The sequence below is a fragment of the Pleurodeles waltl genome, chromosome 2_2, assembly GCF_031143425.1.
Source record: "Pleurodeles waltl isolate 20211129_DDA chromosome 2_2, aPleWal1.hap1.20221129, whole genome shotgun sequence".
NCBI classification, from domain to species: Eukaryota; Metazoa; Chordata; class Amphibia; order Caudata; family Salamandridae; genus Pleurodeles; species Pleurodeles waltl.
This window is the reverse complement of record NC_090439.1, coordinates 1,187,283,926-1,187,428,104: the sequence shown is the minus strand read 5'-3', so window position 1 is coordinate 1,187,428,104 and position 144,179 is coordinate 1,187,283,926. Positions and strand designations below refer to the sequence as shown.

The window sequence follows — 144,179 nt, the reverse complement described above, 5'->3', positions numbered from 1 at the left end:
ATGAGTCCATCAGACCAAAACATAAAGTTTTTGCCTTTTTTACAGCTCACACAGTAGGATGTCAATGACAATATTAAACAATAGTGGGTATAATGAGTCACCATATTTAACCAGATTATATTGGTGTTTATTGTGTTTAATGTTTTTGCCCTTGAAGTACGTTGTTGATTCGCCACATAGGTCTTTTATTTGTTCTCAAATATGTGACAAATTTTTTTGCATTTCTAAAATCCATGTGGGGGCTCATGATAACTTGTATAGTACTGTGTTAGCACCATCATTTTGACCTGGTAACATAACCCTCTTACCAAGCCTTAAACTCACCTTTTGTTACATATCAGACACCCCTAATGGAGGCCCTAGGTATCCTCACATGGTTCAAAGTGCATTATAATTAAAAAGTTGGATCTACATGCTTAAGAATTAGATGTCCTGGTTGTAAAAAAACTCCTAAATTCATTTTTCACTACTGTAAGGCCTGCCTCTCCCATAGTGTTAGTACTGGAATAATTAATGTTGATGAGCACAATGATACATTCATATACACAAACAAAGTCCCATCACCATTATTAGATTCCCCTGTTATGAACTCTCAGTCAATCCCGACAACTAGATATGTGGTCAGACAGGCTCTGAGACCTAGGCTTCAGGTTACTGATGGGGTACCATAAAGCCGGCAGACAAACCAGCAAACAGGAAACATAGACCAAATCCCACAGATAGGAGCAGAGGCACTACAATGGTCTCAGGATAGTGGACCCAATAAAACACACATGGCCAGAGTGGTGTGTGCATTCGCAAAAACATCATAAAGTTAGATGCTGCATGTAGTTAGGAGCACTTAGGCAACCAGAACATGGCACTCACAGCACACACAGCAACCACGAGCCCCTCAGGCCAGACATCTGGACACATACTTGCTAGCTCACATTGTATCCACACAAGGTAGAGGCCCACCTGCATTTGTTATCTGGAACTTATTCGTGACTCCATGACAACTGTTCACATTTTCAACCAAGAAAGGGATGTTTTAGTTACTTGTTGGTACTCCAAGAAATCCATAAAACCTCACTGCAAACTGATGAACATTGACAGTGCTCGGAGCCTAGGTCTGTAGCTGCTCTCCTGGCCATAATGTTGATTAAACAAACTGTTCCTGTTTAGTTTTTTTAGGTAAAATTCAAATTGAGAGACAAACCTCTGATGCTGGACCTGTAACTGCTCTCCTGGGCCAAGAATGGGTAGTGGCGAACGCTAAAGGAGATAATAGCGAGAAATGAAGGGTAGTTCTTGGCACACCCATTCTGTACTTGCAGGCCACCTGGACTAGGGAGGGGAACCAATTTTACCAGTCTTGGCCTAAGGGAGGGTAATTTCAGCCAGAAGATATGGCTGTGGCAGAGGACTGCATCAGACACGCAAAGGGACATCCTGACTGGAATTTTCTCCATATGTATCAGTGCCTCATAAGGTGGGAGAGAAGGCAAGAAGGGATGAGAGAGAGAGCAAGAAGTGTTTTAGACAGAACCAGGACGTTACTGCAAAATCCATGAACTGGGAGCAGATGGTCCTGGTCAGAACAGCTGTGACAGCAATGGGGCAGAAGGAGTTGGCACCAATGATGGTACCACTGCAGAGGGTCACAAAGAATAAAGGATGTAGTAGCGGGTTTCAAGGAAGTAGTACAGGGGATTACCAAAGCCAGGACCGGGTCACAGTCCCCTTTTTGCTCCCAGACTCAGATAAGCTGCAAGGCCAACTTGGGCCAGTCCTGTGTCTGGTGGGTACACGCACACTCAGTCTCACATGTTCCCTGCTGTCCGTAACGCAACGGTCTAAGGAGGAGCCTAATGTGACAGTACTGGTAAATAATATATCATGCTGCTTCCTGACTGACCCAGGGGCAACAAAATCATGGTTAACAGAAGGGATCCAGCCCTTATCCAAAAACACCATGGACATGCAGGGGTTCTCAGGCATGGTCATGAAATGACCTGTCACAAAACCCCTGGAGTTAGACGTGGGAGGCAGCTGCATTAATAGATGGCTGCTATATCACCTCTCATCCCAACTAATCTACTAGGGAGGGACTTAGTGGCCAAACTAAACATGACAATTAATTTCTCAGAAGATGGGTGTAGGAAGGTAGCCTCTTTCTAGCCTTGTTACCCCCACTTTTGGCCTGTTTGAGAGTATATGTCAGGGTGTTTTTACTATCTCACTGGGATCCTGCTAGCCAGGGCCCACGGCTCATAGTGAAAACCCTATGTTGTCAGTATGTTTGTTATGTGGCACTGGGATCCTGCTAGCCAGGACCCCAGTGCTCATTAGTTTGTGGCCTATATGTGTTCCCTGTGTGGTGCCTAACTGTATCACTGAGGCTCTACTAACCAGAACTTCAGTGTTTATGCTCTCTCTGCTTTCTAAATTTGTCACTGCAGGCTAGTGACTAAATTTACCAAATCTCATTGGCACACTGGTACACCCATATAATCCCCTTGTATATGGTACTTAGGTCCCCAGGGTATTGGAGTTCCAGGAGATCCCTATGGGCTGCAGCATTTCTTTTGCCACCCATTGGGAGCTCAGACAATTCTTACACAGGCCTGCCACTGCAGCCTGAATGAAATAACGTCCACGTCCATGTTTTTTCACAGCCATTTTTTACTGCACATAAGTAACTTATAAGTCACCTATATGTCTAACCCTCACTTGGTGAAGGTTGGGTGCCAAGTTAGTTAGTGTGTGGGCACCCTGGCACTAGCCAAGGTGCCCTCACATCGTTCAGGGCAAATTCCCTGAACTTTGTGAGTGCGGGGACACCATTACATGCGTGCACTATACATAGGTCACTACCTATGTATAGCGTCACAATGGTAACTCCGAACATGGCCATGTAACATGTCTAAGATCATGGAATTGTCCCCTCAATACCATTCTGGTATTGGGGGGACAATTCCATGATCCCCCGGGTCTCTAGCACAGAACCCGGGTGCTGCCAAACTGCCTTTCCGGGGTTTCCACTGCAGCTGCCGCCAACCCCTCAGACAGGATTCTGCCCTCCTGGGGTCTGGGCAGCCCCAGCCCAGAAAGGCAGAACAAAGGATTTCCTCTGAGAAAGGGTGTTACACCCTCTCCCTTTGGAAATAGGTGTGAAGGGCTTGGGAGGAGCAGCCTCCCCCAGCCTCTGGAAATGCTTTGATGGGCACAGATGGTGCCCATCTCTGCACACGCCAGTCTACACCAGTTCAGGGATCCCCTAGCCCTGCTCTGGCGCGAAACTGGACAAATGAAAGGGGAGTGAATACTCCCCTGGACAGTACCTCCCAGGGGAGGTGCCCAGAGCTCCTCCAGTGTGTCCCAGACCTCTGCCATCTTGAGTTCAGAGGTGTTGGGGGCACACTGGACTGCTCTGAGTGGCCAGTGCCAGCAGGTGACGTCAGAGACCCCCTCTGATAGGCTCTTACCTCTCTTGGTAGCCAATCCTCCTTCCTTGGTAGCTAAACCTCCTTTTCTGGCTATTTAGGGTCTCTGCTTTGGGGAATTCTTCAGATAATGAATGCAAGAGCTCACCAGAGTTCCTCTGCATCTCCCTCTTCGACTTCTACCAAGGATCGACCGCTGACTGCTCCAGGACACCTGCAAAACTGCAACAAAGTAGCAAGACGACTACCAGCAACATTGTAGCGCCTCATCCTTCCGGCTTTCTCGACTGTTTCCTGGTGGTGCATGCTCTGGGGGTCACCTGCCTTCATCCTGCACTGGAAGCCAAGAAGAAATCTCCCGTGGGTTGACGGAATCTTCCCCCTGCTAACGAAGGCACCAAAAGACTGCATCACTGGTCCTCTGGGTCCCCTCTCATCCTGATGAGCGTGGTCTCTGGAACACAGGAACTCTATCCAAGTGACTCCCACAGTCCAGTGATCCTTCAGTCCATGTTTGGTGGGGGTAAGTCCTTGCCTCCCCACGCTACACTGCAAACCTGTGTACTGCGTGATTTGCAGCTGTTCTGGCTCCTGTGTACTCTTCCAGGATTTCCTTTGTGCACAGCCTAGCCTGGGTCCCCAGCACCCCGTCCTGCAGTGCTCAACCCTATGAGTTGGCCTCCGGCATCGTGGGACCCTCCTTTGTGACTCTGGGCCACCTCTGGTTCACAGATCTTCCAAGTGCCTGTTTGGGTACTTCTGCGGTTGCTGCCTGCTTCTGTGGGGGCTCTCTGAGTTGCCGAGCGCCCCTTCTGTCTCCTCCTCCAAGGGGCGACATTCTGGTCCTTCCTGGTCCCCAGTAGCATCCAAAAACCTGTACTGTGACCCTTGCAACTAGCAAGGCTTGTTTTTGGTATTTCTGCGTGGGAACACGTCTGCAACCTTTATTGCGAAGTGGGACATCTTCCGTCCAAAGGAGAAGTTCCTAGTCCTCTTCGTTGTTGCAGAACTCCAAGCTTCTTCCACCCGGAGGCAGCTTCCTTGCACCTTCATCTGGGGTTTTCTGGGCTCCTGCCCCCCCGGACACTATTGTGACTCTTGGACTTGGTCCCCTTGCCTTGCAGTTCCTCAGGTCCAGGAATCCACCTTCAGTGCCTTGCTGGTGTTTGTTGTTCTTGCAGAATCCCCCTATCACGACTATTGTGCTCTTTTGGGGTAGTAGGTGTAGTTTACTCCAACTTTTCAGGGTCTTGGGGTGGGGTATCTTGGACACCCTGACTGTTTTCTTACAGTCCCAGTGACCCTCTACAAGCTCCCATAGGCCTGTGGTCCATTCGTGATTCGCATTCCACTTTTGGAGTATATGGTTTGTGTTGCCCCTAGACCTATGTTCACTTATTGCCACTGATTGTAATTCTACACTGTTTGCATTACTTTTCTGACTCTTACTTACCTGTTTTGGGTTTGTGTACATATAACTTGTGTATATTACTTACCTTCTTACTGAGGGTACTCACTGAGATACTTGTGGCATATTGTCATAAAAATAAAGTACCTTTATTTTTAGTAACTCTGTGTATTGTGTTTTCTGATATTGTGCATATGATATGAGTGGTATAGTAGGAGCTTTGCATGTCTCCTAGTTCAGCCTAAGCTGCTTTGCCATAGCTAGATTCTATCAGCCTAAGCTGCTAGAAACACCTCTATTCTACTAATAAGGGATAACTGGACCTGGCACAGGGTGTAAGTACCACAGGGTACCCACTATAAGCCAGGCCAGCCTCCTACAAAGGGACAATGACCTGTTCAATCCCTGGTGTTTGCTGCATCCTCCTCCTGGGAATAGCCTGCATCTGCCACGGCAGGCCTCATTATGGAAACCGCTGACATCGTGAGTGTCCAGAGGAGCCTACCTCCCTTGCACGGTCACTGTTGCCTTGTCAGAAGAGACTGCAGAGGCACCAGAACCAAAAGGGGCTAGGCTGTAGCATCTGCGCTGCACACTTGCGGGCAGCTGCATTTAAGCATTTCGCAGACGCAGGACAGCAAATTCTCCCGGCTGTGTCCACTGTTTGTGTGTGCCCCCCTGCTTGGATACATACCTTAGAACAGCTGCTCAACCGTGGTCCTGCGAACTGTGTCCTCCACAGAGGCTCCGTCCAGGGGTCCGATCGCTGGGGCACGTATTATAGGAAATAGGCCCGCAAGTGTCCTGACGGTTAACAAGATTTCATAATATAACACATAACTTATAAGTCCCTAGCATATGGTACCTAGGTACCCAGGGCATTGGGGTTCCAGGATATCCATATGGGATACAGCATTTCTTTTGCCACCCATGGAGAGTTCAGACAAACCCTTACACAGGACTGCCATTGCAGCCTGCGTGAAATAACACACACTTTATTTCACAGCCAATTTCACAAGTAATTTATAAGTCACCTATATGTCTAACCTTTACTTGCTGAAGGTTAGATGCAAAGTTACTAAGTGTGAGGGCACCCTTGCACTAGCAAAGGTGCCTCCACATAGTTCAGGGCCATTTCCCCGGGCTTTGTGAGTGCGGGGACACCATTACACGTGTGCACTACATATAGGTCAATACATATATGTAGCTTCACAATGGTAACTCTGAATATGGCCATGTTACATGTCTAAGATCATGGACATGCCCCCCAATCCAAATCTGGTTTTGGGGAGCCAATTGCATGCATCCTGGGGGCTCCACCATGGACCCCCAGTACTGCCAAACCAGCTCTCTCAGGCTTGCACTGCAGCGACAGCTGCTGCCACCTCACATACAGGGTTCTGCCCTCCTGGGGTCTGGGCAGCCCTGTTCCAGGAATGCAGAACAAAGCATTTCCTCTGAGAGCAGGGAGTTACACCCTCTCCCTTTGGAAGTAGGTGTTACAGACTGGGGAGGGGAGGTCTCCCCAACCTCTGGAAATGCTTAGAAGGGCACAGATGGCGCCCTCCTTGCATACACCAGTCTACATCAGTTCACGGACCCCTTCTACTGTGCTTTGGCGGGAAACTGGACAAAGGAAAGGGGATTGACCACTCCCCTGTCCATCACCACCCCAGGGGTGGTGCCCAGAGCACCTCCAGTGTGTCCCAGACTTTGAGAGCATACATGATAAGGTAGCCAATCCCTCTCTCAGGGCTATTTAGGGTCTCTCCTGTGGGTTCTCTTCAGATTCTGCTTGCAAGTTTCCATCAGGAATCCTCTGCAACAACTTCAGACTCTTCTGACCTCAGATCAACCGCAGCCTGCTCCAAGAAACGCTGTAACTGCAACAAAGTGTCTACAAGAGACACTTTTTTTCAGCAAGCTCAGCTCCAAGTCTGCAACTGCAACAGTTGCATGGTGTGCACGATCTGGGGCCTCCCTGTCTTCATCCTACACCAGACGAACCAAAGAAGTCTCCTGTGGAGTGACGGAGTCACTCCTCTGCTCCAAGCAGGCACCTTCCAAGATGACGAGCAGTACCCTGGGACTCCTCTCACAATGACAAGCATGCTCCTAGGTACACAGAGGGTAGACATCATCAACAAAGACTGTCCTGAGGTCCTGCTGACGCAATTTGGAGGAGGTAAGACCTTGCCTTCTCCGAGAATGATGGTACCCCTGTGTACTGTGTCTTCTTCACCTCCTGAGGCCTCTGTGCACTTTATGCAAAATTATTTCATGCACAGCCTGGCCCAGGTCCCCAGCGTGAGACCTTTTTTTGTTGTGCTGCATCAACTGCATTTTGCACCTCCTTTGAATCTGGAACCTGCGGCTTCTGAGGATGCTGGCTGGCATTCTGAGGGATCTCTAAGGTGCTGAGAGGCCCCTCTTCCTCATCACACAGAGATGAGGCTCCCAGGTCCCTCCTGGGTCCATCCAGCACCATCTTGATGAAAAATGCATTTTTGGAGTAGCCAAGGCTTGTTGGCAACTTCCAACACTAAATCTCATCTGCAAAGATCTTCACGCCATGGGACATCTTTTGCATCATGCAGGAACCCACTGGCACCTTCCTAGGGTGCATTCTTGCAGTCTTTGATTAACCAGGGACTCTTCTTTTGCACCCTCTTCTGGGTTGGCAGGGGCTCCTGTCCTTCCTGGAACTTCTTTCAACTTCTGGACTTGGTCCCCTTCCTTTGCAGGTCTTCAGGTCCAATAATCCAGCCATTGTTTTTTGCAGACTTGGTTGGCTGCTGCAAAATCCCAAAAATGAAGTGTTTTGTGTCCTAAGAAACTTGCAGTACTTTACTGGGGTGGGGTAATTCACTTACCTTTACTGTATTCTTACTCTCCCAGTGATTCTGCACGCACTACACTTGTCTAGGGGGTAATGTGTGATTCACATTCCACTTGCTTAGTATATGGTTTGTGTTGCCCCTAGACCCGTTTTCTCCAATTGCATTCTAAAGCATTTCCTATTGTTTGCATTGTTCTTTGACTTTTTACTTGTCTAATTTTGGTGTTGAGTGTATATATTGTGTATAATTCTTATCTCCAGAAGGAGTATTGTCCCTAAGATATTTTTGGTACTGTGTCACCCAAATAAATATCTTTATTTTTGGTAACACTGAGTATTGTAACTATAAGCGGTATTGCATGAGCTTTGCATGTCTCCTACTTCAGCCTAGGCTGCTCTGCTGTAGCTACCTCTATCAGCCTAAGCTGCTAGAACACTACTACATTTCACCAATCAGGGATAACTGGACCTGGTATAAGGTGTACCCAAGGTACCCACTATAAACCAGGCCAGCCTCCTACACACCAGATTTAGATTTTCATATACATGGAATGTGTGCAAGTAGGAGCCTTGACTTGCAGAGGTGCCAGTGCTATGTAGTACATTGAAAGTGTGGGCGAGGACTTTGTGGGGAAAGCTTGTGGACCGGATGGCTTTCCATCTGAATTTTATAAAGCTTTCTTTAAAGCATTCATTGACAATTTTTTGTTTTTAATTAATGACCTACTTAGGGGCAAACAGATTCCCAATTCTTGGCACTCAGGGAATGTGGTCAGTTTTCCCAAAAAGATTAAGGACAGGGAAGATCCTAATGCATATCGTCCAATCTCTTTGCTAAATACAGATTAAAAAATTATTACAAAGCTTTTTGCTAATAGGCTCAACGGGGCCGTCAGTAAACTGGTGCATTCCGATCAAAGCGGGTTCATAGCTGGCAGGCAACTTGCAACTAATACACATTTTTTGGCTGAGGCTCTTGACTATTTCACCTCTAATAACATTTCTGCCATCATTCTTTTATTAAATGCGGAAAAAGCATTTGATTTGGTTGTATGGGATACACTCTTCGCAGTATTATCTAGCTATAAGGTGCCCTCTCAGGTCTCTGCACTAATCCAAAGGTTGTATTCAAACTCTGAAGCTAATATTATTATTAATTCTGCGTGTGTTGGTCAACTTCAAGTACAACGGGGGACTTGGCAGGGTTGTCCTTTATCTCCTATACTTTTTGCTCTCTTCATTGAGCCCTTAGCCAATAAAATTAGACAAAATAATCAGATTCAACCCCCTTTAAAGTCAATGGGGAAGATGAAACTCTATACTGACGATATCATTATGTTTTTAGATGAAGAAAGTACATTTGTGGATACAAGATTAATATGAGTAAGACCGATATTATTCTGTGTGGCACCTCTTCTATTAATCTGCTCCCCGAATTAAGACATTGGCCCTCATCCTGACCTTGGCGGGCGGCGGAGGCCGCCCGCCAAAGTCCCGCCGTCAGGTTACCGTTCCGCGGTCGAAAGACCGCAGCGGTAATTCTGACATTCCCGCTGGGCTGGCGGGCGGCCGCCTTCAGGCCGCCCGCCAGCCCAGCGGGAAAGAGGCTTCCACGATGAAGCCGGCTCGGAATCGAGCCGGCGGAGTGGAAGCTGTGCGACGGGTGCAGTTGCACCCGTCGCGTATTTCACTGTCTGCGCAGCAGACAGTGAAATACATTTAGGGGCCCTCTTACGGGGGCCCCTGCAGTGCCCATGCCAGTGGCATGGGCACTGCAGGGGCCCCCAGGGGCCCCGCGACCCCCCCTACCGGGCGGACCGCCGGGAACTGGATGGCGTTAGGGGGGGTCGGAATCCCCTCGCGGATTCCAAGGGACAGCGGAAAACCGGCGGGAGACCGCCGGTTTTCCTGCACTGACCGCGGCCAAAGCGCCGCGGTCAGAATGCCCTGCCAAAGCACCGCCGGTCTGTCTAAGACCGCCGGGGTTAGAATCACCCCCATTGTGTGAAAACTAGGCCAAAGAGATACCATGGGATTTATTTCTCAGCCAATATAGGAGACCTGTATGACCTTGTTTACGCCCCATTGCTATCGAAAACTCAGGCTTTGCTTGCCCGATGGGGGTCTCTCCCCCTTTCTATATTAGGTCGAATTGCATTGATCAAAATGCCAATTTTACCATTATTTAGCTTTCTCTTTTCGGCCATCCCGTGTGTTTTAACACAAAACTTTTTTTTTAAAACTGGAGTCCATGTTTCGCCCATTTATTTGGCAAAATCAGAAGGCTCGAGCTGCATTTAGCACATTATACGCGGATAAGAAAAGGGGGGGTTAGCTTTGCCCAACTTTAAAGAGTAAGTGAGGCCGTGAGTCGTTTCTTCTCCGGGCGGGTAGGCAATGCATTGTTTTTTTCTCAGCAAGAGAGTGATGCATCAATTTCCAGACGGGCACCGCAGGTCTGGGCAGGTTCACGTTGATTTTAGTGCCCAGCAACGATGCATGCGAAATCCAGCTGTGCGGTGATGGGGAACCGTGCTGCATGGGGTGTGCATCGATTTGCCAGCCATGATGCAGGTGGTGATGGAATATTTCCTGCACAGCTCCTGTGTGTGGATTTCTGCCTTGTTTCCACTAGCTCCATCACTCAAGGGGCCAGGGACTGGATAGGGCACCAAGTGGCAGGGTAGGAGTCTCAGCAGAGAGTCCAGGTGCTGGCAGAGGAAGTCTTTGATGGTCCTGAGACTTTAAAACAGGAGGCAAGCTCAGTTCAAGCCATTGGAAACACTTCATAAGCAGGAATATACCGCAAAGTACAGTCTTTCTCCTCTTTCAGACTGATACAGCAATTGCAAGCCAACACAGCATAGCACAGTCACAGGCAACGGGGCAGTACTACTCCTCCAGCTTTTCTCCTTGGCAGAGGTTGCTCTTGATTCCATAAGTAATTTAAAAATCGGGGGTTTTCAGTCCCCTGCTTATACCCCTTTCCGCCTTTGAAGTTGGCAAACTTCAAAGGAAAGTCTCTGTTGTTCACAAGATCGTGCCTTGCCCAGGCCAGGCTCCAGACACCCACCAGGGGGTTGGAGACTACATGGTGTGAGGGCAGGCACAGCCCTTTCAGGTGTAAGTGGCTACTCCTCCCCTTAGTCCAGATGACCCATCAAGCTATGCAGGCTACACCCCAGCTACCTTTGTGTCATGGTCTAGCGAAGAGGTGTCAACAGCCCAACTATCAAACTGACCCAGACAGGGAATCCACAAACAAGTTACAGAATGGTTTAAGCAAGAAAATGCCTACTTTCTAAAAGTGGCATTTTCAAACACACAATTTAAAAAGCAACTTCACTAAAAGATTTATTTTTAAATTGTCAGTTCAGAGACCCCAAACTCCATATGTCACCTCCTCCCAAAGGGAATCTGCGCTTTAAATATATTTGAAGGCAACCCCTTGTTAACCTATGAGAGAGATAGGCCTTGCAACAGTGAAACCAAATTTGGCAGTATTTCACTATCAGGACATGTAAACCAACTAATTACATGCCCCACCTTTACCATACACTGCATCCTGCCCATGGGGCTACCTATGGCCTACTTTAGGGGTGTCTTACACGTATGAAAAGTGAAGGTTTAGGCCTGGCAAGTGGGTCCCCTTACCAAGTCAAATTGGCAGCTTAAAACTTCACACACAGCGGACACTTCAGTGGCAGGTCTGAGCCATGTATACAGAGCTATTTATGTGGCTGGCACAACCAGTGCTGCAAGCCCCCACTGGTAGCATTTGATTTACAGGCTCTGGGCACCTGTGGTGCACTATACTAGGGACTTACTAGTAAATCAAATATGCCAATCATGAAAGCCAATTAGCACTGGATAGCAGTGGTAAAGTGCACAGAGTATCAAAAACAGAGTCCAACACACATTAACAACCTGGGAAACAGAGGCAAAAAGCTAGGGGAGACCACGCCAAGGATGCCAAGTCTAGCAGTTGGCTTTATCCAAAAAAGGCTTCTTCTTTTTTTTTTAAAAAGGTCCCAACTTTAGAAGCCTAAACATGTCAGAGGCATACAACGAGATACAACCAAAGCCAGGAGATGCAGACAACCAGGCATATAGGTATTACATTTTCTGCAAGCTGTACAAGACACATACTGGGAAAAATGAAAACACAAACAAGCTTATGCATCTGGTGGCCTAGTATGAAAAAGAAAATCCCAAAGAGGCAGTGGATGATGAAGTCTCTGGGGGTGAAAAGAATGCTGCAGGCAGTGGGGATGGGGGTAGCTACTCTACCCCCAGCACTGGTGCACCCACAAAAGAAGACCTGGCCTTAGCCATACTGACCAAAAGTCTGGCCCTTTGGGCTCAGCTTTTGGAGATTGAAACACAGAAAAAAGAGTTGGGCCTAGAACCCACCTCTGTTAGCAGCAAACAAATTCTGAGGGAGAAACCTTTTGATCTCAAACTCCCAAAGGGAGCTGTCTCTCACTTCTCTGAAGGGGATGGTATAGTCAAATGGTTTTCTGCCATTGAAAGAGCCTGCATTGGGTTGGAAATTAAAAAGAAACACTGGGACACACTGTTGTGGGAGTTATTCTCAGGAAAGTGCAGGGAGAGGTTCTTGACACTGAATGAGGCAGAATCTAAATCCTATGACATTACGAAGGGTACCCTGATTGAGGGCTTTGAACTTACAAGTGAAGAGTTCCTCATAAAGTTCATGGTGATTCCAAAATCCCAGCCCCAAACCTGGCTAGAGTTTGTGGACTATTCAGTAAAAATGGTGGGTGATTGGTTAGCTGGTGACAACGTACAAGATAATGATAGCTGTATAACCTATTCATGAAAGAGTATCTGCAGAGTAATTGTTACAATGAGAGGCTACATCAATACCTAGTAGACCAAGGTACACTTTCCCATCAAGAGTTGGGGATGAAGGCAGACCATTGGGTCAAAACAAAGGTGACCGAATCTACCACTGGTGGGGGAGACCAAAAGAAAAAGACCAAAAAGCCTTCCCCCCAAGGAAAAGATGGGAGCCAATACAAAAAAGTAAGTGCCTTCTCAAGGGCCCCAAAAACCTGCACAGGAAGGTAGGCCCGAGACTCCTCAAAGCCTAGGGGTGGGTACTTTGATCCCAACAAGGCTTGGTGCCATGGTTGCAAGAACAGAGGGCACCAAATTGGAGACTCTGCTTGTAAAAATAAAAAGAATGCCTCTAGCCAACCTGTAGTAAATGCAGTAAGGAATGAAACATTAGTCACTGAGGGAGGGGTAGGGAATTATCCTGTACTGCCTGGCCAAGTAATATTAAAAAATACGGAAAACACCCTTTGATTGCAATGACAACATCAGGAGCAGGCTCGATAAAGGTGCAACCATTACCCTCATCCTCCTTGACCTTTCCGCAGCCTTCGACACCGTCTGTCACCACACCCTTCGCACACGCCTCCACGAAGCCGGAATCCACCACAGAGCACTGGATTGGCTCACATCCTTCCTCTCTGGCAGAACCCAAAGAGTCCGCCTCCCCCGTTCCTGTCAAAAACCACCAAGAACATCTGCGGAGTCCCCCAGGGATCCTCACTCAGCCCCACCCACTTCAATATCTACATGGCACCGCTCGCCAACATCATCTGATCCCACGGCCTTTACATTGTCTCCTACGCAGACGACTCTCAGCTCATCCTCTCTCTCACGAAGGACCCTGCAACCGCCAAGACCAACCTCCACACCGGACTTCACGCCATCGCCAACTGGATGGAGACAAGCCGCCTCAAACTGAACTCAGAGAAGACCGAGATCATCATCTTCGGCTCCAACAGATCAGCGTGGGACGACTCCTGGTGGCCTGCCACTCTGAGATCTGCCCCAACGCCCCCCACCCAAGCACGCAACCTCGGCTTCATACTGGACTCATCGCTCTCTATGACTCAGCAAGTCAACGTCATCACATCCTCGTGCTTCAACACCATTCTCATGCTTCGCAAGACCTTCAGATGAACCCCATTGAAACCAGAAGAACGGTCACCCACGCCCTCGTTAGCAGCAGACTATGGCAACGCTCTCTATGCGGGAACAACGGCCAAGCTCCAGAGGAAACTTCAGCGCATCCAGAACGCCTCAGCACGACTCATCCTCAACCTCCCTAGCCACGAACACATCTCAACCCACCTAAGAGACCTCCACTGGCTCCACGTCAACAAAAGGATCATCTTCAAACTCCTGATCCGCGCTCACAAGGCTCTCCACGACGCTGGACCTGCCTACCTCAACGAGTGTCTCAACTTCCACGTCCCGACACGCCAGCTCCACTCCACCAACCTCGTGACCATCCCCCGCATCCACCGGACCACTACCGGTGGCAGATCCTTCTCCCACCTTGCCGCCAAAACCTGGAACTCCCTCCCCATCAACCTACTTCTGACCCAGGACCTCCTGACATTCAGGAAGCGCCTCAAGACCTGGCTCTTCGAGCAGTAGCACCCCCCCCAGCGCCTTGAAACCCTACCGGGTGAGTAGCACCCTTAACAAATTACTGATTGATTGATTGAGAAAATTGAAGCCCTGAGAGACATAAGTGCTAGTGTTACCATGGTAATCGAGACTTAGTCCACTCAAATCAGTTCCTGGTAGGGAAATATCATCCTGTCACCATTGCTGACAATGAGACAAAGTTCCATCCCATGGCTATGGTAACATTTGATTGGGAGGAGCAGTAGGGCAGAAAGAAGTTGTGTCCTCATCTATCTATCTATCTATCTATCCCAGTAGATTGCCTGCTTGGAAAAGACCTGAAGCATTCCCCCTGGGTTGAAGTAAGACTGAATACATATGCAGCTATGCTTGGGATCCCAGCATGGGCCTGTATCAAGACTTGTGAATAGGAAAACTTTTAAAGAGAAAATGGAAAGTTGGATCCTGAAATAGTGTACCAACCTCCCAAGAAGAAGGGCAGGAAGACTGGGAACCAGTTTTACAACAGATCACAAGTCAGAACCCCTCTCCCCAGGAAGAACACTTGCCATTCCCTGAGGGAACTGCACTTGCAGAACTTGGGCCTTACCACACAGAGCTCCTGTGCCCAGGGAGACCCTCTAGAGAGGATCTGTGTCAGCGGCAAAGAACCTGTCCTGCTCTTGAAGGCCTGAAGCATCAAGCTGCACAGGAAGAAAAGGGTAGTGTCAGTGGTACCCACAGGGTTTATTGGGAGGAAGGACTCCTGTTCACTGAGGCCAAAGACCTCAATCCTGGTGAAACTAAGAGGACAGTAGTACCTCAACAATTCAGAGAGTTTCTCCTCACTCTAGCACATGACATTCCCCTAGCTGGGCATTTGGGCCAAAATATAACTTGAAGAAGGCTGGTAAACCATTTTTACTGGCCTTGAATGTCCCAGAAAGTGAAGGACTTGTGTCAGTCCTGCACTACCTGCCAAGCCAGTGACAATGCAGATGGACACTTAAAGGTACCCTTAATGTCACTACATGTGGTTGGAGTTCCCTTTGAAGGAGTATGGGTTGATATGGACCCCTTGACCCCCAAACCGCATCAGGCCATAGTTACATTCTGGTGGTCGTGGACCATGCCACTAGATATCCTGAGGCTATACCCCTTAGGACCATCACTGCTCCTGCCCTCTTGGGTATTGTTACCAGAGTAGAGTTCCCTAAGGAGGTAGTATCAGACAGATGCTCTAACTTCATGTCTGTATACTTAAAACACATGTGGAAGAAAGGTGGTGTGACTCATCGGTTCACAACCCCATACCACCCACAAACAAATGGGTTGGGTGAAAGGTTTAACCAGCGTCTAAAAGGCATGATTGGAGGACTCCCTGATTCTCTGTATTTGAACTGTTCTTTGGGCATTCTGTTAGGGGACCATTAAGCCTTGTAAGGGAAGGCTGGGAGAGACCTCTCACAGAACCAAAACAAAACTTAGTGGGCTATATACCTGGCCTATGTTCTAGGATGGCAGAGTGCATGGAAAAAGCCAGCCAAACTCTTAAGGCTAGCCAGGAACTGCAAAAGCTCTGGTATGACCAAAAAGCTGATATGGTGGAGTTCCAATCAGGGCAGGAAATTTGGATGTTGGAATCTGTGGCTCCAAGGGCTCTCCATGACAAGTGGTGTGGGCCCAATTCCATTCTTGAAAAGAAAGGGGAGGTAACCTATTTGGTGGACTTAGGCAGTTGCAAAAATTCCAAAAGAATTATACATGGCAACCGCCTAAAACCCTATTATGACAGCGCTGATCTGACCATGCTCATGATTACAGATGAGGGACAGGAGGAAGAGGGTAAGCTTCTCCCTAATCTCCTCTCCAGCAATCCACAAGATGATTCTGTGAATAGAGTGGTCTTATCAGACACTGTTAGACCTAGCATCCTCGGTGTGGTCTCCACTAACTTTTTGACTCTACTTCCCAGGTTGTTGCAATGTGCTGGACCCTGGTTTTGCTCTTTTTGTTACTCTGGGTACTTTACCCCTGCAGATCAGTGCTAAAGTGCCAGTGCTACCTGTGTAAATTGCATGTGTAATTGGATTTTCCATGATTGCCATTTATGATGTATTACTATGTCCCTAGTAAAATGCTCTAGAGGGACCCAGGGCCTGTAAATCAAATGCTACTAGTGGGCCTGTAGCACTGATTGTGCCACCCAATTGAGTAGCCCTGTAAACATGGCTCAGACCTGCCACAGCACTGTCTGTGTGTGCAGTTTTAAACTGCCAATTTGACATGGCAAGTGTACCCACTTGCCGGGCCCAAACATTCCCTTGTTGTATATTTAAGGCACCTTGAAGGCAGGCGCTTGGTAGCCCCATGGACAGGGTACAGTGTATATTAAAAGTGTGAAGTGTACGGATATGTTTTACATGTCCTAACAGTGAAATACTGCCAAATTTGGTTTTCAATGTTGCAAGGCCTATCTCTCTTTTGGGTTAACATGGGGGTTGCCTTTAAATATCTTTCAAGTGTAGTTTCCCTTTAGGAGCTGATTGAGATGTGGAGTTTGTTGTCTCTGAACTCACAATTTAAAAATTTATATTTTTGTAAAGTTTTTTTTTTACACTGTCAGTCTGAACAAGTGGGCCGTTTCTTGTTTAAACCATTCTGTGATTCTGCCCGTTTGTGGATTCCTTGTCTGGGTCAGACTGACAGTTGGGCTGTTTGTGCATCTCCACTAGACATTGACAGAAAGGGTGCTGGGGTGTAACCTGCATATCCTGCTGGGCCATCTGGGCTAGGCTGGAGGGAGGAGTGGTCACTTACACCTAAAAGGGCTGTGTCTGCCCTCACACAAAGCAGTCTCCAACCCCCTTGTGTGCGTCTGGATCCAGGCCTAGGCAAGGCAGGATCCTGTAAACAAGAGAGACTTTTCTTTGAAGTTGGGCAACTTGAAAGGCAGAAAGGGGAATAAGTACTGGACCCAAAACCCCAGACTTTAGATTACTTCAAGGATTCTGCCAGGAGAACAGCTGAAGAGCTGAGGAGAAGTATTTCCCCTTCCTGTGACTGTGCTTTGTTGGGCTGTCCTGGAGTTTCTGTTTCTGCCTGTGAAAGGGGATAAAGACTGGACTTTGTTGTGCATTCCTGCTTGAGCATTACCTCAAAGGGCTTGGACTGAGCTTGCGTCCTGTTCTTGAAGCCTCAAGGGCAGCAAAAGCTTCACCAACCAGTCTCTGGGTTTGCATCCTGGGCCCCTGGAAGTGAATTTCTGGTGAAAATCCTGTGAAACGATGCTGGATGACTCTGTGGACTTCGCTAAGGATGCCGCTGCATGAAGCCTGCGACATCACCTACACCTGGATCAGTGGACCTCGCAAAGGTGCGACAACCCCACCATCAACATAGGCCCAACATCGCTGCAGCTGCTGACATCTGCACAAATATGCGAGCTGGAGTATTGTACCCCCAACGTTCTTAACACCCACTTGTGACCCTGTGACGTGTTCATGACTCTGTGAGTTCATCCCACAGCATCGTGACTTCACCGGACTTTGACTTTGCCGGAGGTTCCAAGGGACCGACTCCTTGCAACTGATGCTGCTTCACCCTCACCACTCCACAGCAGGACCCGACGCCCTTTGTGACACCTCCGCTCCTTCATCCCACAGCACTGGAACCGATGCAGCATTAGATCCAGCGACGCCTCGCTCCCCTATTCCGTGCACTGGCCTGTTTTCTACCCGCTTGCTAAGGTAGTGTACCTGGGGGTCTGTGTGAATCTGTAAACGGTGCCGGTGCCATCGCATTGTGGTAAACAACTCCGTCACAACAGCGCTTTAACTGATTGCAGCATTTGTGCCTCTTGGCACTATTTTTTTGTTTTTAATTGTTAAAGTCATATTTTTAATTGTGTATTGTGGACTTTTATCAAATTTGGTCTTGTGTCATTTAAATAAATATTTACTATTTTTATAAACCTGTGTGTTGTCTATTTGTGTAGCATTTCTCTGTATTACTTTTTGTGTTGGTACAAATACTTTACATATTGCCTCTGGGTTAAGCCTTTCTTCTCTTGCCAATCTACCAAGAGGTTGAGCAGGGGTTAACCAGGTGTGTTTCTCCTTTACCCTGACTAGAGTGAGGGTCCTTGCTTGGACAGGGTGCAACCTGACTGCCAACCAAAGACCCCATTTCCAACAGACACCCTGTCAGAGTAACAGCAGGCTCATTACAGGCAAGTCCTCAACGAGTATGCTGAACTATTTCCCCTGACCCCTGGGAAGACTGATTGGTGTATCCATAATGTGGACACTGATGGCAGCTTGTCTGTCAAAAGCATAATTTACAGACAGTCAGACCATGTCAGGGAGAGCATACAAGATGAAGTCAAAAAGGTGCTGGATCTGGACTAGACCAGTAGTTATAGTCCCCAAACCTCACTTCAAAGAAAATAAAAAGGAAATTAGGTTTTGTGTGGATTACAGGGGCATCCATTCTGTGACAAAAACATATGCACACACATTCCCAAGAGATGATGGGCTCATAGACAGACTAAGGAAATCCATGTGTCTGAGAACTTTTGATTTAACATCAGGACAATGGCAGATTAGCTTAAACACAGGAGCAAAAGAAAAGTCAACATTCTCCACTCCTAGTGGGCACTATCAGTTCACTGTTATGCCCTTTGGACTAAAGAATGTATCTGCCACCTTCCAAAGGTTCGTGAACCAAGTCCTTCTGTGTTGAAATCCTTTAGTTCAGCTTACTTAGATGGCATAGCTATCTACAGTTCCACCTGGCAGGATCACCTGATCCCCCGGGGAAGGTTCTTGAGGCTCTGCAAAAGGCAGGCTTCACTATCAAGGCCAGTAAGTGCCAGATAAGGCAGGGTAACGTTGTTTATTGGGACCACCTGGCTGGTGGATGCCAAGTTTAACCCCTCCAATCCAGGATTCAGAGCATTCTGGCATGTGAAGCTCCCACAACCCAGACTCATGTCAGAGCATTCCTTGGCTTGACAGAGTACTATAGGAGATTTTTGATGAACTATCGCACCATAGTGGCCCCCCTCACAGAACTGACCTTCAAGAAAATGCCCAAAATGTTTAACTGGACAATGAGTTGTCAAAGGGCCTTTGATACTCTGAAGAATGCTATGTGCTCTGCTTCAGTCCTACAAGCTCTCAACTACTCCAGACAGTTTATTTTCCAAACAGATGCCTCAGAGCTGGGGGAAGGTCAGAAAAATGATGAAGGGCATGGCCAGCCTGTTGCTTTTATAAACATGAGGCTACTCTCTAAGGAACAGAAATAGATGGTAATAGAGAGAGAAGCATTTGCTGTAATTTGGGTCCTGAAGAAGCTGAGGCCATACATGCTTGGCTCTCACTTCATAGTTCAGACTAACCACAGGCCTCTCAGAACCCTACTACAATTGAGCGGTGAAAATCCCAAACTGTTTAGTTGGTCTATGCCCCTACAGGGAATGGACTTTCAAGTGGAACAAAGACCTGGGACTGCCCATGCCAATGGAGAAAGCCTTTCCAGGTTCTTCCACATAGATGATGAAGACTCACTAGAGAAAGTGTAGTCTCATCCTCTTTCATTTGTGGGAGGGGGTTATGTGAGAAAAGGCCTCTTTTACCATGGTTACCCCCCACTTTTTGCCTGGTATTTGATGTGATCTCAAAGTTGTTAATGCACAGGGCCACTGGGCCAGATCTCTTTCCCAAAACTGTTGTGATCCATTGTCACAATAAACACAATTGGCAACACCTTTAGCTGCCACTATAAGTCCCTAGTAAATGGTTCTTAGGTACCCAGGGCATGGGGTACTAAAAGTAGGCCTCTGAGGGCAGCAGCATAGATTGTGCCCCCCCTCATGGGCCATGCATCTAGATGCACCCAGCACTACAATGCAGGCTGAGTGTCCTGGTGTCCTGGTGCAACCGTAGAATGCAAACTCAACATGGCACACAGCCTGTCAGCCCAGCCCTAGCCTGTCCATTACACACTGCATGCAATATAGGTAAATCACCCCTAATGCAGGGGACACAATACTGTATGTGTGGGCATAGATGCGTGAGCAATATGTCCCTACTGTGTCCTTGCCAAACCTGGGACATAGTAAGCGAACAGAGCAACCATTTTAAATGCATGTGCTAGACACTGGTCAGTATGAGTTTCACAGCTACATGATGGCTACTCTGAACTCTGGGCTGTGTGGTATCAAACAACTCAGAATGATAAATCCAATCTGCTACCAGTATTGGTTTTATTGCAAAATCTACCCAAGGGCCCCCTTAGAGGTGACCCCTGCAAAGCTAACTGACATTGACATGGCTGCTGGCCGGTCACAACCAGCCTGCCACCACCAAACATGATTCTGGAACCCTGGGGGGAGAGCTTCTGTTCTTTGGGACCTAGACCAAAGCCCTTCCTGGGTGGAGGTGTCACACCTCCCTCCTCAGGAATGTGCTCTGCCGGGCTAGTGAGTTTCTCTCAACACCATCTAAATACAGCATTTAGTGTGTACCCCTAGACCAGAGATTCAGATTCCAAGGACAGAAGAAGACCAGCAATAAAGAAGACCCAAGGCTTGAGAACTGAAGTCTTACTACATCAAGGAAACGGCACCAAACTCTTCCTGCTGCACCCAGGACTCAACAGAGGCCGCTGAGGGGTTGCTCTGACATCAGATGGACTCTAAAAATCCCTAGATGACCTCCTGTCTTCTAAAAACCACTGAAGATCTCCCTCTAGAGTGAAAGCATCATTCTGCTGCAACCAAGACCAATACAATCAGTGAAATCCAGGTCACTGACCAGTCTGCTGACCAAGGAACCAGATGCTGCAGCCAGAATAAATTTCACCCGATGGACAATGACGGCAATACCTGCAAGTGTGCCAGGGATGGTGGCACCACAACCTCCATTGTCTCAACCGTGCAATAGACCCACTCAACATTGGACACCAGGAAGGAAACTCTGGACTCCAAAAGAACCAGGAGAATTCCCAGTCAAGTAACTTCAGAAATCACCAGAATGACCCACCAGAGTGGCCCTGCTGACCTGCAAACAACCCTCAAATTGACCTACCTCCTGCTTCCAAGGGACCTTTGAGCATAGCTCTTGGCTCAACTATCTCCTTTGCACCCTGCCTCCTTGGGCCCTGCACCAGAGAACTAGCTGTGCTCTAAGGTCCCCCACCCCTTGTGACCTCTACACTCCAAAGGACTCACCAGACTTACCTCAAAGTCCACCTGTGCATTGCTTTTCCAAGTGGTCCCCTGCAGTGGTCCAAGAACTTCTCAAGCACTGTTCCAGCCAAAACTGCAAACTACCCGAACTCCTCCAGTTTACCCACAAGACTTCTCAACAGCCTTCACCTAAGAACAAAAAGAGACATTGGTAAACGCATTGCCTGATTGTATATGCAATTTTAAAGTTTTCTCCCATTTATTCCACTGGTGAGTAATTACACACAAAAGACTATTTTTGCTAAACTTTGAAATATCATAACTAAAAACGTACTTACCCGATTGCGATGATCTTGGTCTTAAAAATGTTATACACATTTGAAGTATTTTTGCAAATTGGTCTATAGTTATTCATTTGAGTGTGTGTCTTCCATTATTGATACTGTGAGTACAACAAATGCTTTGCACTTCACCAAGATTAGCCTAACTGCTCGACCAAGCTACCATAACATTTTTAGCATTAGGTGATCTAGTTGTAAACCAACTTGCGGTTGCCCGGACTCTCTGTACAGTTGGCGCAGCTTTGCACACTACAAAGAGAGCCAGCCTCTTACAACCACCAAGAACCACTTCATCGCCTGCATGTCTGACAATGCAAGCTAGCTGTAAGAGAACTGCCTCAAACTCAAAATGGATAAAAAATAGAACCTGAACTTCAGAAATAAGAACTCCTTCTGGAACTTTTCCTAGTGTCCAACAACCTGGGTCCTACACCCACCCCACAGAGCATGGCAAAAATCTCAGCATCATCCTTGACAACAAACTTGGGATGAACAAACAAGTCATGATCACATCCTGCTGTCACATCCTCAGCATGCTTCACAAAATCTTGGAATGGCTCCCCACACACACTAGATGCACAGTCACACAGACCCTCATCACCAGCGGACTTGACTGCGCAACGCACTATATGCCATCATCTAGGGCAAACTCACGCAAATACTCAAAACAATCAATTTCACTGCCACCATACTCATCCTAAACTTTCACAGAAGCTCATACATCATGCCCTACTTTACATACCAGCACTGGCTACCCATTTAGAAACACGTCAAATTCAATCTTCTCATCTACACCTACAAAGCCCGCCATACCAACAGACTCTAACTCTACCAACCCTCCAGACATATACGCTGTACTTCTCTCTCACTAGCATGAATCCCCCACATCTGCAGAATCAAAAAATGAGATTGTACTTTCTCTTTTATCACAGCTAAAAGCTGGAACAAATTCCCTCTACATATCATATTTCCACTCCCCACCTCAACTTCTGAAAGAAGCTGAAGACTTGGATGTTCAACTTGGAGCACCTCAGACCTATGCTCCTGTTCCGGCACCTGGATAGCCTCACAGGTGATAAACTGTGCAATACAAATCTACATACACATGATATAAAATAACAGATGGGCTTGCCGTTGGAGCGCCACATACACCCACTGCACGCATGCACTGCAGTCACCCTTAAGATATTTTGTGAGAGTGGTGAGGGATGTCACTCCTTGTGTCGATGGATAATGTGAAATCCAGTGATGTCACTTCCTGTGCAGCTGGATAATGAGAAATTGACAGTTGTGTGTGCTGTGTGTGCCAAATTATGTAAGATTATTTCTCTCCAAATCAGTTCTCAAAACCTCTCTAGCTAACTGGTATATATTGCAATGCAGAGTATGTACCATATACACTGTGCTGCAATGCATACACTGTATAAGCTCTATACTCCACATTACACTGGATATGTGCTACATGCTGGACTTGGAGGTATGTTCTTTGTACACTGTGCTGCACTGCATACTTTTTGTACACTGCTTTGTTTAGACTACATTGATTGTAGACATTGTAATGTACTGTGTACACGTTCTATGGTGCTCAGCACAATAGCCACTGTGTACACTGTATGGACTGTGTATACTGTATACACTGTATACACTGAACATGCATCACTACATACACCATATAAAATACATTTCACTGTGCATACTCTATTCACCACATGGTAAACACTGTACACACTGTGCTGCACTCTTTATACTGCATACACTGCTCATACCATGCCATACACCATATAAAGTATATATATGAGCAAACAGTATACACTGCACAATAAAAAATGCCCAGCTATGCTGCACTTCTTATATTGTATTCAATGCAAACACCACTACATATACAATATCAAATGCATTGCATAAGTTGTGTACAGTGCATTGCATACATTGATATACTCTGGCCTTTGTAAGCTTTCTACAAATTGTGAATATTGCACTGTGTACACTGTATACACCACAGTGCACAGTATACACTGTACACAGTGTGCTATACTATTTGTACTGTATAAACAGCACACACCTCGACAAAAACATATAAACTACACTGCATTGTGTGCACTCTATACTCTGCCCTATATAATCTGTATACACAGTGTTAAACGTTCTACACTGTAAACACGGCATACACTGTATACACTGTATACACTGCCCTGCATGGTATACAATGTACAGACTGAGCTGCACTGTTTATACTGTATACACTGCGCACATGCCAATATAAATCATGCATGCAGCACTGCATATATTAAAGATTAAACACATTACACATTGTACTGAATTGCTTACACTGTATACACTGTACACACCACTCACACACGATATAAACTATACTACACCTTATGTGCACTGTCTCTATACACTGCACAGTAAACACTGTACAACTGTGCTACACTGTTTATACTGTATAAAATGCACACACTTCAATACATACACAATATCGATTCTACTACATACATTGTATACACTGCACTGTTTAAACTGTGTTCAGTGCACTAAACTTTCTACAGTGTGCACACTGCACTGCATACACTGCATTGCACAGGGTACAACGTGCTGCACTGTTTTTACTGTATACACAGCACACAACATCACATAAACCAAACTACACTGCACTGTGCACACTCTATGCACTGCGCAGTAAACTAGGCATGCTCTATGCTGCACTGTGTATAATGTATAGACCACACACACCTTCACATAAATTAAACACATTGCACTGTGCACATTCTATACACAGCAGAGTAAACCATGAACACTCTATGCTGTACTGTGTATACTGTATACACCGCACACAACCACATAAACCAAACCTACTGCACTGTGTACACTCTATACACTGCTCAGTAAACTAACTATGCACGCTCTCTGCTGCACTTTTTGTAATGTGTACATCGCTTCACACCACCACATACACCAAACACACTGCACTGTGCACACTCTATACAGTGCACAGTAAACTATGTATGCTCTGTGCTGCCCTGTTTATACTGTGTACACTGCACACACCACCACAAAAGCCAAACACCCTTCACTGAGCACACTCTATACACCGCACAGTAAACTATACACATTCCATGCTGCCCTGTTTATACTCTATACACTTCACACACAACCACAAAAACCAAACACACTACACAGTAAACTATGTACACTCTATGCTGCACTGTTTATACTGTATACACCACACACACCACCACCTAAACAAAACACACTGTACCATGCACACTCTATACACTGCACAGTAAACTATTCACGCGCTATGATGCACTTTTTATACTGTATACGCTGCACACACCACCACGTAAACCAAACACTCTGCACTGTGTACACTCTATACACTGCACGGTAAACTATGCATGCTCTCTCCTGCACTGTTTATCCAGTGTACACCGCACACACCACCACATAAACCAAACACATTGCACTCTGCACACTCTGTTCACTCACAGTAAACTATGCATGCTCTATGGTGCCCTATTTATACTGTATACACTGCACATGCTTCACTACAAGCACCATATAAACTGTGATTCACTGCACACCGTCCTTGATGAAACCTTGGTTGTTTTGTGAACTATTTACAAACATTTCACAGATGTTATTATTTTTGGCTTTATTAATTCCACTTCCTGTTTGTTTATTGTTGGTTATGACAAAGGGCAGTATGAATACATTAGGGGCGCATTGCAAATTGGAATGTAGGATGGTGTCCCTGACACCATCTGCGACTCGCAAGGAGGTCGGAAAGGCCCTCCCCAATAATATTAATGAGGTGGGTCGCAATTTGCGACCCCCTTGAGACTAGCAGCACTCACAGGGACGGTGGCCTGCTGGAGACAGCAGACCACCATGTCTGTGACTGCTTTTTAAAAAAGCAGTTTTTTTTTTTTGTAATGCAGCCCGTTTTCCTTAAAGGAAAATGAGATACATTACAAAACTAAAAAATGAAACGTTTTTGTCCATAGGACCACTGCCTGTTCTGGAAAAATGTTTTTAATGCCATTCACACAGGGGGAGTGGCCCCCTGGGGACCCCTTCCCTTTTGCGAATGGGTCAGCACCAGTTTGAAATGGGTGCAAACTGCGATTTGTTTGCGACCGCGTTTGCGGTCACAAAGCACTCTGGCATTGCACTGCGACTCGCAATTAGGAAGGGGACTCCCCTTTCTAATTGTGACTCGTACACCCATTTTGCGATTCGGTAAACAGGTTACAAATCTCAAATCGGGTTTTTTGTATTGCATAGTGCAATATGCAAGTCGCAAACAGCGAAAATCGCTGTTTGTGACGTGCAAACTGTTACCTACATCTAGCCCTAAGTGCCAGCAGTGCACGCGCTACAGGGCCCTAAAGCTGGTCAGATCTGAAACTCATGCCCACTTCAGAATGGCCAGGTTCTTTGCTTTCTCTGCTTCGACATGGAGCTGAAATCCTATGCTTTGCACATGTGTACAGGGTGACTCCCCAGATTCCATTCCCCACCCTTGGGTTAATTTGGTAAACACACATCAGAAGCTTCATATTCCATCACTTGGAGTCAGCCCTCATGTAGGAAAGTACCATCTTGCCTGGCATGTTACCTCCATATTTCACTGTATGTATGTTGTTTTAGTGTATGTGCCACTGGGATCCTGCCAGCCAGGGCCCCAGTGCTCATAAGTGTGCCCTGTATGTGTTCCCTGTGTGATGACTAACTGTCTCACTGAGGCTCTGCTAACCAGAACCTCAGTGGTTATACTCTCTCTGCTTTCCAAATTGTCACTAACAGGCTAGTGACCAATTTCACAAATTCACATTGGCATACTGGAACACCCTTATAATTCCCTAGTATATGGTACTGAAGTACCCAGGGTATTGAGGGTTCCAGGAGATCCCTATGGACTGCAGCATTTCTTGTGCCACCCATAGGGAGCTCTGACAATTCTTATAGAGGCCTGCCACTGCAGCCTGAGTGAATTAACGTCCACGTTATTTCACAGCCATTTACCACTGCACTTAAGTAACTTATAAGTCACCTATATGTCTAACCTTCACCTGGTGAAGGTTGGGTGCTAAGTTACTTAGTGTGTGGGCACCCTGGCACTAGCCAAGGTGCCCCCACATCGTTCAGGGCAAATTCCCTGGACTTTGTGAGTGCGGGGACACCATTGCACGCGTGCACTATACATAGGTCACTACCTATGTACAGCGTCACAATGGTAACTCCGAACATGGCCATGTAACATGTCTAAGATCATGGAATTGTCACCCCAATGCCATTCTGGCATTGGGGAGACAATTCCATGATCCCCCGAGTCCTAGCACAGACCCGGGTAAGGCTAACCTACCTTTCCTGGGGTTTCACTGCAGTGGTTGCTGCTGCCAACCCCTCAGACAGGTTTCTGCACTCCTGGAGTCCAGCCACGCTTGGCCCAGGAAGGCAGAACAAAGAACTTCCTCAGAGAGAGGGTGTTACACCCTCTCCCTTTGGAAAAAGGTGTCAGTGCTGGGGAGGAGTAGCCTCCCCCAGCCTCTGGAAATGCTTTGATGGGCACAGATGGTGCCCATCTCTGCATAAGCCAGTCTACACCGGTTCAAGGATCCACCAGCCCTGCTCTGGCGCAAAACTGGACAAAGGAAAGGGGAGTGACCACTCCCCTGACCTACACCTCCCAGGGTAGGTGCCCAGAGCTGCTCCAGCGTGCCCCAGGCCTCTGCCATCTTGGATTCAGAGGTGTGCTGGTACACTGGACTGCTCTGAGTGGCCAGGGCCAGCAGGTGACGTCAGAAACTCCTTCTGATAGGCTCTTACCTGTGTTACTAGCCTATCCTCGTTCCTAGGTAGCCAAACCTCCTTTTCTGGCTATTTAGGGTCTCTGCTTTGGGGAATTCTTCAGATACCAAATGCAAGAGCTCACCAGAGTTCCTCTGCACTTCTCTCATCACCTTGTGCCAAAGGATCGGCCGCTGACTGCTCAGGACGCCTGCAAAACCGCAACAAAGTAGCAAAGACGACTACTGCAACCTTGTATCACTTCATCCTGCTGGCTTTCTCGCCTGTTTCCTGGTGGTGCGTGCTCTGGGGGTAGCCTGCCCCCTTCTTGCACCAGGAGCTCTGAAGAAATCTCCCGTGGGTCGACGGAATCTTCCCCCTGCAACTGCAGGCAACAAAAGACTGCATCACCGGTCCTCTGGGTCCCCTCTCAGCACGACGAGCGTGGTCCCTGGAACTCAGCAACTCTGTCCAAGTGACTCCCACAGTCCAGTGACTCTTCAGTCCAGGTTTGGTGGAGGTAAGTCCTTGCCTCCCCACGCTAGACTGCATTGCTGGGTAACGCGTGATTTGCAGCTGCTCCGGCTCCTGTGCACTCTTCCAGGATTTCCTTTGTGCACAGCCAAGCCCGGGTCCCCAACACACTAACCTGCAGTGCACAACCTTCTGAGTTGTCCTCTGGCTTCGTGGGACTCCCTTTTCTGACTTCGGGTGGACTACGGTTCACTCCTTTTCTAAGTACCTGTTCCAGTACTTCTGCGGGTGCTGCCTGCTTCTGTGAGGGCTCCCTGACTTGCTGGGTGCCCCCTCTGTCTCCTCATCCAAGTGGCAACATCCTGGTCCCTCCTGCAGCACCCAAAAATCCTAACCGCGACCCTTGCAGCTAGCAAGGCTTGTTTGTGGTCTTTCTGCGTGGGAGCACTTCTGCAAGCTTCTTCACGACGTGGGACATCTATCCTCCATAGGGGAAGTTTCTAGCCCTCTTCGTTCTTGCAGAATCCACAGCTTCTACCATCCGTTGGCAGCTTCTTTGCACCCTCAGCTGGCATTTCCTGGGCATCTGCCCACTCTCGACATTGTCGCGACTCTTGGACTTGGTCCCCTTGTTCCACAGGTACTCAGGTCCCGAAATCCACTGTTGTTGCTTTGCTGGTGTTGGTCTTCCTTGCAGAAACCCCCTATCACGACTTCTGTGCTCTCTGGGGGTTATAGGTGCACTTTACACCTACTTTTCAGGGTCTTGGGGTGGGCTATTTTTCTAACCCTCACTGTTTTCTTACAGTCCCAGCGACCCCCTCCAAGCTCACATAGGTTTGGGGTCCATTCGTTGTTCGCATTCCACTTTTGGAGTATATGGTTTGTGTTGCCCTCATACCTATGTGCTCCTATTGCAAGCTACTGTAACTTTACATTGCTTGCATTACTTCCTTTTGCTATTACTGCTTATTTTTGTTATTGTGTACATATATCTTGTGTATATTTGGCATCCTCATACTGAGGGTACTCACTGAGATACTTTTGGCATATTGTCATAAAAATAAAGTACCTTTATTTTTAGTATATCTGTGTATTGTGTTTTCTTATGATATTGTGCATATGACACCAATGGTATAGTAGGATCTTTGCATGTCTCCTAGTTCAGCCTAAGCTGCTCTGCTATAGCTACCTTCTATCAGCCTAAGGTGCTAGAAACACCTCTTCTACACTAATAAGGGATAACTGGACCTGGTACAGAGTGTAAGTACCCCTTGGTACCCACTACAAGCCAGGCCAGCCTCCTACACCTCACCACTATTCTGACGTCTGTGCTTTTAAAATGTTCACTGAATGCACCACTGGGCTAATTTCAACCTGTTCACATCTGAAGATGGACAGTGTAGTTTGTTCAATGCCAAGGATATTTGCATGTTCTTTCAAAGCTGTCACTATTTACAACATAGTGTTGTATCTGTCCTGCCTACTTACAGGCCCATGCTACACTGTCACAGTTTGGTTAGTCCCAGTATTCATTATTTGCCAATTTGTTGATTGCACTTTATATACATAATTTGCTAAACATTCCAGATTCACAGATAAAAGCAAAACAGGTCAAAAATATTGATTTCCAACTAAACGCGTATTTCTATAAAATAAATAGAATCTTTCCATGAAGACAACCACTGGGTGAAAATAAATTTCAGGTTCTCTCAGGGAAAGAATCACCCAAACTTTGTTGAATAAAGTAAAATTGGTTCTAGGTACTGCTTTCTAACTAAACACTAATTTCAATACAAAAAATGAGTCCTTCCTTGATGGCAACCACTTGGTGAAAATAATTTCCAGGTTCTTTCTAGGGAAGGGACATCAGCTTTGTTCAGTAAAGTAATGCAAATAAACACTAGGAAGGCAGCCTCAGAAAACAAGTTAAATGTAGCTTTTTTGAAAGATAATTGTTTTGTTTTTCTCATCTCCTACAAGCCAGTCTATTCCTGCAACATTCTAGAGGGAAAAGGACCCCTAAGTGGCAGGATCGAGCTTTGGTGATCACTGCATAAACATGTTTGTTCTGTCTCTCTGCTCTTAGTGTTTTTTTTCTTTTACATTTTAAGAACTCTGTTTTTGTTATTGTTTCAAAGAAAAAGTGCTGCTGCTGTGACCACCAAAACATGCATAGATTGGGAGGGCACCCACCCCTCCTCATAGTCCATTGGTTTCCCTATAAAAACAGCACATGGGGAGTCGACTCCAAGTGCTCCATTGAGGACACTCACCGGTGGACAGCAGGAGAAAGAGAAGTGGCCAGAATGTACAATCTGCAAGGGGACTGATCTTCAATGGTTGGAGGAAAAGAAACTACACTGAAGGAAAACACATCTTCAATGGTTGGAGAAGAAGGCACCACACTGAAGGAAACACATCTTCAATGGTTGGAGGAGAATGCACCACACTGAAGGAAACACATCTGCAATGGTTGGAGGAGAATGCACGACACTGAAGGAAAACACATTTTCAGTGGTTGGAGGACAAGGCACCACACTGAAGGAAAACACATCTTCAGTGGTTGGAGGACAAGGCACCACACTGAAGGACAATACATCTGGAGAACACAATACACCGCTGTGGAGCAGCCAGTCCTAGCTTCTGCAAGGTAAGCTGAATTTGGCTGCTCAGTTTTTAAAACGTTTTGTTCAAGCCATTGATAACTATTTCTGTAGCAGGAGCTACCACTACTGACAACATCAGCAAGCTGTTTATGTGTTGTATTTCATAGCCATGACCTTACCAGGTGTCTCCACAGGGTTCAGACAGTCCACAGTTTCATGTGGCAGCTTTAAAGGGTATAGCAACTAAAATAGCTGTATATAAACTGGGCTTTTTTATACCCAAACTGGCCCATTCAAAGATAAACTCTCCTGTGAGGAGCTGAGGGTGGGAGTCTATGCCAGGGGCCTGGGTTCAGGGTTTCCGCCTAAGGAGCAGCTTTGATCCTCTCTGATGACAGATGCATGTTAGTTGGAGAAGACAGGCTCCAACCCAGAGTGTCTTCTGTGAGCATCAGTACCAAGCTATTGGGAATGTGGGGAGGGGGGTCACCATTGAAGGGTTGAGGGCACCAGAGTACCGGACCACCAGAGTTTGAGGGGTCTAGGGCACCAGAGTAGCAGACTAACAAAGTATGAGGGGTTGAGAACACAATAGTACTAACAGGGCACCAGAGTACAAGGGATCAGGGGATCAAGTGTACCAGAGTACCAGACCACCAGAGTACAGCAGCTCAAGCACACCAATGTATGTGGGTTTGAGGGCAAAGGAGTGCTAGACCACTAGAGTAAAAGGGCTCATGGGCACCACAGTACCATCCAACAGAGTATGAGGGCATCAGAGTACCACAACAACAGACTAAGAAGGCATCAGAATGCCACACCAACTGAGTGTTAAAGGGTTAAAGGGCACAAACATGCTTGATCAACAGAGTATGAGGTCTAGTGGGCACTAGAGTATTATGCCACCAGAGTATGAGGCCACCAGAGTATGAAGGGTTGAGGACACCAGAGTACCATACCACCAGAATATGAGGGGTTGAGGGCACCAGAATACCAGACCAACATAGTATGAGGGCACCAGAGTACGAGGGCTCTAGGACACCAGAGTATGTGGGGTTGAGAGCACCAAAGTACAAGACCACCGAATTGCAAGGGCAACAGAGCCCGAGGGTTTGAGGGCACAAGAGTGCTAAACCACAAGAGTATGAGGGCTCAAAGACACCAAAGTACCAGACCAACTGGGTATGAGGGATCAAGGGCACCAGAGGGCCAGACTACCAGAGTGTGAGAAGAAACACAGATAAAGATTTTGAAGGGAACAGAAGTAGAAAAAAGGCAGAACAGAAATAGACTAAACACTGTGCAAAGGGAGACAGGAGTCAAAAGAGAGTATAGTAGAGGGAAAAAGGAGAACTCAATGACCCTTGATTAAAAAAAAGGATTATTACTGGTAAAGAAGAGAACAAGGAAATGAGAGTGAATGGATAGAACACGATTGGAGGGAGGCAGGAAGAAACAGTAGGGAGAGTGAAGTTAGTAATGGACATAAGTGAATGATATGAAAGTTATCTTAGGGCCATGGCCTCTTTCAGTACTAGATGGGTTCAGGGACTATCAGCCCATGCAGCTCTGAAAACAGGTTATATCTGAGGCAAACTCTTGAAACTCACTGAGAACTCTTATCTCAGGGGCTTGGATTCACAGGTTTCATGGAGGTGACAACCTTCTGATGGAGACTGAGGTGTAGTCTCTTGTTTCAGGGGCTCGAGTGCAAGGGATTCATCGGCGAGACACCCTGGATTCATTGGTGACACACCCTAGATTTATTGGTGAGTCACACTGGATTCATTGGAGGGACATCCCCCTGACCCTGGTTGATGGCTTGTCTCTTTGTTTAGGAGCTTAAGATACAGGTTTATTTGGTGTGACTCTCTTCAGGCACTGACTTAGGTCTCCTCACTTGTCTTAGGTTCTCCACTTTATAATATTCATTAGCGAGACACCCTCCTGACTGAGGTCTCTTCTACTGGCTCATGACCTCTGGTTCATGGAAGTCATCAATGAGACACCCTTCTGACACAGACAGATCTATTTTATCTTCTCTCAGGGAATGGGTGACAGGATTCATTGGTGAGATGTCCTGAATTCATTAGTGAGACACCTGACACTGAAAGTGGTCTCTTCTCTGATTTAAAGAGTTACAGAATACAATTTCATTGGTAAGACATCCAACTTACACTGACTGAAGTCTATTCTTATGGCTCAGGTGCTCGGTTACAGGGGTTACATTGGAGAGTCACCCTCTTTCCACCAACTGAGGTATGTTCTCCTAGCTCAGGTGTTCGGCTACAAAAGTTTCATTGGGGAGACACATTCCTTACACGGACTGAGGTCTCTTCTCTTGGCTCAAATTCTTGGCTACATGGGCTTCAGTGTTGAGACACCCCCCTTACACTGACTGAAGTCTCTTCTTCTGGCTCAGGTGCTCAGCTACAGGGGTTTCATTGGTGAGACACCCTCCTTACACTGACTGAGGTCTCTTCACCTGGCACAAGTACTCGGCTACTCAGGTTTTATTGGTGAGACATCTTGCAGACACTGACCAAAGTCTCTTCTCATTTCAGGGGCTCAAGTACACAGGTTCCCTTGAAGAGACACCCTCCTGACACAGACTTAGGTCTATTCCCTTGTCTCAGGGACTTGGGTGCACAGGTTCCTTTGATGACACACCCTCTTAACACAAGCTGAGGTTTCATTACTTGTCTTGGTGGCTCAGGTACACAGGTTTTATTAGTGAGACTTCTTGCAAATGCTAAATGACATCTCTTCTTGTTTCAGGGGCTCTGGTTCACAGATTCCATAGGGGGAAATCTGACAGACACTGCCTGAGATCCCTTTCTTTTTTTTCAGGTGCTCAGGATCACAGGTTTCATTGGTGAAGCATCTGGCAGACATTGACTGAGGTCGCCTTTCTTGTTTTAGAGGCCCTGGTACATGTCTCATTAGTGAGGCTTGATTTACCCTGAAGCTTTGCATCTGGACCCCTGTAACAGATCTGCAAGAACTGTGCTGAGCACAACCTCTGTCAATGAAGCAGGTTCAGTGTTTCATTCTGATTTCTATGATGGGTCACTGCACTGTCGGAGATGTCTCAGGACACAGACCCAGATGTACCCTGAGAGCCAGCAAACAGTCGAGCATGTACATGCCTGGAGACCTAATGATTGGGGGAGTCATACAGCGGCATTTGCATAATATACAGTACCGGAAAGGTTTCAGTGAGTTGAGAGATCCATGGCACTGCTTCTGGTGAGTACATTCATGTTTATATGGTAACAACATCACTGCTCTCCGATTAGGTGTTAATGATATTTTTATTTTGAGCCTAACCCTGTCTTATCACTGATAACTGAAAATATGTTTTATTGAGGGCAATGCTGCCTTGGTGTTTAGAATTATAATATCTGTAGGTTAGTTTTGTGTCCTTTGTTAGTGTGGGTATTGGCAGGCGTGTTGGTGCAGGTGCTGGTTCTGTTGCTGGTTTTGTTACTGGTCCAGATGTTGGTGCTGGTGGAGGTGCTGGTGTTGGTATTTTGGTGCAATTGATGTTGTTGATACTGGTCTAAGTGTTGGTATTGGTGCTGGTCCAGCTGTTGGTGTTTGTGCACGTGCTGCTGCAGATGGTGGCGCTGGTATTGGTATTGGTGCTGGTGGAGGTATTGTTCCTGATATTGGTGTTGGCACTGTTCCAGCTGTTAGTGTTGATATTGTACATATGTTAGTGCTCTTGCAGGTTTTGGTGTTGTGTCAGTGTTTTAGTGCAGTTACTTATTTTGGTACTGTTCCAGGTGTTGGTATTGATAGAGTTGTTGGTGCTGGTGCTGGTGTCCATGCTGCTATTGTTTCTGGTGTTGGTACATTTCCAGGTCTTGGTGTTGGTACTTTCCATGAGTTAGTGCTGGTGTCAGTGTTGGTGCTGGTGTTGTACATGTGTGGAGACCTCCTGATTGGAGAGGTCATACAGCATCATTTGCATAATGAACAATACTTGAATGTTCCCTGTGATTCGAAAGAGCCATGGTTTTGCTTATGGTAAGTACATTTGTATTATTCTATGTTACAAAAATAACTTTTGCTGAGCTCATAATCATTTTTAAGAAATATATATATATATATATATATATATATATATATATATATATATATATATATATATATATGTTTTTATTTTAAAAATGCCTTGTCATTAATAACTACTTCAGAGATATTTGAGCACAATTTTGCCTTGGTCTTTAGGTTTTTAATATTTCCAGTTAAGTGTTTGTGACCTTCATTGGTTTGGATGCTGGCAGTAGTGTTGGTGGTTTTGGTACAGTTGCGGATGTAGGTACTGGTCCAGGTGTTTGTGTTGGTACTGGTCCACCTGTTGGTGTCCATGCATGTGTTGATGATGGTGTTGATACTGGTCCACATGTTCATTTTGATTCTGGTGCAGGTGTTTGGGATGTTCCAGTTGTTAGTATTGGTTCTGCTGGTGTACTGTTCCAGGTATTGGGGTTGGTACTGTTCTAGGTGTTGGTACTAGTCAAAGTATTGGTCCAGGTGCATGTGCACATGCTGATGCTCGTGGCCCTACTGGTTCACATGTTTGTTTTGATACTGGTGCATATGTTGGTGCTGGTATTAGTATTGGTGCTGATGGTGATACTGTTCCAGGTACTGGTTTTGTTTCTGTTCCAGATGTTGATACAGGTTGAGGGTATGGAGCTGGTGTTGGTACTGGTCCATGTGATGGTGGTAGTCCAGGTGTTGGTGCTGGTGTTGTTAGTGGTACTGTTTCATGTGTTGGTATTGGTAAGTGTCAGGTGCTGGTGTTTGTGCTGGTATTGGTGCTGATGCTGCTGGTGATATTGTACCAGGTGTTGGTGTTGATACTGTTCCCTGTGGTGGCACTGTTTAAGGAGATTGTGTTGGTACTGGTTGAGTTGTTGGTGCCCAGTGTTGGTGCTTCTATTGGTGCTGATACTGGTAGTGGTACTGTTATGCTGGTACTGTTGCAGGTGTTCGTAATAGTCAAAGCGTTTGGGTTGGTACTGGTCCAGGTGTTGGTTCCTGTGTTGTTGCTTGTATTGGTGCTGGTACTGGTGATGATATTGTTCTAAGTGTTTGTGTTGATACTAGTCCAAATGTTGGTGGGGCTGCAGATGTTGGTGCAGATGTTGGTGCTGGTGCTTGTGATGGGCGTGGTACTATTTTAGGTGCTGGTACTGTTCCATGGGTTGATACTAGTGGAGGTATTGATGTTGGTACTGATCTAGCTACTGGTGTTGGTGTTTGTCGTAGTCCTAGTGTTGCCGATGTTGCAGGTGTAGTGTTGGTATAGGTGTGGTTTATGGTGCTGGCAGTGGTACTGTTCAGGGTGTGGGAGTTGCTACGGGTCCATATGTTGGTGCAGTTGCTGGTGTTGGTAGTGTTCCATGTGTTAGTACTGGTCGAGGTGTTGGTGCTGGTGCACATGCTGATGCTGGCTTTGGTACTGTTCAATGTGTTTGTTTTGATAGGAGTTGCTACTGGCCCAGATGTTGGTGTAGGTGTTGGGACTGGTCTGAGTCTCTGAATGCAGTTTGGGCAGCAAAATTGAGTGATGGTGCTGTGGCGCAGCAAGTGTATTATGGGCTCCAGTGCAAACAAGGAAAATGAACCCGAATGTTCTAGATTTGTTTTCAAGGGCAGTCACATATGAGCTGAAAATGGTGTCCCATACATCAAAGTGCCACTTAGACTGCCTCTGGAGTAATACCTGGAGTACTATGATAGCTACACCTCTGTCATGGGTGCTCATGTCCTATGTCACTGCCATGGGCCTAAACAAATCATCCACAGAAGGTCTTCGGGGACCTGCAGATTAATCTTTGTTGGATTATTGTAGAACATGGGATTCTAGAAACTCCTTGTTGAAACGTGGATGGCGAGGAGCTTAGATGAGAAACAACTGAATGTGGACCTTGGGTGTGCACATACTCCAAAAGGGAAAGGCAAAGATGCATGTCTAGCTCTGCACCTCCAACCCATAAAATGACTTAAAGAGGCAACTGCAGACAAAATCTGTCTTTAGTGATTGTCCTGGAGCTACCCAGAATGACTAGAACATAAAAGTATTGTTTTGGGGACAGTTTGAATAGCTGAAACCACTCAGAGTTGCCTTCTGTGTCTATAACAGCCTGAGTGACTGCTGCAAATCTTTCCAACATTGCTGCTGATTCCTTAAGACAGACAAGCAGGTCATTTACCATGGCATCTTGCCTTAACCAGATGGTTCACCTCATGAACCTTCTTTGTCATCACAAATGATACAAAAGAAGGAATGCTACCGAAGGAAACCAAAATGTTTTTTCACGTTAGCCTACATTTAGGCTATGAAAATAAAGGGAAGGTGCAGTTTTATGATTGAAATGATCAATTACTTATGACATACAAACAAATACCTCCTCTTTCGAGTTTCAATCCCTTTATACTTGTTCCTAACCTCCTATCCACTTAGTAAGAAAAGTTATAATGGTGCCATATGTCTCCTGATCTTTTAGGTTTTCACTTGAATATGTTCTACAAGGCCTGGCATTCATTTATGCCATAGAAGAGATCAATAGAAATCCTGACATTTTACCAAACCTTACACTGGGATATAATTTATTTGACTCCTGTGCAAGTGAGATGAAAGCTGTTCAGAGCGCCTTGAGCATCATGTCACAGCAAATGGAACCAATTCCAAATTACAGATGTCAGAGCAAAGGCCATCTGGTCGGTTTCATTGGTGACGTGTCATCAACAACAACCTACTCAATGGCTCAACTTTTGGCACTCTACAAGTATCCACTGGTAGGTCTCCACTTACTTCAACTGTTTTGATTATTATTTTTATCAACAAACTGCAAGTCTTTCAGTTCAACAAAGCGTGTCTATTTTCAGCTACAGAGAGCTGGGTTTTGATATTTTGCATCAGAAAGATGTTCAAGATGCAAAACCTGCCAAGACACCATCAAGTTGTCAGTTGTACAAAAATGATATTATTTAATGATGGGCCAGACTACACTTGGTGACCATATTTTGCTGTATATGATATACACCCTATACATACAATTACCCATACCATAATCCAGGTCCTGACCTGTGATATGTTGTCTACATTATGTGCACTTACTCATTACCTCTGCCATAAGACTTGTGAAATGTATTCGTTACAAGTTAGATCTGTCAGTGATTTAGGGCTAGAGCAGTGTGAGCTCTAGAAATGCACTGCAATGCAACTGTCAATCGAGCAATGCAAAGTAATCTGAATATAATAACCTATTTCTTCTGTAGCCCTTCATACTGTACTTCTGCTGTCTTTAACACAGTCCTCTTGCGGAGGCAGGGCAGATGGGGCCTGTGCACCAGCTCTATTTGTCTTGAACACCCCCCCCCCCCACCACCGGTGTTGAATAGGATAGGGGAAAAAGCAGATGTTGCACCTTCCCAAGCAGATTAAGTTATCCAAATGCATGTATGAATATATATATACCCATGTTTATATAATTATCCATACAGTCAGTGATATGTACACATATATGTTCAAAGTCACAGTTGATTATTTTAAGCAAACATGTGCATGTGCACTTTCTTTATGATTGCCCTTTGTAGGTTGCCCCACAGGTTTTATCAGTGGTCCAGTGTGTGCATCCAAACATCACTTCTGCCGATGCATCTACTTTTAAGCACATTAAATAAGAGATGATGCAATTACCAAATTTCAAGGTACTCAGGCCCAGATTTAAAATGGCTATTGCCTTCTTACACCATGTTAGCATCATTTATTTTACGCTAATGTGGCCCAACGAGGCAAAAATCACTGCACCAGATTTACAAAGTGATGCAAATCATGCATAATGGATGCAAGGAAGGCGTTCACCCATTAGTGGGCCAAAAAATGGAATCTGAAATCTGAAAGATTTCTTTGCGCCATTTATTTGTTGCATTTTTAACTATATTCAGAGCAGGCATTAAAAGGGGGCACACTATTATTTATAAAGGGCCTCTATGTACTGTTCAGGGGTAGCACCAAAATCTTAATGCTATTGCTCCCTACTTTGCACCATGGTGCAAACCAGCCTTGACCTGTCAATCGCTAGGACATGCCCAGTGTGAGCTTCCACATTGCACTGACCTGTAAATCCCTAGAACTTGAGCAATGTGGACTCCCACCGAGCAGTGGCATGCCATTTCCTATAACTTCAGTAGCGAATGTTTGCAAACCCCCAATGTCCAAGATGGTGATGGAGTAGGAGTATCTCTCCTGAACCCCGCACCCGGTCTCACATCTGAAGGTGCTGAAAGGTTGATGTGTCCCATGATGTTGCCTCCCTGATGGTATAGGGACCTCTGATCCTCTGGCTGCATGTGGCAACAAAATGGAAAGGTCATCAGCCACAACTAAGCCATTTGAATAGGTTCAAACTGTCACATATGTACACAATTGCATCCACATACCAACAGCAATGGTAAGAGAATGAGGGACATTATCAATTGCGATTTACCAGTGTTAAGTAGATGAGGCAGCTGTGACGGGTCACTGTTTGGGAATTAGGAATTAGAATTATCATCACAAAGGATTATGGGACTTTTAGTACAATGGACTAGATCGGACACATGAAGGTCTAACTCACCATACAGATTGCACATACTTGGGACCACATTCATGGTCACATTCGCGGAGCATCACAGACTTTTTGGGCCTCATTACGAGTTAGGAGGCCTTTTGGCAAGACCATGTTGGAGGTAATCCGACTGCCATATTAAAAGTCACATTGTGAAGTATACCAAAAAACAGGCACATTTCCGAAACTGCCAGGAAACTGGAGGACGGGAAAGAGGTGGTCCAACCACCAGCACCGCCAGGCCGACAACAACCCTTCCATCATTCTACGATCCACAAATCATGACAGAGGTTCTTCCATGGTGTAAAACCATTGGCAGTGCGAACCGTGGTGGTCTCATCTCACATTACACTAAACACAACACCACATTGGATAGTTTGAAAACCCCACACCTGACACACACCCATACAACCGACACACCTATATACTGCACTATAAAACACACCCCTACACAACCCCCAATCATTTGTGAACAGAACGCCACACACAGCCAGAGACAACCAATATTTTGAGAGATACAAAAATCAAGAAAAGGCACCCATTGACATTTCACTCAGCACACATCACGCACCTGCACAACATACACAACACACATTTTACAACCACACACATTCCACAACACTGTAACCCACTCACATCACAGCATCTACATCTCACCATTTACCTTTTTCTGCAGACTTCTTTTTAACACAACCACACCGTCTTCACCACCATTAGCATGACCCCACAAAAACATCCATGTTTCACATATGATGAGTTGGGGGTCATTGTGGACAAAATTGTCAGTCAGGGTACAGCCACACATGTTCAAAGCACAGGTCCAGCAAACATCAAATGCCATGAAAATTGATTTGTGGCAAAGAATATTTGACAGGGTCACTTCTGTAGGGAGGTGTCCATATACAAGGGAGGACATCAGGAAAAGTTGGAACAACCTCAGTTGGCAGGTATGTTCCATGGCATCCAGGCACCAGCTGGCGGTACTCAGGACTGGCAGTGGGCCCCCATCTCCTCCCCCTACTTTTATCTCCTGGGAAGGAAAGGTCTGAATCCTGCATACTGCATCCTTAGGGCCTGAAAGGAATACCTGGGGAAGTGGAGTCTGGTAAGTTCCCACAAAATCCATGTCACTCAATTGTCATGTTCTGCATGCTCCCTCACCACCTTAATCTACCCCAATTAACATATCACACACTACACCTCTGTCCAAATGTTCCAATACACCTCTCCGGCATGCTACATGTCCACTAAACTCACCTGGCTCCACAGCCCTTAGGAATGGCACGTGAAGTGCAGGCAACTGATAGCACTACTACTCCGAGAATGCAATATAAGACCATTGTGAAAACCTGAACAGCACATCAAATGTGAGATATCATGCATATGAAACTATCAATCTAACCCATTGTGTATGTGCAAGAGTGAAACAGTTAATGGCAATGACAGCAATGCAATGCAACGGTCCACTCCCACTATCATCACAAGCGAAACACAGCTATAGCTGAGTGGTCAATCCCAACGCCCTTGGAATAAAGATTCCTAAGATTGAAATGTACTCAACTGGGGTAGAAATCTAGATGTGAAAGAGGATTCACATACAGTAAATCCAGTTACAGATCAATGTCTATTGCTTACTCCCATACTGTGTCCCCACTCTGACACTATTGTGCATGATACACCTCTTTTTTGTGCCATGCATCATGTCAGACACTTCACTATGTAACAAAGATGAACACCCATATCAACAATCAGACAACATAAGACGGTATCAGTAGTCCAATCACTACCAACACCGCTTATCTGCTTCAAGCATGGTGTATGGTACTGAAATTACAGAGTCTTATGTTGTACAAAGCATACTGCAGCAGCTGAAATTGTCATTTCTGGGGATCAAGTTAAGGCACTGTCTGCGTCTCACACAACATCAATAATACCCTAAATGTAACAGCAACTCTGTGTTCAAGTTCTCCCACAGGTAACATTGCCAAGGTCACCATGGACAGGATACCAGAGACTTCCACTATCACTTTAGATGAATGCCCCAGTGCGGATAACACTCCAGGATGCATGGACACTGAAGACAAAGCTGGCCCATCAGAGACACCTGGTCAATCAACAACTCTCACACTCACACTGCCCAAATCGACTTCTCCCAGCCCTGATGCATCTGCATCACAGGCAACCATTCACCCCCAAGCCTGTGTAACAATGACTGGCTCATCCATTTTGTGCCCCACAGAGCAGGTACCTGTGTCGTCTCTTGTCACCCCTGACAATGATGGTCCTGCCACGACTGGGAGTGGGCACACTGTGCCAGGGTGTAGGAAGCTGACCTGGTGTGTGGTGGGTATCTATAGTACTACACCTTGTACCAGGTCCAGGTATCCCCTTATCAGTGTTGTGTAGACAGTGTCTAGAAGCCAGGCTCTCTAGAGGTAACTTTGGGTGAGCAGCCAAGGCTTATCTAAGAGACATGCCAAGCTCATGCAATACCACTGTAGTCACACTTAGGCACGCATTTATACTTTTTTTGTGCTGCATTTGCGTCATTTTATTGATGCAAAAGTAGCACAAACGTACAAAATATTATTGTATTTTGTAAGTTTGCGCCACCTTTTAGTAAAAAAAATGGCGCAAATGCGACGCAAAAAAGTATAAATACAGGCCTTAGTACTCACACTCATGAAAGAATACACTCAGGCCCATATTTATACTTTTTGACGCACAACTGCTCCAACGCAGTTGTGCGTCAAAAGTTTTACCGCCGGCTAACGCCATTCCAACGCGCCATGTGGGCGCCTTATTTATGGAATGACGTTAGCCGGCGCTGCGGACTGGTGTGCGTCAAAAAAAATGACTCACACCAGGCAGCGCTGGCGTATGGGAGATGGGGGTTGTGCGTCAAAAAATGGGGCAAGTCAGGTCTGAGGCAAAATTCAGGCCTCAAACCGGATTTGCGCCATTTTTTTTGACGCCAACCTCCATTGACATGACTCCTGTCTTAGCAAAGACAGGAGTCATGCCCCCTTGCCCAATGGCCATGCCCAGGGGACTTATGTCCCCTGGGCATGGTCATTGGGCATAGTGGCATGTAAGGGGGCCCATATCAGGCCCCCCATGCCACAAATAAAATCTGAAAAAAATACTTACCCGAACTTACCTTTACTTCCCTGGGATGGGTCCCTCCATCCTTGGGTGTCCTCCTGGGGTGGGCAATGGTGGCAGGGGGGTCCCTGGGGGCAGGGGAGGGCACCTCTGGGCTCCGTCCAAGCCCACAGGTCCCTTAACGCCTGCCCTGACCCAGGTGTTAAAAAACGGCGCCCATCAGGCTGTGCGCCGTTTTTTAAGGCCCACCCCCTCCTGTGTGTCAAAATGACGTCAGAGTATAAATATGGGGCACAGGCCTTAAAGTCATTTTTGGGATGGGAACGCCTACCTTGCACATAATTAACGCAATGCTGGTTCCCCCTTCCAAAAAATGACGCACATGGTGGAATTTTGATGCCCGCGGGTTGGACATCAAAGTATAAATATGGGGCAGGGTTTGCGCCGATTGTGCGTAAAAAATTTTGACGCACATTCGGCGCAAACAGAGTATAAATATGCCCCTCAGTGTTACAAAAATAAAGGTACTTTATTTTGGTGAAACAAATACCAAAAATACCATGGAGGATATACTCCCTTAGGAGGTAAGTAATACACTATGTATACATATATATATATATATATATTATGGGCCCAGTGGGAGCACAAATAATATACTAAGAAAGTGGAATGCAACAGTTGTTCTCCCTCTTAAGCAAGTGGAGTGTGTAGAGGGGAGCTGGGATTATTAGAAAAGTACAAAGGTAAGTTCCACAACACCCCCCAGCACCCAGGACAGCAGCAGTAAAGTACTGTAGTTTCCCAAAACCACCCACTTAGAAGAAAAGAAGAATATTGCAAAGACCAGAAGAGACTGCAAGACACCAACAGTGGATTCTTGGACCAGAAGACCTGTGAAAGAAGGGGACCAAGTCCAAGAAGCACAGAACAGTCCAGGAAGGGCAGGAGCCCCTACCCACCAGGCTGAAGGTGCAAGAAGGAAGTCGATAATGAGGATGAAGAGTCACTGCTGCACCCTGGAAGACAGAGTCTGGTTCCTGGAGAGTGCAAGGGATGTCCCATGCTGGATGGAGGATTGCTGTTGGGTTTGCATCGTTGGAGTCTGCCAACAAGCCTTGGCATGTGCAAAGCTTAGGGCTAGTGGAAAATGGCGCTGCCCTGGACCAGGAAGGACCAGGTGGACTCTACCCAGGAGAGAGAGTCAGAGGGGTCCCTCACCAACTCAAGAGCCCACAGAAGACCAGGCAGCGCATCCAGGGGTCCCTCAGCAGGGGGACAAAGAAGTTGTAGAAGAGGCCAACACAGAACTAAGACAAAGGCTCCCACGCCGCTGGAGAACCACTCAGGAAGCTGTGCTTTGCATGATGGTGTGCTGGGGGCCAAAGCTACAAGATGCATGAAGGACTTCGAGGAAGAATGCCAACAAGCCTTGGCAGCTGCAAAACACGAAGTGCACAGGGGTACTGTCTTACGTGGGGAGGCAAACTCTTACCTGCTCCAAAGTTGTACAGTTGAAAGAGAGGACCATTGGGACCACTTCAGTCCACCACCCGTGATGCAGTATCCACGCAGCTCAGCAGGAGAGAGGATAAACATCACCAGTCATTGTTGCAGATGGTGCCTGCAGAAGCAGGGGATTGACTCCATCACCCCAAGGGAGATTCCTTCTTGCTTATGATGCAGTCTGAAGATGGACTGTCCACAGAGGATGCACAACCGGGGAACTGTTACAGTTCTTGGCAGGAGCCGGAGATACAATGTTACAGGAGGCATCTTGATTCTTTGTTGCAGCTTGTATGTTCCTGGAGGGTCCAGATGCAGTTTCTTTGGTGAGAAGTCGGACAATGCAGAGGAGTCCTGCTAGAGTCTTGCAATCTGAATTTGAGAAACCACCAAAGAAGAGTCCCTAAATAGCTCTGAAAGGGAATTGGTCTCCTAGCCAGCTAAGCACTTACCAGGGGAGAGCTCTGATGTCACTTGCTGGCACTGGCCACTCAGATGCTCCTAGAGTTCCCTGCCCACCATGGAAACAAGATGGCAGAAACAAGGGACCCTCTGGAGGAGTTCTGACCACCTCACTTGGGGTGATGATTGACAGGGGAGTGATCACTCCCCTTTACTTTGTCCACTTTTGCGCCAGAGCCGGAACTGGGGTTCTCTGAACAGGTGTAGACTGGATTATGCAAGGAGGGCACCAAATGTGCCCTTTGAAGCATTTCCAGTGGCTTGGGGAGACCACCCCTATACCTGTAACACCTATTTCCAATCGGAGAGGGTGTAACACCCCTCTCCCAAAGGAAATCCTTTGTTCTGGCATCCTGGGCTTGAGCTGTTCAAGCAGCAGGAGGAAACAAATCTGTCTGTGAGGTGACAGCAGGTGGGGCAGCCTTCAAAACCTCAGAAGGCTGAAATGTCAGTATTGGGGGTTCTCTAAGGAGCCCCCAGAGTATATGGAACCATAAAACCAATACTTGCATTACCATTGGGGTATGATTCTAACATGTTTGTCACCAACCATGACCATATTGGGAGTTACCATTATGTAGCTGGATATAGGTATTGATCTATGCCCTGTACACACATAAAGTGGCGTCCCCACACTCACAAAGTCAGGGAAAATGGGCCTGGAGTCCATGTGGGCACCTCTGCTAGTGCAGAAGTGCCCTCACACACAGGTACTCTACATTCTGCCCTGTCTGCTGGAAGGCCTGCCATAGGGGTGACTTACAAGTGACCTGGTGCAGTGTAAAATGGTGGTGAAAAGGTCTTGCACCTTTTCATGCAGGCTCCAATGGCAGTCCTGCATGCACTTTGCATAGGCACTATATGGGTGGCAAAATATATGCCGCAGCCCATAGGAATCCCCTGTAACCCTAATGCCCTGGATACCTAGGTACCAGATACTAGAGGCTTATAAGGGGCACCAGTATGCCAAATATGGAGTGAAATACAGAGTATGGAGAGAGAGAACATAATCACTGGGGTCCTGGTTAGCAAGATCCCAGTGAACACAGTCAAGCACACTGACAAAACAGTTAAACATACTGACAAACAGGCAGAACATGGGAGTAACTATGCCAAGAAATAGGGTACTTTCCTACACAACCCCCCCAAATGAGAACAAGAAGACGAGCCTTGCCCAGATGCACCTTCATTGTCTAAGTGAAAATATCGGGAGAGTCCATCTGCATTGGAGTGGTTACTCCCAAATCTATGTTCTACTGTGAAGTCCATACCCTGTAGGGAAATGGACCACCTCAACAATTTGGGGTTTTCTCCTTTCATCTGTTTAAGCCATAAGAGAGATTTGTGGTCTGTCTGAACAGTGATTTGAGTACCAAAGAGCTATGGTCTCAACTTCTTCAAGGCCCAGACCACAGCAAAGGCCTCCCTCTCTATGGATGACCAACGCCTCTCTCTAGGAGTCAAACTCAGTGTTAAGATGGGATAGTACTGCCCCCACATATACTTCAGAAGCATCTATCTTGGCTATGAATTTTCTGGAATAGTCTGGTTTTTTTAACACAGGTGCAGAGCACATGGCTTGTTTCAAGCTAGCTGTTCATAAAACTTTCTTGGGTATCTTTTTAGATGTGAGGTCATTAAGGGGGGCTACAATGGAGCCATAATCCGTAATGAACCTCCTGTAGTACCTAAAGAGGCCTAAAAAGGCTCTTACCTGGGTTAGAGTAGAGGGGGGAGTCCAATCTAAAAGAGTCTGGATCTTCCCCTGTAGTGGCTGAATCTGTTCTCCACCTACCAGATGTCCCTTATAAACCACTTTCCCCTGTCCTATGAGGCTCTTGATAGTGAGGCCTGCCTTTTTCCGGGCCTCCAAAACATTCCAAAGGTGGACCAGGTGGTCATCCCATTTCGAGATAAATACACAATATCATAAAGATATGATGCACTGAAAGCTTTTAGACCTTGCAGGACTGTGTTCACCAACCTCTGAGAAATGGCAGGTGCATTCTTCAAACCAAAGGGCATAACAGTAAAGTGATAATGCCCTCCAATGGTAGAGAAAGCTGTTTTGGGTTTAGCATCTTCTGATAGCTTGATCTGTCAATACCCTGCAGTCAAGTCAAAGTGCTGAGATACTTGACAGATGCCAATGTATCAATAAGCTCATCTGCCCTGGGTATGGGTGAGCATCAGTCTTTGTGACTGTATTGAGCCCTCTATAATCTACACAAAACCTCATTTCCTTTTTTGCATTCTGAGAATGAGGCTTGGGTTTAAGCACTACTGGGCTGGCGTAGAGCCTATTTGATTACTCATAGGTCCAACTTCTTCTGAACTTCAGACTTAAGGCAGTCCCTGACTGTAGGAAGATAGCCTCTTTCTAGCCTTGTTACCCCCACTGTTGGCCTGTTTGTGAGTATATGTCAGGGTGTTTTTACTGTCTCACTGGGATCCTGCTAGCCAGGGCCCCAATCCTCATGGTTTGTGCCCTGAATGTGTTCCATGTGTGGTGCCTAACTGTGTCACTGAGGCTCTGCTAACCAGAACCTCAGTGCTTATGCTCTCTCTGTCTTTAAAATTGTCACTGCAGGCTAGTGATCATTTTCACCAATTCTAATTGGCACACTGGTACACCCTTATAATTCCCTAGTATATGGTACCTAGGCACCCAGGGTATTGGGGTTCCAGGAGATCCCTATGGGCTGCAGCATTTCTTTTGCCACCCATAGGGAGCTTAGACAATTCTTACACAGGACTGCCACTGCAGCCTGAGTAAAATAACGTCAACATTATTTCACAGCCATTTTACACTGCACTTAAGTAACTTATAAGTCACCTATATGTCTAACCATCACTGTTTGAAGGTTAGGTGCAGAGTTACTAAGTGTGAGGGCACCCTGGAACTAGCCAAGGTGCCCCCACATTGTTCAGGGCAATTTCCCCAGACTTTGTGAGTGCGGGGACACCATTACATGCGTGCACTACATATAGGTCAATACCTATATGTAGCTTCACAATGGTAACTCCGAATATGGCCATGTAACATGTCTAAGATCATGGAATCACCCCCCATGCCAAATCTGGTATTGGGGTGCCAATCCCATGCATCCCTGGGGCTCCAGCATGGACCCTGGGTACTGCCAAACTAGCTCTCTGAGGTTTTCACTGCAGCTACCACTGCTGCCAACACACAGACAGGTTTCTGCCCTCCTGGGGTCCAGGCAGCCCTGGCCCTGGAAGGCAAAACAAAGAATTTCCTCTGAGAGAGGGTGTTACACCCTTTCCCTTTGGAAATAGGTGTGAAGGGCTGGGGAGGAGTAGCCTCCCCCAGCCTTTGGAAATGCTTTGAAGGGCACAGATGGTGCCCTCCTTGCATAAGCCAGTCTACACCAGTTCAGGGATCCACCAGCCCCTGCTCTGGTGCAAAACTGAACAAAGGAAAGGGGAGTGACCACTCCCCTGTCCATCACCACCCCAGGGATGGTGCACAGAGCTCCTCCAGTGTGTCCCAGCCCTCTGTCATCTTGAATGCAGAGGTGTGAGGCCACAATGGAGGCCTCTGAGTGGCCAGTGCCAGCAGGTGACGTCAGAGAACCGTCCTGATAGGTGCTTACTCTCTAGGCAGCCAATCCTCCTCTGAGGGCCATTTAGGGTCTCTCCTGTGGGCTTATCTTCAGATAACGACCTGCAAGAATTCACCAGAGTTCCTCTGCATCTCCCTCTTCGACTTCTGCAAGGATCGACTGCTGACTGCTCCAGTAGTAAGAAGACTACCAGCGACATTGTAGCACCTAATCCTGCCGGCTTTCTCTACTGTTCCTGTTGGTGCATGCTCTGAGGGCTGTCTGCCTTCACCCTGCACTGGAAGCCAAGAAGAAATCTCCAGTGGGTTGACGGAGTCTTCTCCCTGCTACCGCAGGCACCAAACTTCTGCTTCACCAGTCATCTGGGTCCTCTCTCATCATGACGAGCATGGTCCCTGGAACACAGGAGCTGGATCCAAGTGACCCCGACAGTCCAGTGGTCCTTCTGTACAAATTTGGTGGAGGTAAGTCCTTACCTCCCCATGCCAGACAGTAATCCTGTGTACTGCATGCACTGCAGCTGCTAGGGCTTCTGTGCACTCTTGCAAGGATTCCTTTGCGTACAGCACAGCCCAGGTCCCCAGCACTCTGTCCTGCATTGTCCAACTCGCTCAATTGATCTCCGGCTTCTTTTGCAGTGCTGAGATGACCGCAGTGCTCAGATTTCTTGAACCCCTGTTCAAGTGCTTCTGCGGGTGCTGCCTGCTTCTGCGTGGGCTCTCTGTGTTGTTGAGCGGCCCATCTGTATCCTCCTCCAAGTGGCGACCTCCTGGTCCTTCCTGGGCCCAGGCGGCACCCTTCTCTTCAACCGCGACCTTTGCAGCTAGCAAGGCTTGTTTGTGGTCTTTCTGCGTGGAAGCAACTCTGCATCCTCCAGCACACCAATGGACATCTTCTGTGCAAAGGAGAAGTTCCTGGCATCTTTCGTTGTTGCAGAATCTTCGCTTCTTCCACCTGGAGGCAGCCCTTTTGCACCTTCATACGGGATTTAGTGGGCTCCTGTCCCCCGGACACTTTCTTGATTCTTGGACTTGGTCCCCTTCCTTTGCAGGTCCTCAGGTCCAGGAATCCGTCTTCAGTGCTTTGCAGTCAGTTGTTGTCTTTGCAGAATCTCCTATCACAACTTTAGTGTGTTTATGGGGAAGTAGGGTACATTTACTCCTACTTTTCAGGGTCTTGGGGTGGGGTATGTTGGACACCCTTAGTGTTTTCTTACACTCCCAGCGACCCTCTACACACTACACTAGGCCTGGGGTCCCTTCGTGGTTCGCATTCCACTTTCAGAGTATATGGTTTGTGTTGCCTCTAGGCCTATTGCATCCTATTGTATTCTACAGTGTTTGCACTACTTTTCTAACTGTTTACTTACCTGATTTTGGTTTGTGTGTATATTTTGTGTATTTTACTTACCTCCTGAGGGTGGATATCCTTTGTGATATTTTTGGCATATTGTCACTAAAATAAAGCACCTTTATATTTAGTAACTCTGAGTATTGTGATTCTTATGACATAGCGCTATATGATATAAGTGGTATAGTAGGAGCTTTGCATGTCTCCTAGTTCAGCCTAAGCTGCTCTGCTATAGCTACCTCTATCAGCCTAAGCTGCTAGAACACTACTAATCTACTAATAAGGGATAACTGGACCTGGCACAAGGTGTAAGTACCATTAGGTACCTACTAGTATAAGCCAGGCCAGCCTCCTACACTGACATGGTCAGGCTGTTTATAATTATTTCTTTTGACAGGTAAACTGTCTCCAGTATCTATGGTGTGTTCACACAAAGTGGTCTGACCAGGTGTCAGAGGGAACAGTTCCGAAAACTGGCCTAGGATGTTCCTGCAATCCTCCTTCTGTTCTTCAGAAAGATAGTCTGCAAGAACAACTCCATCCACAGAGCCATCAGCTGCAGTGTTGGAGAAGAGATCAGGGAGAGGGTCACTCTCATCTTCCTGTCCCTCATCAATGGCCATGAGTAGGGTTAGGTCAGCCCTATCATGGTGGGGTGTCAAGCGGTTCACATGAAGTACTCTAAGAGGACTTCTGGGAGTGCCTGGGTGCCCTAAGTAAGTGACCTCACCCTTTTTCTCCACTATTGTGTTTGGACCACTCCATTTGTCCTGGAGTGCCCTGGGTGCCACAGGCTCCAGTACCCACACATTCTGTCCTGTTTTGTACACAGTCAGGACAGCCTTCTGGTCATGCCATTGCTTTTACAATTCGTGGCTTCCCTGGAGGCTGTTAGTGGCCTTTTTCATGTTCTCAGCCATTCTTGATCTTAGACCAAGTACATAATCCACTAATTCTTGTTTAGGGGGCTTCAAGGGATGCTCCAAGACATCCAGGAGGAACAGATGCCAAGACCAAACGAAGTGCCTGGAAGTGAGCCCGTTCCTGACTTGTTCTCCTTGTGCGCCACACATACACCCAGTTGACTGTTCTGAAACCAATCCCCATTTTACCGTGATGCAAGGGCACTGGACCCGTGTATCCTAGAGCTGCAGCCACCGGGACTGAACCCTTCACTGTTCATTCTGTGTGTGTTTAAGTTAACAGTCACACATATTGTTTTACTGTCCACAATAAGTCACACTTAAACACAGGTCCTGTGTAAGTGCCATACATCAACCATGTACAACTGTTATGCATGCCGACTCTAGTACCATTATGCCCCTCTGTATTGTACAACCTTTGTTATGAACGTCACACATGGACAATATCAGCAGGAGACTCATTACATTATTATTGTAACATACTCAGATTCAAAAACAGTTGTATGCTGCATCTACACACATTTATTAGTAGACATGCAAACAGCACATAGAGTATGACTGATAGTAACATCAGGGTGGTTGCTAAGGTATCAGACATTGCTAAACTACAGGATACAGAAGTTAGGGACATGTCAGTCTTCCTACAAGGCAGGAGGTATACAGATTGGACCTTTGTATCTCCTGGTAAAGCCTTATCACATACCCATACCCTAGCTTCCAAATATTCATACCCCATGGTACAGACAGATCTCAGTACTGATGTCCCCAGTCCAGATGTCTTTCACTTACAATGGTCACATACCTGTAGGCTTGCCACTCACATATGTCAGTTCACAGAGACATGCACAGTGGTCTGCAAAGTAGGAACACACTGACAGCTAGGTCCAAGGAAGATTACATACAACAGAAACCTTTGTGATGGCAGAGGCTATGGAAACACAAAAGACACCATTTGACCACCTCCACTACCCTACAGGTTATTTTCATGAGCAAACACAATTCCCCCCGTGTCCTGACAGTTTGGCCATGTTAGTTACACTCCACATACTCATGGCAATTAGTACCTAGTTTCAGCCATGTCCACTTCTCATGTCTGTCTGCAATACCCATCTGATTCCGACACTGTCTGTGACTTGCTAAGGATGAGCAGCCAAGCTGGAAATTCTGTGATTTATAGAGATAAGAGATAGGACACAGCAGAAAACATTCCTCAATTCAGACAAGTCATGTTAACAAGTGTGTAGGAAAGTCCTCCTTTTTTCCCTGGCCACCCCCACACTTTTTGGACAGGTACTGGTGGTTACTGACTCTTGGCTGTGCCCTGGGTACTGCTTACCAGTCCTCTGTGTTAAAATGGATATATAAATTAGGCTAATTATAATTGGCTAAGTTAACCTACCTATAAGTCCCTAGTATATAGTAGGGCATGTAGGTTTAGGGACCACAGCATAGGTAGTGCACCCATAGGTGCACTGCTGAGGTTCCCAGTGTCATTTTAAAGGCAGGCCTGCCTTGCTGGCTGCTTTTAAATTAAAGTTATATGCAAATTCGACTTTGGAATTCAAAGTAGTTCCAAAGTCTCAAACTACCTTATTTTTACATATAAGTCACCCCTAAGATGTGCCCTATGTGCCCCTAGGGCTGGGTGCCAGGTAGCTATAAGCAGGGACTTTATAAAAATAGTTTTATAAGCCCTGGTGAGGTAAAAACAGGCAAATTTGTTTTTCACTCATGGTAGTAAATGACCTTCATAGGCTAGAATGCGGAGATTTTATTTTAATTTTTAAAGTCTCCTTAAATGATGCATACCAAGAATTTGGTATCAAATTAATTGTTGTAATAAATCCCACAACTCCAGTTGTTGGATTTAATATAACTTGTTCAGGTAAAGAGTTTTAAACTTTACCTGAAAAGTTGCCAATTTCAGCCCTGCATTGTTTTTGCTACTGTGCTCTGATTGGCCAACCTCTAGTAGCTTGGCCAAGCTGCCTTGATGAGGTGTGAAGTGGCCTGGCTTCACACAAAGGAATGTGCCTGTGGGAGGGAATCTCCCCTCAGCAGATGGTGAGGCAGGAAGGGGGAGGGCTGCCAAACTGGTCTTCAAAGGCAGAGAAGGACATTTGGAGCAACCAGCAACATCCCCACATCCTGCAACCCCAGACAACTAAGTGCCCCCTTGATTAGATTAGGAGAGGGCAGGAGAGGGGTGTGTTTATGATTTTTAGCCACACCAGTGGGTGGGCTCAGCCAGATGTAACCTCCAAAAATCAGATTCAGCCATGATGGATTTTTAGAGAATGTTGCCTCCTGGGATTGATTTTTGCCACACTTCCCAGGAAGTGGTCATCACAGGCGTAAGGACCCTGCACCTGATTGGAGAACCAGGACCCCCCTGCTTTTCACCCAGGAGCAAGGATAAAACTGGCAGACCTACACCCACACCTCAGATCCCCATCAGATTCCAACAAGGAAGAACCAAAGGAGGAGAAGGACTGCCCTGCTGGACCCCTGGCCTGCACCTGGAACCTGCACTCAGAAGGACTGCACCAGCTGCACACTTGGGCTTCACTACAAGAAGGACTTTGCCTGGCTTCAACTGGTTCAAGGAGGGACTCCCTGTTTGCTACAGGTGAAAAATTGCTATCCAGAGTCCCCTGCACCAACTCCTGAAGAAAGCGACCAGCTGACCACTGTCCAGTGGCCAAAAAGGAGTTTGCGCCAGGTGCATTCTGGGAGTTGTAGTCCGCACCCCCCAAGGACCATCGCAGAACTTCTGGAAGCTTGGGGTGAGCTGTGGACCCCAAAAGAACCTTAAAAGAACATCTGGGAGAAGCCCCAGAAGTTTGGACAACTTTTGTAAAAAAGCTCCATAGAGGGACCGACCCGCCGCGGCAACTCTAGCCGGCTTGCCTCAACCGCGACCCCCCGGCCTGATTTGCTGGTTCGTCTCGGTAAAGAAAATCTCTGAAAAGTCTGAAGGTAAAAAGTTGACCGGGACCTCCCAGCCAGTGTATCCGAGGAGGGCTCCATGGATGTCGGATCAAGATCCAGGTTTACCCCGGTCGAAGGATTTTCACCTCGAAAAAACGACTAAGTCCGAAGGTAAAAATCTCCACCGAGGATTCCAGCATCGTGTATCCAGAGAAGGGCTCCAGGAGGTCGGATTGGACTGGCGGGTTCGTCCCGCTGAAGAAAATCTTCGAAAAAGAGACTAAGGGGGTCATTCTAACTCTGACGGGCGGCCTCTGCCGCCCGCCAGAGTTCCCCCCTCCAGAACACCGCTCCGCGGTCAGAAGACCGCCGCGGTGATTCTGGGTTTCCCACCGGGCTGGCAGGCGACCGCCAAAAGGCCGCCCGCCAGCCCAGTGGGAAACACCCCTCCATGAGGATGCCGGCTCCAAATGGAGCCGGCGGAGTGGAGGATGTGCGATGGGTGCAGTTGCACCCGTCGCGAATTTCAGTGTCTGCTCAGCAGACACTGAAATTCTTTGTGGGGCCCTCTTACTGGGGCCCCTGGACCACGCCACCCCATACCACCATCCTGTTCCTGGCGGGCGAACCGCCAGGAACAGGATGGCGTTATGGGGTGTCAGAATCCTCCATGGTGGCGCAGCAAGCTGCGCCGCCATGGAGGATTCTGCAGGACAGCGGAAAACCGGCGGGAGACCGCTGGATTTCCTGTTCTGACCGCGGCCATACCGTCGCGGTCAGAATGTCCTGCGGAGCACCGCCAGCCTGTTGGCGGTGCTCCCGCCGACCCTGGCCCCGGCGGTCCGTGACCGCCGGGGTCAGAATCACCCCCTAAGTGTGAAGGTAAACTTTTAACCGAGGCCTCCCGCGGCCTGTAGCCGAGCAGGGCTCCATCGCGGTCGGCCTGAAACTTTGACTTTGCCCTGGTCGAGGTGCAACCAGATGACCCGATTGGCGCTTTTTGTTTCTAGGCGCTAAAAAATAATAATTCTTTAAAAATTCATATCTCCGGTTCCCCTTATCCGATTTTATTTGTTTTGGTATCATTTTAAAGATAAAAATATAATCTATTTTTATAAATTGGTTTTGGATTTTAAAACTGTTTCCTGTGTTTTATTTAAATACTGTTTTGTGATATTTGAATGCTTTACACTCTGTCTCCTAAGTTAAGCCTTGATGCTCGTTGCCAAGCTACCAAGGGTTGAGCTGGGGTTAATTTACTGAGACCTAACTGGACCTTAGTGGAGGTTAGTGGCCTATTGCCAAGTGAAGGTACCTACCTGCCCTTACCAATAACCCATTTTCCATCAAAGTGTGACTGTTTTTGTGCATTAACAAAACATAGCACTGCAGACCACTCTGTTCTGTACACAATACACTCTGCATGCACAGCTCACTCACAGGCATTGGCGCTACCTAAAACCTCATAGCTGATGGTAAAAAAGAGGTGACATGCCACCCATGAGCCCTAGGTTACAAAATGAAATCACAGCATTAAGAAGACATCATATACCTTGAATCAGTTGAAGTACTGATCAATGAGATCTGCCCTGAAGTCTCCTGCTTCATCTTCATCACCCACAGGTTCTGTTGGCTCCCCCTTCATCTGGTAGGAATGGTATCTGACATCTCAGGGCAATATTATGGAGCAACAATTATTTGACATACCTTGTTGGGTGACTAGACTAGCTCCTCCTGATGTGTCCAGGCAGTGACATCCTGTCTTCAGGACCCCAAAGGTCCACTCCACGACACGCCTTGTCCTTCCGTGGGCCTCATTGTAGCGGACTTCCCCTGGTGTGGTTGGGTACCTACTGTCAACAACCAAGGACGGTTTGGATAGCCAGAGTCACCTGTAAGTAATAAGATAGAAAAACGCAAACATAGATCGATGACCTGCACAATTGTGATAGCAGGAGTTAAACTTTGCAAATACACATGTCAAATCTGACTTACCAATCAGCCAGGCCCTCTCTATGTTGAGTCATGTCATCAGCAGTGGGATATTGCTGTTCTGCATGATGAAGGAATCATGGACTGATCCTGGATACTTTGCACTGATTTGTGAAATGTACTGGTCTGCCAAACACACCACTTGAACGTTGATGGAGTTGTAGTTTTTCCTGTTCCTATATACCTGTTCATTGGCAATGGGAGACGACAAGGCGACATGGGTGCCATCTATGGCTCCAATCACATGTGGAATGTGCCCCATTGCATAAAACCCTGCCTTTAGATAGGCCAAATCCGCATGTTGGAGAAACCTGATGTGGCTGTCCAGGTGTTTCAACACTGCACAAAGTACTTCCTTCAAAACCAGACTGAACATGGGCTGAGACATCCCTGCAGTGACGGCCATTGCATTCTGAAAGAGGCTCAGTAGCCAGGAAGTGTAGCGCTGACATGATTTGAACGATGCGAGGTATGCTATAGGGATTGTGGATGGCAAGCATCAGATCTGGCTCCAACTGATCACAAAGATCCATTATTGCATGCCTATTCAGGCTATATGTCTGGATAGTACGTCTCCCCTCTGTGGTGTGCAGGTCTACTAGTGGGCGGCACACTGGAAGTTGTCTTCCTCTGCTCATTCCAGGGTAACTATGTGGAAACATATACATTTTGTATGTGACATGAACAATGCACACTTATTGAATATGTACATATATGACTCACACATATCTGCTGTCGAGTTCGGTTACAACATCTGACATCTACAGTATAGCATATTGCCTGTCATCCTATGACACTCCCCTTGGTGCAGATTCCATCAATTATCTAATGTACCAGGCATGCACATTTATCTGTGAGTGTCAGAGTTTGTTAGTCCAACCGACTTTACGTGTGAAACACATTTTTTGGCACATTATCTACATTACCAACGCACATAGGGTGTTGAGAATATGTGTACAACTCTATCACCACTAATCCCTCTGTTACACAGCTTTAGCTACTCACATGCACAAATAGACTACTAAACCTAAAGGCAGTACTTACTGATATTTATCACAATATAGGGATTTGTTAAAGACGCAGATTCCAAAACTTTTCCATACATGAAATGTGCTCAAAATGACCTACTGTACTGAACATGTGGACGCGACCTAACTCTACCGGCAGATGTCGTCATGGTGGTAGGCGGTCACAACGGTGGTGGAATTTGCCATTGGAACACATTGCTGCCTTTGGTGTACTTGGCCAATGGAGATGTCCGCCGGCGGTGACGGTCCTGTACATGGCGGAAGTGACCGCCATCTTCTGCACTATTGTTCATTTGACTCCTGACACTGCTGCCAGCACGACCTCCACTACCTGAGCTACTGTGTACTGCTTCTAGAAGCTATTGTGTCACATCTTGCAGGTGATAGGGCCCCAGCCTTCACCCCAGAAGAGTTGGACAAGCTTGTGGAAGAGGTCCTACCCCTGTATGGTGCACCAGAGGAGCAGGTGAGTCCAATAGTACATCAATGTGTGAAAGGGGTGGTGTATGATGGTCTACCTGAAATATAAAGTTGTAAAGGTGTTAATGCATGCAGATGCTAAATTGTGCATGAGTGTGAACTGAGAGGATGGAAATATCTGCCTACTTGCTGTCTCTGTAGGGTTCTGTCCACTTTTGTTGGTATGGTGCATGTGGACATGACTTTTTGCTTTTGTCTGTGTCATCCATGCAGGACAACGCCCATCAAAAAAGTGAATCTTCTGTGCCATCGGCAAGCAAGTGCAGACCCTGTGGGTCCTTAGCCGGCCGAGCACCCACTGTAGGAAGTGGTGGGAGGACCTGAGATGCTGGGCCCGGAAGACCGCAGATGCCCAGCTGGCGATGTCCTCCTGGCGAGGGAAGGGGCCTGTTGGACCTTGACCTCCTAATGGCCCACATTTTGGCAGTGGCCTACCATGAGTTAGATGGGTGTTTGAGGGCAGCACAGCATCCACAAGGGGGTAAGTACTGACTAAACACCTGAACATGCCTCTACCAGTTAAATGTATGATGTCTAAGTATCTCACCTGTGAAAAAGTGTTTAGTGCTACAGGTAAAGGGTCTCCGAGGAAGACACAGTACTACAGTTGCCATCATTGAGGCACAGATGTGGACATTGTATTGTGTATCGGGGCATGTTACTCACCTATGTTAACCAAATAGTATGACAGCTGTGGTATGCACACATGACAGTCTTATATGTGTACCTCTATACTGCTATATATATGTGTGTAACCTGCTACGTCATCCTGCTTCCCTACTGATCCACAGTCCATAAACTCATTTGGTAAGTTGACCAGCTCTTTGGTCTCTGGCCAGCCCTTTTCCACTGGATCTAGTTCTGTGTGCTACATAGGGTCTGACAGATGAGGAACAGGGCCAAATACGCATGTGTTCCAAAACAGATAGAAACTTCATGTGAGGCTGTCTTCCCAATCAGGAATTTCATATGGCATACTTACTACACTCCCTCTGAGGTGTGAGGAGGTGTCTCCATTGTTATGTTTGAACTATACATTGGCAAATGTGATGTTTGATCAGAATGGCGATACTACATAGTGAAAAGCATGGCGGTAATAATACAACAAGCATTTGCAATGCAATGGGTCTCGCACTTGCTCGAGTTAGAGCTATTAGCGTTGTGAATTCCCAAATTGACTTTTCTTGCCACTTAAATTGAAAAGTAAAATAGTTGGTAGAAGCGAGCCGACTCAAAGCACCATGGCCGCCATGAGTATGAGTGTGAAGGAGAGACAGAAAAAGAAGTTAGCTCACAGTGAAACGTATCAGCAATTGCGCATTTATCCATTTAACAGGCGCAGTCTGCAAGGCGGTAACGAAACCGCCCCAAGGAGGGACAAATGTAAAGCATTTTTTAAATCATAAAGGATTTTTGAAAGGCAAGCCCACAAACAAGTGAAAGTGATGGGCATATGGTGAGCGTGGTTAAAAGCCCACAATTCTTCCAACAGGTCAAGGGGCTTACATGCTCAACCTAAAAAGGGAGGTTTAGGCCTGGGAAAAGGTTTATTTTGCCAGGTCGGAATGCTAATGTAAAACTGCACTACAGGCTGCAGTTGCAGGTCTGAGGCGTTTTTTAAAAGGCTACTTCAGTGAGTAGCACAATGAGTGCTACAGACCCACTATAATTATTATTATTATTGTCATTTACAGGCCCTGGGTGCAGGTAGTACCATTTACTAGGAACTTAAAAGTAAATTAAATGTGCCCATCAGCTATATGCCAATGTTACCATGTTTAAGGAGAGAGATAAGTCCTTTAGCACTGCTTAGCAGTGATAAAAGGCACAGAGTCCTGAAGCCAACAGAAACAAATTCAGTAAAGCAGGAAGGATGAAGGCAAAATGTTGTGATCCTACATAGAGGCCCAGGTCCTACAGAATCCATTTCCCATTGTTTCACTACGGCCAGTGAATATGTGGAAGAGGAAGTGGAGAGTCCTGCAGCGGGATGGGTGGTGCTCTCTGTAGAAAGGACATGAGAATAGAGTCGACAGAGCCAGCACAGGTGTGTTTGTCAGTAGCAGAAGGCTCCTGCAACCTACATTGCTCATTACATTTTTAGGCTTAATGGCCCCAGCTGTGTCTAGTTTTCACTTTAATTAGGCCATCGTCCTGCCGAGCATAGCTTGCTTTCCCCCCTGGTCAAAAGATGAACTTCTTTCCTCCTTGATGTGGAAAGGGCAGTTCATAGTTACTTGGATGTCATATCTATGTTCAGCGACTCTCAAGTATTGTTCGCTCCCTTCTGTGAGGGGCAAAATTGTTCGAAACCTCTAATTAAAATGTTGCATAAGTCAGTGCATTTATCAGCATCGAAGGTTTATGAGTAAACAGGATTTTAATTAGCAAGTTTAATCTGCATTTGCTGTATTGAACAATAGGGCCACGTCAGTGAAACTTCAGTGCATGGCTATGACAGATGTAAGTAATGAGATTAACATCCAATAATATTTCACTTATTAACTGTAGAACTACATTGGTCCAGTTTAGTTTGGGATCCCTGTCCTGGGGGTAGTGTCTGTCCAAGTGTTCTTAAAATGTACTATATGGGTGAATAAATAGCAGTATAGTGCATTTTTAGTGTGAGGGTACCTTCAGGTGGATGTTGCGTTTTATTTAAAAATAATACTAAAGATGCAATGGAAGGGCCCACCTTGATAAAGCTTGCAGAGTCTGCTTGACATGCTCTTCTAGATGAATGCAAGAGTGAGGAGGAGGGAGACGTGGGGATGCCTGGATTGTGATCTTCATTACACACACACCCACTCCTCTTCGTCCTTTATTCACCCATCATGCAAGCGTGCTGGCACTGGTGGTGTTATAGTTCTAGAGAAGGGGAGCTCTTATTCTGGGATACCCAGAGTAACCATCTTTAGGCCTGTCGGTAGACAGATTGTCCCATCTGACGGACCTCATGTCATCAATTCTCCAAAGCATTAAACAGCCACGAACAGAGGGCGGGGTGTGAGTCGCCCCTTCAGCACTGTTTCCATGGCTTTATTTTGGTTTGTAAATGCTTGCACGGGCTGTCCATCGAGGCTGTGGCATTTCACGGGGGTTTACATTCTCCCATTTACGCTCCAATTGGGTTTTGTTGCTGGAGCTCCTCTTTGCTGTATTTACTTTGCTGACAGAATTTAAATTGCTGGTTTATGTCTTTTTGTTTTGGAAGTGAACGCAGTTGGATGCCTTAGCCTGTTATAAAGACTCAGTGCTAATGAATAATTGCTCCTGCACGTCCATTGACTTGTCCAGGAGTGTTAAAAGCCCATCAGCTGGAAATGCCCCACAGTCTTAAGAAAAAACACGAATACGATTAACACATATTCTGCTTGGCCGAGATGAGAAATGTAAGATTCTCACACTGCTTGAGAATATAACAACTGCATTAAGGAACAGCAAATATTCGTGGGTCGCTTTGATGAATCAACAGAACAGAGAGAGATAAGGCAGGCATGAGCAGAAAAATGACGAGCAATTTAAAGCAATCCTGCAACTCAGAAAATGGCTAATAAAGGGACATGAATACAAAGGGTTATGAACGCCATACTGTTTTAAAACAACACTTTGGGGGCCCCTTTGTGGAAAAAAACACAAATTGCAGAACTCAATTCCCCGTAATGTTATTTCACAAATAAAAGTGCAGTATTTGCATTCCTCTGATGTTGGATGGGAGCACGCGAGGTATTTATGCATCAGTTCTATGTCATCAGCGGATGGCTTGTGTAAGAACGGGAAGCTCAATATTTCAGAAAGGAAAATCATTTTTTGTACACACGTTCATAGTCAGCAATAATCAACGTGTCAGACGCATCACACCATGAATCTACAATTGTCAAAGCTGAACACAGACTCTAATAAACTCAGGTGGTAAAAACTTACTAATGGATTTTTAAATGAGGAAATGATACAAATGATGACGAAGTGTTTGTGGCAATCATTCAACAAGAAGTAACAGAAATCCAGTTTTTTAAAGGAAGGTTTCAGCTGTAAAATACAAAATCGAAAAAACACTCCGGATACAAGGAACCCTATTGAACAATGAGGAAACCAAACAGCAGTGCTTAATTTGTGCTTAATGTTTCCTGTGCTGAGCACCGGCAGGCACTTATTTTTTAGGGCCGGCGCTGATTCTTCTGCCTCAAGCATTTGCTGCGAGCAAAAGACTCATATGGAAAGACGGAGGAAGAGAAAAACGAAAAAGCGTCACAAAGGTAGAAAGCAGGAAGCTGCCAGAGTGAGCTGAAGGGGCAGGGAGTGACTGTAAATGGTTTGAAGAGGCCCGAGATGGCTTCAGGGTTACGCTGCCACAGTATTTCGTGCTCGCACATTTAATTGCAGCAGCCGTGGGTTTAAGAGGAAAGCTTTGGGCACCGGCACCTTTTTATTTACAAATTGACAACTGCCAAACAGGATTTTGTAGCACAGATTATGACCAAGCCAGGGACTATCAGAGCCAAAACATCTCATTTTTGTGACTGCTTGTGTAAACAACATGAGCCATCAAGTGAGTGTTCTGAAAAGAAACACAATTGTATTTTGTTTGAGTGGAGCCCTGCAGGGGTCATCTGGTATCATTTGTGAATTATCTTGCCCTGTAATGTGATTTACCTACCCCGAGGCAACCTGAAGGTGAGTAGCAGCACAAAAGTTCAGTATAAGCAACCGTGTAGCTGCTGTTGTACGGCACAAGAAACAACCCATCGGGGAATACTTTACTACATTAAAATGCTGTTGTCCACAACTCCACTCCACGATATTATAACAGCTATTTGCGCCTTGCTGTTCAGAGTGGTAGCAGAAGTAAACAAGCGAGACCACGCTGCGAACAAAAGATAAAAAGTAGTCCACAAACCTGACGGGAAACAGCGAGCCTCGCATGTTTTCAGTACTTGGTCGCTGCACTTGAGGAGGGCTAACCACCGGAAAAGGCATGGCGTATGCGTGCCTTCCACTAATGAAAGCAAGCAGATTTTAACAGGCAAACCCAAATCCCCTCCACCAGGTAACCCCTGAGGTGCCTCTATCTGTGGAGGTTACATGTCTGGAGTCAAGTTCAGAGCACACATATATTATGGTTCTAATAATAATTTGAATCAACCAGTTCTTGGTTTCCTGGTTACATCTTTGTCATGCATTTCTTTCTCTAGTATGGAGTTGTTCCTGGCTAACAATAGTCATGTTTTTGTATGTGTGTGTGCATGTGGGTGCTCTGCTTGGGCTACGTGTGTTGTTTAGCCAGTATGTGAGGTTGTGTGCAGTGCTTTTGTCTGAACGTGGTAGGGTATTGAATGTTGTGTGATGAACATTTGTGTGTTCAAGAGGTTTTGTTGTATTGGTACTATGTGCTGTTTGTGTTGAGATGTGTTTGTCGGTGTGCTGTGTGGCTTTGTGTACTTGTGACTGTGTGTGTGTTATGTGCATGAAATGTTAGATTTGGTGTTCTTTGTAAGTCGATCGGTAAGTAGTAAGATTGTGTATTTGTATTTAATTTTTTGCTGGTTGTGATGTATGCATGTTGCGTACCTGGGTGGTGTCCCCTGTAGGTCCCTTCCAAATCGCTGGAAATGGTGTAGTTGAGTTGTGTTTGTGACCTGTTGTGTGGTACTGTGTGAGTGTGGGCCTGTGCAGTGTTTCCGTGCATACCTGTGTTTGTTTGTAACGTGTTTATGTGTGTGTGTGTTTGGTGGCCGTTTGTTGTGCATATGCCTCTATGTGTGTAGGTATTTGTGAGTGTGCGTGTTAGTGTGCTGCTATGTGTGAGTGTCGCCCTCGCAATCCCTTCCAGAATGTCTGTTGTGTGAGTGTACAAAAATTTACACTGTGTAACAGGTAACAGTGTGGTTGGTGTCGTCATTGTAGATTCTGAAGTTTTTGGGCGAGCAGGAGCATTGGGAAGACGTCTAGTTCCGGTTCCATGGCGGTTCCAGATGAATATGGCTTCCTAGAGTTGAGTGTCTCTTTTTATTCAGGTGGTTTCTGCCTGGATTTCCGCAGTGGTGCGACCACGGCGGAAACCTTAGCGGTGTGCAACCTCGTAATCTGTCCAGCGGTGTTAGAACTGACAGACTTGGGGTGGTCATCCCCCAACTTTTTGCCTGCCGCCTTTGACTTTTCTGACACTGTTTTTGCTGGTTTTAGGACTCTGCTCACTTTACCACTGCTAACCAGTGCTGAAGTGCATATGCTCTCTCCCTTCAAACATGGTAACATTTACTCATACCCAATTGGCTAATATAATTTACTTGTATATCCCTAGTAAAGTGCATTACATGTGCCCAGGGCCTGTGAATTAAATGCTCTAGTGAACCTGCAGCACTGATTGTGCAACCCACATAAGTAGCCCCATAAACATGTCTCATGCCTGTCACTACAAGGCCTTTGTGTGCAGTTTCACTGCCACTTTGACTTGGCATTTAAAAATACTTGCAAAGCCTTAACCTCCCCTATTTCTACATATACGTCACCGCTGAGGTAGACCCTAGGTAATCCATAAGGCAGGGTGCTATGCAGACAAAATACAGGACATATACATGTGTGTTTTATATGTCCTGGTAGTGTAAAACTCCTAACTTTGTTTTTCACTAATGTGAGGCCTGCTCCTTTCATAGGCAAGCATTAGGTCTGCCCTCATCTACTCTGTGAGTGGTAGATTCTGATCAGAAAGGGGTAATCAGTTCATGTTTAGTATGGCCAGACTGGTAATAGAAAATCCTGCTTATCGGTGAGGTTAGAGTTTATATAACTATTTCAAAAATTACACTTTTAGAGGCTGAGCATTTCTGCGCACTTATAATCCATCTGTGCCTTACAGCCAGTCTCCAATCAACATCTGAGCTGGGCTGGGTGACAGCTCCCTTTTTCATTTTACCCACGCAACCACAAACACAGGATACTGAGTCATACCTGCACTCATCTGCATACTGAATGGGTCTTCCTGGGATGGAAGGGTGGCGGGCCTGATACTCACATTAAAAAGGCTAGTGGACTGCTAGGCCCTCTACTGGGACCCTGAAAGACAGAACTGTACTGAAAGGGGACCTTGTGCACTTCAAAACCACTCTTTGAAGTCTCCCCACTTCAAAGACACTTTTGGGTATATGAACTGGGCTCCTGACCCCATCAACTCAGACACTTCTGGACCAGGTCCTGCAACCTGTCAAGAGGACCGCCTGGCTGCCTAAAGGACTCATCTGGATTGCTTTGCTGTGAAGGACTTCTGCCCTGCTATTGCCCTGCTGCCATGCTGGTCTCTGACTTTGCTGAGAAGTGCTCTCAAGGGCTTGGATTGAGTTTGCCTCCCGTTTTCTGAAGTCTCAGGGCCAAAAATACTTCATCTCTTGAAGAAACTACTTGTGCACTGAAAAGCAATGCACAGCTTGCCAGAAACGACGCACAGCTTGCCCTGCAGCGAGAAAATCTCGCACAGCTGAACTGGAATTACGCAGCGCCTGGGTTGGGTCCAGAAATTTGTCACACGACCCTAGCTGATCGACACACACCAGAGCAGGAATGACCAGTCTGACCTCCTGAGTGAAAAATCGACGCATCGCCTGCCGTGAAACAGAAAAATTGACTCATCGCCATACCGGATTGACGCAATGCCTGTGTTTTCGTCCCACATGCCAGGGATTTTCCACACATCGTCCCTGGGCATCAAAAGATCCCTGCATCTCAGTGAGGAACCAAGATGGTGCACTGGAAATCGTCGCAAAGTCCCTTGCAGCGTGCAAAGAAAAAACACATTGTCTGTGCTGCATCAGAAAATCTGATGCACACCTTATTTTTCCACGCATCTCCTCCTCTGCTGTCTCCGTGCATGATCATTTTGACGTAAACCAAGTACTTTGTGCAAACAAGAGACAACTGTAGAATTTTAAGATCTATGACTCTTTTTAATTTTACAAAAGTGATATTTCAACTTGCGCTTATTGGATCTTTATTGTTTTGACCTAAATTTTACAAGATAAGTATCATATTGTTTTCTAAATCTGTGTGGTGTATTTTTGTGGTATTTTCACTGTGTTATTACACGATTTATTGCACACTTTGCTTTCAAAGTTAAGCCTGACTGCTCAGTGGCGAAGTACCAGAAGGCGGGCACAGAATAATTCGGATTATGTTTGACTTACCCTGACTAGGATTGTGTTCCCTACTTGGACAAGGGTGCATACCTCTGCCAACTAGAGACACTATTTCTAGCAGGCGTAAACATGGTCTCTGCTGGCCTGCAGGTGGCAATTATCGTCCGTGGCAGCCAGACCGCAGTGGCGATGCTGGCGATGCTTGGCTGTATTCGGTCTTCTCCACCAGCCTATTGGTGATAGGACCGCCACCGCCAACATGGCAGTCCTGAGACAGCTAAACTTGTAATGAGGCTCGTAGTGTCATTGTTAGTACCATCGCATATTACCTGGCACCACATTGAGGTCATCTCTCACAGGCAGCCCATGGAGCAGATGGGGGTCTAGGGTGGAAAGGACATCCCTTTCAAGCAGATTAAGTTGGAGGCTGGGTCTAGTCGGTACACCAAGAAGAGCTCTGGCCACTTCTATCCTGCTGTATTTCTCCTTCATCCTGCCGCTTCTTCTTAATGTCATTTATGGTCCCTATATCTTCCCCCAATGCAATGACAGTCGTGCCCAACTGCTGCCAAAGAGCTACCTTTTGTTAGGAACTGCAGCTGTAGGGGGGAGACCATGCAGTCTTTTATAGTTCCTCGCTATGAATCTGATGATCATGGTGGTCTACTCCTCTGTGTAGTTTTTATTCCTCCTAAGAGGTAGCTTGTCTTCTGAGTATTCAGAGCAGCCAGGTGCAGTGTTGTTGTGGAAAAACCAAAACCTCGATTGTGTGCTCTTTTTATCTGGGTTTTGGTGCAGGGTTTTCCGGCTCAAGGCTGGATGATCTGCCCCAAGTGCGATGATCCATCCTGAGTGTGGATGATCCACCATGAGTATGGATCATCCACCTCAAATGCAGATCATCCGACCGGAGTGTGGACGTAAAGATACTACTAAGAACTTGACGTTGTGAATGCCAAAAATTCATAAATTTAGACTTTTGGTTTAAACTTAGACCAAAAGTTGAAGTTTACCTTTGTGAATCAGGCCCAATATTTTTAATGTCATGAAATAAAGGCAGCAATACTATGGTAAGATGATGTTTCCAACTTAAGATTTTGGTAAGGCACCCATAATGGCATTGGGAATGTGGTAGAGGCTATGAGATTAATGTACCCAATGCCAAATTGTTAATGGACTGGACTGGGTCACCTCCTTTCTCACTGGCAGGACCCAGAGAGTCCGCCTTCTCCCATTCTGCTCAGAGGCCACCAAAATCATCTGCAGCGTACCCCAGGGTTCGTCCCTCAGCCCGACCCTCTTCAACATCTACATGGCCCGCTCGCTAACATTGCCCGATCCCATAACCTCAACATCATCTCATACACAGACAACACCCAGCTGATCCTCTCCCTCACCAAGGACTCCACCAAGACCAACCTATATGAAGGAATGAAGGTCATCGCCGAATGGATGAAGAGCAGCTGCGTCAAACTCAATTCCAACAAAACGGAAGTCCTCATCTTCAACTCCACCCCCTCCGCATGGGATGACTCCTGGTGGCTTGCCACTCTAGGAGTCGCTCCGACTCCTACCGACCACGCACACAACCTAGGACTCATCTTTGACTCCTCATTATCCATGAACCAACAAGTCAACGCCATCTCCTCCTCTTGCTTCAACACCCTCACCATGCTCCAAAAGATCTACAAATGGATACCCACTGAAACCAGAAGATCAGTCACCCAAGCCCTTGTAAGCAGCAAACTGGACTACGGCAATGCCCTCTATGCAGGAACCACGGCCAAACTCTGGAAGAGGCTGCAACGCATCCAGAATGCCTCTGCATGCCTCATCCTGGACATCCCCTGCCACTGCCACATCACAGACCACCTGAGAAACCTGCACTGGCTCCCAGTCAACAAGAGAATCACCTTCAAGCTCCTCACCCATGCCCACAAAGCACTGCACAACACCGGACCAGAATACCTCAACAGACGGTTCTCCTTCTACACCCGACCCAGCATCTCCGCTCCGTTGACCTCGCAACCGTCCCACGTGACCGCAGAACTACAACCAGCAGTAGATCATTCTCGCACCTTGCTGCCAAAACGTGGAACACTCTTCCCACCCACCTGCGCCAGACCAAAGACCTCCGTACCTTCAGGAAACTTCTCAAGACCTGGCTGTTCAAGCAGTAGCAGCACCTCCCCTGCCCCTCAGCGCCTTGAGACCCTCACGGGTGAGTAGTGCGCTTTACAAATTCCTGACTGATTGATTGATTGATTGATTGAATGTTAAGTGGAAAGCTTATTTTAAGTGGAAGATAATCAGTTTCCAAAAAATTGAATGAATGGAGTGGATGGTAAAGTTTAATGCAATATATTTTGTATCATACTATTAAATATTAATAGCTTGTCTTCAGGTCATTCTCATCTGAGAACCACGATCAGCTGTGAGAGATGCAAGGTGTTTTCAGACTTCTGTTCATGTTTCTGTTCTTTCCTCATTTCTTTTCTCCTTGAAGATCAGTTACGTGGCTCTGAACCCTGCACTCAGTGATAAAATTAGGTTTCCCGCCGTTTACCGGACTGTCCCAAATGAGCTGTCTTTCTTCTCTGGAGTTGCTCAGCTGTTAAGACATTTCGGGTGGACCTGGGTGGGGATCCTGACAACGGATGATGACAGCGGGGAGAGAGCGATACGAGAACTGAGGGCAGTGGTTGCCCAGGTTGGAGGCTGCGTCGAGTTTTCCCATATGATTCCCGCTTATCCTTCTAACTCTGACCCACGGAACCTCAATACAGTCATGGAAGCTGTTAGGGAATGTACGGCACAGGTGATCATTCTCTACAGCACCCCGACAAGTGTTGTTCATTATTTTTCATACCATAAATGGGAAATGTTGCCTCGAAAAGTTTGGATTCTTTCAGTGGCTCTAACTAATATTTTAGACTATGCAATTATCTCGCATGTATTCAACGGAAGTCTGTCGTTTTCAATCCAAAAAGGCGAAATAGTGGCATTTGAAGATTTTCTCCATGATGTTACTCCTTCAAAGTTTCCTGATGACACAGCCTTTGCATCTCTATGGCAGACACATTTCTTATGTTTTCCAACAGACAGTAATAATTGGCATGTGACACGTTATTCATCTGATTTGTATTGCTCAGGAAATGAGACGCTTCAAATGCTGCGAGGATATAACAGAGTCAACTTTGCACAGATGTATAATGTTTATAAGGCAGTCTACTTATTGGCACATGCTTTACATGACATGTATTCATCCAACCCCGGATCAGGAAAGGAAGGTGCTGGTTGGAGCTCAATGAAGAAACACAAAACATGGAAGGTAAAAATGTTTAATTTGCAAAAGGGAGGCGTTTGCAACTCTTTCCTTTAATGTAATTTACATTGACACATTGAAAGGTACTAGGTTGTTATCAGAGGAGGGGGGGATTGAAGATCTCGGAAGGTCACCAGAGTATCAATGATCTTTAAGATACTTTTTAAAGAATGTGACTATTTTCAAACTTATGGACATTATTGCACCAGCTCTTGGAAGCTGTGAAATCATAGGGGTAACTGTGCAATCCTATAACAAGTATTTCCAGTTGTACATAAAACTTAGGGCGTCATTCACTTGAAATGGTGCAGCAGGGCAATGCGCAAAAACTGGTGCTAAAATGAACGGCCTAGTACCAACGCAGGTACTCCTGCACCATAGTGCAAGGTTGCCTGTGTTGCAGGGAATGATTATTTATGTGTAGGAAGGTGTCCTTTCCTGTACATAAACAATCATTAATGGTGTGTTGCTCTTCCAATGTATGCTGCAGAATGCAGCACACTTAAGAAAAGCAAAAAGGAAGAGAAATAAAAGTACCTCTCCTAATTATGCCATGCTAACACCACCTCTGGGTGGCACTGAATCCTTGTAAATTTGGGGCAGCGTCAAATGCAATGTGTGCTGCAGTGGACCGCCCACAGCAACACCCATTGCATGCCCTTCTGGAGCAGAAAACTGCTTTGGGGGGGCCCACATTTATAAGGTGGCATTAAGTAACACACAATGGCTAAAAGTTGCCTTGTAAATATGGAAAATGGAAACCTATTGGTTTGGAGTGAGACGCGATGCGGACTGATGACTTTCCCAATGTTATCATACAGGCAGAGGAATATTCATTAGTGACGTTCTTCTCTACTCATGGGATATATGTAAACACTTACTGCTGTTGGGACCATTGGAGAGTTTGGTAGTTGACATAACATTTATAATGAGGATGAAAGCGTTCTGTTTGGGACCCATCGTAACAAATGGGCATAAGTGATATTCCTTTCAAGTTCGAGATATCGTTTTGGGATTTAGGAACCTGTGGAGAAAATAAGCCTTGAAGAAGTCCAGTCTTGGACGAAACACGTGTCGGCTGATGCTACATATGGGCTCAACGCATATCTGTTAGGCCCAATAACTTCAAGTCTGTATTTGTATATGGAGAATTCATTATGATGTTTGTAATCGTCAATTGTTAGTGTGTGTTTAATGTATGAGTTTGTTATGGGTTATGATTAGTATTGTATGCTATGTGTTTTTTGTTAATAAATCATAGGTTTTTTCATATGTGCTAAGGAGTTGGTAATTATATGTGAATAAGAGAACTTACACCAGGGTTGCTAATGTATAATAGTATTGTGAGAATATATCTGTTTTCTTGTTTCAAATTCAGGAGTCACTCTTGACCCTTTACATTTGTATATTAAGAACATTTTGGTGTGCTCCGCTATATTTCTCTTTTTTAAATATGGAAAATGGCACAGTGTCATTAAAAGCGATGCTCCAGTGGCACTAGAGACTCGTAAATGAGGCCCTTAATGTGTTAATTACTCCTTTCAACTCCCTGAAATATCAATAGCTTGTTGAAACTTTGCACAAGCTAAGCAGAATGCAAAGCCCAACACTCTCTCCGCACAATTATCAAAGAAATAGTACATTGATGGGTTATTTTGCACCTTCCCTTGTCCATCTAGTATATATCTGGAAGATCACCTCTTTTGGTCGAGGTTATTGGTCAATTCAAATTATAATGAGAGGAGTCTCAGGATAAGCTCTAGTCAGAGCTCAGGGCCAGATGTAGTAAGCCTTTTGCGCCTCGCAAACTGCGAAAAACGCAGTTTGCGAGGCGCAAAAGGCCAAACGCGATGCACAACCGCAAATTGCGAGTCGGTACCGACTCGCAATTTGTGGCTGCGACTCGCAAATAGGAAGGGGTGTTCCCTTCCTATTTGCGGCCGCATCGCCATGCAGAGTTGCTTTGGGACCACGAATGCGGTCGCAAACCAACTCGCAGTTACCATCCACTTGAAGTGGATGGTAACGCATGCGCAAAAGGGAAGGGGTCCCCATGGGACCCCTTCCCCTTTGTGAATGTCAATAAAAATATTTTTTCAGAGCAGGCAGTGCTCCTATGGACCACTGCCTACTCTGAAAAAACCTAAACCAAATGGTTTTGGTATTTTTTCTTTTTGCAGCTCGTTGCTATTTGCGAGTCGCTATGACTCGCAAATTGCAAGTCGCAATTGTATACCTACCTGCATCTGGCCCTCAATACCCACTTTAGACCCAGCTGCCAATCTGAGTACAACTTGTTGAATGCAAAGCAACTTATCGCAAAGAAGCCTCTGGTGCTGCTGACTGACCTTTTGTGCCAAGATACAGATCTCTGCATTATTGTATTTCGCCTGGTAATGGCAGGGCAGTGGTTTCCTTGTTTCCTGTGATGATACTCAGCATTTGACATGGAGAATTATTGTTGCCTTTCCCATAGCTTTGGAGACCTGAAGATTCCTCTAGTGCTACTCTGCTAAGTGCAACATCTTCATACATCTTCCTGGGCTCAGACTCAGATTAGATTAAATAAGCAGGCCACTGTGGGAACCCAAACTTCTGATGTCTAAACTACACCTGACAGTGCCTTCTGGTTTTTCATCAAGCCTATATATTTGCTTTATTTGGGTTATTCAGAAAGCCTGTTGATACTTGATAAGAATTAATCTCATCTCCAGCGCTACCTTAAATCTTTGCATACATACTGATGCATCATCAGTTTAAAAACTGATGCCTCAAAAATGTATTTTTGTATCATTTTTGAGAAAACATGTATCCTTCACCTGCAGTCGTGCAAAAGCTATAGCTGCGACCTTTCTAATTTACAAGTAAAAGTATTATTTGTATATTGTTTAGAAGGCATAGAAGGACATATGTGCTATAATTGCTGTCAAATTTAACATAGCCTTGGAATGTTGTTCTATGAAATCTTTGCAAACTTGTTGTTCTATATGAAATTTATGCTTTATATAGGTTGTTCCACAGTCTTTGACAAAACGCTTTAGGGGAAAAGCAGACTTATAACCAAAAACAACTCCTTAACACTGGCCTTACTCACTATTCAATTTCAAGAGTAGCAAAGAAAGTATCAGATAAAAAACATTACCAGTACCTACAAAAAGCGTGTTAGAGGCTCCAATCTTGGAGATCATAGTCTGATCACACAAATCTGAGACTGAGGTTGCAGGACTGTTCTGGGAATGAAACATACTGGTTCTAACTCTGGAAGTTGTCTTATTGACTTGGTTAATCAAGGTGGGCTGGTTAGCTGGCTTCACTTCTTGGGGATGTTTAACACGTTTCTCACAAGCGCATAAGGAGGACTCCCAGTTAGGGTTTTGTTGTGAACCTCCCAGCATGAAAGGGAAGGCACACCCAGTTACATTCGCTTGCCTTAAAGTGTATATTGCATTTCTCAAGGAAACGGAGAAGAGGCCGGTGACTCTCACTCCATTCTGTGACAAGTTAGGTTCATCCAGATCCAACTGTTAAGAATCAGACAACCCTGCCATAGATATTTGTACCTTCAGGGGTTATTTGTTTATGTGTGAACCTTCAACTCTTGCAAATTGTAGAGGCACACAGCTGTTGGCATTTCATAAAAAAAGGTAATTTTTTTAATCAGCACATAAACGGTATGAATTATAATGATGAGAATTAGCATAGTAATCTCTGAAGTTCATATGAAAAGACAAGTCTTTAAAAAACATGCATTTTATATCACACATCCATACAACCTATCACAAACTAGTTTAATCCTTACCTAATACCTTACCAGTCACTTTCAATACCACAGTTCTCCCTTTCCCAACAAAATCCAAAGAAACCCTCAACAAACCCTAAAACATAACTACCAGGCCATCTCATTGCTAACCATTGGAATGATAGGCCAAGTGAACGAAGTATCCATCTCCACACACTCTAGATGCTCAGGAATATTTACAGGTGGCTTCACTTTAACACCAGCAGAACTATCATTCATGTTCTCATTGCCAGCAAGTTGAAATAGGTAGGGGTGTCCAGCCTGCGAAGATGGTTAATGCAGATTAATGTAGCTCTGTGTCCTGCCCGCTCATCTGCCATCAACCAATACTGCAGCCCTTGGCTAGTGCCTTTCCCTTAGTGGAAGCCGCCCTGAGAACTTGGAAGGTCTGTTGGACTGTCCTCTTTCTCCACGGTTTGTTGCCTATCAATCTCAGAGAGCCATGGTGACTTTTGCCCAAACCTCAGTTGGCTTGACCTCATGGGGGCCATCAGTCCCTGGGATTGCTCACCTGATATGAATACGGGACAGAGCCTCTAAAAGGTCTAGAATGAGAAGATTGCATGTGGGTGTCCCCTGGTGCATGTGACCTACTGAAGAGGAGGTGATGACCCAGTTCTCGATAGGGACACCCATTTTCTCTCTTTCCCTCTCTTGGCTTCTCTTGGCCAAACTACTTCTGCTGATGCTTGGAAGCCTGTGCCATCCTAACCTCTGAGAACTGAGGGGTTGCAGCCCGGTGGACACTCTTGCCACCGAAAAGTGGATTTTGGACTGAAGTGGTGGGCCCACTAGGCCAGATATCACCTGCTGAATCCTGGTACCACTTATGCATGCCTCATGACTGGTGAGGTGCCATTCTGCTTTTCTTCTTCAGACCTGGGATCCTTTCCCACTGTTGGTCATACTGAGTATTATATATTGTGTCCCCCCACTGACTTCCTTCTTGGTCATGGCTGCCTCGTAGAGAATGGCCACATGCCACCTGCAGTATAGAGTCCCCCTCCTGCCCGCTGTTTGTTTGCCTGGAGATCTTGCAAACTTACCTCCCCCGCCTTGCTGGTGTGAAATCCCTTTGTCATTCCTTAAGTTGAGTGACTTTGCCTGTTCTCTGCTACTCTCAACCTTATTCAGACCTGGGCCTTCCCTGAGTTACTGTTGGTTACCGGTGTCTACATGTACCAGCCCTTACTGTTCTCCTCATGATTGGAAGTGATAACTGGCTGGCCATGACCTAGAACACTCTGGGTGAGATGTTCAGCCCTTCTGATGGCCCATTGACTATTGCCTCCACCTCACCCTTTGCTTCGCCTATTGTAGGTTCACTGACCTGCAATCTATTTGGGATGCAGACTTGTGAGAATTTGTGGAGTCTTAAATGTATGAAGAAGATATGTAATGTATCACACACCATTTGTTGATCCTCTCTTGAGAACACTGCCTTGTGTCTCATCCAGACCCAAAAAAGCCAATTACTACAGTCTGCTCTGATACACTCTGATTCTTGCAGCAGTTCATGATACTCGAGCCAAGTTGGAGGCAAAAAAGATGCAATCTCTATAGACATAATTCTTTTACAAGTGATCTATCATAAAACAAGAGATAAGGTAGTGACTCAAAAGCAGCCCATAAATGAACTCCACCCTCAATGTGTCAACACGGCTGTGCGCATCCTGGAGCACACTGTCAGGATTAGGTTTTTGGAGGGCCCCGCTAAGGATGCTGAGGTCTGATTTAGATGTAATAATTATTTGCATGCTGGAAAGCATAAAAGATCCCAGCACAACACTATTTGTAGAGCAATGGCTCAGGTCTGAGTTCACTTGAAAGGGCCTATTGGTAACATATGTGGTAGAACGTACACACCAGACTCCTATCAACTGGTCTATTCCTGGTGCTGCTGATCATCAATATGATTTTAAACAACTGTGCTTGGAATCTTAGCTTACAGAAGACTAGAGACAAGGTCCCTATCACTGTGGGTGCATCTAAGACCTCTATTTTCCCAGATTTCACATTAATGGTTCAAGAACATCAACATCCTTTCTGGTAGGTAAGAAGGGACTTCAATACTTCTCCATGAAACGTGAGTACTTTTGTTTCCTGCTTGTCTGAAGGGAATTTTGGATGATTAGATTTCTTCTTCGCTGAGCCAAAGGATCCTTTGGCCTGGATGGATGAGAAATATGTCACCCCTTATCTCCGTTCCAGACAGGAAAGTGGGAGCATCAGATAGCAATAACAGGTACAGAGCCATTTGTCCTTATCTTGGGAATGGCACCCTGTGGAAGGCCTTTTCTTGCAGGCTCAAGTGTGGGTGGACCATCAGGCTGCCATTGAGGCCGCTGCCACCCTATGAACTGCGCAATGTCACAATACATACCTAACCTCAGAGAAGAATTCCAAGGATGCAAATCCCACTACAAGTTCAACTGTTGCCCACCAGATCACTCCACAAACAGTTGGGAACCTCGCCTAGGGTGAAAGTTCTCTGTAGTGCAGCTGGGACTACAGTTCCTCCCATCCCACAGGTACAGAAGTGTACTAAAGAGTGGGTCCTGAGGGTCCTATTTGTATACCTGATACCCCCTTTGGAGAGTTTTTATTTTTATACCTGAGAGGTCTTTGGAGAGTTTTCCCCACAAGGAAGTTTCTGGAATTGTCTGCCTCCCTGTCCTGGTTCAAGTCTGTCTTCAGTCACAATATGCTAGTGTGAAGTTCTTTTTGAGTGGCCTGAGGAAGTGTTGTTGAAGGGAAATTAGGTCTGTGCACTGCTCCTCCCCACGCCTGCCAATACTCAGGTGCTCCATTGTGTGACTGTATGGAATGAATACATAAAGGCTAACTGCCAACTACACCTACTCATGTGACCCAGGATACTAGCTGCAGGCTCTAAATGGAGAGGGTAAAAAAATGTCAACTTTCTAAAAGTAATAAATCTATAAATGGGGGTTGGGCCAATTTTATGTCAGGGAGGTTAGACCACTGTATAAGTACAAAAAAGAAATACCTACGCAGACTAGATTAGACACAATTTCATGGTTGGGGGAAAATAATGACTTTAAATTGTGTACATACTTTTAGGCAGTTTTCTTAAAGCAACATGCCATACACCTCAGAGAATTGGCTAATTTTAACTCAGATGAAAGCAAAAAAAATGTCCATCTCCTCATCCTTCCCTTACACAACACATTGACGTGCAAAAATAAAAAAAACTGTGACAAGACATGCATACAGATTGACAATAGAAAACTCTCTTTAGGGCCAATTTTTGACATTATGAGCACATAAAACCAGTTCCATCACTCAAAGCTAGAGACAGAAATTCTTAAGAATATTTGACTAACTGAAAAAAGCCCAGCTTCTATAATGAGGGATTGGAAGGCTAATTTTATTTTCCTTTAAAGGGGCCTCAATTTAAAAAGGGACCCAAGTGTGTCTTTTAAAATTCTTACAGATTCCCTTTCTGACCTAGCTCAATTCACAACCAAATCTCTACTACAACACTGTTGACACGTTTGTTTTAGCTATTTTCGACAAGCATGGAACATGTTAAATGTAAATGACTGGAAACGCACTCTTCATCATTTATAAGGGAGACACTTTTTATCCACTTCTCTTTTTTGTTGAAAATGAGTGAAGAAAAAACAGAGATTAACTTCATTTGTGCCTGTCCTCCTACCAGTTTTTTACCACAAGCCCTAAACCAATTTTTCAGTGACCCCAATTGATTTTCCACACATTCTCATTTGTGGCATGTTTATTTCAAAATGTTAATTGCTTTCGAGCTTTGTAATTCCCACCCATTCCTTCAAACGGTGCATTATGGATCTTGTGGTCCTTTACCATTATCAGTAGTGTTTGACTCTCATTTCCATTGTCCTAGTCTGTTGGCAACCTTTTTTAAAAAGTGTTTGCAAATTCCTTGCTCTTTAACCAGTAATTTCCTGGATAGTTTTTCCAATGTACAATTGTTTGCAAGGACAAAGGATTCCATAAATAATATTTTAAATTTTGGAATTGGAAAATTACCCTTGGTGACATTTTATTTCCTTGTGTATGAATGCCAACCCCTCAAGGGTTTGATTGCAAACACTATAAGTGCTACATTTGAAGAGTCCTTTCAGTGGTGGCAAGATCAAAAAGATTTGTAGTTCCTTTTTCTTTGCAGATGGAGAGGTATAAGCTCATACAATCTAGCCTTGTCTAGTTAATATCACCTTATCAAACCTTTTGAGTTCCAGAGAGCACATAAAATCAGGGCTGTAGCCAGAAGCTGGCCCTCAGCTAAGACAAAACATTAAAGTGATGTTCTATTGATTCATTCTTTCCCAAATACTGACTGTACTACTAAATATTGACCCCCAGAATTCTGTGGTATAGGAATATCGAAGACAAAATATAGAAAGGTAAGTGCATATAGGGAAGTATAGATTTACTTTTCCTAACTTCACATCTACATCCCTTGAAGAAGTACATTGCATCTGTACATATATATAGAGCGAAATATAGAAAAACAACACTTAATTACCTGTTGATATTTTAGATTTGATATTCTGTCCTTGATATTCTGGTCCATCATTATTCTGGTTTCAATATTAAGCTGCACACTATGTGATTCTATGTGTTAGAATATATTGATTTTTTTGAAGTACATATTAAAGCTCACTCAATCAAGTTTTTCACAATCCAGCTATCAATTAGATGGGATATAAAGAGGAAGGGTGTAAATTTGTAAAGTACGTTGACTCACAAGTTTGTGCATTTTTTAAACGGTTCAAACTTTGTGCAATTGAAAGCTTATCAAGTTCTTTTTTTTAAAAAAACTGGCCTCAACTCAGAGCCCTCCCTCTCATACCTCTCACCTCAAGTGGTGGTTTTCTAGCCTCCACACTCAAAATTTATTTCTCAAAGGATGAGCTGCCTGAAAAACCCTAAAAGATAACTTTTCTATCCTGTAAATTTCAGAAACTACATTTGCTTTATGATGTGTGGAGTTTTCTGTTTATAGCCAAATTTATAAGTGAAGTTTTATTTCAACACACTACTAAATTAAATATTTTAAACTACACTAGAAAACCAAATTGCCTCCTTAACAAATGTGGACTTCTCAGCAGACAGGTTGTACTTTCCAGAGAGTATACCAGCAATGGCTTATATTCATTATATTCATTAAAAGAGAAGGCGTCAACACTTCTCTCCAAGGTCATATCGTAACAAATAACAAGTGGGTGCCATTGTTAAGCAATTTGCAAAAAAGAAATGTGGGTGAAGTAACAATGGTTAGACCTTCTTCAATGAATCAATCAATAATTTGTAAAGTGCACTACTCACCTGTCAGGGTCTCAATGCGCTGAGGAGGGAAGGGGGAGGGTGTTGCTACTGCTCAAACAGCCAGGTCTTGAGAAGTTTCCTGAAGGTAAGGAGGTCTTTGGTCTGGTGCAGGTGGGTGGGAAGAGTGTTCCACATTTTGGCAGCGAGGTGTGAGAATGACCTACTGACGATTTTAGTTCTGCGGATGCGTGGGAGGGTTGCAAGGGTGAGGTCGGCGGAGTGGAGATGCCTGGTTAGGGTGTAGAAGAAGAGTCGTCTGTTGAGGTATTCTGGTCTGGTGTCGTGCAGTGCTTTGTGAGCGTTGGTGAGGAGTTTGAAGGTGATTCTCTTGTTGACTGGGAGCCAGTGCAGGTTTTTCAGGTGGTCTGTGATGTGGCAGTGGTGGGGGATGTCCAGGATGAGGCGTGCGGAGGCGTTCTGGATACATTGCAGCCTTTTCTGGAGTTTGGCCGTGAATCCTGCATAGATGGCATTGCTGTAGTCCAGTTTGCTGCTTACGAGGGCTTAGGTGACTATTCTTCTGGTTTCTGGTTTCTTCTGGTTTTTAAAGGACTTTATGCAAGGTGATCATTGGATCTTAAACTTAGATCTCTGTAAAAAAATAAAGTGGAAAATTGTGCTTTGAAATTACATTGGGCAAGGTGTACCGGCTAAATATTATACTCTATAAATTCTACTTATAGCCTCCTATCACCATTGCTCTATGTGCAGCTAACTCTCATTTTGCTCCTTTAGGATCTCTTAGATTCTCTATTGTCCCAATTTCTAACCCCACCCGCTCTCAAGCTTTTCCCCTCTGTCCCTTTCTGTTTGCTGCTACATCTGTCTTTCCATTCTAGTCTCTCCTGTTCTCTCTTGCTTTTCCTATTTACTGTTCCTTCTTACTCTCATTCCTCTCTCCTTTGCTAGAACCTCTTCTCTCTATCTTCTATTCTATTTGTATTGTACTTCTCAACAAGAGAAACTACAATAATTGGCAAAGCAAAGCAAAGACCTGTGAAAAGATGTGACGTTGCCATATCAATGAAGAAATAAACAACCCCATACACTACTGCACACATTGACAATTACTAAAGGGTAATATGTATTTCTAAAACTCAGAACAGAAGATCACTGTAAGTCATTCCGCAAACAAACCCACCTTTTTTGCTCAAGTATGAAGAATAGTAAAGAAATCTGAGTCAGATGTAGTCATTCTAGAAGGCACCTGGAAAATCAAAATAGATCCTATTCTCAATAGGATTGCTGTCATGAGGCAGAGGGGCCATCAGCCTGGTTGTCATCTGTCCTGCTGATTCATGCTAATCACGGACATGCTTGTCTTCTTACTTCGCAGGACGATGCGTGGGGACCTTTAAGCCTTGGAGACGAGAAGGGGTGGGAGGAGCAGCAGCGGTTTCTGTTCAAGGGCGCTGGGGCTCCGCCCCCTTTACATTGACAGTCAAAATGAAAGCAATGCTAAAATTGGTTGTTTAAAAAAATAAAACACTTGTCACACAGTGTATGCACACAAACTATCTTGCTGGGGACTGCTGTATACTCCCACTAACCATATTTGTTGTTGCTGTGATGACAGACATGTGACACGTTCCCTAAATTTCCTCCTCAGGGCGGGCCCAAAGCCTAGTGTATTTGCTAGGCTGACAACTTCACAGCCCTGAGCTGTGTAAGGTCATCAGCTCAGCAAAGACACAGAATCAAGGAGGAGTCTCCACACCCTACTGATGTGGGTGGTAAGGTTGGGTCTGGGCGTTTTAGAATCAAGCCCTGCTGTGTTAGCCCTACACATCAGTCATGTAGTTGAGCATATCTATATCCCACCCTTTCCAAATTAGTTTCAGGGTGGAGTCCTGTGATGAGTTGGGAAAAGGTGTGGTAGTGGTTGTAGGCTAGGAAGCCAAGAAATTGAGTCTGCACATCTTTCCGTGCTGCTGCTAATGCTGGATGCTATTTGAGCTCCAGTGTGTATGCTCATCTTCACTGCTAGCTAGTAGATTTGTGGAGATTGTAGATCGAAGGACAAGGATTTGTGCAATGCAGGTGCGTGTGTCCATGTGAAGGAGTTGCGTTCTGATGTCTTGTTCAAATTGCCCTCCAGTTCATCAAGTGAGAGAAAAAGAATGCCAGATGGGCCCAATGCATTTGGTTAGTTGTAATTATTTGAGGCCTGCTAAAGATGCCGCCTGTTTCATTGCTTGGATAAATATTAATTCCATCATGCTGTTTGGATGGTTTTACAAGACTGTGACTATTTTGATTGGTCTATCTATGTGGGGTTTGCAGACACATTCAACAGGTATCTATTGTAGGAAAGTACCATCTTGCCTGGCATGTTACCCCCATTTTTCACTGTATATATGTTGTTTTAGTTGTATGTGTCACTGGGACCCTGGTAACCCAGGGCCCCAGTGCTCATAAGTGTGCCTGAATGTGTTACCTGTGTAGTGACTAACTGTCTCACTGAGGCTCTGCTAACCAGAACCTCAGTGGTTATGCTCTCTCATTTCTTTCCAAATTGTCACTAACAGGCTAGTGACCATTTTTACCAATTTACATTGGCTTACTGGAACACCCTTATAATTCCCTAGTATATGGTACTGAGGTACCCAGGGTATTGGGGTTCCAGGAGATCCCTATGGGCTGCAGCATTTCTTTTGCCACCCATAGGGAGCTCTGACAATTCTTACACAGGCCTGCCACTGCAGCCTGAGTGAAATAACATCCACGTTATTTCACAGCCATTTTACACTACACTTAAGTAACTTATAAGTCACCTATATGTCTAACCTTTACCTGGTAAAGGTTAGGTGCAAAGTTACTTAGTGTGAGGGCACCCTGGCACTAGCCAAGGTGCCCCCACATTGTTCAGAGCCAATTCCCTGAACTTTGTGAGTGCGGGGACACCATTACACGCGTGCACTACATATAGGTCACTACCTATATGTAGCTTCACAATGGTAACTCCGAATATGGCCATGTAACATGTCTATGATCATGGAATTGCCCCCTCTATGCCACCCTGGCATAGTTGGCACAATCCCATGATCCCAGTGGTCTGTAGCACAGACCCTGGTACTGCCAAACTGCCCTTCCTGGGGTTTCACTGCAGCTGCTGCTGCTGCCAACCCCTCAGACAGGCATCTGCCCTCCTGGGGTCCAGCCAGGCCTGGCCCAGGATGGCAGAACAAAGAACTTCCTCTGAGAGAGGGTGTGACACCCTCTCCCTTTGGAAAATGGTGTGAAGGCAGGGGAGGAGTAGCCTCCCCCAGCCTCTGGAAATGCTTTGTTGGGCACAGATGTGCCCAATTCTGCATAAGCCAGTCTACACCGGTTCAGGGACCCCTTAGACCCTGCTCTGGTGCGAAACTGGACAAAGGAAAGGGGAGTGACCACTCCCCTGACCTGCACCTCCCCTGGGAGGTGTCCAGAGCTCCTCCAGTGTGCTCCAGACCTCTGCCATCTTGGAAACAGAGGTGCTGCTGGCACACTGGACTGCTCTGAGTGGCCAGTGCCACCAGGTGACGTCAGAGACTCCTGCTGATAGGCTCCTTCAGGTGTTAGTAGCCTATCCTCTCTCCTAGGTAGCCAAACCCTCTTTTCTGGCTATTTAGGGTCTCTGTCTCTGGGGAAACTTTAGATAACGAATGCAAGAGCTCATCCGAGTTCCTCTGCATCTCCCTCTTCACCTTCTGATAAGGAATCGACTGCTGACCGCGCTAGAAGCCTGCAAACCTGCAACATAGTAGCAAAGACGACTACTGCAACTCTGTAACGCTGATCCTGCCGCCTTCTCGACTGTTTTCCTGCTTGTGCATGCTGTGGGGGTAGCCTGCCTCCTCTCTGCACCAGAAGCTCCGAAGAAATCTCCCGTGGGTCGACGGAATCTTCCCCCTGCAACCGCAGGCACCAAAAAGCTGCATTACCGGTCCCTTGGGTCTCCTCTCAGCACGACGAGCGAGGTCCCTCAAATCCAGCGACTCTGTCCAAGTGACCCCCACAGTCCAGTGACTCTTCAGCCCAAGTTTGGTGGAGGTAAGTCCTTGCCTCACCTCGCTGGGCTGCATTGCTGGGAACCGCGACTTTGCAGCTACTCCGGCCCCTGTGCACTTCCGGTGGAAATCCTTTGTGCACAGCCAAGCCTGGGTCCACGGCACTCTAACCTGCATTGCACGACTTTCTAAGTTGGTCTCCGGCGACGTGGGACTCCTTTGTGCAACTTCGGTGAGCACCGTTTCACACATCTTTGTAGTGCCTGTTTCTGGCACTTTTCCGGGTGCTACCTGCCTCAGTGAGGGCTCTTTGTTTTGCTCGACGTCCCTTCTCTCTTCAGGTCCAATTTGCGACCTCCTGGTCCCTCCTGGGCCCCAGCAGCGTCCAAAAATGCCAAACGCACAATTTGCGCCTAGCAAGGCTTGTTGGCGTCCTTCCGGCGGGAAAACACGTCTGCACGACTCTCCAAGGCGAGAGGGATCCGACCACCAAAGGGGAAGTCTCTAGCCCTTTTCGTTCTTGCAGAAACCTCAGCTTCTTCTGTCCAGTCGAAGCTTCTTTGCACCCGCAGCTGGCATTTCCTGGGCATCTGCCCGTCTCCGACTTGCTTGTGACTTTTGGACTTGGTCCCCTTGTTCCACAGGTACCCTAGATTGGAAATCCACAGTTGTTGCATTGCTGGTTTGTGTCTTTCCTGCATTATTCCTCTAACACGACTACTTTGTCCTTAGGGGAACTTTAGTGCACTTTGCACTCACTTTTCAGGGTCTTGGGGAGGGTTATTTTTCTAACTCTCACTATTTTCTAATAGTCCCAGCGACCCTCTACAAGGTCACATAGGTTTGGGGTCCATTCGTGGTTCGCATTCCACTTTTGGAGTATATGGTTTGTGTTGCCCCTATCCCTATGTTTCCCCATTGCATCCTATTGTAACTATACATTGTTTGCACTGTTTTCTAAGACTATACTGCATATTTTTGCTATTGTGTATATATATCTTGTGTATATTTCCTATCCTCTCACTGAGGGTACACTCTAAGATACTTTGGCATATTGTCATAAAAATAAAGTACCTTTATTTTTAGTATAACTGTGTATTGTGTTTTCTTATGATATTGTGCATATGACACTAAGTGGTACTGTAGTAGCTTCACACGTCTCCTAGTTCAGCCTAAGCTGCTCTGCTAAGCTACCATTATCTATCAGCCTAAGCTGCTAGACACCCTATACACTAATAAGGGATAACTGGGCCTGGTGCAAGGTGCAAGTACCCCTTGGTACTCACTACAAGCCAGTCCAGCCTCCTACATTGGTTGTGCAGTGGTGGGATAAGTGCTTGAGACTACTTACCACTCTTGTCATTGTACTTTTCATAAGAGAAAAATATACAAAACAAGGTCAGTGTATATACACATAGCCAAAAAGTTTTGCATTTCCTCTTTTCACTCTTTTCTAAGTGCTGAAAAGTACTTCTAAACTTTCAAAAAGTTCTTAAAAGTTTAAAAAGTTTTTTTCTGTCTTTCCAAAAAGTTCTGAAAACTTTTTTCTCTTTTTCTATCACTTTAACTCTCTCTAAAATATGTCTGGCACAGGCCAAAGTGTTGATCTGTCCAAACTTGCATATGACAACCTTAGCTGGAAAAGAGCAAGGAGTCTCTGTATAGAGAGAGGTTTGAGTGTAGGGAAGAATCCTTCCTTGGAACTGTTACTTAACATGCTTAGAGAACAGGATAAGGCCATAGGTGCCCCATCTGTTGAAAAAGTACCTAATAGTTCCCAATCTGATTCAGGGACTCCCCCAGGAAAAGATTCAGGAAAGAAACTTCCTAGCCTGCCCATTACTAGACAATCTAGCATAGATGGTAATGATGATGAGCCACACCAAATAAATAGTGTTGTCTCACATCATAGCAAAAGCATTTATTCTCACCATACTGGTAGTAATGTTTCTGTAAACCAAGCTGTTAGGGTGCCTTCTGTAAGGGACAGGTCTCCTTCTGTTCATTCCCATCATAGCTCTGTTTCTAGAAATGCCCCTCCCACCAACCCTGATGACAGAATGTTAGAGAGGGAACTCAATAAGTTCAGGGTGGAACAAACCAGACTGAAGCTTAAAAAGCAACAGCTGGATTTGGATAGACAGTCTTTTGAATTAGAGAAGGAAAGACAGAAGTTGGGTTTAGATACCCATGGTGGCAGCAGCAGTATTCCCCATAGTCATCCTGCAAAAGAGCATGATTCCAGGAATCTGCACAAGATAGTTCCCCCTTATAAGGAGGGGGATGACATTAACAAGTGGTTTGCTGCACTTGAGAGGGCCTGTGTTGTACAGGATGTCCCTCAAAGGCAGTGGGCTGCTATCCTATGGCTATCATTTAGTGGAAAAGGTAGGGATAGGCTCCTTACTGTAAAAGAAAATGATGCTAATAATTTCCAAGTTCTTAAGAATGCACTCCTGGATGGTTATGGCTTAACCACTGAACAGTACAGGATAAAGTTCAGAGAGACCAAAAAGGAGTCTTCACAAGACTGGGTTGATTTCATTGACCATTCAGTGAAGGCCTTGGAGGGGTGGTTACATGGCAGTAAAGTTACTGATTATGACAGCCTGTATAACTTAATCCTGAGAGAGCATATTCTTAATAATTGTGTGTCTGATTTGTTGCACCAGTACGTGGTGGACTCTGATCTGACCTCTCCTCAAGAATTGGGAAAGAAGGCAGACAAATGGGTCAGAACAAGAGTGAACAGAAAAGTTCATACAGGGGGTGACAAAGATGGCAACAAAAAGAAGGATGGTAAGTCTTCTGACAAGGGTGGGGACAAATCTAAAAATGAGTCTTCATCAGGCCCACAAAAACACTCTGGTGGGGGTGGTGGGCCCAAATCCTCCTTTAATCAGAACAAGGAAAAGAAACCATGGTGCTATTTATGTAAAATAAAAGGCCATTGGACAACAGATCCCAGTTGTCCAAAGAAAGGCACCACAGCTCCTACCACTACAACACCTACTGCTACACCTAGTGTCCCTACTAATAGCAGTGGTGGTGGGAGCAAACCTACTAATAGCCAATCCAAGGGTGTAGCTGGGCTCACTTTTGGTAACTTAGTTGGGGTTGGTCTGATTAGGGAGACCACAGAGGCTACTTTAGTCTCTGAAGGGGCTATTGATTTAGCCACTTTGGTTGCTTGCCCCCATAACTTGGAGAAGTACAAGCAACTAACCCTAATAAATGGTGTTGAGGTCCAGGCCTACAGGGACACAGGTGCCAGTGTCACAATGGTGATTGAGAAACTGGTGCACCCTGAACAACACATACTTGGACACCAGTACCAAGTAACCGATGCTCACAACATAACACAAAGCCACCCCATGGCTGTTGTAAATCTCAACTGGGGGGGGGTAACTGGTCCAAAGAAAGTTGTGGTAGCTTCAGATTTACCTGTAGACTGTCTATTAGGGAATGATTTGGAGACATCAGCTTGGTCAGATGTTGAGTTGGAGGCCCATGCAGCAATGCTGGGCATTCCAGGGCATATTTTTGCTTTGACAAGGGCTCAGGCCAAAAAGCAAAAAGGACAGGGAAGCTTGGATCCTGGAACAATGGACCAAGTGCTCCCTAAAGCTAGGGCTAGTAGAAGCAAACCACTTCCTACTATCCCTCCCTCTACAGTGGATTCTACTTCTGAGGAAGAAGAATTCCCTCCCTGTGCAGAACCTACACCAGAGGAGCTGGAAGCAGACACTGCTGAGCTTTTGGGTGAAGGGGGGCCTGCCAGAGAGGAGCTGAGTGTGGCACAGCAAACCTGTCCCACATTAGAGGGTCTCAGACAGCAAGCTGTCAAACAGGCTAATGGGGATGTCAGTGACTCTCACAGAGTTTACTGGGAGGACAACCTCTTGTACACTGAGCATAAGGATCCTAAACCTGGAGCTGCCAGGAGATTAGTGATCCCTCAGGAGTACAGAAAGTTCCTCCTAACACTGGCACATGACATTCCCCTAGCTGGGCACCTGGGTCAAATGAAAACTTGGGACAGATTGGTTCCATTGTTTCATTGGCCTAGGATGTCTGAGGACACAAAGGAATTTTGTAAGTCCTGTGAAACCTGTCAAGCCAGTGGCAAGACAGGTGGCACTCCAAAGGCACCCCTTATCCCACTGCCTGTGGTTGGGGTTCCCTTTGAAAGGGTAGGGGTTGACATAGTTGGCCCCCTTGACCCCCCTACTGCTTCAGGCAATAGGTTTATCTTGGTGGTAGTGGACCATGCCACAAGATACCCTGAAGCAATTCCTTTAAGGACCACTACAGCTCCTGCAGTGGCAAAGGCCCTCCTGGGAATATTTTCCAGAGTGGGCTTCCCAAAGGAAGTAGTATCAGACAGAGGAAGCAATTTCATGTCTGCATACTTAAAGGCCATGTGGAAGGAGTGTGGTGTAACGTACAAGTTCACAACACCCTATCATCCACAAATAAATGGACTGGTGGAGAGGTTTAATAAAACTCTCAAAGGCATGATTATGGGACTCCCTGAAAAACTCCGCAGGAGATGGGATATCCTTCTACCATGCCTCCTTTTTGCCTACAGGGAGGTACCCCAGAAAGGAGTGGGCTTCAGCCCCTTTGAACTTCTTTTTGGACACCCTGTTAGGGGTCCACTCACACTTGTAAAGGAGGGTTGGGAACAACCTTTAAAAGCTCCTAAGCAGGATATTGTGGACTATGTACTTGGCCTCAGATCAAGGATGGCTGAGTACATGAAAAAGGCCAGTAAAAACCTTCAGGCCAGCCAAGAGCTCCAGAAGCAATGGCATGATCAGAAGGCTGTTTTGGTTCAGTACCAACCAGGGCAGAAAGTGTGGGTCTTGGAGCCTGTGGCCCCAAGAGCACTCCAAGATAAATGGAGTGGACCCCACACAATTATTGAAAAGAAGGGTGAAGTCACCTACTTGGTTGACTTAGGCACCGCCAGGAGTCCCCTTAGGGTGCTCCATGTCAACCGCCTGAAACCCTACTATGACAGGGCTGATCTCACCCTGCTCATGGCAACTGATGAGGGACAGGAAGAAAACAGTAATCCTCTACCTGACCTCTTCTCTTCCACAGATCAAGATGCTCTTGTGGAAGGTGTAGTTTTGGCTGATTGTCTTACTGCTGAGCAGAAAGATAATTGCATAAATCTCCTAGGACAATTTTCAGAACTCTTCTCTACTGTGCCAGGCACCACTTCTTGGTGTGAGCACACTATAGATACTGGAGACAGTTTACCTGTCAAAAGTAAGATCTATAGGCAGCCTGACCATGTCAGGGACTGCATAAAGCAAGAAGTTCAGAAAATGTTGGAACTAGGAGTGGTTGAGCACTCTGACAGTCCATGGGCTTCTCCTGTGGTACTGGTACCAAAACCCAATTCTAAAGATGGAAAGAAGGAAATGAGGTTTTGTGTATACTATAGAGGTCTCAACTTGGTAACCAAAACTGATGCTCACCCTATACCCAGGGCAGATGAGCTCATAGATACACTGGCATCTGCCAAGTATCTAAGCACTTTTGATTTGACTGCAGGGTATTGGCAGATCAAATTGTCAGAAGATGCTAAACCTAAGACTGCATTTTCTACCATTGGAGGACATTACCAGTTTACTGTAATGCCTTTTGGTTTGAAAAATGCACCTGCCACTTTTCAGAGGTTGGTGAACACAGTCCTGCAAGGGCTGGAAGCTTTCAGTGCAGCATATTTGGACGATATAGCTGTCTTTAGCTCCAGCTGGGATGATCACCTGGTCCACCTATGGAAAGTTTTGGAGGCCCTGCAAAAGGCAGGCCTCACTATCAAGGCTTCAAAGTGCCAGATAGGGCAGGGTAAGGTGGTTTATCTGGGACACCTTGTTGGTGGGGAACAGATTGCACCACTTCAGGGGAAAATCCAAACTATTATTGATTGGGTTCCCCCTACCACTCAGACTCAGGTGAGAGCCTTCCTAGGCCTCACTGAGTATTACAGGAGGTTCATTAAGAACTATGGCTCCATTGCAGCCCCTCTTAATGACCTCACATCCAAGAAAATGCCTAAAAAGGTATTATGGACAGCAAACTGTCAGAAAGCTTTTGAGGAGCTGAAGCAGGCCATGTGCTCTGCACCTGTCCTGAAAAGCCCTTGTTACTCTAAAAAATTCTATGTCCAAACTGATGCATCTGAATTAGGAGTAGGGGCAGTCCTATCACAACTTAATTCTGAGGGCCAGGATCAACCTGTTGCTTTTATTAGTAGGAGGTTGACCCCTAGAGAAAAGCGTTGGTCTGCCATTGAGAGGGAGGCCTTTGCTGTGGTCTGGGCTCTGAAGAAGTTGAGGCCATACCTGTTTGGCACTCACTTCATTGTTCAGACAGACCACAAACCTCTACTTTGGCTAAAACAAATGAAAGGTGAAAATCCTAAATTGTTGAGGTGGTCCATATCCCTACAGGGAATGGACTATACAGTGGAACATAGACCTGGGAGTAGCCACTCCAATGCAGATGGACTCTCCAGATATTTCCACTTAGACAATGAAGACTCATCAGGTCATGGCTAGTCTTATTGTCCTTCGTTTGGGGGGGGGGGTTGTGTAGGAAAGTACCATCTTGCCTGGCATGTTACCCCCATTTTTCACTGTATATATGTTGTTTTAGTTGTATGTGTCACTGGGACCCTGGTAACCCAGGGCCCCAGTGCTCATAAGTGTGCCTGAATGTGTTACCTGTGTAGTGACTAACTGTCTCACTGAGGCTCTGCTAACCAGAACCTCAGTGGTTATGCTCTCTCATTTCTTTCCAAATTGTCACTAACAGGCTAGTGACCATTTTTACCAATTTACATTGGCTTACTGGAACACCCTTATAATTCCCTAGTATATGGTACTGAGGTACCCAGGGTATTGGGGTTCCAGGAGATCCCTATGGGCTGCAGCATTTCTTTTGCCACCCATAGGGAGCTCTGACAATTCTTACACAGGCCTGCCACTGCAGCCTGAGCGAAATAACGTCCACGTTATTTCACAGCCATTTTACACTGCACTTAAGTAACTTATAAGTCACCTATATGTCTAACCTTTACCTGGTAAAGGTTAGGTGCAAAGTTACTTAGTGTGAGGGCACCCTGGCACTAGCCAAGGTGCCCCCACATTGTTCAGAGCCAATTCCCTGAACTTTGTGAGTGCGGGGACACCATTACACGCGTGCACTACATATAGGTCACTACCTATATGTAGCTTCACAATGGTAACTCCGAATATGGCCATGTAACATGTCTATGATCATGGAATTGCCCCCTCTATGCCATCCTGGCATAGTTGGCACAATCCCATGATCCCAGTGGTCTGTAGCACAGACCCTGGTACTGCCAAACTGCCCTTCCTGGGGTTTCACTGCAGCTGCTGCTGCTGCCAACCCCTCAGACAGGCATCTGCCCTCCTGGGGTCCAGCCAGGCCTGGCCCAGGATGGCAGAACAAAGAACTTCCTCTGAGAGAGGGTGTGACACCCTCTCCCTTTGGAAAATGGTGTGAAGGCAGGGGAGGAGTAGCCTCCCCCAGCCTCTGGAAATGCTTTGTTGGGCACAGATGTGCCCAATTCTACATAAGCCAGTCTACACCGGTTCAGGGACCCCTTAGCCCCTGCTCTGGCGCGAAACTGGACAAAGGAAAGGGGAGTGACCACTCCCCTGACCTGCACCTCCCCTGGGAGGTGTCCAGAGCTCCTCCAGTGTGCTCCAGACCTCTGCCATCTTGGAAACAGAGGTGCTGCTGGCACACTGGACTGCTCTGAGTGGCCAGTGCCACCAGGTGACGTCAGAGACTCCTGCTGATAGGCTCCTTAAGGTGTTAGTAGCCTATCCTCTCTCCTAGGTAGCCAAACCCTCTTTTCTGGCTATTTAGGGTCTCTGTCTCTGGGGAAACTTTAGATAACGAATGCAAGAGCTCATCCGAGTTCCTCTGCATCTCCCTCTTCACCTTCTGATAAGGAATCGACTGCTGACCGTGCTGGAAGCCTGCAAACCTGCAACATAGTAGCAAAGATGACTACTGCAACTCTGTAACGCTGATCCTGCCGCCTTCTCGACTGTTTTCCTGCTTGTGCATGCTGTGGGGGTAGCCTGCCTCCTCTCTGCACCAGAAGCTCCAAAGAAATCTCCCGTGGGTCGACAGAATCTTCCCCCTGCAACCGCAGGCACCAAAAAGCTGCATCACCGGTCCCTTGGGTCTCCTCTCAGCACGACGAGCGAGGTCCCTCGAATCCAGCGACTCTGTCCAAGTGACCCCCACAGTCCAGTGACTCTTCAGCCCAAGTTTGGTGGAGGTAAGTCCTTGCCTCACCTCGCTGGGCTGCATTGCTGGGAACCGCGACTTTGCAGCTACTCCGGCCCCTGTGCACTTCCGGTGGAAATCCTTTGTGCACAGCCAAGCCTGGGTCCACGGCACTCTAACCTGCATTGCACGACTTTCTAAGTTGGTCTCCGGCGATGTGGGACTCCTTTGTGCAACTTCGGCGAGCACCGTTTCACGCATCCTCGTAGTGCCTGTTTCTGGCACTTCTCTGGGTGCTACCTGCTTCAGTGAGGACTCTTTGTTTTGCTCGACGTCCCCTCTCTCTTCAGGTCCAATTTGCGACCTCCTGGTCCCTCCTGGGCCCCAGCAGCATCCAAAAACGCCAAACGCACGATTTGCGCCTAGCAAGGCTTGTTGGCGTCCTTCCGGCGGGAAAACACTTCTGCACAACTCTCCAAGGCGAGCGGGATCCGTCCACCAAAGGGGAAGTCTCTAGCCCTTTTTGTTCCTGCAGAAACCTCAGCTTCTTCTGTCCAGTCGAAGCTTCTTTGCACCCGCAGCTGGCATTTCCTGGGCATCTGCCCGTCTCCGACTTGCTTGTGACTTTTGGACTTGGTCCCCTTGTTCCACAGGTACCCTAGATTGGAAATCTACAGTTGCTGCATTGCTGGTTTGTGTCTTTCCTGCATTATTCCTCTAACACGACTACTTTGTCCTTAGGGGAACTTTAGTGCACTTTGCACTCACTTTTCAGGGTCTTGGGGAGGGTTATTTTTCTAACTCTCACTATTTTCTAATAGTCCCAGCGACCCTCTACAAGGTCACATAGGTTTGGGGTCCATTCGTGGTTCGCATTCCACTTTTGGAGTATATGGTTTGTGTTGCCCCTATCCCTATGTTTCCCCATTGCATCCTATTGTAACTATACATTGTTTGCACTGTTTTCTAAGACTATACTGCATATTTTTGCTATTGTGTATATATATCTTGTGTATATTTCCTATCCTCTCACTGAGGGTACACTCTAAGATACTTTGGCATATTGTCATAAAAATAAAGTACCTTTATTTTTAGTATAACTGTGTATTGTGTTTTCTTATGATATTGTGCATATGACACTAAGTGGTACTGTAGTAGCTTCACACGTCTCCTAGTTCAGCCTAAGCTGCTCTGCTAAGCTACCATTATCTATCAGCCTAAGCTGCTAGACACCCTATACACTAATAAGGGATAACTGGGCCTGGTGCAAGGTGCAAGTACCCCTTGGTACTCACTACAAGCCAGTCCAGCCTCCTACATCTATGTTGAGCTCTACAATGAAAAAAAGACTGATGGCATTAATAAACTGCTTCAAATCACTTGGATAAATCGTTGAGAGCCGCCAAAAAGCAGAATCCTTTATGACACTCTCTAATTACCAAGGAGTTTCAATGGGAGGCTGAAGATGGCACGTTTATTTGAAACACTTTTGCAGAGATAGCTGTAGTGTTATATTACTGTGAGTATATGCACTGCAGTCAGAGTGGCTTTATGGTATTTTTGTAAAATGTGGAATAAGAGCCTAAGGGCCAGTCTATGAAGTTTATAGCATCCAAATGAGTGTTTTATACTACCCAGTTTCCGCTCTTCACTGCCCACCTGTGCCAGCTGCTAGTCACCGATGCCAGCTTCTCACACACTGCCCAGCAGAAAACTTGTGATCAAGAGCATGCCCATTCAATACAAGGCCTCTCTGCTGGAATTAAGAAGGCCCAATGCCAGGTAATTGCTTTGGCCAATTTATTGTAAAGTCTTTATTCCTAATTAGTATTCGCTTTTGAACAGGGCACGAGAGCCTCTCTGTTTCTTCTGTACTGTTCCTGTACATTTCTAGCATTCAAAGCTGATCCTGCAGTTATTTTGATGCCATGTCTTTAAATTGTAGGCCACACACAATGTGAGTGGAGACTGGACAGAAGTACTATTTACCTGAATATATTGGTCTATGGCCGCTAACACCCATTCTCTCATTCATGGCTCTTTAAGCTACCACAGGCTCAATATGCTGTGGGTAGTGTTTACCCTCTTTGCCACATGGGAGTATAGTCATAAATACCCCTGGTTAAGTTTGTAGCTTCACTGACTTTTAACAGCTGGGAGTGGGCATGAGAAAGTGTTCAATTCAGGAGGGACTATCATGCACCCCCAAGTAAAAGGATGAAGTGCTGGGTTGCTCGGTTAAGGGTATACCATAGATCTGCCAGTCCCTGGGCAGTGAGGTAGTCTGCTAATGGTCATCTGACTGAATCCAGGTGCCTGGGGGGATGTCAGTGAATGCTATCACTCAGCATTGAGTTGAGGTCCCTCACATGATCACCTCCACATCTGGAAGACTGTGTAGCAGAGTGGTCAGGGCTGGTAGTACAGAGTTGTGGAGTCACATTGTGATATCTACTTACGGTATGTTTAGGATTACCCCCCAGGTCCCAGAGAGCACCACATACGGACCCAGTGGATTGGGCCATATTTGCCAAGTGACCAGGGCAAGCATTCTCCTCACAGAGATTAATACTCCTCTAGAGGAGGTGGTATGACCTACATTAGCAGCCTTTTAATTTCCACAATTGTCAAGGGCATGACACCTATTACCTAGGAGGTGAGTCTCTTGTAGGAGAACTATATCAGGGAAGTCTGGTTAGATGTCCTGGAGCACCACTCAGCATTGACAACTTTGTTGCCTAGGCCACTGACATTCCCAGATACTATTGACATACTAACTTTGGACATTCCAGTGTATGGTTAATGGACCACACACAAGGGGGGGGCAAAGCTGGTTTGGCTTCAGACTGTGAGAGTGAATATCCTGTGTATCTCGGCTATGTTGACTGTCTGTGTGCTTATTGCCTAAACATGAACTACAACAACTGTCCAATAACCCCTCTTCATTCATCACTCCCCCCTCCCTGCTACACTGAACTGCAGAATACAAACTGCCCACCTCCTCAACTGTGCGTAGCGCCTGTTCTCCCAAACCAAACATAATGCTAACGAGTAAGAGTAACTACCACCTTCTGGCCCCCACCCAGCCCCTTCCTGCAGTGCAACCAAGTAGGTGTCTCATATCCTCTGTCTCAATCTCGCCCCAAGCGCTGTCAGGGCCGTTGTAATCATAGCTGCTCCGGATAAGTCTTTGTTTACTGGTGATCCCTTACCCTGAGAGCATCTTCGCCTAGAGGTAATTGTGGTGAAATTGGGGAAGAAGGTAACCCTAGGTTTACAAATACGCCATGGAGGGGCACTGCGTGCTGCTTGGAGAATCATGTCCCTGCATCGGACGTTTATGAGTCTTGCTATGATAGGACAATGGTGTGCTCCAGGCTTTCATGGTACTCCTGGGATGTGTTTGGCTCCCTCAGACCTAAAAGATTTTTGGAAGTCCACAAGTTTGCAACATTCTCAGGATGAGATCATCCACAAGCAGATCCTTGGCTGGACACTTGGGGGCATATTTATACTCCGTTTGCGCCGAATTTGCGTCGTTTTTTTCGACGCAAATTCGGCGCAAAACTAACGCCATATTTATACTTTGGCGTTAGACGCGTCTAGCGCCAAAGTATGAGGAATGAGCGTCATTTGTTTGCGTGAACGCCTTCCTTGCGTTAATGAGATGCAAGGTAGGCGTTCCCGTCTAAAAAAATGACTGCGACGCAAATGCGTCATATTTATACTCCCGGGCAAAAATGACGCCCGGGAGTGGGCGGGGCAAAAAACCCCGCATTTGCGCCTCTTTTTAACGCCTGGGTCAGGGCAGGCGTTAAGGGACCTGTGGGCTCAAAATGAGCCCACAGCTGCCCTCCCATGCCCCCAAGGAGCCCCCCTGCCACCCTTGCCCACCCCAGGAGGACGCCCAAGGATGGAGGGACCCATCCCAGGGACATTCAGGTAAGTTCAGGTAAGTATAATTTTTTTTTTTTTTTTTTTTTTTTTTGGCATAGGGGGGCCTGATTTGTGCCCCCCTACATGCCACAATGCCCAATGACCATGCCCAGGGGACATAAGTCCCCTGGGCATGGCCATTGGGCAAGGGGGCATGACTCCTGTCTTTACTAAGACAGGAGTCATGTAAATGGCGTCTGGGCGTCGTTAAAAATGGCGCAAATCGGGTGGAGGTGATTTTTTTGCCTCAACCTGACTTGCCCCATTTTAAGACGCCCTAACGCCATTTTCCCCAACGCCGGCGCTGCCTGGTGTACGTGTTTTTTTCCACGCACACCAGGCAGCGCCGGTCTGCTAGCGCCGGCTAACGCCATTCAATAAATACGGCGCCCGCATGGCGCTTCAGAATGGCGTTAGCCGGCGCTAAGCTTTTTTGCGCAAAACTGCGATAGCGCAGTTTTGCGTCAAAAAGTATAAATATGGCCCTTGGTATTTAGAGGTACCACTAGTATCCATACATTATTTCTGCAGGACCAGCCCTCCAAATCTTCCAACTTCTCACACAACTTTTCTACTGTAGCTTCACATCATTTGTCACAATGGCCACATGCTCACATTTGCATTCCACAACCTATATATCATTCCCAATGAGTGTATATTGGTACTGTGATTACTCATGTCAGGTATGAGTAGAGGGAATAACACAATCAAGCTTTCTATGTAATTCATCATACATACAATTTGCCAAGGGTCTGTGACTTGTTGGTACATTGCTTGACCTATATGCACATTCCAAGTTGATTGGGTATCATACACCTAGTCATTTATGTGTATGTCACCCTCTTGCTAATACATGTGAGTGGCACTGAGAAGTATGTTATCAGTACTCACGTCTGATATTGTCATTCAGACTTAGCTAGGTTATCTAGAATGCACAAACCTACCATTGTAATCACTTGCTAGCCTTTTCCTACCTAGCCCATACATCTGTAAAGCAATCTTCACATATATTTCCTGGATTGCTAAAGGTAAATGTCAAGCCAACACACTTGTGTGATATGTGTGTGACAATGTGAATTGTATTCACTATAGACAATGCCTACATCCCACCAATACATTCATGTGGTAGTGAATTATTTTAAAGATGTTTAGGGGCATATTTATACTCCGTTTGCGCCAAATTTGCGTCGTTTTTTTCGACGCAAATTCGACGCAAAACTAACTCCATATTTATACTTTGGCGTTAGACGCGTCTAGCGCCAAAGTTCATGGAGTTAGCGTCATTTTTGGGCGTGAACACCTTCCTTGCGTTAATGAGATGCAAGGTAGGCGTTCCCGTCTTAAAAAATGACTCCCAGGCATGTGCGTGGTATTTATACTCCCGGGCAAAAATGACGCCCGGGAGTGGGCGGGGCAAAAAACCCCGCATTTGCGCCTCTTTTTAACGCCTGGGTCAGGGCAGGCATTAAGGGACCTGTGGGTTCAGAATGAGCCCAGAGGTGCCCTCCCCTGCCCCCAGGGACACCCCCTGCCACCCTTGCCCACCCCAGGAGGACACCCAAGGATGGAGGGACCCATCCCAGGGAAGAAAAGGTAAGTTGTGGTAAGTATTTTTTTTTATTTTTTTTTGTGGCATAGGGGGGCCTGATTTGTGCCCCCCTACATGCCACTATGCCCAATGACCATGCCCAGGGGACATAAGTCCCCTGGGAATGGCCATTGGGCAAGGGGGCATGACTCCTGTCTTTGCTAAGACAGGAGTCATGTTAATGGGGGATGGGCGTCGTAAAAAAATGGCGCAATTCGGGTTGAGGCAATTTTTTTGACTCAACCTGACTTGCCCCATTTTGAGACGCCCATACGCCATTTTCCCCTACGCCGGCGCTGCCTGGTGTACGTGTTTTTTTTTCACGCACACCAGGCAGCGCCGGTCGGCTAACGCCGGCTAACGCCATTCTATAAATACGGCGCCCGCATGGCGCTTCATTATGGCGTTAGCCGGCGCTAATTTTTTTGACGCTAAACTGCGTTAGCGCAGTTTTGCGTCAAAAAGTATAAATATGGGCCTTAATGTTAGTGACTATGGGGCAGATTAAAGTGAAGTGCAGGGCCACTTTTCTTTCCCTCCTTTTTATCCCCCTTCCACCACCATGTGTGTGCCGTATTTTACAGACTGCACACCATGGGACAGGGTAGGGGGCAGTAGCGTATAAGGTATTTGATGCAATTGACGTACTGCTCAGGGTCAGAGATAACATTTTAGCCCTTACCCTGAACAGTACTCAGGGTCCGATTGGTACCAATGATGTGCCCTTTTTAAACAGCTGCTCTGAACAGGTGTTAAAAGTAGCAGCAATATATGGCACAATTGTTTTAGTTAGATTCCACTGCACCGTTTTGGCTCCGCCTCCGGCTGTACACCCCCCCTGCATACTTTATGCCTGTCACAGGCACTTTGTGGCACAAGGTGTTAGAAAGTGGTCTAATACCTGACCTGTGCCACCAGGAGGTTCTGTTGCTTAGATATTTGCTTAGTTGGTCCACATTAGAGTAAGATAGTTGACACTAATGTAGAACAAGGATGTACTAGGCCCTCTTAAATCAGGGCCTATGTTCTAAAGTTGTTTACAACTGTTGTGGTATAGTCATGCTCTCAGAGATATAGGTAAGTTACAATTGGTATGTGATGGTGTAAAAGAGTTCGCTATGTACATTCTGAGTTTACATGATTTTAATGATTTATTTACATGGTGATTCTTGGAGGACAGTTCTATGTTAAAATGTTTTGCACAATTTGTTTTCTTCTGCGTACTCCTGCAGCAGTGTTTTGCCTCTTCCAATTGTACACCGTTGTTGCCATCCTCTGCAATGGGGAAATCTATATGTTCATCCCAGAGGACCTGGGTACGTGGATAAATGTTGTGCAAAACGGCACACACAAGGATTATTTTGCAGACAAGGAATGGTGCATATAACTGTCCTCCTCCTGTGAGATGTAGGCACCTGAACCTTGATTTAATGGAGGCCAAATTCCCACTCCACGACATTTATGGTCCTTATGTGGGCTTTATTTGTATGCCCACTCTGCATCCGTTGTTGGATTCCCAAAAGGCGTCATGACCCATGACTGGATGCAGTAACCTTGGTCCGCAGCAAAGGAATGTGAGAACATGTGTCAATCATGAACATTAGTTAATTGCTAGGTGCCATAGACCGTATTTGTTTTGAGTGGAATGGGGTATCAGACTTCCATCTGGTACTGTGTGTGTCCCTGTGTGGATGGATGGTTGGATTTGCCTGTGGTGGTGCACTTTCCGATTATGGGTTGTGGCTTTGGTACATGGTGATTGTAACTTGAATTTTTGTCAGACAGTTCATGCATGCCAAATGTATGTGGTGTTCTCCATATCTGAGCCAATTTACAAGGTTCTAGCACCTCCTAGCAGATTTACAAGGTCCTAGCACCTCCTAGCAAATTTACAAGGTCCTCGCACCTCCTCGCAAAACATAAGCCTAATTTTAATGGACACTATTGTGGGCCGACTAGGCAAATGATCACAGCGCCATATTTACAGAGTGGTACTACACATGCAGTGCAACCCTTAGTGAACCTTTGTGCCACATTATACCTGTGCAAAGCATCATGTATGCACAGGGTGTGTTCTCCCATTGGACAAAAGCTAAAATGGTGCAGAGGAATATAAGAGGTTACAATGCATAATTTCTATCAGGTACTTTTGATGCCTGCACAGAGCAGGCGTCAGTATGTGGCACACCATTGCTTTAAGAGCGGCCCTATGTACTGTGCAGGATTTGCACCATATATTTGGAATTTATCCTTCACAGTCCATCGATGGCATCCATCTTGTTGACACTATTGCACCTACTCTGCATCATGGTGCACTATATATTGACTACAGCACATACATGTTGGGTGTAGGGGCTTGGTAAGGTGCCCACGTAAAGTAGCACTGCTTTAGATGCTGCCCAACATTTTTGACATGTGGCTCTTAGTGACTTCACTTTAGACCTGCAGAAGAGTGATGTAGTAGACATGTGTACCTATTTTGTGTGTTGTGTGCCATGTGGCAGGTATAGGGCCCTGTGGTAGCAACTGAATCCCACCAGTTTACCATTGAAATACCTCCCTTGTACAAAGTGTTGTTGTTGGCAATTTCTGACTTGCATACATGTGTGCATGAGGTTCATATGTCTAGTGTGGGATGGTTATATGGGATGTGTTGTGATGTATACAAGATTTTTCAGGCAGCTGTGGGACAGTTCTGGGCATGCTATGCTTTTGTGCACTGCCCTTCATCAGCCCTAAGTTCCATGTATCCTCATTCATGTGCATTCCTGGTTTCTCTCTGTACATTGTTAGTTGTACAATGAGTCGGAGGTCTATGGCCTGAATCTCTCTTCCCTCGGAATGCCCTTTTATTAATTGCAATTATGGGTTCTCTGGTGGGGTATGGGCCAATTTTACCCCAAAATAAAGTCTGGAGATTACAAAAATGTGAGAACCCACTTCATGTTCCAGTGTAGGATTCTGGATTTGTGATTAAAAATAGTTTATGCTGAAGAAAAGTTTCATCAAGTAGGAATAGGAAATCCAAAATTATTTATTGATTCAAATGATTTCAAATAAGGTTCATGAACATTTGGCCGGAAAGACAGGAAGCCCAAAGTTATATATTGATATCCAATTTTAGTAGAGTACATGCAAAAGGATGACGCAAGACTCCCATTGGTTGAACAGCTTGTCAAATGTCACCCCTTCACATGAACTTTCAATTTGTGTGGCATCCAAAAACCGAAACAACACCCTCAGGGTGGGGACCTTGAACTAAGACTATGTCACTGTGAAAGCACATTTATTATCCGCTTTGACACAGTTCGACAAGGTCTCAGTAAAGATGCAGAACGGCACTATTGGCTCCTTCAACAGACCTGCGAGATTGGGACTCACCATTACTGGCTCGTACAATGTTTTTTTCACTGTTACTCTTGTTTGTCACTTTCTGCTTTGTTTTTTCATAACAGGCTTGAATCAACATCACGACTAGACATGTACGGAATATTGTTCTTCTAACACTTATACAAAATTTTATTATTATTACCTCACTTTCAATAAGTGTCTGTCGATATTTACAAAACCCCCTATATCAGAATAGGAAGAATGAAGGAGGGAAAGTTTCCATAAGCAAGACTCTCTTAATTATAATACCGTTTAACATGTAGACCTTTGCATCTCTGTGGATTTATAAATGTAGCCAATTACAACATTTAGGGCGCTATAAGAGTAGTTGATTTATATATTTATTTTTATAGAGACCATTTAGTTCTCAATATAAGTCACCCTGTTTCCACAGCCAGCCACATACATTTTCTCAACCGTGGAAACATCGGTTCTCAATGTCTTTCAGTTTTTTTTTAGAAAAGCACACGTGGAACCCACAAGGTTAAATTACCTGGTATTAATAACTGTAATTATACAAATTGTACTATGTCTATAACAGGAACTAACCTAACACAAACATATACCCTCAAATGTATTCTGGGTCTTCTAATGTAAGGGTGGCATTTCAATATACAAGTGTGTAAACACTCACATTCCCCATACGTTCCCTCGGCTACAATAGGTAATTACAACAATTTTGAATAGCATCCCTCTTTAACTTTCAGTATTAGGGCCCTTAAACATGGCCGCGATCTTTTCATCCGTCCATTGGGTTGCTTCTCGGAACCACTACCGCTAAAAGAAGAACTATTAGCCTGGCTACGAACAAATATGGCGCTGATTGGAAACGCCGTAGCATCACTTGGGATCTAGCTCATGGCTAGTCGGCAAGAGATACTCTCTACATTCCCAGACTGGGAAGCGGCTCTATCACTAAGGACTACAAACTTCCAATCGCTTTATTCAACCTCTTTCTAACTCTATGGACTAAGTATCAAGCGCGTTTATCATAGACCTTAATGCTACATCTTTAATTGCACTTTTTCTGCATTACGGACCCACATCACTTATGGATAACTTAACTTGTTATCACCTTAGTCAGCCCCTTTCTATCTATACGGAGTAAATAATAAGCGAACAGAGTTTAACGCTACACTTTCAATTGCACCTTTCGGCATTACGTGATTTTTACATTACCTCAACTTAAATCGATAGGCATGTTCTGATATGATTTAGAATATCAACTGTGCTCGATATGGGTATATACATTCTTCAGATAGAGTTCTGCCATGATGAAACTAAAGGCTACTAGAACTAATTCTTGAACAATTGCTGTAATTTAATTCTTTGCATATATACATTTGACACCTTTGCAACCATTTTACAAAATGGGCAAAATGTGTGAAGAATATCCACATACAATCGTGCCACTATTCAACTACCTATTGTCATTTTACTTTGTATTACAACTTTACAAACCATATCGACTGACCTGCTAATATGTGTTCCAAACTAAGAACCAACTCTGATGACAATTATTAGGAATGTGTTGACGCATTCTGTCACCTAATGAAATCACAACTAATTACACATCTATTTTATAATTCTGTACATACAACAAAAAAATTCTAATGACTATCCCATGCAAGCACCTGATTCCTTCTCCTTATAGCACACCTACTAATGCATGAATCACTCGTAATTAGTAGAGTGAACTAATTGATTATATAACTAATCATATATGACTTAGGTAGGAACAATACCAGTAAACAACCTGATCTCCATGCTTTCCTTTCTCGTGTTTTCATCTTCCTTATCTCTTATTTTAGACTATACATATACTCATCTTCACAGGCTGGTGCCCTCAAAAAATTATTTCCCCTGCAGCACCTGTATCTGACCCACGAGGTACTTTTTATTTATATCACAATATACATGCATCTATCTCTTCTACTCCTATATTACTTTTCTCTAATACTGACCCTTCATTATATACATGTATTTTGCATCCTTGAAAAAGCCCCAGGTAGACCCACCAAAGGGGGCGAAACACGTGTCGGCTCTCTAACTCTCTGTCAAAATGTCCATGTACTTTGCTAAAATTGGATATCAATATATAACTTTGGGCTTTCTGTCTTTCCGCCCAAATGCTGTTTATTCAAAATCAGCATCAATAAATAATTTTGGATTTACGATTCTGACTTGATGGAACATTTGTTCAGTATAAACTATTTTTAATCACAAATCCGGAATCCTACACTGGAACACGGAGTGGGTTCCAAACTTTTGTAATTGTCATAGGTACTTCAATCAATGTCCATTGTTGGTATCCTTCGATCATGGTATGGAGATCTGGTATTTACAGCTATGTTTGTTGGAATGCTGTAAGGTGTCCATTCCTGCATATGATCTTTCATTCATGGTGAAGTTGTTTATCAATGTGTCCTGCACTATGCACCACACAAGGGAAAGTTGTACCCAATGAGTATACCTATACTTTTTTGCTGATATGTAGATGGGGATTGGACCACTTGATGGCAAGAGATATCAGTGCTACCTGAGATTTCTACAGCATAGTAAATGTGGGGCTAAATGTGGGGCAGTACCAACATGTGAGTAGTTTGAGGTTTGAATGGCCAATGTGTAGGAGGCTGGACTGGTTTGTAGCGGGAACCAATGGTACTTACACCTTATACCAGGTCCAGTTATCCCTTATTAGTGAAATGTAGTCAGTGTCTAAAAGCCAGGCATTCTAGGGGTATCTGTAGCTGAGCAGCCAAAGCTTATCTAGGAGACATGCATAGCTCTTGCAATACCACTGTAGTCACTCAGGCCCGTATTTATACTTTTTTTGCGCCGCATTTGCGTCGTTTTTTGACGCAAAAACGGCGCAAACTTGCAAAATGCCATTGTATTTTGTAGGTTTGCGCCGTTTTGCGCCAAAAAGCGGCGCAAATGCGGCGCTAAAAAAAGTATAAATACGGGCCTCAGTACTCACATACATGAAAGGAAATACTCAGTGTTACAAAAATAAAGGTACTTTATTTTTAGTGACACAATGCCACAAATACCTTAGAGACTATACTCCCCTAGGTGGTAAGTAATATACTCTGTATATACTGTACACTAGAATGCAGAAAAAGCTGTAAAAACAGTTAGAAAACAGTGCAAATAGAGAAAATAATGATAGGTTGCAATGGGCCTAGGGGGAACACAAACCATATACTAAAATAGTGGAATGCGAAATTCGGTTTCTCACCGAGGCAAGTGAAGTGTGTCGCAGGACGCTGGGAGTGTAAGAAACACCAAAGGTAAGTAATAGAACCCATCCCAGAGCCCAGGAAAACATGAGTAAATCACAGTAAGTTGCCTAGAACACACAAGAAGTTGAGATACAAGATTATTCAAGAACCAGAAGAGACTGCAAGACACCAATGATGGATTCCTGGACCTGAGGACCTGTGGAAGAAGGGCACCAAGTCCAAGAAGCACTGAAGAGTGCAGGAAGAACGGGAGCCCCTGCTAACTCCGATGAAGGTGCAAAAGAAGAACCACCAGTGAAGAAGAATAGTCAGTACTGCACCCAAGAAGATGGATGAGGGTTCCTGGTTGGTGCAGATGATGTCCCACGCCGGATGGATGATTGCAGTCTGGTTTGCATCGCTGGATTCCTCCAACAAGCCTTGGCACACACAAAGCAGGCAGTTAGCAGAAAATGGTCCTGCCTGGGACCAGGAGGGACCTGTGTGGACTCTAACCAGGTGGAGGAGGCGAAAGGGTCTCTCAGCAAGTCATAGAGCCCTCAGAAGACCATGCAGCACACACAGGAGTCCCACGCACAGGGACAAAGAAGGTGCAAATGGAGGCCATTGCAGCATGATACAAAGGGATCCCACGCCGTCTGAGAACCACTCAGGAACCTGAGTATCGCAGGAAGGAGTGCTGGGGGCTGGAGCTGTGCTGTGCACGAAGAACGTCATGGAAGGTTACACACAAGCCTTGGCAACTGCAAAGCATGCTTTGCACAGGAGTACTGTCTTGCATGGGGAGGCAAGCTCTTACCTCCACCAAAGTTGGACAGCTGGACCTTGCGACCATGGGGACCTCTTCAGTCCACCACCCATGTTGTTGGATACACGTACTTCATCAGGAGAGGGGACCCACCCACCGGTCGTCGATGCAGAGGGGTGCCTGCTAAGCAGAGAAGTGACTTGTTCACTTCAAGGGAGATTCCTTCACTTCTTCTGGTGCAGGCTGGCAAAAGGCAGTCCTCGGAGGATGCACAACCTGGAAACAGTTGCAATTGCTGGCAGGAGCTGAAGATTCAATGTTGCAGAAGTCCTCTTTGCTTCTTTGTTGCAGTTTGTAGGGTTCCTGGAGGGTCCAGATATGGTTTTGTTGGTAGAAGATGAAGTAAAGGATGCAGAGGATTCCTGCCGGAGTCTTGCAATCCAAATCTGAGGAAACATCCAGAGAAGAGACCCTAAATAGCCCTGCAAGAGGGATTGGTCAGCTACACAGGTAAGCACCTATCAAGGGCGGGCTCTGACGTTACCTGCTGGCACTGGCCACTCAGATGCTCCCAGAGTGCCCCACCACCTTGGAATACAAGATGGCAAAACCCAGGGACACACTGGAGGAGATATGGGCACCACCCCTGTGGTGGTGATGGACAGGGGAGTGGTCACTCCCCTTTTCTTTGTCCAGTTTCACGCCACAGCAGGGACTGGGGTCCCTGAACCAGTATAGACTGGATTATGCAAGGAGGCATCCATCTGTGCCCTTCAAAGCATTTCCAGATGCTCTGGGAGGCTACTCCTTCCATGCCTGTAACACCTATTTCCAAAGGGAGAGGGTGTAACACCCCTCTCCCAAATTAAATGCGTTGTACTGTCTTCCTGGGCTTGAACTGCTCAAGACACAGGAGGGCAGAAACCTGTCTGTGAGGTGGCAGCAGCTGTGGCTGCCTAGAAAACCTCAGAAGGCTGGTATGGTTCTACTGGAGGTCCACTGTGGAGCACCCAGTGTGCATGGAATTCTAAACCAATACTAGAATTAGTATTGTGGTACAATTACCAGGTGTTAGATACCTTACATGGCCCTATTCGGAGTTAACATTGTGAAGCTGGACATAGGTATTGACCAATGTCCAGTGCACGTGTAAAATGGCATTCCCACACTCATGAAGTCCAGGAAAATTGTCCTGGACAACATGAGGGCACCTCTGCTAGTGCAGGGGTGCCCTCACACACAGGTACTTTTTACCTAGTTTTCAGGGTTGGAAGATATGACTTATAAGTGACCTGGTGCAGTGAATATGGCTGTGAAAGGGTGCTTGTACTATTTTACGCAGACTGCAATGGCAGTCCTGCGGAAGCTTTTGCATGGGCTCTGTATGGGTGGCAAAAGTAATGCTGCAGCCCATAGGGATCCCCTGGAACCCCAATGCCCCGGGTACTTAAGTACCAAATACTAGGGACTTATAAGGGGTGACCAGTATGCCAATTTGGGATGAAATACTGTGCTACCAGTATGTAGTGACAAATTTGGAAAGAGAGAGATCATAAGCACTGGGGTCCTGATTAGCAGGATCCCAGTGTCACAGTTTAACACACTGACGAACAGGCCAAAAACCATAAACACTTTGGTCCTGGCTAGCAGGATCCCAGTGACACACTCAAACACACAGACTAACAGGCCAAAAATGTGGGTAACCATGCTATTAAGAGGCTACTTCGTCACACAATGCAATTTCTCATAGCAAGGCAATTCCTTGGTAATCAAAGTTCTCCTCTACTCTTTCCTCCAGGGGTATGGGTGGTGGTATAGTGGACAGTCCCCCTCCAGTGCCCCTCATCTCCCGGAGCCGCTCTGCCACCCTCTCCTTGGTCCGGGAGCGCAGGTCCTTTCAACTTTTTTTTAGCTCTTCTATGCTCCGGTGGCTGACACCCAGGGAGTTCACTTTCTCTTGGATGTCCATCTTGTGAGAAACTAGGGCTGATTGCAGAGGCCCCACAACTTTTTGCCCCCATTTTCCACTTTATGCTGGTGTTTTCCTGACTCTGATGGTGCCCTGGGTACTGCTAACCAGTCCCAGGGCCTGTGCTCTGTGTAAAATGGATATGCAAATTAGGCTAATTATAATTGGCTAAGTTAACCTACCTATAAGTCCCTAGTATATGGTAGGGCATGTAGGTTTAGGGACCACAGCATAGGTGGTGCACACCTAGGTGCATTGCTGAGGTGCCCAGTGTCATTTTAAAAGCAAGCCTGCCTTGCTGGCTGCTTTTAAATTAAAGTTATATGCAAATTCGACTTTGGAATTAAAGGTACTTCCAAAGTCTTAAACTACCTTATTTGTACATATAAGTCACCCCTAAGGTGTGCCCTATGTGCCCCTAGGGCTGGGTGCCATGTAACTATAAGCAGGGACTTTATAAAAATAGATGTATAAGCCCTGGTGAGGTAAAAACAGCCAAATTCGTTTTTCCCTCATTGAAGTAAATGGCCTTCATAGGCTAGAATGGGCAGACTTTATTTTAAATTTTAAAGTCTCCTTAAATGTTACATACCAAGAATTTGGTATCAAATTGATTGTTGTAATAAATCCCACAACTTCCAGTTGTTGGATTTAATATAACTTGTCCAGGTAAAAAGTTTAGACTTTACCTAAAAAGTTGCCAATTTCAGCTCTGCATTGTTTTTGCTGCTGTGCTCTGATTGGCCAGCCTGCAGCAGCTTCTGCCAGGCTACCTTGATGAGGTGTGAAGTGGCCTGACTTCACACAAAGGAATGTGCTTGGGGGAGAGAATCTCCCCTCAGCAGATGGTGAGGCAGGAAGGGGGAGGGCTGCCAAACTGGTCTTCAAAGGCAGAGAAGGACATCTGGAGCACCCAGCAACACCCCCACATCCTGCAAACCCAGACAGCTAGGTACCCCCTTGATTAGATTAGGAGAGGGCAGGAGAGGGGTGTGTTTATGATTTTTAGCCACACCAGTGGGTGGGCTCAGCCAGATCTCTCCTCCAAAAATCAGATTCATCCATTTTGGATTTTTAGAGACTGTTGCCTTCTGGGATGGATTTTTGCCACACTTCCCAGGAAGTGGTCATCACAGGGGGACGACCCTGTCCCTGATTGGAGAACCAGGGCCCCCCTGCTTTTCACCCAGGAGCAAGGATAAAACTGGCAGACCTGCACCCACGCCTCAGATCCCCTCCAGAATTCAAAAAGAAAGGAACTAAAGAAGAAGAAGGACTGCCCTGCTGGACCCCTGGCCTGCACCTGGACCCTGCACTCAGAAGGACTGCACCAGCTGCACACTTGGGCTTCACCACAAGAAGGACTTTGCCTGGCTTCAACTGGTTCAAGGAGGGACTCCCTGTTTGCTACAGGTGAAAAATTGCTAACCAGAGTCCCCTGCACCAACTCCTGAAAGAAGCGACCAGCTGACCACTGCCCAGTGGCCAAAAAGGAGTTTGCGCCAGGTGCATTCTGGGAGTTGAAGTCCGCACCCCCAAGGACCATCACAGAACATCTGGACCCTTGGGGTGAGCTGTGGACCCCAAAAGAACCTTAAAAGAACATCTGGGTGAAGCCCCAGAAGTTGGAAAAGATTGGAGAATTTTTGAAAAAAAGCTCCATAAAGTGACCGACCCGACGCGGAAATTCTAGCCGGCTTGCCTCAACCGCGACCCGGCCTGACTTCGTGGTTCGTCCCGGTAAAGAAAAACATCCAAAAAAGAGACTAAGGGCCTGATTCTAACTTTGGAGGACGGTGTTAAACCGTCCCAAAAGTGGCGGATATACCACCTACCGTATTACGAGTTCCATAGGATATAATGGACTCGTAATACGGTAGGTGGTATATCTGCCACTTTTGGGACGGTTTAACACCGTCCTCCAAAGTTAGAATCAGGCCCTAAGTCCGAACGTAAAAAGTTGACCGGGACCTCCCAGCCATCGTATCCGAGAAGGGCTCCATGGACGTCAGATCAAGATCCAGGTTTACCCCGGTCGAAGGATTTTCATCTCGAAAAAACGACTAAGTCCGAAGGTAAAAATCACCACTGAGGAAACCGACTTCGCGTATCCGGACAAGGGCTCCAGGAGGTCGGATTCAACTGGCAGGTTCGTCCCGGGGAAGAAAAACATCAAAAAAGAGACTAAGGCCCTCATTCCGAGCCTGGCGGGCGGCGGAGGCCGCCCGCCAGGCTTCCCCCCTCCGAAATACCGCTCCGCGGTCGTAAGACCGCGGAGGGTATTCCGAGTTTTCCCCTGGGCTGGCGGGCGGTCTTCACAAGACCGCCCGCCAGCCCAGGGGAAAACTCCCTTCCCACGATGACGCCGGCTCGTAATAGAGCCGGCGGAGTGGGAAGGTGCGACGGGTGCAGTTGCACCCGTCGCGTATTTCAGTGTCTGCTTTGCAGACACTGAAATACTTTTAGGGGCCCTCTTACGGGGGCCCCTGCCGTGCCCATGCCATAGGCATGGGCACGGCAGGGGCCCCCAGGGGCCCCGCGACTCCCCCTCCCGCCATCCGGTTCCCGGCGGGAGAACCGCCAGGAACTGGATGGCGGGAGGGGGAGTCGGAATCCCCATGCCGGCGCAGCATGCTGCGCCGGCTTGGAGGATTCCTTTGGGGCAGCGGGAAACCGGCGGGAGACCGCCGGTTTCCCTTCTCTGACCACGGCTGAGCCGCCGCGGTCAGAATGCCCCGCGGGGCACCGCCGGCCTGTCGGCGGTGCCACCGCGTCCCACGGCCCTGGCGGACTTGTTCCGCCAGGGTCGTAATGACCCCCTAAGTCAGAAGGTAACTTTTTAACCGAGGCCTCCCGCGACTTGTAGCCGAGCAGGGCTCCATCGCGGTCGGCCTGAAAGTTTGACTTTGCCCCGGTCCTGGTGCAACCAGGTGACCCGATTGGCGCTTTTTGTTTCTAAGCGCTAGAAAATAATAATACTTTAAAAATTCATATCTCCGGTTCCCCTGAACCGATTTTAATCGTTTTTGTGTCATTTTAAAGATAAAAATATAAGCTATTTTTATAAATTGGTTTTGGATTTTTAAACTGTTTCCTGTGTTTTATTTAATTACTGTTTTGTGATATTTGAATGCTTTACACTTTGTCTCCTAAGTTAAGCCTTGACGCTCGATGCCAAGCTACCAAGGGTAGAGCTGGGATTAATTTACTGAGACCTAACTGTACCTATGTGGAGGTTAGTGGCTTGTTGCTAGGTGTAGGTACCAACCTGCCCTACCAATAACCCATTTTCCAACATAATTGGAAGCAGCGACGGGATCCTGTACTTGTGTTCAATATCACGTTACAGTTTTAGATAAAACAAATTAAAAATCCTTTCAATTGTCCTAGTGCAAAAATTGTTTTTTTTTTTATTTGGATTAATTTCAATTATTGAATTTTTTGTAATTTTTCTAAATTCTTGTTTCCAATTTTGCAAAAAGTTTTTGTTGACACTAAACTAGGGAACCATGGAGCTTGATCTGGCTAGCCTACCCACACTGACAGTAGTCCAGCTTAGGGGGTTGTGTATTGAAAGAGGGTTGCCTGCAACCACTGATCTCAGGAAGCAAATCCTGATCACATCCCTGACAGCATGGGCTGAGGCCCAAGAGGTAGAGTCAGAAGAAGCTCCAGAGGAGGGAGAAAGAAGGGAGGATGCAAGCTCTAACCACTCAGGGGAGGGAAGGTATCTGACCCTAAGTGAGGACGAGGAAGAACGGTCCTCAGTAAATACAGTCACTAGGGGCAGATCCAAAGCTAGTGGTGGGAAGGGGGTCCTTTCAGGAGGAGAGAACCCATCCATCAGAGAAAGAGAGCTGGAGGCCCAGCTAGCATACATAGCTTTGGAAGCAGAGAAGCTGGCCCTAGAAAAGAAAAAGTGGGCATATAAAGAGAAAAGAGATGGAAGCAGCGATAAAGAAGCTGAGGTGTCCATGGGTGGGGAAGTTTGCCCCAGATTACCCAAGGGGGTGGTTCCTGCTTATGTAGAGGGGGATGACATAGATAAGTGGCTAGGGGCCTTTGAGAGGGCACTCCAAATGAGAAGGGTTAGGCCTCAATACTGGGGTTCCCTTTTGTGGGAGTTGGTCCCCAACTCAGGGAGGGATAGGCTTCTGACCTTAAGGGGGGAGGAGGCAGATTCATACCCTAGTATGAAGAGGTGCTTAGCCAAGAAGTTTGGTCTGACCCCAGAGCAATATAGAATGAAGTTCAGGGACACCCAGAAGGTCAGTACCCAGTCTTGGGTTGACTTTGTAGACACCTCACTAAAGGCACTAGAGGGCTGGATTATTGGCAACAAAGTAAATACTTATGAGGGGTTATACAATCTGATCATGAGAGAGCACATCTTGACCAATTGTATCCAAGAAAGGTTACGCCAGCATCTAGTGGACTCTAAGCAAACCAACCCTAGAGAGCTAGGGGAGGCAGCTGATGAGTGGTTGAGAACCAGGGTGGTTGTCAAGTCCCAGGGGGGAGACTCCAAGAAGGGGGGGACAGGTCCCCAAAAACCTAAGGAGGGAGGTGGTAAGCCCACCACAGAGACTACCTCTGTACCCCAGAACCCTAAGAAGGAGGAGAGTAAATCCCACTCTCACTCTGACAAGCAGAGACAGGGAGACCCAGGGTTAAAAAAACTCTTGGTCAGTAGGGCTTGCTTTGACTGTCAGCAGACAGGTCACTTCAGAGGAGATGCAGCCTGTCCAAGGAAGGTGGTTAGCACTGGGCTGTCCAGTGTAGCCATAGAGGAGGATTCCTCAGATGATGAAGTCCTCCTAGCATTGTGCTGGGAGACAGGACCAGATGGTAAGCTGGTGATCCCTGAGGGTGGGAGTAGGCACTTCCACCACATTCAAGTGAATGGGATCCCTATCACTGGCCTGAGGGACACCGGTGCCAGTCACACTATAGTGAGTGACCGGTTAGTGACCCCAGACATGTATGTCCCAGGAAAGACAAAGAAAGTCAGGATAGCCACAGGGGAGGTCACCTCCAAACCTGTAGCCATAGTGCCCCTAGAGAGGGAGGGTATCCTTGACTGGATTAGGGTGGTAGTCAGTGCTGACCTCCCCCTAGATTGTATCCTGGGCAATGACCTCCCAGAGGTGAGTCTGGTCACAGATGGGGTGGTCGCCCAGGGCGCCCCCCCAACCCAAAGTCCTGGGGAGTCAGTCCCTACAGTTAGGAGACAGGGGTCCCCAAGAAAAGGAAAGAAGAAAAGGAAGGGTAGGCCACTCTTAAAGAGAGTTCCAGGGAGCCAAGGGCCTTCTGCCCCAGTAAGGGGGGAGCCCAGAGTTGGCACTGGTGAGGCCTCACCTGACCCCAAGGAAGTCCTGAGTAGTCAGGCAGCTGTCCAGATGCAAGGTGTTGCCCCTGCACTGACAGAAGGGAGAGTGGAAGGAGGGTGTCTGCCACAGGAGGTGGTAGCCCCCCACTCTAGACAGCAAGAGGGGTGCCAGGACCCCAAAGATGCCCCTAAAGCAGCTCAGCCACCTGTCAGTGGAGAGCTTAGGGTGTGGTTCTGGGTACTGACAGCTGTCAGTAGCCTCTGCTGGGTGCTAGCCTTCCTGGCAGCACTGTACTTGGCCTGGGAGGCAGACCCCAAGGCCAATAGCAAAGTAGGCCCCCTGACCCTGTTGGTCATGGTGGGGTTGCTCAAGTGTTGGGTGACCTCTTTGGGTAAGCTAGGTGTTGCCCTAGCAAAGTTAGGAGTAGGGGAGGTGGGCACCTCACTACCCAAGTTGGCAGAGATAGAGGAGGAAGACCCCCCTAGAGGGAAGTTTCAGTTTGAGTTGGGTCCTTTTACTGTTGGGATGGCTTCACTACCCAGAGGGAGTGACCCTGACAGGAGGATATAAGGCAGAGTAGGCCCTGCAAAGGGACAGCCAGTTTTCTTCACTGTCTTCCTCGCCTAACAAGCCAGGAAGACTCTCCCAGGGTTGGGCTGAGTCTCCTGGGCGTGTGGGCTGGGGGGGGGTTGTGTGAGAAACTAGGGTTGATTGCAGAGGCCCCATAACTTTTTGCCCCCATTTTCCACTTTATGCTGGTGTTTTCCTGACTCTGATGGTGCCCTGGGTACTGCTAACCAGTCCCAGGGCCTGTGCTCTGTGTAAAATGGATATGCAAATTAGGCTAATTATAATTGGCTAAGTTAACCTACCTATAAGTCCCTAGTATATGGTAGGGCATGTAGGTTTAGGGACCACAGCATAGGTGGTGCACACCTAGGTGCATTGCTGAGGTGCCCAGTGTCATTTTAAAAGCAAGCCTGCCTTGCTGGCTGCTTTTAAATTAAAGTTATATGCAAATTCGACTTTGGAATTAAAGGTACTTCCAAAGTCTTAAACTACCTTATTTTTACATATAAGTCACCCCTAAGGTGTGCCCTATGTGCCCCTAGGGCTGGGTGCCATGTAACTATAAGCAGGGACTTTATAAAAATAGATTTATAAGCCCTGGTGAGGTAAAAACAGCCAAATTCGTTTTTCCCTCATTGAAGTAAATGGCCTTCATAGGCTAGAATGGGCAGACTTTATTTTAAATTTTAAAGTCTCCTTAAATGTTACATACCAAGAATTTGGTATCAAATTGATTGTTGTAATAAATCCCACAACTTCCAGTTGTTGGATTTAATATAACTTGTCCAGGTAAAAAGTTTAGACTTTACCTAAAAAGTTGCCAATTTCAGCTCTGCATTGTTTTTGCTGCTGTGCTCTGATTGGCCAGCCTGCAGCAGCTTCTGCCAGGCTACCTTGATGAGGTGTGAAGTGGCCTGACTTCACACAAAGGAATGTGCTTGGGGGAGAGAATCTCCCCTCAGCAGATGGTGAGGCAGGAAGGGGGAGGGCTGCCAAACTGGTCTTCAAAGGCAGAGAAGGACATCTGGAGCACCCAGCAACACCCCCACATCCTGCAAACCCAGACAGCTAGGTGCCCCCTTGATTAGATTAGGAGAGGGCAGGAGAGGGGTGTGTTTATGATTTTTAGCCACACCAGTGGGTGGGCTCAGCCAGATCTCTCCTCCAAAAATCAGATTCATCCATTTTGGATTTTTAGAGACTGTTGCCTTCTGGGATGGATTTTTGCCACACTTCCCAGGAAGTGGTCATCACAGGGGGACGACCCTGTCCCTGATTGGAGAACCAGGGCCCCCCTGCTTTTCACCCAGGAGCAAGGATAAAACTGGCAGACCTGCACCCACGCCTCAGATCCCCTCCAGAATTCAACAAGAAAGGAACTAAAGAAGAAGAAGGACTGCCCTGCTGGACCCCTGGCCTGCACCTGGACCCTGCACTCAGAAGGACTGCACCAGCTGCACACTTGGGCTTCACCACAAGAAGGACTTTGCCTGGCTTCAACTGGTTCAAGGAGGGACTCCCTGTTTGCTACAGGTGAAAAATTGCTAACCAGAGTCCCCTGCACCAACTCCTGAAAGAAGCGACCAGCTGACCACTGCCCAGTGGCCAAAAAGGAGTTTGCGCCAGGTGCATTCTGGGAGTTGAAGTCCGCACCCCCAAGGACCATCACAGATCTTCAGGACCCTTGGGGTGAGCTGTGGACCCCAAAAGAACCTTAAAAGAACATCTGGGTGAAGCCCCAGAAGTTTGGAAAAGATTGGAGAATTTTTGAAAAAAAGCTCCATAAAGTGACCGACCCGACGCGGAAATTCTAGCCGGCTTGCCTCAACCGCGACCCGGCCTGACTTCGTGGTTCGTCCCGGTAAAGAAAAACATCCAAAAAAGAGACTAAGTCCGAACGTAAAAAGTTGACCGGGACCTCCCAGCCATCGTATCCGAGAAGGGCTCCATGGACGTCGGATCAAGATCCAGGTTTACCCCGGTCGAAGGATTTTCATCTTGAAAAAACGACTAAGTCCGAAGGTAAAAATCACCACTGAGGAAACCGACTTCGCGTATCCGGACAAGGGCTCCAGGAGGTCGGATTCAACTGGCAGGTTCGTCCCGGGGAAGAAAAACATCAAAAAAGAGACTAAGGGGGTCATTCTGACCCTGGCGGTCTTTGACCGCCAGGGCGGAGGACCGCGGGAGCACCGCCGACAGGCCGGCGGTGCTCCAATGGGGATTCCGACCGCGGCGGTAAAGCCGCGGTCGGACCGGCACCACTGGCGGGGTCCCGCCAGTGTACTGCGGCCCCATTGAATCCTCCGCGGCGGCGCAGCTTGCTGCACCGCCGCGGGGATTCCGACCCCCCCTACCGCCATCCAGATCCTGGCGGTCGGACCGCCGAGATCCGGATGGCGGTAGGGGGGGTCGCGGGGCCCCTGGGGGCCCCTGCAGTGCCCATGCCACTGGCATGGGCATTGCAGGGGCCCCCGTAAGAGGGCCCCTACAAGTATTTCACTGTCTGCTGCGCAGACAGTGAAATACGCGACGGGTGCAACTGCACCCGTCGCACAGCTTCCACTCCGCCGGCTCGATTCCGAGCCGGCTTCCTCGTGGAAGCCTCTTTCCCGCTGGGCTGGCTGGCGGTCTGAAGGCGACCGCCCGCCAGCCCAGCGGGAAAGTCAGAATTACCGCCGCGGTCTTTCGACCGCGGAACGGTAACCTGACGGCGGGACTTTGGCGGGCGGCCTCCGCCGCCCGCCAAGGTCAGAATGAGGGCCTAAGTCAGAAGGTAACTTTTTAACCGAGGCCTCCCGCGACTTGTAGCCGAGCAGGGCTCCATCGCGGTCGGCCTGAAAGTTTGACTTTGCCCCGGTCCTGGTGCAACCAGATGACCCGATTGGCGCTTTTTGTTTCTAAGCGCTAGAAAATAATAATACTTTAAAAATTCATATCTCCGGTTCCCCTGAACCGATTTTAATCGTTTTTGTGTCATTTTAAAGATAAAAATATAAGCTATTTTTATAAATTGGTTTTGAATTTTTAAACTGTTTCCTGTGTTTTATTTAATTACTGTTTTGTGATATTTGAATGCTTTACACTTTGTCTCCTAAGTTAAGCCTTGACGCTCGATGCCAAGCTACCAAGGGTAGAGCTGGGATTAATTTACTGAGACCTAACTGTACCTATGTGGAGGTTAGTGGCTTGTTGCTAGGTGTAGGTACCTACCTGCCCTACCAATAACCCATTTTCCAACACATCCATATTCTCTTTTTCTCCTCCTCAGGCACGGTGAGGGCTGCCCTTCCAAAAAGTTGGTCATGGTGCTGGCAGCACTCCTCTGTCAGCACCTCCAGCTCTTTCTCTGCAAATTTAACTTTTCGCTTCCTTGGTGTCTCTGCCATGGTAGCTGCTGTTCTTTCTGTTTGCAGTTCTGCTGTTAAAATGGGTGTGGTCCTCCCTCCTCCCAGGTGTATTTGTAAACTTCCTGGCTGTGATGTCATCATCATGTGCCAGGAAGTGTTTTCCAGAGTGTTCTGCAGCACCTGCATTCAATTTGCAGCACAATCGCAATTTGCAACACCGATTTGCAAATTGTGTGTCCGTTTTTAGCGCGGTCGCAAAAAGCGACCTCGCAAACAGCGGACTCGCTATCTGCGGTGCGACTTCATTTGTGAGTCGCAAATTGAAGTCACGTTTTCTTCTTGCATTACATTTAGAGAGTTGGAAATTGCGAGTCGCACCGACTCTCAAATTATTTCCTACCTACATCTGGCCCTAAGAGATTGCTACCCACTAAGGCAAGAGATGGAGTGCTTTACATGGAACATATCAATATTGTTGTCAGGAAAACAAAATAACTGGAAGCAGGTAGAAGGAAAGATTATACAACAATAGGCAAGGGTAGTAATTGAATTTATCATTTAGGCTTTGTATCACTAGATAATTACTGTTCTTTTCCAAGGTTTCTAAGACTGTGTGTTTGAGCATTTAAAGTACGTTAAGCAGCATTACAGAAAGTACCCGAAATGTTTAGGTCTGACACAAAGACATGCGTAGTTTTCAGAACTAATAAATGACCTTCTTTTGGGAAAATGTGACTACTGTTAAAATTCCAATAAATAAATAAATGACACAATAAAACCACTTAAAGCCACAGTACTATACCTGAATGTTTCAAGGATGAGTGTTTACCCAAAGGTCTAAGCTTGAACTTAAGGACCTATCTTGTGTTTTTTTCTGTTTTAGCTGAACAGCTTTCTCCAGAGGGTGCATTTCAAAACAGCTGATGGGAATGACATTTCTTTTTATTTTGAAGAAGAACTACAAGCAAAGTATGATATTTTGAACTGGGTTTATGATGGCTTTGCTTCCTTCAAAGCCTTTAAGGTTGGACACCTAGATCTCTCTGCTCCACCGGATCACCAGCTTCTCATCAACCAGAGCTCAATCCGGTGGTTTTTGGATGGTCACTACTTGAACCAGGTCAGTGCATTATAATCCATACCACCCTGGGGATCCTATCTGAACCGTTTCAGTGTGATATCAACCAGAGATCTATCCTATGAGAACCACAGTGACAATGCTAAACATTTAAAGTGACAAGTAAACTTTAGAGCCCCTGCTCAAAGCAAATTCTGCCTGGAAAAAAGCAGAAAGCATGAACTGTTTGGCCAGGGGCCTGGAAATAGCCATTTTTAGTGAAAAAAAGACACAAATGTCAGTAGTATTGGATGGGAAAGCTAGGGAGGAGGAAGCAGGGGAGGGGAGGTGTTTTGGCAATTGAGACCCTCCATGGGGAGGGGACGCGTGAAGATGCTCACACATAGACCAGTAGGACAGGAAGGATCCAATGAAGGTTTTGCATCAGCCCTCTTCTCACAGGGCAGACAGGTCAGCAAACCCACACTAAAGTTGCTCTACTTCAAAATTCTTCATGGCTGGCCTTGATTACCTATAGAATTACACATAGAAGTTCTACTGCATAGAGATTCTTTCTTATCCATAATGACAATGGCATTCCTACTGAGGGCAATCATTTAGAGCGGGCTGATAAATGGTCAGTTTTCACTGTCACACAACACGATCCAGAACCTGGCAGTGAGAGCAATTTGCACACATTTTCATGATACCACATTGGGGTAGAAAAGTCCCAACGTGAGGGGGTCATTGCTTTTTATACTTACAGAGATAAATTCCCTTCTGGGATTTTTATTTTGAAAAAAAAGATATTGAACGTGTGCCGCGTGGCACTGTTATGTTGATGGATCTGCACAGCACACTTTCAGTGCATTGAGAGCAACAGTCAGTTCCTGTCAACATGAGAGATGTCTGCTGGTGTGACAGACATCTCTAAACGCAGAGTGCAGTTTCTGCCTCAGAGCACCCTAATGAAGTAAAAAGCATTCTTTAAAGTAGAAACAGCAAACTTACAAAATACAAACATAAAGTGGTGCAAATGCAGTGCTAAAAAAGTATAAATATGGGCCATAGTATCTTCTCAACAGGACTATACCTCTTTCCACAACTTTATTGTGCTTCAATATTAGTGACTCCATCAACAGATAATAACAAAGTTTAAGTATATTAATTCCTTGGTCCAACATTGATTGACTCATTCCTCTGGGCATTCAAACACTCTGCCACAATAATTTGGTGAAAGCAGAGGCACTTGAGTATTACTATCAGCTGTGTTTAGAAAAAAGATCAGGTTTTCTACAACACGTTTCATTAATCAGCTGGATTTCTTCTTTAACTTTTATTTGTATTTCTCTAAGAATGAGACACCACCATTTGTGTCTTAATGTGTCTTAATGCAACCATTTTCTAGGCTACATGAACCAAAAGGCAATGGTATCAGTGTTCCCAAAATGTACTCATATCTCCAAATATGAGTCTTCCCTTGGCTCTCCCAGTCTTCCTGTAAACAGTTGGCACAACAAAGGTATGCCACCACTGTAGAAACAAAGGCTCACTCCAGGTCTCTTTCACTCAGCAGATCCTCCGCCTTAGCCACCAGTCCATTCATATTTCAAGAAACAATATAAATGGTCCCTTTGTTAGTCTCATTTTGGAAATGCATCTGTAAGGGTCAGTCAGTAGATCACAGCTGTTGTGTGCAGGTAACCATGGCTGTGAGAGTGGTCCTGGGGGGAGACATAGAGGACCTGTTGTAAGCCGGGTGAGGCATTTGCTAAGGCAGGTATTTGCTGGAGAGCAGGCATCTGTCTATTAGCAAGTCCAAATTGATGATGGGGATCCCAAACGGAGGTGTCACTGTCCCCCCATTCAAAATCAATTTCAGTTGTAGGGATTTTTTCCTTTATATTTCCTAATTGAGAGGGCTTGAGAGAAACAAGAAGATGTCTTTAAATCTTGGATACTACAGTCTATCAATCTGTAAAGCAGTCTGGGCCTTTGAAACTCATGATATGAAAACTTAGGCCCTGATCTATACTTTTTGACGCTAAACTGCGCTAACGCAGTTTAGCGTCAAAAAGTATACCGCCGGTAGCACCATCCCAGGATGCTGACTGGGCATCATATTTATTGTATGAAGTTAGCCGGCAGTAGGGCCTGGTTAGCGTCAAAATAGTTGACGCTAACTGGGTGGGGAGACGTAGGGAAAACTGAAGATTGTGCGTTAAAGAATGGAGCTAGTCAGGTTAGAGTCAAGAAAATGACTCTAACCTGATTAGCACTATATTTTGGCACACAATCTCCATGGACATGACACCTGTCTAAGTAAAGACAGGAGTCATGCCCCCCAGCCCAATGGCCATGCCCAGGGAACTTATGTACCCTGGGCATGGCCATTGGGCCCAGTGCCATGTAAGGGAGCCCAAGTTAGGCCCACCTATGGCACTTAAAAAAATACTCACCTCTACTTACCTCTAGGTACTTGGGATGGGGTCCCGCCATCCTTAGGTGTCTTCCTGGTGTGGGTGGGGTTGTCCCTGGGGCCAGGGAACGGTACCTGTGGGCTCTTTCCATGGTCTCTCACCATGGAAAAAGGCCCACATGTCCCCTAACGCCTGTCCATACCAAGGCGTTAAATAATGGCGCTGAGCAAGCTTAGCCCATTATTTAAGGCCCCCCGTGCATGATTTTACCATGGGGGATAAATATGGCACAAGGTTCATAGAGATGTTTTCTGCAAGGGAACGCCTACCTTGCATCCCATTGACGCAAGGTAGATTTCCACATCCAGAAAATGACGTTTACTCCATAACTTTGGCGCTATGCATGTTTAGCGCCAAAGTATAAATATGGAGTTAGGTTTGCACTGAATTAGTGTTAAGAAATTACGCTAATTTGGCGCAAACCGAGTATAAACATGCCCTTCAGTAACCTGCATGGGGTTAGAACTATTTTTTATATATTTTGGGACATGCTCACCTTCTATTGATTAAAATGATGCTTTTTTAATAACACAGGGCTTGCACACGGACAAATAAATGTTAATTTGGCGCATTACTTTCACACTAACTGCATTGGTGGGTACCCTTGTTTTCTGTCACTTAAATATACCTTCTTTGTCATTTAAGACATAGTTATGTATTGTCCGAGCTGTCCCATGTGCCTGACATTTTATTTGCAATTCCCCGATTCACCTGCAACATTTCATCAAATTTTATAACTACTCTAGATAAACTAAGATGGAACAAGCCATTAGACTACCTTATGCAAGGTATTCATAGGACAATTTCTTATATTCAAGTTACCTTCAATTCTTGAAGAAGGCCTCTTGTCCGAATCTTCCATATATAGTTTTGAGAAATGCCCTTTAGTCATCTCAGCAAACATTTGGCTACAATGATGAGGGTCAGCCTTAGTGATAGATAGAGATGGAGTCATGAGACAGCCTGTTTTTCTCATACATTTTTGATAAATTTAGTTCTATAATTTTTATGGTGAAGGGCACATTTAAAGGAAAATAATAACCGTGAAAAATATGGTATTACGCATTGTACCTAATATCACAATTTTGAAACCATCACATAACAAGTGTAGCACAAAATTACCATATTAAGTGAATTACACCAGCCTAATTCAAATTTTGTTCAGGCCTTCACAAAACAGAACTGACTCATCTAGGTTTTGGACTAATATGGCAGTTAATGTCCACTCTCTTGTAGAAGGTTTGATGATGTCCAAGGCTAGCATTAATTTCATAGTCATCAGCTTTCCTTCTGGTTTCTATTATTCAATAGATGCTTACTCTCACTGTAAATCCAAGTGTCCATTATATTTAGTGTTCCATAAGAGTGCTATGCATCAAGAAAGAGTAAATAATGGGCCATATTTATGGCCTGGTTTGTGTTGCTCTTTTACCATGCAACATGGTGCAGGAGTGATGCAAACCTTAAGTGAGATTGATGAAGCTACGCAAGGCCACCTTGCGTGGCCCTGCATGGCTTCATAAATCGCGAGTAATGTAATGTAGCACAAATCTCTGCGTTACATTGCTCTGTGCCAGGGTGGTATTTCTGTGGGTGTTGCATGTGTGTTCCCATGCAACATCCATGGATTTGGCTGCATTGCCAGATGTACAAGAATTTGTAAACCTTGGAATATGCAAAAGAGATATGCCTTCCCTGTAGAGGAATAACAAGAAGAAATATTTTTTCTCTGCATTCTTTTCCTCTTTCTTTGTGCGCTGAGTGCTGTATTCAGCACCTACACAAACAATCCTGCATGCAGCACAGATACCCTTGCAGAATGGTGCAAGGGTGCCTGCATTGGTACTAAGCTGCCAAAAGAGCATTAGTGTATTTTTCCTTGTGGTACAGGGCAGCACAGCAAGATGCCCTGCAGCTCTGCCCTGCACCACGAGATCACAAGTATGGACCCAGGTGTGCAACCAAATACAGGTATTCTCACAATTCTTTCTCTGTGTCCAGAAATATGGAAACCCTCCACCAGCTGCTGCCAGGATTCTAAGTCTCTAATAGTTACCTTGAGTATCTAACCAAATGCCTGCTCTTGTTGGTTTATAGTTTTTTGTAAGTTATCCTACAAGGCATAATTGTTTGGTTCTACCCATTTCTTTAGATGATTGATGTGGTAAGTCTGAATATGTAGCTTTCTTTCTGGCTGTTCTCTCTGGTAAGTAACTGGACTTACCTCTTCAATCTTTACATAGTACCATGCCACTGTGCAAGGAGCCTTCTCTCCATTTGACATAACTGTCAGCAGCACAAACACTTGACCCCTTTTTGCACTGTGCAAAATTATGTGACTTCATTGTAATGTTCTTCTAGCTCTGCTTGAGCTGACTGCTTTGTTATCTCTATAACCAAAGTACACTGTCACCCGCAAGGGTATCCAGGCACTGAGCAAATGTGCGTGCCCACTCCTGCCTACTGTAGGTCGGTTAATTAAAAAGCCATGTCTTCAGCTCCTTGCAAATTGAAGAAGAGAAAAGAAAGCTCTGATGTGGAGTGGAAGGTCATTCCCCGCTTTAGTACTGATGTGAGACAATCTCCATCCTGATCTGGTTCTGTGTATGTGGGAATGTGTGCAAGTAGAAGTCCTGCAGAACGGAGGTGTCTGGGTGGTTGGTGGAAGGAGATGCAACTATTCAGGAAGGAAGGGTCTGAGTTGTTTAGTGCCTTGTATATGGGTGTGAGGAGTGTGAGTTGTGCACGTTTGTGTATCAGGAGCCAGTGTAGTTCCTTGAGGTGTGGGGAATGTGAGTTCTGTGTAAAAGGTTGAGGTTGAGTCTGACAGCTAAGTTCTGGATTGCCTGTAGTATGCTAGTGAGATGCTTGGAGACTAGGGCGTGAGTGACAGTTCTTCTAGTGAGTCATTTGAAGATCTTCCTCAGCATCTTCAGTGTGTGTAAACGTGATGCAGTGATGGCACTGCCTTATGTGGTCATGAACAGTTTGCTGTTAATCATTATTCCGAGTTTCCCGGTGTGAGTTCTTGGTGTGGGCCTGAATTTGACTGGTCAGCAGTTTTAGCCTCTCAGTGAGATGTTGTTACTGAAGAACACTACTTCTCTCTTGTCGGTGTTTAACTTTTGACCTTTAGCTTTAATCCGGTTAGCAAGTTTAGTCATGCATACGGTGAAATTGTTTCTTCTGTTGGGGGTCTAGTCCAAGGGGGGGATTGGGAGTTGCATGTTGTCTGGGTAGGAGAGGATGTTGATGTTTTGAACTCGAATGACGTTGGCCAGAGGGATCATGTGAGGATGAACAATGAGTCCTGAGGCACTCTGCAGATGCGTTTGCGGGCATCAAGGAATAAGGTGCGAGGCTGATGGATTGAGTTATATCTATTAAGAAGAAGCAGATCTAGTGGAGAGGGGTCTATGGATACCAGTATTGTGCAGGTACCTGATGAGGATGGAGTGTGAGTACAAGTCAACTGCTGCAGAGAGATTCAAGAGATTGGGGGCTGCCATGTCTTCACTGTAAAGGGTCACACCTTTTTTTTCCCATTCCAATTCTCATTTCAGGCTCCCCGCTCAGTCTGTAGTCAGACCTGTCTCCCTGGTTACCGTAAAGTTCCAGTAGAAGGGAAGCCTATGTGCTGTTATTACTGTGTGCTGTGTGCAGATGGGGAGTTTGCAAACAAGACTGGTGAGTGAAAAAATCACAACCTAAAAGCTCATATTAATTATATGTCAAACACTGGACAACGCACACGTATTACTATTGATAGAAGGTAATTAGTGCCTGCATTATAAATCCACAAATGACAGGGAATAAAGTAAATGTTACCTCATAGCTATTTCGCACTTTTACATATGCAATACCAAATCACGTCATTTATAGTCATAGAATATTGATATCAGTCAGCTTTACAAAAACGTAGAGTCACACTTTAAAAACAATACAGCACCACCAACAATCAAACAACCTGCATTTACAAACAATTAAATGTTCACTAATTAATAACATCTTTGGAAATAAGTTGTTTAAATGGTATTGACACTTTAGCTACAATGTGTGACGTGCTTAATCATTTGGATCACTCCTGGGTAGATAAATGTGATTTATAGGCTGACCAATGACTAGGGATTCGATTTTAAGTGTCTGTGTCATCAGTGATGTCGCTGACCATGTAATGAGTAATGTAATGTGAACCATCCTTGGTCTCCTTGGTATTGCCTTGAACTCAACTAAGAATAATTATTTCAAGAAAGAAAACAAGGAGCTGTGGATAACAGAAAGAACCTTCCAATAAGTAGAATAATTGGTACTGACCCCTGCTACTTCCACGGCCAACAAGGACGATGTAATGACCTCGTAGATCTGCAGCCAGATACCTGCGGTGTCAACTACAGCACTCCATTTAAGCCTGCGTCTGTTGATAAAAGGTACTAGGCTCCTATCAAAAAATTCATTGTCCGATAAACAAAGTCTAGCACCCAGTGATCTCATAGTTAGGTCCAAGGCATTGTGATCACTGTCTTGTGGGGAGACCATCTCCATGTCAATCAGCTGTGACCATATTTGGACATCTAGTATAATATAATCAATCAAACTAGTACCTTCTGGTCGATTAAATGTATGTTTCCTTTCTTTATCGGATTGAGCCCTTTCATTGCAGGCATGCAGGCCACTGTTTACGGGGAAGGTATTAAACTGGAGGGCAGCAGAAGACCTATTTCAGATGGGGGAAAGAGAAAATGCAGCTATTGCCTTAACACTATCTTCATCGTTGGACACTCTGCCATCCAAAGTGTCACCCAGGAAGTCTGCACCAAGGCGCAGGGGCTCAAAATTACAGTTAAAATCGCCCTTAATAATTCTAAAGTGGCCAGCTGGGAGTGTCTGCAGGTGGGCATTAATCAGCTCACTGAGCGGAAGGTTGGCCCCTGTGCCCGCACTCCTCTAAAAGACATTATAAATATTCAAACAATCACTCGAGGGAAACGAGAGGACAACACACAATACATCAGGGGAGGCTAGATCGATAACCTTGACCATATATTACAAAGTATTTTTAACCCCTTTGGCGAGCCTCCCCGAGACCTACCCTTCTCTGATAAATGCGCAGGGTAATCAAAGTTAGCAAACCCACAGCAGAAGTGTGGTTCGATTGCCCAAGTCTCATGAAAGAAACATATATCAAAACAGGCTACACATTTGCCCCGCTCCAGGCATGCCAGCTTATTCTTTATCCCACCAATGTTCCAACACGTGATTCTGCTGCGAGTACCACTAGAGTTAATTGTGAATGTGTCATCTAGCAACAGAGACTGTGTGCCATCTCCTATTATCCCACTGGCGGCTGAATGCAAAGAGACTGGTTTCAAAGGGTAGACTACATCACCTGTCGGTTCTCTGGGATTGTAATTGCTGAGGTCTCCTGTCGACTTTTAACTAGAGCATTTGAATCACCAAGGCAGGTCGCACCATAGAATGCTTTGCCAGACGCCCGATGACACCTCCTTCAGGATGCAGGGGCACCACAGTGGCATCATTGCTGACTTTGGTTGCTGTTGCTATAAGTTACTCTCAGTCTGGCGACATCACCATAGTCGTGATTCCATGTTTTTTTTCCGCCGTCCTGTTGGCGGTTTTACCGCCGCTTTAACACCGACCGCCAGGGTTGTAATGACCACCATAGTCTACACTTATCCAGGTTGTGCCTGATTTTATTTTGTCCATGTTGAATGGAACGGATATACAGGTTTACATGCATAGAACAGTGAGGCATACATTGTGGGGCATATTTAAGAGAGACTTGCCCCATTGTTGCATCAAACGTTTTGCCCAAATATGATGATTTTTTATGGTTCGCATCATGCGGAAGCTGCACCTGAACCAGCTGCCCGATGCAAATCTTAAAATACGCAAGGATGGCATTCCCCATAAAAAACAACACATTTGTTTAAGGTAAATCAGCTTTATTAAAATCAAAATACATATGGGTCACATAATAACAATGTAAGATATCAGTCACAATAATAATGATATAACTTTGAAAGGAATTGTAAAAGCTGTTTAACATTTTAAAGTATAAAATGGGGGAGAAACAATGAAAACGGAACAAGACCAGTTAAAATAAGAAAGATACATTGGATCATAAAAAGCTAAAAAAGACAGAAAAAAGACATATTCAATAAAGCATGAAGTTAAGCTTAATTTAAATTCACTCAAGAACATAGAAAATAAAGAATTCATGGTTGCTTAAAATTCTCAGATAATGTACAATTAGTAGAATTACAAGCAACAGCATTAAGATAATCAGTCAAAGGTAACCAGTACAGATCTGTATTTATGGTGGGGCAGCATAAATAGGTAAAAGCAATATCTAGTCTATGGTAGTGGCAAAAATTATACCACCAAGCCTTACAGGAAATGTTGGATTAATTTTTGCAATTAAGAGTAATTTGCTGAAAGGCCAAAGCTAACATGAGATCCAACAGCTTTAAATTATAATCATCTGAAACAATGTCAGCAGAGAGGCTACCTAGAAAAAGCACTGAGGGAGACAATTGGGATCGCAAATGAAAAATGGAGGTAAGCTGACAACAAACTTTTCTCCAAAAAGAGACAGTGGGGGGACATTAAAAAAGGATATGCATAAGATCTCCATTTAGGCTATCGCAGGACCAGCAGTTTGAGGTGGAGGATACAGAAAAGTTTGCTATAGTAGATGGGGTAAAATAAAATCTGTGGTAAAGAAAGAAAAGTGACTGTGTGGTAGAAGCTGATCTAGATATTCTATAAGATCGATGCCACACCTTATTCCAGAAGGAAACTGTCCAGGTACATCTCAAATCCAATTCCCATTGAGACTCAATTTTAGATTTAGGACGTGTCAAAACAGGAGAATGAAAAAGTTTATAAATATTTGACTCCTTAGGATATGATGTAAGAAAGGAGGACAAAGAAAAGTGTACTTCTGAAGAAGAAAGAGGGGAAGGCAAGGAAAAAAGTACATCAAGAATAATATTAATAATAAGAAGATACTTAGGCATAAATTAATTGGGACAATGAAATAGAATTTGTAATTGAGAAAAAGAAAGTGGAGTATCATTGGAGAATAAATCCTTGATCCACTCTATATTTCTTTGTCTCCAGGATTTCCAAAATAAAGGTTTTTTATTAATAGTGATGAGACGATTATGCCAAATAGGGGGAAATGAGAAAAGAGGAATACGTGACAGATGGAGGTAAATAGTGAGAACGCAGAAGAGCACAAGTGTGTTTAAGAAGCGGGGAGGAGATAAGCGAAATATTATAAGGAAAGGATACCACCTCATGAGGGGAACAAGGCAGAAGAAAAGAACATTCAATATCCAACCATAAGGGAATGAACATAGAGCCTGACAGGGCGATCCATCTAGAAGCTTGACGCAAACAAAAGGATTTGTGATATAGTCTGAAATCAGGAAAATTGGCTCCTCCCTCCTGTTTAGAATGAAGAAGATGACTAAGAGAAATTCTAGATTTCTTATTGTTCAAGAGGAATTTAGACAATCTGGAGTCCAATTGTTTAAAAAAAGTAACAGGTAGAGGAAGCGGAATCATGGATAGGATATATAAAATGTTATGAGAAATCATAATTTTGATACAGTCAAGACGGCCCCACTAAAATAAAAATAAGGGATTCCATGAGAAAATAGATCTTTCAACCTTCTCTAAAGTATCTGAGATATTTACTCCAATGGACTTTTTAATGGATGAGGTGAACCACATACCGAAATATTTAATCTTGGAAGAGTTCCAGTGAAAGCCAGTAATATCAACAATGATCTAAAACAACATTTTGTTAGAGGAAGGATTTCAGTTTTATCCGAATTTATCTTATAACCTGAAATCAAAGAAAAGTCTTCAATCTCCCGAAGTAGAAACGGAATCTAGCGTTCAGGATTTGAGATAGATAAAAGTATATCATCTGCATATGCCGTTAATTTTAAGTGTTTCTAGCCATAATGGAAACCCTCAATTTTAATGTTATTTCTAATACAGAATAGAAAGGGCTCTAGAGCTTGAATAAATAGGAGTGGAGAGAGCGGACACTCTTGATGTACACCTCAACGTAATACAAAGTATCTGGATAATTTCCCATTTACCAATATCGATGCCATTGGGGATTGATAAAGCAAAGCGATAAATTAAATGAAATGGGGCCCTAAACCATGCCAGGCTAAAGCTTTTAATAGAAAAGACCAGTCTAACCGATCAAACGCTTTCTCAGCATCTATGGAAATTGCTGCTAAAGAGTACGAAAGAGCGGGAGCTTTGCTGAGTACATTGAAGAATGTTCCAGAGTTCTCAGAAGCAAGTCTACCTTTGGCAAAACCTGTTTGCTCCTTACTTATCAGCACAGGTAAAAGGGTATCAAGAAGTAAGGCTAATAATTTAGCAAATATTTTATAATCTGTATTGAGAAGAGAGATTGGTCTATAGTATTTACAGAAAGTATGATCCTCACCTTCCTTTGGAATCAAGCAAATCGAAGCTTCTTGAAATGTTCCCCCTGTACAACCAGAACTCATGAAGAATTGAAAAAGCTAAAAGGTTTGGGAAGTAAAATGTCAAAAAAATGTGGAACAAATTCCACTGTAAATCCATCGGGACAAGGAGTTTTACCTTTTTGTAGAGATTGAAGGGCTTTAAAAATTTCTAAAGAAGAAATATCTACTTCAAGTGCAGTAGCATCAACAAGTGTCATATTAGGGTTTGGAATGTTCTTTAAGTAATCATCAATCTGTAAGGAGGTCGGGACTGACTCAGGAGCATAACGTATCTGGTAATAATTAGCAAATTCAGCTAAGACATCTTCATCCTTAAAAAGGGACTCACCAGAATCTTTAACTATAGACTTCACATTATGGCGTTGCTTTCGTACTTTTAAATAATTAGCCAGAAGTTTCCCCGATCTATTTCGATCTCCATAATAACGGGCACTACTACATAGAAGAAAAGAGGAGGCAATATCTATTGAGATTTTGTTAAATTGCAATTTTGCTTGAGTAAATTCTTAGTAGATTAAAATTTGAGGAGGAAGAATAATATTGATGTTCTAACCGTTTAATTTTGAGAAGCAGAGATTGATGCTGTGCATTAAAAGTTTTCTTTTAATTAGAGACAAACTTTATTATATGACCACGAGCCGCAGCCTTAAACAAATCCCATAACAATTGTGGAGAAACATGAAAATCCTCATTAAATCGGAAAAATTCCTCCCCAAAGGCAACAAACGAAGTGTAAAATTTAGAATCAAGCAACAAAGAATTATTAAATCGCCACCTATTGGATTTGGGATGTTCTGGGAGCAAATCAAAATCTGTGATGACTGGAGCATGATCAGATGTTACCATAGGTTTAATGGAGGAATTAATAAGATTTTGGGATAGTGATTTAGAAACAAAAATATGATCAAGTCTAGATAAGGAGCCATGTGGTGGAGAATAAAAGGAAAAATCCATACTATCAGGATTACAGGTTCTACATGAATCAATTAAATTACATTGTGAGAAAAATGCCTTAAATTGTTTATACATTTTATGGGGAAAAAATGTAATTACAGATTGCCTATCTATAAAAAGATCAATAATTTGATTGCAATCCGTTTCAAGAAGAAAAAATTCATCATTATAATGCAAACAGTGTTTAGTAATAGTAGTCCAGAAAAAATAATCTGAGTTATTAGGACCATAAATATTACCAAAAGTCATTATAATCCCATTAATAATTAGCCTCACAAAGAGCCATCTACCATCAGAATCCGAGTCCTGCGAAATAACCTTTACTGATAATTTTTTATGGCAGAGCACAATTACACCATTTTTTTTGTAGATGAAGGAGAAGTAAAAACATTGCCCACCCAACCTCTTTTAAGTTTCGGAGCTTCAGAATCCGTCAAATGGGTCTCTTGAAAAAGAACAAAGTCTGGATTACATTTAGCTAAATGAGATAAAATTCTCTACCTTTTAATTAGGTTAATAAATCCTTTGACATTCCAAGAAATAACTCTGAAGAAGAGTGAAGGGAAAACAGCAAGACAAAAGATGGAAAATATTCAAGAAAAAAAGAAGATACAGTACATGTCAAATGAAGATGACTGCAAAAACATACCTGAGATGAATGAACAATAGGGGAGGGGTGATGACAGCACAGACTGAAGACGGCACAGCAAGGGAACGGAACGCATCAACGGCCAAAAGTTACGAGCAAAAATAATGATTATAGAACACCAGAAACCTGTGAAAAGAAAACAATACATTAACAAAGAGGGCCTCTGGTCACATCAATATAGTATAATGCATAAACTGCAGATGAAGGACCATCAACTATATCGTAATAGTAATGAACAAGGGTATGATAGATTAAGAAATGTACATAGTCAACGTGTAGAAGGACCAGATGTTTCCATAGGGTTTATAGAGTGTGGTCTTAAAAAATCACGAAGAGCTGCAGGGGAGGTATATGAAGTGGTCTTATTTTGATGTGGCACTTTGAACAAAAACGGTTGGAATAATCCAAAACGAGCTCCCAAGTCACGAAGCTGTGCTGTAGTTTTGAACACATCCAGTAAGATGTAGATGTTACTTCGCCTTCCAAGAGATTTTTTTTTTGATTTCACAGCATTAAGAATTCTCAATAGATCAGTAAATTCAAGAATGTAAATAATCTTGCTTCTTGGTTTAGAGGTGGAGGAATGCGGAGGAGGATGGTCAATGTGGTGCGCCCTTTGGATGTTCAATACTGTAGAAGATGGTAAGCCCACCAACTGTGGAAAGAATGAAGCAATAAATGAAATTGGGCCACTCCCTTCAAGACCCTCCGGTAATCCATAAAGGCAAAGATTATTGCATCTGTGTCTGTTTTCCAAATCCTCTGCAAATGTCTTCAAAGCTGCCACTTCCTTCTCCAAACTAGTAATTTTATGTTTCATCCTGCACGTCACTGACTCTTTGCTCCAAAGCAGAGACTCTCACTTCCATTTGAGACCACTTAGTATCAAGATTTTGTATCCGAATATTAGTTTCTTTGATAAAAGGATGCAATTTGCGTATTTCGTCAAGCACAAGTTCAAGCGAGATCGGTGAGGGAGAGTTTACTGGTGAAGGTGGGTCCTGTTTGACCCTCCTATGAGTAGTTGTAGAAATATTCTTAGAAACTTTAGGCAAAGAAGAGGATGAGGAAGACATATTTGACATGGAAGAAGAAGACGCTGCAGCAGAAGCGTCCAATTGTAAAAACTGCGAAAGTTTGTCAGTTGAGGAGAACGGATGTGACAGAGATTTTATTTTTTCTAGTTTGCCCATATAAAAATAAAAGCCTTCAATAAGGAAACGAGTGACACAGGAACTCCAAATATATGATGATGAAACAGCAAAAATAAATTACATGGCTTGCGCAAAAAACTGCAAGCAGAGCCATCAAATATTTTTTAAAAAAACAAGTAAGTACATTGTAATGTTGAGCAAAAATTATTCATATTGGCCGCTCTCATCAGGAAAAATATAAAAACGTAATTAAAGAGTCAGAAAATAAGCTAGGCGACCATAAAAACATTGAAAATGCTCACCAAAACATCCCACAGCTATTATGAACAAAGCGCCATTAAAAAAAGGAAACAACCGGCTCAGGCGGTAAAAAAGTGTCTGATGATGGGCGGAGCTCCGAGGTCAGGCGGCCATCATGGTTGGCGGCTCACGTGCGCTTAAAAAAACCACACATTTGTAACATAGTGGTATCCATGAATTTAGCAATGTGTGATGCATATTTTGGATGCATCGGGTTAAGCCTGGGATGTGCCAAAAACTCTGCACATCTGTAACCCAGAAGTAGGGAATGACACAGTGGAGGAGGTGTATGAAAGTGACTAGCTGAAGTCACTTAACCCATCATTATCATCAGTAATATTACATCCCGTCAACTAGTAGTAAACCTACATATGTAGCAATCTACTTTTAGGATCCCTTAAGCAATGTGGTACCATGGCACCTTATATCTTTCAATCACTGCAGCATTGCAATATGATGCAGTGCACAGAATGTAAGGGGCAGGCCAGGTTTGCCACATATTCACATAGGTATGGCTCCCTAAGTCCAGCCAAGCCTACTATTGACCACAAAAGGTAAGTGAGGTAAGGTAGGATACATGCCATTACATTACATCATTTACTTGTATCCACTCACAATAATGTGTCTCTCTCGATATGTCACACCTACTTAGACATATTTTTACACATAAGCAGACTATGGCCACTGTAAAGTCACACATAGGCATACTGTGGACTTGTCTGCTATTCATCCAGGACCATTTGAAGTATGTGAATTTGTCCAAGTCCTAGACTTGTAGATTAGTCTGCAATAATGTAGTACTGGGTGAACGCGGCATTCAATGGAATGTGGGCCTGTGCATTCTATGAATGCTGTGGTCGCCTGAGGGTTCGATGGATTCAGCTGGTGTGAGAGTTGGGTCCAGCGAGATTCGTCAAGAGGCTGAATTTGTTGAGCTCCATTTCCAAATAAACAAGCAGAATTCAAGACTTCACTCTGACTCCTTATTCATTTGGGGAGTCGCTACTACATTCTTATTGGCAATGATGTAAGTGGAGCTAAGGAAGAACCCACAGGATTGGCACCGACTTTAGACCCACCGTCTGACTTCAGATAAGAATCTTCATATTTGTTTTTGGCACAGAGTGGCTTTATATTTATCTACAGGGTATTACGAGACTGTGAATAATTACTATTACAGTAGGTAAATAAGTGCTCAGCTGATTCTTAATTTGGTTTGCAACCAACGCACTGCACTCTGCATTCTGTGATGTCTATGAGGTTCAGCCAAACATTCCAACATACGCTTCACGACGCAACGCATGCCGTGCATCTGATGTCTGCAGTTCAGTCTCTGTGTTCTAAGACTCATAGATCTTGAAGTGAAGTGTTACAACGCATTCTGTGCATGTGACATATATTTTATGTAACAGTCATCGTAAATTGGGTCAGACAAACCCTTACTACGAGGCACGTGAGAAAAGATTCAAAAGGATCAAGCTACATAGCTTTAGCTCACATCAGTACTTTACAGTAACACGCACACTAGTATATTTGTTTACAGAGCGTGTCCATCGACAGTGATATGCGCACTTGTAAATTTACATAATCAGCGTGTCACACTTGTATTGTCACAGAAGGAACTTGTCCATTAACAGTAATATGCACACTTGCATATCATTTACAGAGCATGTCCATGAACAAGGATACGCACACTTGTACCACAGTAATGCACACATTTGTGCATTTACAAAATCAGCGTGTCAAACAACAGTGATATGCACCCTTGTATTGTCACAGAGACAGCAATACGTACACCCCTACACTTTTATACAGAACTTAGCCAGCAACAGACAATTGTAGAGTGATATAGAGCATGCCCACAAACAGGGACATGCACACTACATCTATGGTACACTAATAGGATTAGTATCAGCGGCATGCAAACGCGGATGTTTTAAAAGTGGCACTCACATTCCAAATAAGTGCATATGCAGACGTGAGTCAGGCAATTACTCGCCCTGGAAAATAAAACCAAGATCTTACATCATTAAACATCAGTCAGTGAATCCATCACCTCCATTTTTAGAAAGCCCGGGTCAGATGGAGGAACTGGCTGGTTGCGTTTCAAACATATTTGGGGGATATTGGTGCATCTAGATTTCATGCAGAACACATAAATATTTGCTACTACATTCAATTGGGTTTGAAGGATGCTCCATATTCAAAGACTTACCTGAAATTCCAGGAGAAGAGGGTGAACCAATTGACTAGTATATGGAAGCAATAAAGAAATTGGAGGCAAGGTTTGATGTACAGCCTAATATTGTAGTTCTACGTCATAAATTCTTCTTGCGGAAACAATTACGGAGTGAAAACGTGGATATCCTTGTTTCTCTGCATTACAGAAGCTGGTAGCAGAATGCAGATTTGAATATTTTGCAGACCAGTTAGTTCGTGATCAGTTTATCAGCCTTTGCACAAACAAATCTATACAGCAAAAATTACGACCCTTAGGTGATCCCACATTAGAAGAAATGTAACATACTGCAAAAGCATGGAGACATCACAAACCTCTGTAAAAGAGTTAGAAAAAAAAATGTTAGTGTGATAAAAAATAGGGACAGCAATATTTTAAAGGAAAATAGACTGAAGAACAGCAGAGATGTGGGGAAAATGGGCAAAAGTGATTTCTTTAATCAAACAAAGTTGTGTTTCAGATGTGGAAATTTGACACACCATAAAGGGGGTAAACCATGTCCTGCAAAGTGGGTTATATGTTGAAATTGTAATAAGGTGGTACATTTTGCCAAAGTCTGCCAGAGTACTAGAACTAACTCAGGTAAAGGAGCTAATGTAGTTTTGTAGGAGTCAGAAGACGAGTCTAATAGTTCTTTTGAACAGATACAGAATGATTTGAAGGATATGGTCTTGGTTGTTAGTGATTGCAACAGGGGATCCGTCAGAATGTATAGACCCATACATTGATGTAATTGTAGGAAATAAGACAGTGAAATTAGTGGTGGATTCGGGATCCAGAATTACGATCATTACAGAGGAACTTTTCCATGAAAATTGTCTAGACAGAAAGTTAGAACCCCCAACAGGGCCTGTCTCATATGAAGGTAGAAGATTAAAACTAGCAGGGTTTTCGAATAAACAATGGTGCTCAGAGGAAGAACCTTATTTGGGAAAATGTCTTCAGCTATAACAGGGCTTTACATTTTAGGTTGGTTCTATCAAGGACTATTCAAAATGGTTTTGAGACCAGGAACCAGAGATCAGGTCTCAGTCATCAGTGAGGATCAAGTACAACATTTAAAAGTGAAGTATGCATTGGTATCCACTGAGAAAGTTGGTAACATCAAAGGTTTTGCCATAAAATAGAAGTCAAGGAAGGGTCTATCCCCAAATGATGCAGTGTTTCTTTCTCTGTAAGGGATGATCTAGAAAAATAATGAAATGGCCTGTGTGAGAAAGCAAGAAAAGAACCCATTGAGTTTTCCCTTTGGTTTTCCCTGCTTGTGGTTGCACGCAAACAGGATGGAAAGTTGAGGGTTTTTGTTGACCTGTGCAGCCTGAACAAAGCTATTTGGATTGATTCCCATCCACTTCCCAAGATCACAGATTTTTTTACCACTCATACATGGAAAAAAATGGCTTAGCAAATTAGACCTTGCCTCTACATACCATCAAGATGTCCTTGAACCTGGTTCAAGACACTATACTGCATTTGTTTAACCTGTGGGCTTGTTCCAGTATTGCTGCCATTTGCGTTGGCTTCAGCCTCCACAGTTATCCAGAGATGAATGTACCAACTGTTAAAATGAGTGCAGGGTGTAGCAGCCTTCCAAGATTATGTTCTGATATTTGCTAAGTATGTGGAATAGCATAATAAGATTCTCGATAAAGTATTAGCCATTTTCCAGGAGAATGGAGTAGTGCTTAAAATGGCGAACTGTGAATTTCTTAAAAGCAGAGTGGAATATCTTGGCCATAATGTGTCGGGAATGGTACTGAACCAAAGCCAGGATTGGTTGATGCTATTGTACTTGCAAATTATCATGCTGTATAACTGTTACAGCCAGCAATCATGGATTAGGGGCGGTGCTCATGCAAAATGAATTAGGAATAAATCACACTATCGGGTATGCTTCTAGAACATTTAGGTATCCTGAAACACATTTCTTGATGATTGAAAAAGGATTATGGGCATGTTGGTGGGGCCATCCAACAATGCAAACCTTACATGTGGGGTAACCAAGTTCACAGTTAAAACTAATCACAAGTCATTAGTCACAATATTGAGTGGGGACAGGATTAAATATCAAACCCCTTGTATAGCCAGGTTGTCTACAAAAAGTTTGAAATTCAACTTTGATGTTGTACATATTCAGGGAGCGAAAAGCACGACAGCTGATTTCTTGTCCTGGAGCTCGTCAATGAGTCAGGAGGGTGTGGAGGATGAAGAGGGTGAGGAAAGCTGTCTGATGCAGCTATTGATGCACAGGAGATGAGTGCTCTACTTGAAGTGGAACAAAGGACTGAAATTGGAAATGATGACGTTATCAAGCAAACTATCAAATATGTCAATAAAGGGTGGCCAAAAGAGAAGAATGTTGAGGTAGGATGCCAGCTATTTTGGAAAGTAGCAGAGGAATTGTCAGTAGATGACTGGAAATGGTAGTACCTCTTGCAGGATTAAGAAACAGGCTTATTCAATTGACGCATGAGGGTAATTTGGGGGTATGTTCACAAAGCGTAGGTTGAGACAAATCTTTTGGCGGCCCTCAATAGACAGGGAAGTTTATGAGTATGTTGGCAGGTCCATGATGTGTGCTATTTCAGATAAAAGTTTTATAGTAAGGGAACCAACTTTACAACCGATTGAGTGTCCTTCTTATGCTTGGGAAAAGGTGGGAATAGATTTAGTTGGACCGTTTTCTGCCTTCCCATACCAATGCCAATATGTGTTGGTGTTGGTTGACCTATATTCAAAGTGGTCTGAAGTGGAATTTGTGTCTGAGCCAAATGCTAAAACTGTAAGAATGTAGTAGCGACTCCCACAAATGAATATGGAGTTTGAATTCTGCTTGTCTATTTGGAAAAAAGCTGCAAAACATACAGCCTCTTGATGACTCTTGCTGGACCCAACTGTCACACCAGTTGAATCCAACAAATCCTCAGGCGACCACGGCATTCCATGGAATGCACAGTTTCTTGACCCACGCTTCGCCTATGTTGTGTGGCTCATTGCTGAAGTTGAGCTTGACGTAAGCCCAAATTCAGACGTGTGTCACTTTGGGAGCAAATGCTCTGCACCATCCTTCCCACACATGTGTCAGAATCTCTGACACACCTTTAGAGCTTGTGACGTGGTGTGCCATACCATAGATTTGACACATCCATGTCTCTATTTTGTGTTGTAGCACAGCACAACTTTTTCTGGAGCATCGCTGCCTTTCTGCAGCAATGCATCATTCTCATAAATGAGGGCTGGTATTCTCAATGTGGTGCAGGGTGTCAGGGTTAAACTAATGATTTTGTGTCCAGGTGTGGCTCAGAATCCCTGGCAGTTTGTTTTGCTGACTCCTTTTGCACAGTAACTAGGTGGACCTTCTTTGGTGTGTGCCTGAATGGCTTGCTCTAGTCACCGTTAGAAATCTCAGCTGAGGACCATTGCACTATTTCCTTGTCTGAGATGTCCCTTCTCTCCTTCGTCTGTAGTCCTTGTTTTCCAATTGTCACATTGGCTATAAACACATACATGGATGGAAAATATTGATAATAAGTTCTATTTAACTACAGACCAGCATGTGTGACATTTCTGATCAATAAACAATTGAATTAGAGTAAGAGAAGCCTAAATAAATATTACAGCTTATCCAAAATTGCCAATAGAGGTCACTTTATTTTTCCTAATAAAGCAATATTATCTTAATGTGGATGTACATATTACATCATAGATATCCTATTTCTAAACAGTAGTTTTAAGTACGTATTTCTTTTATTACAGACATGGAAAACTGCATGCAGTGCCCTCAGGACCAGTGGCCAAATGACATGAAGGATGGTTGCCTCCAAAAGGTCACTCTGTTCCTTGCATACAGTGATGTTCTTGGAGTGTGTTTGGCCACTATTGCCATCTTCTTCTCCATGTCCACTGCAGGCGTTCTAGGAATTTTCCTCCGATACAAGGACACACCAATAGTGAAGGCCAACAACCGGAATCTCAGCTACACACTCCTTGTCTCTCTATTGTTGGCCTTTCTCTGCTCTTTCTTATTCATTGGACGCCCTGCAGAATTGACATGTCTGCTCCAACAAGTGGCATTTGGGATTATTTTTACTGTTGCTGTCTCTTGTATTTTAGCAAAAACCTTCACTGTTGTCATTGCCTTTAATGCCACAAGGCCAGGAAGCAGATTAAGCAGATGGCTGGGATCCCGGGTGTCTGGGTCGATGGTCATCTTGTGCACTCTTGGAGAAGTAATAATCTGTGTTAATTGGCTGATCACTGCTCCCCCTAGCCCGGGCACGGATATGCAGTCTGAAACTGGGAAGATTATCCTGCAGTGTGACCAGGGCTCTGTCACATCTTTCTATGCTGTGATTGGTTACATGGGCCTGTTGGCCTTTGCCAGTTTTATTGTGGCTTTCCTAGCCAGGAACCTGCCCGACAGATTCAACGAGGCAAAGCTCATCACATTCAGCATGCTGGTTTTCTGCAGCGTCTGGATCTCTTTCATCCCAGCCTACATCAGCACTAAGGGCAGGTACATGGCGGCCGTGGAGATCTTCACCATCTTGGCTTCCAGTGCTGGACTGCTGGGCTGTATATTCATTCCTAAATGTTACATCATTCTGCTCAGGCTGAAAATCAATGCCAAAGAACATTTAAATGTTCATAGACATTGATAATTTCATATTGTGAATTTGAACCTGACTCATAATTCAATATTAAAATGTTGCATTTCATTTTATACAATTACTTGACTGGAAGCAGTAAAGCGTTAATACTACGTATGGTGTTTTATGGGTCAGCCAACAGAGATGGTTTTAAGTCCTACAGATAAAGTTCAATGAGAAGTATTTATTGTTTAGGTGAATATGAATACAACTCTACAGCTGTATGCGTGCAAACATGTATTCTATATTCTGTTAATTTCAGTTTAGATGTAGTCTCTGGAAAGTCAACTTTTACAGTGTCTGACTAAGGTTTTATAGAATATTCATTTTTTATCCTTAAGAAGCTTCAGTGGGACAGCCTAGGGGCCACATTTATGAAGGGTCTAGCACCAACTATCGCCACATTAGCATCATTTATTTATGTTAATGTGGTGATAATCTGGCAAAAACGCTGCACAATATTTACAAAGTGGCACAATGCACACATTGTACCATTTTGTAAACACTTGCAGCACATTATGCCTGCGCCAGGCAAAATGTAAGCAAGGGGGCGTTCAACCATTAGGGGGCCCACAAAAATGACGCAGTGGAATCTATAAGATTCCACTGCGCCATTTTTAGCGGCATTTTTAATGTCTGCACAGAGCAACTGTTAAAAGGAGGCACACCATTATTTATAATGGGCCTCTATGTACTTTGCAGGATAAGCACAAAAATTGTAAGTACAACAATAGCATAAAAAAATATGATGCTAGTATCCCTAACCTAAGACAAGGTGCACCGTATGTTAAATATGGCACACACATGGTGGCGTTGGGGGGACGCCATGCGCAGCAAGAAAAGTGGTGCTTCATGACATGAAGCTCCACTTTTCTTAAATCTGGCCCTAGGTATTTCCAGGAGTTGTTTTTAAGGCAATATGCCTGTAAGTGCAATATCACGCTTTGTTTTCTTAAGGAAAGTTCACCAGACTTCGGACCCAATTCACAAAGGTAAACTTACACTAAAGGTTTAGGTTTAGACCAAAAGTCTAAACTTAGGCCAAAAGTCTAACTTTACTACTGGTAAAATTAGACTTTAGGTCTAAACCTGGACTTTTGGTCTAACATTAGACTTTTGGTTTAAGTTTACCTTTGTGAATCAGACCCTTATATGTAAATCTAAGAAATGTATGTGGTTCTTGTTGGCTGGTACAGGGATCTCAACGTCAACCTTCTGGGCATGGTGAAGACCTTGGAGTAGTTATTGGCATTGTGATATAGACATAACCTGATGTGTGGCGGCATGTTACGTAAATAAACAAATTTCGGTGGTACTGCATGTCTGTTTATTCAGAGTATTTGTTGTTGCTTTAATGAATTGATTTACTTCAGTAAGTCAGTTTCAAGGTATGAATGAAACTTGGGAACTCATTATCTTTGCACTTGGAAAACCTGCTCAAACTTTGCCCTGGTCACATCACAGTAATGTAGTGTGTGCCACAGATTCCCACATCATTTCTACAGAAAATGGCTGATTTAAGAGCCTCTAGTGACATCCTTACGACACATTAGCGTCATTTTTTTACATTAGTATGGGGTTAGATGGCCAAAAACTCCACCCTATATTTACAAAGTGGCATACTGCATGCATTTCACCACTTTGTAATCCTTTGCGCTCTATTATGCCCGCGCCTAATGGGCATTACCCCATTAGGGGGACCAGAAAAATAGCGCAAGAAAATCTAAGAGATTTCCTGCCACCATTTTCCTCTGCACTTTTAACGCCTGCTCAGAGCAGGCGTTAAAAGGGGGCATGCCTTTAAATACAATGGGGTCCTATGTACTCTGCAGGAGTAGCACCAAAATTGTGTTGCTACTTGTTGGAAAATGGGTTATTGGTAAGGGCAGGTAGGTACCTACACCTAGCAACAAGCCACTAACCTCCACCTAGGTACAGTTAGGTCTCAGTAAATTAATCCCAGCTCAACCCTTGGTAGCTTGGCAACGAGCGTCAAGGCTTAACTTAGGAGACAGTGTGTAAAGCATTCAAATATCACAAAACAGTAATTAAATAAAACACAGGAAACAGTTTAAAAATCCAAAACCAATTTATAAAAATAGTTTATATTTTTATTTTTAAAATGACACAAACACTAATAAAATTGGTTCAGGGGAACCGGAGATATGAATTTTTAAAGAATTATTATTTTTCTAGCGCTTAGAAACAAAAAGCGCCAATCGGGTCATCTGGTTGCACCTCGACCGGGGCAAAGTCAAAGTTTCAGGCCGACCGCGATGGAGCCCTGCTCGGCTACAAGTCGCGGGAGGCCTCGGTTAAAAAGTTACCTTCTGACTTAGTCTTTATTTTGAAGTTTTTCTTCACCGGGACGAACCTGCCAGTTGAATCCGACCTCCTGGAGCCCTTGTCCGGATACGCGATGTGGGTTTCCTCGGTGGAGATTTTTACCTTCGGACTTAGTCGTTTTTTCGAGGTGAAAATCCTTCGACCGGGGTAAACCTGGATCTTGATCCGACGTCCGTGGAGCCCTTCTCGGGTACGATGGCAGGAGGTCCCGGTCAACTTTTTACCTTCGGACTTAGTCTCTTTTTCGGAGGTTTTTCTTTACCGGGACGAACCACCAAGTCAGGCCGGGTCGCGGTTGAGTCAAGCCGGCTAGAATTTCCGCGGCGGGTCGGTCCCTCTCTGGAGGTTTTTTACAAAAAATTTCAAATCTTCTCCAAACTTCTGGGGCTTCACCCAGATGTTCTTTTAAGGTTCTTTTGGGGTCCACAGCTCACCCCAAGGGTCCAGAAGTTCTGTGATGGTCCTTGGGGGGTGCGGAATTCATCTCCCAGAATGCACCTGGCGCAAACTCCTTTTTGGCCACTGGGCAGTGGTCAACTGGTCTCTTTTTTCAGGAGTTGGTGCAGGGGGACTCTGGATAGCAATTTTTCACCTGTAGCAAACAGGGAGTCCCTCCTTGAACCAGTTGAAGCCAGGCAAAGTCCTTCTTGTGGTGAAGCCCAAGTGTGCAGCTGGTGCAGTCCTTCTGAGTGCAGGTTCCAGGTGCAGGCCAGGGGTCCAGCAGGGCAGTCCTTCTTCTCCTTTAGTTCTTTTCTTCATGAAATCTGGCAGGGATCTGAGGTGTGGGGGCAGGTCTGCCAGTTTTATCCTTGCTCCTGGGTGAAAAGCAGGGGGTTCCTGGTCCTCCAATCAGGTACAGGGTCGTCCCCCTGTGATGACCACATCCTGGGAAGTGTGGCAAAAATCCAACCCAAAAGGCAACAGTCTCTAAAAATCCAACATGGCTGAATCTGATTTTTGGAGGTTACATCTGGCTGAGCCCACCCACTGGTGTGGCTAAAAATCATAAACACACCCCTTCCTGCCTCATCATCTGCTGAGGGGAGATTCTCTCCCCCAAGCACATTCCTTTGTGTGAAGCCAGACCACTTCACACCTCATCAAGGCAGCTTGGCTAAGCTGCTGCAGGCTGGTCAATCAGAGCACAGCAGCAAAAACAATGCAGAGCTGAAATTGGCAACTTTTTAGGTAAAGTCTAAACTTTTTACCTGAACAAGTTATATTAAATCCCACAACTGGAAGTTGTGGGATTTATTACAACAATTAATTTGATACCAAATTCTTGGTATGCAACATTTAGGGAGACTTTAAAATTAAAAATAAAGTCTCCCCATTCTAGCCTATGAAGGCCATTTACTTCAATGAGGGAAAAATGAATTTGGCTGTTTTTACCTCACCAGGGTTTAAAAAACTATTTTTATAAAGTCCCTGCTTATAGTTACATGGCACCCAGCCCTATGGGCACATAGGGCACACCTTAGGGGTGACTTATATGTAAAAATAAGGTAGTTTAAGACTTTGGAACTACTTTTAATTCCAAAGACGAATTTGGATATAACTTTAATTTAAAAGCAGCCAGCAAGGCAGGCCTGCCTTTAAAATGACACTGGGCACCTCAGCAGTGCACCTAGGTGTGCACCACCTATGCTGTGGTCCCCAAACCTACATGCCCTACCATATACTAGGGACTTATAGGTAGGTTAACTTAGCCAATTATAATTAGCCTAATTTGCATATTGATTTTACACAGACCACAGGCCCTGGGACTGGTTAGCAGTACCCAGGGCACCATCAGAGTCAGGAAAACACCAGCATAAAGTGGAAAATGGGGGCAAAAAGTTAGGGGGCCTCTGCAATCAGCCCTGTTTTCTGACACAGCCCCCCCCCAGCCCACACGCCCAGGAGACTCAGCCCAACCCTGGGAGAGTCTTCCTGGCTTGTTAGGCGAGGAAGACAGTGAAGAAAACTGGCTGTCCCTTTGCAGGGCCTACTCTGCCTTACATCCTCCTGTCAGGGTCACTCCCTCTGGGTAGTGAAGCCATCCCAACAGTGAAAGGACCCATCTCAAACTGAAACTTACCTCTAGGGGGGGTCTTCCTCCTCTCTCTCTGCCAACTTGGGTAGTGAGGTGCCCACCTCCCCTACTCCTACCTTTGCTAGGGAAACACCTAGCTTACCCAAAGAGGTCACCCAACACTTGAGCAACCCCACCATAACCAATAGGGTCAGGGGGCCTACTTTGCTATTGGCCCTGGGGTCTGCCTCCCAGGCCAAGTACAGTGCTGCCAGGAAGGCTAGCACCCAGCAGAGGCTACTGAGAGCTGTCAGTACCCAGAACCACACCCTAAGCTCTCCACTGACAGGTGGCTGAGCTGCTTTAGGGGCAAACTTTGGGGTCCTGGCACCCCTCTTGCTGTCTAGAGTGGGGGGGTACCACCTCCTGTGGCAGACACCCTCCTTCCACTCCCCCTTCTGTCAGTGCAGGGGCAACACCCTGCATCTGGACAGCTGCCTGACTACTCAGGACTTCCTTGGGGTCAGGGGAGGCCTCAACAGTGCCAACTCTGGGCTCCCCTCCTACTGGGGCAGAAGGCCTTTGGCTCCCTGGAACTCTCTTTAAGAGTGGCCTACCCTTCCTTTTCTTCTTTCCTTTTCTTGGGGACCGCTGTCTCCTAACTGTAGGGACTGACTCCCCAGGACTTTGGTTTGGGGGGGCGCCCTGGGCGACCACCCCATCTGGGACCAGACCCACCTCTGGGAGGTCATTGCCCAGGATACAATCTAGGGGGAGGTCAGCACTGACTACCACCCTAAACCAGTCAAGGATACCCTCCATCTCTAGGGGCACTATGGCTACAGGTTTGGTGGTGACCTCCCCTGTGGCTATCCTGACTTTCCTTGTCTCTCTTGGGACATACATGTCTGGGGTCACTAACCGGTCACTCACTATAGTGTGACTGGCACAGGTGTCTCTCAGGCCAGTGGTAGGGATCCCATTCACTTGAATGTGGTAGAAGTGCCTACTCCCACCCTCAGGGATCACCAGCTTACCATCTGGTCCTGTCTCCCAGCTCAATGCTAGGAGGACTTCATCATCTGAGGAGTCCTCCTCTATGGCTACACTGGACAGCCCAGTGCTAACCACCTTCTTTGGACAGGCTGCATCTCCTCTGAAGTGACCTGTCTGCTGACAGTCAAAGCAAGCCCTACTGTCCAAGAGCTTTTTTAACCCTGGGTCTCCCTGTCTCTGCTTGTCAGAGTGGGAGTGAGATTTACTCTCCTCCTTCTTAGGGTTCTGGGGTACAGAGGGAGTCTCTGTGGTGGGCTTACCACCTCCCTCCTTAGGTTTTTGGGGACCTGCCCCCCCCTTCTTGGAGTCTCCCCCCTGGGACTTGACAACCACCCTGGTTCTCAACCACTCATCAGCTGCCTCCCCTAGCTCTCTAGGGTTGGTCTGCTTAGAGTCCACTAGATGCTGGCGTAACCTTTCTTGGGTACAATTGGTCAAGATGTGCTCTCTCATGATCAAATTGTATAACCCCTTATAAGTATCTACTTTGTTACCAATAATCCAGCCCTCTAGTGCCTTTAGTGAAATGTCCACAAAGTCAACCCAAGACTGGGTACTGACCTTCTGGGTGTCCTTGAACTTCATTCTATATTGCTCTGGGGTCAGACCAAACTTCTTGGCTAAGCACCTCTTCATACTAGGGTATGAATCTGCCTCCTCCCCCCTTAAGGTCAGAAGCCTATCCCTCCCTGAGTTGGGGACCAACTCCCACAAAAGGGAACCCCAGTATTGAGGCCTAACCCTTCTCATTTGGAGTGCCCTCTCAAAGGCCCCCAGCCACTTATCTATGTCATCCCCCTCTACATAGGCAGGAACCACCCCCTTGGGTAATCTGGGGCAAACTCCCCCACCCATGGACACCTCAACTTCTCTGTCGCTGCCACCATCTCTTTTTTCTTTGTATGCCCACTTTTTCTTTTCTAGGGCCAGCTTCTCTGCTTCCAAAGCTATGTATGCTAGCTGGGCCTCCAGCTCTCTTTCTCTGATGGATGGGTTCTCTCCTCCTGAAAGGACCCCTCTCCCACCACTAGCTTTGGATCTGCCCCTAGTGACTGTATTTACTGAGGACCGTTCTTCCTCATCCTCACTTGGGCTCAGATGCCTTCCCTCCCCTGAGAGGTTAGAGTTAGCATCCTCCCCTTTTTCTTCCTCCTCTGGAGCTTCCTCTGTGCCTAACTCTTGGGCCTCAGCCCATGCTGTCAGGGATGTGATCAGGATTTGCTTCCTGAGGTCAGTGGTTGCAGGCAACCCTCTTTCAGTACACAACCCCCCAAGCAGGACTACTGTCAGTGTGGGTAGGCTAGCCAGATCAAGCTCCATGGTTCCCTAGTTTTGTGTCAACAAAAACTTTTTTGCAAAAATTGGAAACAAGAATTTAGAAAAATTACAAAAAAAATGTTGACAGCTGTAATCTTTTTTTCCGATTGGTGATTGATACAAACTTAAATAAAGAAATATAAAAAATGTAATGGTAATGTTTCTTAGTATGTGTGAATAGTGTAAGTAGTTTTAAATGTATTATTTTCAAAGTACCTATTCATACATATGCAGAGGTATACCATGGTAAGTTTGCATGATAAGCTAGTATGTGATTGGCTGATGGCTGCATTTGCCAAAAGAACAGGCAGCCATGTAGTTTTCATGACATTTCGTCTGAATCCTGTGCTTCGCTGTGTTTCTCTGCATTCTGGGTAAGGGCTTTTAATGAAGATAAGTAGTAGGTTTTCTTGTAGTTCCCTACCTATTATCACTTTTTTAAAGTGTTAACCCCTTAGCTGCTCTGCCTCCTCCACCCCCAGTGCTGAGCCTTTTTTTAGCTATTTGGGGTAGTTCATACTTAGAACCCCATAACTTTTTGTGCACAATAGCTATCCACGCCAAATTTTCATCCTTTTTTCCCAACATTCTGGTGATTGTAAAGGTAAAGTTTGTGGGTTCCCCTGGAGGTGACCAAGAAATTACCCAGTATACCACTAAAATTAGTTTTTTTCTGAAAAATAGGGAAAAGTGCCGCAGAAGAAAGCATCATTTTTTTCTGTGCAAATAGCATCAACAAAGGGTTTGCAGTGCTAAAATAACCATCTTCCCAGCTTTCAAGGCAGACTTGAATCAAAAAATCACATTTTTCAACATAGTTTTGGCATTTTACTGGGACATACCCCATTTTACCTATTTTTTTTTTGCTTTCAGCCTCCTTTGAGTTAGTGACAGAAATAGGTGAGAAACCAATGGTGGATCCTGGAGAGCTAAACATTTTTGAAAAGTAGACAACATTCTGAATTCAGCAAGGGGTCATTTGTGTAGATCCAAGATTTACAGAAAAACAACAGTTGAAATAAAAAAATATTGAAATTGAGTTGAAAAAACAGCCCTTTCTGACTATGTTTTCTTCTGTGACTTTTTCCAGCTATGATAGATTTTTTAAAGCGATATACCGTTATGTTTGATGGACCCTCCTTGCTGCGGTGGATATATGGGTCTTGTAGGTTCATCAAGAACCCTAGCTATTTAGAGCCAATAAATGAGTTGCACCTTGCAATGAGTTTCTATTGTATACCCGGTATACAGCAATTCATTTGGTAAAATATAAAGAGTAAAAAATAGGTATCAAGGAAACCTATGTGTTTCCGAAATGGACACAAGATAAGGAGTTTAGAAAAAGTGGTTATTTGCACATCTCTGAATTTGGGGACAATAGCACTTGTTCTTCTAGTCTGTGTTCCCCCAAGTCTCCCAATAAAAATGGTACCTCACTTGTGTGGGTAGGCCTAGTGCCCATGACAGGAAACAGCCTAAAACGCAACATGGACACATCACATTTTTCCATTGAAAAATGATGTGTTTTTTGCTAAGTGCCTAGCGGTAGATTTTAGGCTGTAGCTCAGCCGGCACCTAGGGAAACCTACCAAACCTATACATTTATGTAAAGAAGACACCTAGGGGAATCCACGATGGGGTGACTGTGGGGCTCTCATTGGGGTCTGTCACCCAGAATCCTTTGCAAACCTCAAAATTGAGCTAAACAAATGTTCTTTCCTCACATTTCGGTGTGGCAAAGTTCTGGAATTTGAGGGAAGCCACACACTTCCTTCTACTCATCATTCCCCTAAGCCTCCCGATAAAAATGGTACCTCACTTGTGCGGGTAGGTATAGTGCCCGCGACAGGAAACTCCCCAAAAGGCAACATGAACACATCACATTTTTACACTGAAAAATGATGTGTTCTT

General features: G+C 45.4%; 2 protein-coding genes across 2 annotated transcripts; both read left to right on the top strand.

Annotated features, from left to right (window-relative positions):
• Positions 1 to 29,135: 29,135 nt before the first annotated feature.
• On the top strand, positions 29,136 to 115,949 carry LOC138279217 (vomeronasal type-2 receptor 26-like). Its single transcript, XM_069219390.1, has 5 exons — positions 29,136 to 30,581; positions 33,388 to 33,786; positions 37,062 to 37,353; positions 114,394 to 114,630; positions 115,923 to 115,949. Exons 2-5 carry the CDS (start codon positions 33,566 to 33,568, stop codon positions 115,947 to 115,949), a joined length of 777 nt encoding a protein of 258 aa, XP_069075491.1. The 5' UTR covers positions 29,136 to 30,581; positions 33,388 to 33,565.
• Positions 115,950 to 116,273: 324 nt separating this feature from the next.
• LOC138279201 (vomeronasal type-2 receptor 26-like) lies at positions 116,274 to 135,544 on the top strand. Its single transcript, XM_069219389.1, has 3 exons — positions 116,274 to 116,317; positions 120,529 to 120,734; positions 134,643 to 135,544. Exons 1-3 carry the CDS (start codon positions 116,274 to 116,276, stop codon positions 135,542 to 135,544), a joined length of 1,152 nt encoding a protein of 383 aa, XP_069075490.1.
• The last annotated feature ends 8,635 nt before the right edge of the window (positions 135,545 to 144,179 follow it).

Coding starts and splice junctions, on each gene's coding strand:
- LOC138279217 (XM_069219390.1), top strand. CDS start 33,566: ATGAAGCAGGTTCAGTGTTTCATTCTGATTTCTATGATGGGTCACTGC. Junction 33,787..37,061: donor GATCCATGGCACTGCTTCTG/GTGAGTACATTC, acceptor CTGATCTTTTAG/GTTTTCACTTGAATATGTTC. Junction 114,631..115,922: donor ATGGTCACTACTTGAACCAG/GTCAGTGCATTA, acceptor TATTTCTCTAAG/AATGAGACACCACCATTTGT.
- LOC138279201 (XM_069219389.1), top strand. CDS start 116,274: ATGGCTGTGAGAGTGGTCCTGGGGGGAGACATAGAGGACCTGTT. Junction 116,318..120,528: donor GGAGACATAGAGGACCTGTT/GTAAGCCGGGTG, acceptor CAACTGCTGCAG/AGAGATTCAAGAGATTGGGG. Junction 120,735..134,642: donor GGAGTTTGCAAACAAGACTG/GTGAGTGAAAAA, acceptor CTTTTATTACAG/ACATGGAAAACTGCATGCAG.